Here is a 135528-nt window from a genome sequence, read left to right on the forward strand (position 1 = left end):
AGAATGGAGCTGTGATTATGGCTGTCAGGAGGCCAGGTTGTTTCCTATGTCGAGAGGTGAGTGCATTTTAGGATCTGGGCCAGCTGGGGATCTGTAGGCCCACTTTAGCCCTTTGTCAATGCTGGTCCATTCTCTGTTATTTGCCATAGGTCCTTCTTTTGACTTGGACTGTTTTCTGTTAATTTAACAGCTCACCATCTCCGGACGGGATTAGCAACAGCATCTGGATTTTCTTTGGTACTCTCAAACTTTTTCACCTCGTGTTGTACTCTCAGTGTCCTGGACTGTCTTTCCATTTAATCAGGTCCAATCCTGTGTTCTGAATGCTCAGCACAGGCCTGGCCCCCGGAGGGATGTGCTCCCTGGAATGACACATCTGTTGTGTTACTAGTGTGGGCGCGGTCAGCCCCTCCCTGTGTCACAGCTGCAGCATATGGCGAAGCTCTTCTACATCACACTTTTAGAGTGGACCTGCTGTATACCTGTTCTGGGGGGACCCATCTGGAGTCTGTCCCGGACGGCTGAGAGCCCCTCACTCGAATGTGGTAGCTCTGCCACCTGACTGTGTGCTTTTGGCACTGGATCTGTAGCTCAGTGGGATTTGAGTCATGCCAGTAGTACAGGTGCAGTTGACATGAGAATTTGGTGAAAGTTGGAGCCCATTGACTGACAGTCTCTAGCCTGGCCCCTCAAACAGAAGCTATTGTCATCTGTTCAATAATTGAGAAAGGCAGGAACTGTGATTCTTGAAACACAAACTGCTAGTACTAGAGGGAATATTGGAGTTACGTGGGTCCAGCCTTGTTACTTTACTGTTGAGTTGGAGTGGTTTGGTGGCCTGTCCGTGGTCACCCAGCTAGCCGGTGGCAGGGCCTGCATTACAGGCAGAAGACCTAGGTTCTGAGACCACAGCCTTGCCTGGGGAGAACTACCAGTGACAGTAGCTTCTGCTCTTATTACAACTTTGCTTCTCAAGTAGTGACCTTGGCCCTATCCTCCTTGTCATCCTCATTCCTCTGGTTCCCCCTCCCTGACCCTGAGGCATTTCCTTTTCTCTTTCCTGCCTGTCTGGTAGTGCAGGCAAAGAGTCCACTTAGATTGCTGGATGCATATGATGCCCTGCAGGACCTTACATGTAGGGCACTTTTATGCCAATTTTCTCATTAGTTCCTCACCATATCCCTGAAAAAATACAGCTTGTTGTTATTCTCATTTTACAGAGGAGGAAATGGGGGCACAGAGAGGTTGTAACAAAGTCACACTGCTTTTGGGGGGTGTATTAGTTTCCCATGCTGCTATAACAAATTACCACAAACTCAGTCTCTTAAAACAATGCAGGTTTATTGTCTTAAAGTTCTGAAGGTCAGAAGTCCAAAACGGGTCTCACAGTGCTGAAAATCAAGGTGTCATCAGGGCTGCATCCCTTCTGTAGACACTAGGGGAGAATCTGTTCCCTTGCCTTTTCCAACTTCTAGAGGCTGCCTGTATTCTTTGGCTCATGGTGCCTTCCTCCATGTTCAACATCAGCAAAGTCTGGTTAAGTCTTTCTCATCACATCAATCCAACATCCACTCTTCTGCTTTCCTCTACCACCTTTAAGGACCCTCATGAGGGTCCTTATTGAGGATGATCTCCTTATTTTAATTCTATCTGCATGTAACATAACATCTTCCTTGCCATGTAACATAACATCTTCGTGGATTCTGGGAGTTGGGTATCTTCCATGAGACATTATTCTGCCTACCACAGGAGGTAAAGTTTAAACTCGGGACCTTTGATTCCAAATCCATGATGCCTCCAAATACCAACATGGAAGCCTGTTGTGATTTCATTTCTCCTTGTCAGTTAAACCCAGAAAGTTCCAAAAGCAACTGCTGTGCCTAATTATAACCTGTTTTCCTCTACTCTGGTCTCTTCCCTGGCACAGGATTTTGTGGAGAATTGTGTTTCCAAATGGAGGAATGGATGGCAGTATGAGATATTTTGAGTGGCCCAGGAAGGTGTATATGACTTGGTTTCCACTTCAGGCTTTGTTCAGTGACATACCCAGAGTAAAGAACCCAGGAAAGATGAGCAAAATCTTTCAGCTCATCAATAGTTGTTTTTCACCACCTCTGGCCCTGTGGTCTTCTCTGCTCTGGGGCAAAGGTTGCCACCCACTTAAGCTCTTGGTAAATGCATTGTAATCAGTTCTACTTCATTAGCTATCCTTTTTGTCTTATTCTGGAAAAATAAAGGAAAAATTAAATGTAGTTGCCACCATATAGCAGCATACCTGTATTGGAGGCAAGTGGGTTGCATTTGAGATCATTTCCTGCTGTTCTTTAGTTCTGACATCAAAAGTGGAAAAAAAAATTGTTCTTAACCTTGTAGCTTTACCATGACACATGCAGTTTCATTTGTTCATCCAACACGTTTTGTGACAGTCGATGCACCCCTCAGATCAGGTGCATTCTCCCCATCATTCACCTTCAAATCTTCCCACATGGTATCAGTGCCTTCTGTGTATCCAGCCACGTGCTAGGTACTACAGAATACCAAGAAAGAGACCTAGTTTCTAATGAAGAGACACATTTGGGAACCTAAGTGACACTACAGAAAATGTCAACAAGCAGGGCAGATGGGATATGCACAGGGAATGGGGGCTTTGCTCCCAGCTAGCCAGGGAGTACCTCCTGAACTACCCAGGGAGAGCCCGTCAGAACAGGAATACCTTTCCAGAGGGTAGGAGGTTATTGCAGGGAAGGGGAACCAATTAAGCAAAGATAAGGAGGCATGAGTAGAGCTTGTCCCATGGGCCCTTGTGCTAGTTTATCCTACTACAGGGGAGGGGCTGGGAAATGAGATAGGAGAGAAGAGTCATGGCTGGAGCAGAGGACCATGTTTGGCTGCAAACTCTTGGTTACTGGCTGCCCCCAAGCTATGGAAGGACATCCTCAGAAGGAGCCTTGCCTCTGTCACCATGGAGAAGACAAGAAGCCTGGGCTGGGAGGGGGCCTGACATCTGGTACTGAGGCCCAGTGCCAGCTGGGAGAGGCTTGTTCCTTGCACTTGTGTTGCCTTTGTTCCTCCAGTTGCAGCCCTGGCCCCCCTCAGGACCAGTGGGGAAGCGGGTGTGTGTTGCCCTGCAGGGCCACAGGAGTGCGTGCCCTCTGATCCTCCCTGTCTTCCGCAGGAGGCTGCAGACCTGTCCTCCCTGAAGCCCAGGTTGGATGAACTGGGCATCCCCCTCTATGCAGTGGTGAAGGAGCAGATTGGGACTGAAGTGCAGGACTTCCAGCCATACTTCAAAGGAGAAATCTTCCTGGATGACAAGGTGTGTGTGCTGTCAGCCTGTCAGATGCAACCTGGTGGGAATTGTGCTCAGCTCTGGAGAGTTCAGGGCCTCGGAGTGTGTTTGGCCTGCTGCCGGCGGCTGGTTTCCCTTCCAGCTGCCCTGAACTTGCAGGGGCTCTTGCAGTCCTGAGCAGAGCATGACCCAGCACTTAAAACCTCTCCTCTCAGTTATTACTGAATCCTTTCCTGAAGTGTGACCCATGAGGCTAAGAAATAGTTGAAACCCATTGGGCTCCTACCACCATGCAGTTGGGGGTCCCTAGCACAAACCCCCATCCCAAATTCCTTGCAGTCTTATTTCTTCTCCATACTTCTGCCTTCCAGAATGTGGGATTGTTATAAAACCCCATCAGACACAAGAACCCTCCAACCCTGCAGATCAGTTGTGAGAGGCTAGAGTCAGAGTTGAAAGCTACAAATCTGTTTCTAGGTGGAGCCTGCCTTGGGGTCAGAACCTGGACCAGCAGGGTTCCATGTCCTCGGGCACGTTGAGACTGGTGCTGGGTGGGAGTGTGGGTGTGTTTGGAGATGGGGTGGGACACAAACCGGCAGACTTTGGGTCATTCCTGAGGGTGCATGCCCTACTGGGAGTCTTTCCCACCCGGGTATGTAGACTACTGATACAGGGTCTCTGTGTCTCACTCCTGCAGAAAAAGTTCTATGGGCCCCAAAGACGGAAGATGATGTTTATGGGATTTATCCGTTTGGGTGTCTGGTACAACTTCTTCCGGGCCCGGAATGGAGGCTTCTCCGGAAACCTGGATGGCGAGGGCTTCATCCTTGGGGGAGTTTTTGTGTTGGGATCAGGAAAGCAGGTAAATTCCTAGTTGTTCACTTGTGGGTCTGTGACTGTCTTTCTCTGTGAGTGTGAGACCTCAGCAGGGAGGTGACTTTCCATACTGGGAGTCTCCCAGCCTTCCTTCCAGAAAGCCAGGGAATGTGAGGAAGAGAGGGGAATTGTCACCTATTAAGCATCTGCTCTCTCAGGGCACCTCACACACAAGCTCTAACTCCTGCATCACAGTAACATTCTGGACAGGTACTGAGAGTTCTGCCATTTTTCAGTTAAGGAGCTTGAGACTGAAAGGGAATGAGCAGCTGCCCCCAGGGGCACAGCTAATCAGTGGCGCTGCTCAGACCTGAACCCTGGTTTTCAGACTCCAAGTTCTATTTTCTGTTCTTGAACTAAAGAATAGTTGCTATTGGCAACTTGGATTTACTCCCTTGCAGTATTCTTAGTTCATCAAGGATAGACAGTAGGAAAAAGTGAGGAAGGAAGAAGGGATAAAAACAGGCCTAATCAGGAGAAATGGCAAGGAGCTGTGGGGAAGACTGTGCTTTTCCTGTGGGGTCTTAGTGTCGGGGGATGCAGAGGCAGGGACCCTGGGGGAAGGTGTGGGTGGGAGAGGAGAGTTCTCTGTGGGCCCAAGAGGCAGGTAGGCAGGTGCCGCATATCTGACTTTGGACAGCCTTGCGCTGGGGTGAGCTCCTCCTCCCTGGAAGGGAATGCAAGCAGAGGCTGAAGGCATATGCAGCAGAGATGGGGGAAAGTGGAATCAGGCTCAAGAGCAGGAAAAGAGGGCCTGGAGAGGGTGGCCTGACTTCTCGGCCCATGGCTGCCAGCCTTGGTCATGACATCAACACTTGGCCTCATCTCTAACAAGACAATATGAGTCTGCATTGGTGGATCTCACTACTGATACTGATAATTGCATACTTTTCCAATTTGCAAGGAATAAAAGCGGGACTGGAAATCTTTCCATTTTAAGCTTTATTTTTAATCTTCTTTTAAACTTTGGTAATCATCCTTGCTGGTCTATATGAGGATGCAGCATGACATTGTATCTGATTTAATGTAAGTATATTTGCAAATTTTCTGGTAAATATAGCAAAATGCCTTCAGAATAATGGCTGCCAATGAGTACCTGCCTTATTACAGGTGCTCATGTACTTGATCTTATTTCTTTTTCACAACCGATCTGGGATGTCAGGTATTTTTATACCCATCCTACATGAAAGGAAATGGGCCTAGAGCTATGAAATAACTCAACCAAAGACACAAAGCGACACAGTAGTCCAAGGGAAATGAAACTCAACTCCTGAGACCCTGCCCTTTCCCCCTGTCCATGTCCCAAAGAGCCACCTGGGCAGGCTGCTTCCCCAGAGGCTAACACAGCCTCTCCCCACTCTGGCATTCTGGGGTCCTTGCCTGCTTTCCGTCCCAGCCTTCCCCCAGCCTCCAGGGCAGGGTTTGGCTCACCTGCCAGCTCCTCTTGCCTGGCAGTGAGTCATCTGGTGCTCACGGGCTCCCTGAGCCTGTGCTGTTGGTGCTCCCTGTGGCTCCTGCCCTTCATCCTCCCGGGTAGGAGTTTTGCTGGGATGGCTGAGAGCCAGGACTTATCTCAGTTTTTCTTGGGAGCAGTTTTTGCAATTGCATTATGCCAGAAGCCACTCAGTGGAAATTTCCTTTGTAATAATAATCTTTAAAGAATATTTATTTTAAAGAAGTAATATGTATGCATTATAGAAATTTTGAAAACAGTGGAACAGCAGAAGGGAAGGAGCCATCCTGAAAGCCCAGCCACCCACGATCATTAGATCAGGGCTGAGTGACTTTTTGATTTGTTTGTTTGCTTACAAAATGGTGTCTAACTGCTAGATTTTTTTTCCCATGTAACAGATCATGAACATTTTCCCATGCCATTGTACATTCTGCTTTAGTATTTTTAATGATCACATAACGTTTTATTGAGCAAGTAAATATAATTTCCTGATATACTTCCCTGCAGTCACCACAATGTGTTAGGACTTTTTTTTTTAAGTTTTTATAAATGGTGACACAATGGACATATTTACATAAGTTTATTTTTAAAATAAGGTTAATTCCCAATGAATTCTTCATTACAGATTCCTTGAAGCTGATCTCAAACACATTATTTTATCTTTTCTAGTACCTTAGAGTAACTTTGGGGTATCCTGTGTCTTACGCATTTTGCTTCACAGTGACAGAAGTGAATGGCCTCCAAATTCCTAGGAAGAATAAAAAAAAAGTCTCACTTCTTTAAAGCCTGTGCAATCTGGCCCCTGAGCTCCATTTCCATTCCTTTGGGCTTTTCTGTGTTAGCTCACTCTGTTCCTTTCTACCTGTAGACATCCTGGTTACGTTCCACGGACCAGGTGAAGTACTTTATCATTTGTGAAGCCTTCCCTGTCATCCTTGTCATAATTAGTCACTTCTGACATCCTGCTCCCAAAGTGCTGCTTCTGCAGGCCAAATGTAGTGATGTAGCCTGTTGATTATGTCTGCCTCCCCCCTCGAAGGCAGGGGCCAGGCCTGATTTGGATCTGTGCTCCCCACTGCCCAAGCACGGGACCTGACTGATAGCTGGTGCTCAGTGTGTATCTCATAAGTGATGACTCAGAATAAGGACTGACATGCCCTCTTGTTTCCTTTTAGGGCATACTTCTTGAGCACAGAGAGAAAGAATTTGGAGACAAGGTAAACCAGGTTTCTGTTCTGGAAGCCGCTAGGAAGATCAAACCGCAGACCTCAGTCCCAGAGAAAAACTGATCTCATTGAAACTGCCCAGCTCAGGGATAATTGGGGATACTCACCTGTGTTCATGGGATGAGTTAATGTTTCACTTGTATCTCTAAGGAGTTAGAATCCATTTGTACCTTATTCTCGGTATGGATTATTAGCATATTTTAAAATTGTACCCTGTTGAGGCTCAATAAGCCAAAATAGCTCCAAAACAAACCTGACAAAAATCTATGAGTAGGGTTATTTCAGCTAAAAGCTGTCTTAAACTTGAGTGCTCTCATCACAATAATAATGCTGTTGTTTGCAATGCTTTTTGTGTTCACGCCTTCAAAAATTAAGAAAAATTGATGTTTGACTTAAAGATTAGAGAATATAAGGTTTTTGGCTTGTGTGTTTTCTATTAATGACTTGTTACATAAAATAAGACTCATATGATGGAATTGATGTATTCCAGGGTGATTTGATACAGGTAATTATGAAGTGAAATCTGTTCTTCCATTGTTTTCTGGTCTAACCTTAGAGGTTTGTCCTTCTAGAAGAAATGATCCTCTCTGGCTCTAACAAATTATGTATCAGAAAGCATCCTGTCTTTTAAAATCACCTATATATACAAGTTTTTCTGATAGAACTAATAATAAAAATATTTATCACAATGCTGGCTGAATTTAAATCACTGGTGCCAAAGATGTTGAAAGCGATAAGTCACTGCCACATGCACGGGTGAGGTGGGGAGTGGGTGGTGGTTGGCACTGGAGTCAGAAGCTCCTCTAGTTCTAATGATCCTAAGAGGTTTGAAGGAGGTTTCATCCCATCATTCCTGGTAGTGATGGGCTGTCTTTCCTGGAAGAATGACTATGGTATTTAAAATTGGTAGACTGCTCTCCGATTGGTTATCTTTTAGCCTAAATTTAGCAAATCAGGAAGAGAAGGAACAGTTTTAGGATAATATATAACATTTTGTCATATGAGTGAGGTCAGCAAGAGCCCAGGGGAGCTCTGCCCTTATTATCTGCTCAAGGCACCAAATTGGCCCAGGAGTAGGTAGGTGGGGTGGGAGTGGGGAGAAGAGGAATTTACTGGGGTCCAGAGAAGCCTGGAGGAGAGGAGTCCTGTTTATCCAGGAAAGCAAGAGCGGAGCATGAGGTTGGACATAAAACTGGAGTTGGGATTAAGTGTTCAGAGTGAGCAGAGGCAAGTGATTCAGAACCAAGACTGACCACGACTGACTTTCTGTGGTGAAGACCACCTAGGGTGTGGAGAGACCTATGAAGGACTGGGCCTCTGCAGTCTTCGAGGTAACACTCCTCAGTACTTGAGCTCATACAATGACCCGTCCTCTGGTAGCCATGATCACTGGGACTTCAGTTAAGAGACTGCTAGGATAACAGACAAGAATTCTAAATATAATAATTCCTGCCTGCCATTCAGGACTATTTGTTTTGAGAAGTCATTAAGGGATGGTAACTACTATAAAGCAGTGCTTCTCAACTTGAACGCACTTGCAAATATCTGGGGAGTTTGTTAAAATAGAGACCTCAGTACAGTAATCTGGGGTGGGGCCAGGGTTTCTGCATTTCTAACAAGTTCCTGAGTGATCACAATGCTTTGCAGGTCCATGGATCACACGTTGAGAAGCAAAGCTATAAAGGACCTTACAAATCAAAGGCATTAATATCTGTGGGCTTTAGGCTTGGAGCTTCAACAGCCTTTGACAAACATTAGCTGGCTCCATTCTTATTTATTTGATAAACTAATTGAAATCCATAATAGTGCAAAATACCAGAAGAATCCAAAAAAGAGTAAGGTACAGTCCTTGCTGTAAAGCTGGTGGTTCTCAATCTTGGATGCACAGCAGAATCACCTGGGAAGCTTTAAAAAATTCAGATTCCTCAGGCCACACTCCCAGACCAAATAAATCAGAATCTTTGGAATGGGACCCAGGCAACAATATTTTCTTAAAGCTTCTGGAATTACTCTAATATGCAGGTAAGGTTGAGAACCACTGCTCTAAAGGAACTCAGTGTCAACTGTTTGGGAGCCCAGTTCCCACAGATCAATATCTCAGCCAGAGCCAGACTACCCCTGATAATCTCTGATAAGTTTTGGGATAAAGTCGCTGGGTGGCAAAGGTGAGGGATGGCATGGACATGAAGCTGAACCTTCAAGGTGAAGACGATTTAGAGAGGTGGACAGAGTAAAGAGGCCATTTCAGGCAGGGCCAACCCCGTGATCAAGGCATGGCCAGAGGGAGAGCAGACAGTAGGTGTGGGAGGACGGGGAGGAGTCTGCTCTATTTTGTTTGCCTGATTCTATGCCCTCTTCCCCTGTACACTGATTTCTCAAAAGCAGGGCCTGTGTCTGCTTTGTCTCTCTTTTCCCAGAGCCAGACATGCCATTATGAACCAGGAAGGTGAGATGTGAGCAAGAGGCTTTAGGGGCTGTAGGTATAGAGTGTGGAAGCAACCGGGGGGAGGGACTGAATACTTAACCCCAGCTCTGGCTGCCTTCCCTCCTCCATCCTGGGTTACTAATGCCCCATGGAACAAGCAGACAGGTTGTATTTCTGAGTTTCTGTTTGGCAGAGAGTGGGAAGGAGAAGGATTCTTGTTCTAATTTAACCCCTGTATTAAGGATTGCAGCTCCAGCTCCCGGTGCAGCTTGCTCTGTGCCAGGATGGGACATAAAGACCTAGTCCTCCAAACTCCTTGGGTGTGTAGTCTGATCACTGATCCCTGCTTTTGATCAGCTACTCTAGATAGCTGGGACCTGCTGAGGTCGGCCATTGTTCCAGCACCCCTTGGGCAAAAGTGGCAGAGGAATCTTAAAGACCTCCTCCACATCCTGGGTACTCTCTTGAGTGACTAAATGTAGGTAGTCCTTTTCCCCAGGCCCCACCCCAGGTTACTGTACGGGGTCTCTATTTTAACAAACTCCCCAGGATATTTGCAAGTGGATTAAAGTTTGAGAAGCACTACTTTATAATAATCATCTCTCAATGACTTCTCAAAACAAATAGTCCTCAAAACCACGGAAAACAATTAAAAGTCTGCAGTAACTGGGCCAGGGCTGAATCAAGAAAAGACAGCTTCAAAAGCCATAGTGGTTCTCGCATTTCTGCTGGCCCCTCTTCTACCTCATCCACAATATGGGATTTTGCATTCCTATTGTGGGTCCCTGGAACATCCAGCGGGAGCAGAGGGGCCCCTGTGCACATACGTGGGTGCATGTGTGCCCATGATGGTCCATAAGGTGGGAGTCTGAGGGACCAAGCCCGGGAATGTGTCTCAGGCTTGTGCCCCCAGAGTTTGTCCTGAGGCAGAGAAGTGGCTTGCAGACGGCTGGGACAGTGTGAGAAACAAGTAAGTCAGAATGGCCTGGGGAAAAGGACTACCTGCATTTAGTCGCTTAAGAGGGCACCCAGGATGGGGAGGATGTCTGTTTCAATGGGAGTAGAGGGTGCATCCCTGGAACTCAGTAAACTCTAAGTAGGGAATTCCCAAGGCTGCTAGCCAGCACAAGCCCAAGAAATAAAGCAGGCTCCATGGTTCCACACAGGCTCAGATAAGACCGAGTTCCCCGCCCTTCGCATTTTCCCTTGGACTGACCTTGATAGGAGGGCTGAGCTCTGAAGGAGAGCACCAGCCAAAGCAGAATCAATTGGTAAAGACTGTGGAAAGGGCTTTTTGCTTTGATTTGTTTCTTTGGTTAGCTCCTGGCATTCGAGAAAATCTCTGTCATAGCACTAATTGGACACAGGAAATAGCTCAGGGACTAAGTCCCAGAATTAACACTTTAAAATGTCTGATAAGGGTTTAATATCTGGAATATATAAAGAAATCCTACAACTCAGCAACAAAAAGGCAAACAACCCAATTTAAAAAATGGGAAGAAAACTTGATTAGTCATTTCTCCAAAGAAGATATACAAATGGTCAACAAGCACATGAAAAGTTGTTCAACATCATTAGCCATTAAAGAAATGCAAATCAAAACCACAATGAGATACCATTTCACACACAGTAGAATGGCTACTATTGAAATAGATGTAAAATTACAATGTTGGAGAGGATGTGGAGAAATAGGGACACTCACTCGTTGGTGGGTATATAAAATGGGCCAACTGCTGTGGAAGGCCATTTGGCAGTTCCTCAGAAAGTTACATATAGAATTACCATATGACCCAGCAAGTGCACTTCTAGGTATAGACCCAAAATGTTTGAAAAGAGGGACTTGAACAGATATTTGCACACCAGTGTTCATAGTGGCATTATTCATAATTGTCAAAAAGATGGAAGCAACCTGTGTCCATCAAACAATGAATGGATAAATAAAATATAGTATATATATATATACACAATGGAATATTATTCAGTGGTAAAAATAAAATTTTGATGCATGCAACAACATGGATGAATTTTGAAGACATCATGTTTTGTCAAGAAAGCCAAATATAATAGGATAAGTATTGTGTAACCTCACTGTTATGAAATACAGTAAGCAAAATCATAAGAGTTAGAATCTAGAATACAGGTTACCAGAGGATGGGGTGGGGGTAGGAAAGGTACAGAGTTTCTATTTGAGTTGGTCACAAATTTTTGGTGATGGATGATCATGATGGTAGCACAACATGGTGAACATAGTCAACAGCACTGAATTATATGTTTGAATGTGGTTAAAAAGGGAAATTTTAGATTATATATCTGTTAGAATAAAAATTTTAAAGAGATAGGACTGTACAACACAACAGTGAACCCTATTGTAAACAATGGACAATAGTTAATAGTACAATTATTAAAATGTTCTTTCATGAATTATAACAAGTGTACCACAGTAATGCAAGGTATTGATAATCAGGTGGTATATGATAACTCTTTGTTTTATGCATGATTTTTCAGTAAACCTACAACTCTAATTTTAAAAAAAAGAGAGAGAAAGAGAAGAGAGATACAGTGGCAGTTAGAACCAGGTTTTAGCAATGGAAGTGGTAAGATATTGTCAGATTATCAAATTGCTGGATATATTTTGAAGGCAGAACTTCCTTCCATGCCTGAAGGATTAGATGTGGGTTATAAGAGAAAGAAGAGTCAAGGATGACTCCAAGATATTTGGCCTGAATAACTGCAAATGAATTTTGCAATAAAGAGGAGCAGAAAAATGATGAGGTAGAAGGAAGGTGAATGAACTAGAGGTATGAGTTTCGACTTGGATGAATCAAAACAATGTTAGGGAAAGCTCCAGAATAATACATTCAATATAATACAATTTGCATAAAAGTTTAAGACATGCAAAACAGTATTGTTTAGGGCTACATACATGTGGTAAAAGTATAAAAATAAGTCTGGAATGATAAATGGTGTTCGGCCAGGGTTGAGCATCATCTGGGAGTGTCACACTTTTAAATGTCCTTTTGCTCAGGCCAGAACCTAGACCAATTAAACCAGAATCTCTAGGGATGGATTCAGGATCAGTATTTTTAAAGTTCCCTAGGGGATCCTAATATGTAGGCAAGGTCAAAAACCACTGCTTTAAATTTGAAAAACAATTGTGAAATCTTTGAGAAGCAGAAAGAATTTTCCCCTTTTTTACCTAGGCCTTGGTCAGAGTGTCTGTTTTGGAGTTAAGCAAGAGATCCTCCTGCCCTAATTTCCATGCTGTTCAGCTATGAAACATGAACTAAATAGCCTCTCCCAAGAGGCAGTTGAGTCCAGACTGTGCTCTTCTAGTACCAGTTTCTGCTAAAAGGAACTCCTTGGAAAAAGGGCTGATTGCAGCTTGGGGCAGAAAATGTGCAAGAAAAGCCCAGCCCATCTTGTCATACCAGATATACAGCAAACTCTCAAAGGTCACTGGGGGCTTGTAGAAGGAAAGGACATAGGAGTCCCCTTGAATGGGCTCTCACTTCCAAAGATGGGACAATCTGAGCATCAGTAAGAATAATTGCCATGGATGAAAACACATCAGGTATATTTAAATCCATGAGTTCATTCCAATCCTTAAGACAAGCTTTGGATGATGCTAAGAAATCAACTCATTTTGAAACCTGGTAAATAAAGAAAAAGAAGTAAGCACAATTATTCTGCCTTGACTTCAGGGTGACCAAAGAGTTCATGAGAGAACATTTCTCATTACAGAAGTACTCATTCCAGCCCGGGGCCAGGACAACTGGCGTGGGCATGGTCAGGGGCAGCCAGTGTGAGCGCCCTTCTTACTGGGTCCTGTGCCTCCCTAATCCATCCATGGAGCAGCTGCCTGCAGAGCTTTGCTCTCAGCAGATGCCTCCAACTCCTCTGTTTTCATCCAGCAAGAGGTGCTGATCTCATTTCCTCCTCCAAATGCTCCCCCCAGCACAGACTGACTTGGTCAAAATCTTGATCCTACCCCTTCCCTATCCAGAGGGAAAACAGTTCTGAGGGAACCCGGTAATGTGACTCAGAGATGGCCAGGAGCAGCTTTTTGATAGGGAGAAAAGAGCCCTAAGCTAAGCATCCAGAGCTGGGCAACCCCTTTGCCATGGAACCTTGAGCTGATCCCTTCCTACTTGGGCCCACTTCTCCATCTGTACATGCAGGAATGTTCTAGATTTGGTAGCCACAGGTCCTACAGTTTCCACATTAGAGCCAAACCTTGTCGGGTAGAAAGGGGTTTTCCTCTGGGAACATGGCTTTGGCCACACAACAGGGCCCTAGAAGGACCCTCTATGCATCTCACCAGCCCTTGCCCAAAGCCCTCCATCCAGGAGGGCTTACTCGGAAACTAATGAAGCCTAAACCGCATGGCCCCTCCCTTGCTCTGGCCCCTGTAAGGGCAGAGAGGGGTTGGCAGTGGTGGGCTGTTTTAGGAGGGGAGAAAAAAGTTAGGTGGTAACCAGTCGGCATTTCCAAGTATTTCCGATGACTTTTCTAACGAGATCTCAGAAGAAAGGGACCTGGATCTCCAAGGCTCCATCCAGCCGTTTCTTTCCTCACTCTAGTCACTTTCATGCCTAATTCTGTATTTGTAATTTTATATCCCTTTTCTTAAAGAAGGGCCCCCTAACCGTATATGCTTCAGCCCCTACCTTTGGCTCAGCCCCCTGGGCTTGTCCTCTTTTGACAAAGGAGAGAAGTGATGGCTGAAGGCTGGTGGCGACTTCCCCAGCCTTACTGAACCCAGGCTGGCACAGGGCTCTGGAGGAAGCCCCCTCTGGAGTCTGACTTCTCACGTGGATGCCCCCGGCCTTGAGATGTTGGGCAGCTGGTCACTCCCCTCACGTTGGTGCTTGGGTTCCCTCTGCACGCTGGCCTGCCTGTCACAGCATAGAAGGTGACCCTCTCTGCCCTCTACCCAGCTGTCCTGTCGTTGGGCCAGGGAGCCAGGGCCTAGCTCACTCAGGGGAGCTTTTTGAAAATGGCACTCTCCAGGATTCAAGCATAAACATAACAGTCAAAAATAATTGTTAAAGAGGGGTCACCCCAGACAGTCCTCCACTTACCCACACACCCATGGCGGTGACAAACCCTGGCCATGCCATGCCTCTGTGCAGCAGCCCTATGCTCACTGCCAGCACGAAGAGCTGTGGCCCCACATGGGATGTGACATCTCAGAGCAGCTCTGCCCCGAACCCTCTCCCAGGATTCTCCTGCTCACCCAGGAGCTCAGGCAGACATCCCCTCAGTACATGACAAACTCCTCACTCTCTCACAAGGCCTGGGGATTCAAACCCACATGGAACATGCTTTGTTTTGTTTTGGTAGTGGTGGTTTGTTTTTTGGTACACTATTTTTATTGAATTATGATATACATACAGTAAAATGCAAAAGTCTTAAGGGTGTACTTTGATGAAGCTTTACAAATGAACCTGAGTAACCATCATCAGATCAAGAAATAGAACTTTACCACTACCACCCTCCACACCCCCCAAAGCTCCCTCATGTTTCCTCCCCACCATTACTACCACCCCACCCACCCACCCCGGTAGCCGCAATTCCAATCTACCACCATGGATCAGTGTGGTCAATTTTTGTATTCATATATATATATATGCAATCATATAGCACAGGCTCTCTTACATGTGGCTTTTTTGCTCAACATTGTGTTTGCAAGAAAAACCTATATTGTTATAATGGTTATAAACTGTTCACTCTCATTGCTTCATTTTATTCCATTGAATAAATATGCCACCATTTATTTTTATCTGTTTGTTGTTCATGGGCTTTGGGGTTATTTCCAGATTTTGCTTTTACAGAGTGCTGCCGCGATCATTCTTGCACATGATCCACATGTCTTTTGCTGAACCTGGTTAGTTTCTACCAAGGAGTAGAATTGCAGGATCACAGGGTAGGCAAAGTTTAGCTTTAGGAGAGATTGGCAATCAGTTTTCCAGAACGGTAGTACCAGTGTACGCTCCCACCAGAGGCCTGGTTGCTCCGCATCCTCACTGACACTTGGTATTTTTGGTATTTCACTTTTAGATCTCTGAGGAATGGGTAGTGTATCGCATTGTACATGTGTTTAACAGCTTTTATTGAGTAATAATTTGCACACCATAAAATTCACCCTAAATAGTGTACAATTCAATTATTTTTAGAAAATTTACAGAGTTGCACAGCCATCACAAACCAGTTTGGGAACATTTCCATTGCTCCAAAAAGATCCCTCAGTGCCCATTTACAGTTAATATCCATTTCTATCCGCAGCACCAAGACACCACTGATCTGCTCTCTGTCTCTGTACATTTGCCTTTCTGGACATTTCCTTTAAATGGAATCATGCAACATGTTTGAGGAACTGACTTCTTTGACTTAGTGTTATGTTTTTGAGGTTCCTTCACATTGTTCCTTTTAATTGCCAAATAGTAGTTCATTGTGTGGCTAAACCACATTTTATTGTCCATTCACCATTTGATATACATTTGCATTGTTTCCACTTTTTGACAGTTATGAATAATGCTGCTTTGAGCATTCTCATACAAGCTGTTGGTAGACATATGTTTTCATTTCTCTTGGGTAGATACCTAGGAGGGCAGTTGCCAAGTTGTATCATAAACTTACGCTTAAATTTTGAGAAGCTTCCAAACCGCTTTTCAAAGTAGGAACATAGGTTTTACATTTCTATCAGCAGTATATATGTAAGTTCCAGTTGCTCCACACCATTGCCAACACTCAGTGTGTGTCTTATTGATTATAGCCATTCTAGTGGATGTGTCATGGAATTTCATTTTCATTTCCCTAGTGACCAATGATGTTGAGCACTTTCTCATATGATTATTGGCATTTGGAAATTCTCCTTTTTGAGGTACCTGTTTAAGATATTTTTTCCTCATTTTTCTCTCAGGTTGTCTTTTTCCTATTGATTCCTAGGAACTTTTATATTTTCTGGATGCAAATCTTTTGTCAGGTATATGTTTGTAAGTATCTTCTCATTCTGTGGTTTGCATTTTCACTCTCTTGATAGTGTCATTTATCAAACTGAATATTTTATTTTTAATATAATCCCATTAATTAATCTTTTCTAATTGGTGCTATGTCCCTGTTTAAGAAAACTTTGCCTACTCCAAAATTATGAGCATATTCTCCTGTGTTTTCTTCAAGTAGCATCATTATTTTTCACCTTTAGGTTTATAGCCCATCCACAATAGACTTTTGTGTATGGCATGCAGTGAAGTCAAGGTACCTATTTTTTCCCCATATGGATATCCAGTTTATGGAAATGTATGGAAATTTTATAGGAAAAAAAGCCATTCTTCTCACCTGTTGCCCCAGCATAATAACCAACAACAGCACCTCCTTTAGCTCTCCAGAAGGTCCCAGTTTGGAAGAAAAAGCATGTGATCGCTCTGCTACAGACTTGCAGTAAGCTAAATAAGACAGGAGTCATGAGCAGGTACCAAACATGTGCCTGGTGTGGTGTTGGGCATTTTCTCTGCCCTAAACGATTTAGTCCTCGTAACCCTTGAGGTCGATTCTGTCATTCCCATCTTCCAGGTGAGACACTTGGGTATCTGAAAGCTGAAGTCGCCAAATGGAGGTGAATTCTGTGGGGTTCCTGGACAGCCCTTTCTCTGTCCAGTTGGCCTGTGCCCAATGAGCCTGGGCCAGGGGCTGGCAGCCTTCCAGGCGAGGGAGTTCATGAGGGCAGCCCCTCCTGCTGGCCCCAGCTGGACCATGGGCAGAGCCTGGCACAGACACCTCCCAGCCCCAGGCCATAGCAAGAAGCAGTTGCCCCTCCTTCCACTGGCTCCCAACAGGACTCGAAGCATTCGGGGAAACCTTTCCAAATCCACACTTTGTCTAATGTCCAATTTAGGAAAATTTAGACAATTAACATTTATGTCAATATTCACCTATTAATTCTACAGTCGATAAATCACACTTTAGTAATTTTAGCAAATTACTCTGAATGAACAATAAACATTATAGCTAATCAATTGCACTCTCCTCGATTCCAATGTTTCAGTCTCATAAATCTTTCAAACGCCTTTAAATATTAACAAATAATAATATAATCGTCGCAAAACTAGATCTGTATCATCTTACTAAAACTGATTTCAAAATGCTAATCCATGGATCTAAATTTGTTTATTATTTCAGCCCGCGTCCCCAGGGCCAGGCAGGATAGACAGGGCATGCCCCTAAACTGCGCAACACTGCCCTCTGCTGGGGACCTGGGAGAGCTGGCCGTGCCCCATCTCCAAGTAGAGACTTCTCACCCAGGGTCCCCAGGCTCTGTGTTCAGTCACTGGGCCAGGAGTGGGCCCTGCACACAAAGTCAAGCCCACGTGGGTTGGCCAGGGGCCTGCAGAGCCTGGCACAAGAGTACTGCCCAGGAAAGAATGCAAATGATGATGGCAACCCAGGGCAATCAATCAGCAACTCATTTTTGGAATGTGCTACATTCCACGAGAGGCAGTGGGCAGAAGCCAGGCAGGAGCCCTGAGAGGAAGCTGTGGTGACCAGTTGGCCAGAAGCAGAGAGAATGAGACCTCAGGGTCAGAGCTTGGGTTTCATTTCAAGAAGTGGGTGATGGATGTCGGGACAGTGCTGCATCCTGACCCCTCCACACCTGTTCCAAAAGGGCCTGGCTGAGAGGCTGCTCTGGTGGTTTCCTATTTCCCTTCATGTCTTCACACAGGCAAAGGGAATGGGCCAAAGGTGCTTGAGGCTGAGGGGATGGCATGTGCAGGGGCCAAGTGAACAGGTAACAGAAGCTGATCCAGAGATTTGTGTGCCGGAGTGAGGGAAACAGAATCAACAAGGGATTGAACTGTGAGGCTGTTGCAAGGAAGGCTTTAAACCGACATGGGGAGCTCTGAGATGGGATCACCCTTCAGTTGTCTGGCAATCAGGCAAGGGGGCTGGGTCTTTGTAACTCCCTCCCACTGACCATTCATTGGACACAGACTGCACCCCCGACCCCCACCACCATGGATGGGGAAGCCTTGTCAACTTCCTTCTGCAGGGGCCATTCCCTCTTGAGCCATCAGCTTCTAACAGTTGGCCCAGAAGGGCGGTCTGCAGCAGAGGTGACCGGCTAGGTCACTGAGTGTGATGAGACAGGATTGCAGCGGCCACACGGGGCCAGGCTGGTCACCCTCGGTAGAGTGGGAAGGAGTCTGCATTCAGTGGAATGAACTTCTAAGGGTTCAGAGGGAGGGGAACTGAGGGGATCAAGTTTTCACTGTAGAGAGGAGAGAGTGCTCAGGAAGAGATCCAGGCTGGCAATAAAGATGTATTGTGGCCAGTATATAGGAGGCAGCTAAAGGCCCGGGAGTGGCTGAGACTCAGAGAGCCAGAGGAGATGGGAAGGGGCAGTTAGCAGAGTTGGAGAGGAGCAGCAACAGTTACAGGGAGGAGAGAGCAAGAGACTCAAAGGAGACCAAGGAGGAGCTGGGTGGGATGCACACTAGGTGGTCCTGAGGGATGCACAGAACCAAGAAGCAGCTGTTTGCTCCTCCTAGTTCCTGGAGTTGCAGAGCAAAGGCTGGGTGTCTGTCTGGCATGAGGCTGTCAAGGAGTTCCCTCTATGGGCTGGAGGGTGGCCCAGAAGAAATGCTGGGCATGCTCCTGATTTGAAGTAAAACATGAAGAGCAAATAAAACAAATAATAATGCTTTTCCGCAATCGCTTCTTGCTGTCACTGGCCCTGGCTGCACTGCTGGCTTTCCTGAGCCCCAGCCTGCAGTTCTTCCACCTGATCCCAGTGTCAACAGCTAAGAATGGAGAGAGCAGCAAGAGAAAAAGAGAAGCATGCCAGACCCAGTGATGGAGCCCCCCCAGGATGGACCCCATTTAGGAAGCTCTTTTGTATTGGAACATCCCAAGTGTGGCTGAGCGCAGCCTGAAAGGTCATGCCCCGAATCATTTTAAGCTGGTCTCAGAGCATGTGTTCATTCACCATAGGAACAGGTACCCACTTTACACCATTCCCAAAATGAAGCAACCAGAAATTGACTGCACTCTGCTGGCTAACAGTAAACCATATCACCCTAAACTGGAAGCTTTCGTTAATCACATGACAAAAGGGGCCACAACCTCCTCTTACACTCCCTGCCTCTTTACCCCAACCATCCCGTGTGGGAGAGCTCACGAAGACAAGAGTCGTGCAGCAGGTGCAGAATGGTCACCTGCTGAGGGACATCTATGGAAAGAAGCATAAACTCCTGCAGAGTGACTGGTCCCCAGACCTTTACTAAGAGACCACCTGGAAAAGCCAGACTCTACAAAGTGAGCTGGCCCTGCTTTATAGCTTTCTCCCAGATTTTGACAGGAAGAATATTTATTTCAGGCAGCAGCCGAGTGCTCTGTTCTGCTGTGGAAACTGCTATTGCCCTCCAAGAAACGAGTATCTGGAAAAGAAGCAATGTCATCAATAGCCAGCTAGAGAAGATCTATGGGGAGATGGCCAAGGTCGTGGACATCCCCACCAACAGCTCCTGCCACGACCCCCATAGACGCTATGCTCTGCCACTTCTGCAACAACGTCCATTTCCTGTGCACCAGAAACAGCTGTACTGACATGGATCACTTCAAGGTGATCAAGACACATGAAAACATTGACCATAAGCAGCGTGCAGTGGAAGGTGGGAAAGAAGAGATCTTTGCCCTGAACTCTGCCCACAATGTCACTTTGTCACCAGTTCTCAGTGCCTTGGGCCTCACAGAAGCCAGGTTCCCAAAGTTTGCAGCCAGGTTGATCCTTTGAGGTAAATCCTGATGGATTTTTAAATAACTTTTTGAAAGAGCTTTGTTACTAGATGGTTAAATAATCTTGATAAGGTATTTTATATATTAGAAGCAATTACAATTAAGTCTGTGCTTTTTGAATTAATGGTGCTGGTTCTATGTAACAAAATGTAAAGTGCAAGTGAGATTCTCCAGGGTCACTGGCAGTCCAGGCTCTTCTCTTTGTTTTTGTTCAGTGTTGCATTTGAATAGGTCTTTTTCTATTAAAGCAGCAGTAGCTGTTTCAGAGAAGCCAAGAAAAAAGAGAGCTCAGCAGTGTCAGACGAAGATTGGAAAGCCCTGCATCCCCTCCTCCCCCCACACACTTAGGGACAAACCAGTGACTTGATAGGCGCAGCGTTTCAGCAGACTACCCCTAGGTGGCAGTATGCGCACGCCGCATCAGCTGTCCAAGAGAACTCCCCGAGGGCACCCCCTTCTCCTGTGGGACCAGCTCAAAGACCCCAGAGCGGCTGGGGGCACAAGGAGAAGCAGCTGGGATGCCTGCAGCACCCACCTGTGCTCTGCTCTGCCTCAGGTGGGTGAAGATGATGGTGTCTCTATTCCCCCTTCCTGGGGTGGGAGCTTTTCGGGGCCCCTCCTGGCAGGGTCTGAGTCCAGAGGTCCCAGGGACTTGGCAGACCCCCAAGTAACCGTGTTCCTGAATCTCCAAGGGCACAGTCGTGGGTGTGAGATTGAGACGAGCAGGGTACCCAGGTCCGGACGTGAAGTGGATAGCCTTGAATCTACCATTTATGGGCTGTGTGACTGCCAGCTCTGAGCCTCCATTTCCTCATTGATTTATGATGGCTAACTCACAGCTTTATGAAGCTCTGCTCACGTGAGATTATTCCAGAAGAAACACTGCTTGCACTCTCAAGGGGCACTTGCATCTGAGTATATCCCTGGGTGGATTCAGCTCCAGGGTGGAGCTGGGATTTCAGCCCAGGCAATCTGACTCCAGGGTCTGTGCTCTTAACCTCTCTGCTCTGCTCCCTCCCTCTGATGTCTTACCCTGGTCACATCTGGAGTTTTCTTCTTTGGCAAAACCAGCTTCTCCAGTTTGAATTATAGTATCCTTGACTCACAGACCATCGGGGCTGGAAGGGCCCTGGAAGGCATCTATGGACAACCTTCTCTCCCCCAACCCTACCAAGGCAGAAAGACGGCTAGGGCTCCTTGTCCACCATCAGTCAATGCCATCCTAGCCTCCCCCTTAGAGGTGTGCTCCACTGGATCTTGTGCTCACACGCAGGCTCCTATCACACATCTTAGTCCTAACAGTCTTGTAGGGATGCTTTCTGAGGGTAGAGGTCTCACGGGCAAGGCTACAGATGCAGATAGGAGCAACAGGATATGTGGCAGTTTGCAGTTTCTTTAAAATAGATTGTTCTGGAACAAACAGGGCAGGCATTGGACAAGAGGCCACAAATCAAATTTCTTTCTATTCTCCAGGGCTCTCTGACCTTTTTTTCAGGAAAGGAAACATTAATTTAAAATTGAGCTTAGGGTGAAAAGTCTACCAAAGACTTTGGCACCTGGCTCATCATCACTGTACCCCAAATTCTGCCACACATGCATGGGGTGACCTCTCCTCACCCTGGCCTCTTGGCCCTGACCTCATCTCAAGGGCCACTGACTCCTTCATTCCACCTCGATCACTCACGCCCATGGATACCACCCCCCTCTAGCTGACCATAGCCTCCTGCCTTTGTGGGCTCTGGCACCTCCATTCTCACCAAACTTGTCCCCTGCCCTTGTTGAGTGCCCTCCAGCCCCATCCTTCTTCTCCCTATCTACCAGCCCCTCCAACTGTCACTTCTCTCCCCTCCCAGCCAAGACTCCTGATAAAACACCTCCACTGTTTTCTAAACAATATTCTTGAGTCCTTTGCACCACTGTTTTTCTATCATGCCCTCCTGAAAAAAACCCAGACTTCCATCAATCCCACTGCCTGTACTCTCTGCACTTTTACTTACTCCAGTGACCCAGTACTGATGAAGAAAGCCAGGGAACCCGAGATGGATGTTTCTCTCATTTGCTCGTAAGTTTCCCTCAAATCCTTGGCTTCCCAAAACTTCCACTTACCTTCAGCAAATGACTATTTCTCCTACTTCCAGAGGAAATAGAAACCTTCAGCCAGGAACCCCCATACCCACAACATCTGCTTCATCACCCAGCATTACTTCCTTCCTCCTGTGTCTGTGGAGGCCCCTCTCTCCTCTAGTTTGAGGCTGCCCATTTGCTCTGAACCCCAATTCTTTCACTTTCTTCAAGCATTTCTTCTTTTTCCAGCTCTTCAATTTCTCCTCTTATATACTGCCTCTTCCTTTCAGCATTTAAATATACTCATATATATATATATGTATCTTTTCCTCAATCCTTCACCACCTTCTAGCTAATACCCTCTCTCTCAATTTCCGTTCATTCCTCAGCCCGCTGTCATCTGGCTTTAACCCCCACCACTCCCCTGAAACTGCTCTCTGAAGCTGCCAACCCCAGTGGTCACTCTTCAGCCTTGTCTCACGGGCCTACACTGCAGCACTGAACCTGGGGACCACTCCCTCCTTCTTGACACACTCCTTCCCCTTGACTTCCATAGACTCCACACTCCTGATTTGCCTCCTGCTTCACTGGCCACTCTTTCTCAGTCTCCTTGGTCCCTCTCCTCTTTCTCTGCCTGTCCTTTTCAAACATTTTGTTCATCAGGATTCAGTCCTTGGTCCTTTTCTCTTCACATCTCCCAGTTCCAGGATAATCTCCTCTATTCCCACAATTTTAATTACCATCCATGTGCTGCTTCCCCAATATCCATTATCCCTTTCTTTCTTTCAAACAGACTCAAGGTCCTAGTTGTTTCTGAAACTACATTTCCCAGCATCCCTTGGAGCTGGGGCTTGCCATGTTAACAGACTTGGCCAATGAGGTATAAGCAGCAACCTGGGGATTTCAGAGGAAAGTTTTGCTTTCCTAGCACAGGTACCGCTCCTTCATCCTTTTTGCTCCTTCTTTTTCCTGCCTGGAATGCAGGAGGCTGGAGCAGGAGCAGCTATTTTATGATCACAAGCCGGCTCTGAGATGAAAGCAACTCTGGAAGGAGAGCCAGAGCAGACCAATAAAGAGACCTGGGATCTGAATCACGCTGTGGCCCCATGCACCAGCCTTGCCCTGCCTACCTCTAGACTTCTTGTTATGTTAGTTCTTTCAACAACTCTAGTGGCAGCCACAAAAACCCATTTTACTTCATATTCTTTCTGTTCCTCCTTCCTGCGGAGTTGTCTGTTCCCACAGTCCACACCCAGCCTTGTACAATTTGCACTGTGCAATATTCAGCTATATTCTTGGCAAATACAGCTCTATGGGCTAGTGTAGAAATGAGTCCACCATTTATAATACAACCTTTTTATGAGTTGGGACTGTCCATATCTCAGTTCTTCTTCTTTTTAATTTTATTGTGGTAACATATATAGATATATTTTTTAAATTGCCATTTTAACCATTTTTAAGTGTACACTTCAGAGATCACCCAATCTTTTTCATCACCCCAGACAGAAACTCTGTACCTATTTAAGTAGTAACTACTCATTCACCCTCCACTCATTCCCTGTAACCTGTAACTCACTTTTTGTCTCTATGAATCTGCCCATTTTTAGATATTTCACCTAAGTTAAATCACATGATATTTGTCCTTTTGTGTTTGGCTTATTTCGCTTAGCATAATATTTTCCAAGTTTCATCTATGTTGTAGCATGTATCAGAGCTTTGTTTCCTTTTACAGCTGAATAGTATTCCATTGTGTGTATATACATTTTGTTTATCCATTCAGTTGTTGATGAATGTGAGTTCTTTCCACTTTTTGGCTATCGTGAATAATGCTGCTATTTACATTGGTGTAAAAGTGTCTGTTTGAGTCCCTGTTTTCGATTCCTTTGGGTATGTACCTAGGAGTGGCTTTTCTTTAATAATGGAAAGTAGAATAGACCTGCTATCTTTTGAGTATCCCTGATGCTCTCAGAAACCACCCCCATTGCTGTAAAAAGGAGTCAATTAAAGCTTAGTGGGTCTTATAAGGCAGCCGGGAATGGCGGGCAAGGGTCAGATGGGATGGTGTGCTAGTTTGAATGTATTATGTCTCCCAAAATGATGTGTTCTTTGATGCAGTCTTGTGGGGGCAGATGTATTAGTGTTGATTAGGTTGGAATCCTTTGATTGAGTGTTTCCATGGAGATGTGACAATCAACTGTGGGCAAGATATTTGATTGGATAATTTCCATGGAGGTGTTACCCCACCCATTCAGGGTGGGTCTTAATTGAATCACTGGAGTCATATAAAAGTATTTACAGACAGGAGGAGGTGCTGTAGCCAAGAGAGACACTTTGAAGAATGCACAGGAGCTGAGGGTGGAGCTGGAACACAACCTGGGATCAGCAGATGCCAGCTATGTGCCTTCCCAGCTAACAGAAGTTTTCAGATGCCATTGGCCTTCCTTCGGTGAAAGTATACTTGTGTTGATGCCTTAATTTGGGCATTTTCATGGCCTTCAGAATGTAAATTTGTAACCAAATAAATTGCCTTTATAAAAGCCAATCCATTTCTGGTATTTTGCGTAACGGCAGCATTAGCAAACTGGAACAGATGGTTATGTGAGGCCTGCTGGGGTGTGAAGTGGGGAAGGCCATGCTATCTCTGTGGGCATCTTTCCCCACCCTCTTCAAGTCCTGCAGCAGACTGACCAATTGGTCCAAAACGGAGCTGTCTTCCAGACCTTGCTCAAGCTGAGAGGACTTCCAACATCTCCTAGTCCATGGTTCACAAAGTTGGCCTCACCCTCTCCTACCTCCTTGTTCTAAGCTCAAGACCTTGCTCATATCCAGGATAAAGCAGAAATCATCAGGTGTGAATGATCATCTTCCCATCCACCTCAACCATTACTAGAAACCATTCTTCTCTGCCTCTCCCATCTTCCATCCCTTAACAATGGAGCAGGAATCTTTTCTATTAGAAGTCACCCTTCCATTAGTGTCCATATCCCAACCCTTTCACAATTATCACTATTGCCTTCTTCCCTGGATCCTTCCTTTCACTGTGTAAACTTCTCTAGTAACTCCCATATTTTAAGAAAACCCTTGATATAGGTTAAAATTAGATATGGCTGCATATGCCAGAAAACAGAGACTTAAATAAGACAGAAATTTCTTTCTTTCTCTCATATACAAAGTGCAAGAGGTAGGTATCCCAGAGCAGGTATGGTGGCTCACCAAATATTAGGAATCTAGGTTCATTATAACTTGTTCCTTTAACATCCCCAACACATGGTTTCCACCTCAAGGTCCAAAATCGCTGCTGGAGCTCCAGCAATCACATCTCTTTATTCCAATGGACAGGAAGGAGGAATGATTGAGAAAAGTGCACTTCTTTCCTTTAAAACCAGTTCCCAGAAATTGCACATGGATACCTCCACTTACCTCTGGTTAGCCAGAACTGAGCCACATGATCATACCTAGTGGCAAGGGAAGATAAGAAACTTGCCTTTATTCTAGGAAGCCATGTGGCCAGATAAAATTGGAAATTCTATTATGAAGAAAAAAGGGGGAGAATGGTTATCAGGTGCAACTAGCAATCTCTCCCAAAGCCTCCCATGATTCTAAATTCCGTTCTATATCCCTCCCCATTTCTCTGTTGCCCTGTTAAACAAGTTGTCCAAATATGATAGCTCCACTATGGTCTGGCTTCCACCCCACTACTCCAGGGAAGCTGCCCTTATCAAGGTCACCAACAACTTTCATGTTGCCAGAACCAGTGGCCCTTCCTCATCTTATCTGATCTCTGAACAGCATCTATTGCAGCTGGCCACTCCTTTCTGAAAACATTTTCTTCTGTCTGTCTCTGAGAGCTGGCACTCTCTGGGTTCTCTCCTGTCTCCACAGACACCCTTTCTCAACCTCCTTTCCTGGCCTGGCGGTTCTGCCTGACTCCCATGGGTCCTTCCTAAACCCTCTCCTCCTTTGCATCTACTTCCTCTCCCCAGGTGACCTCTTCAGATCCCACACCCTCTACCTCTTTAAGATGATACCACCCAAAGAGCCAGCTCCAGTCCAGGCCTCTCTTCTACTTCTTCTTCTAAACATAAACTTTAAATTTTAGAATAATTTTAGAATTACAGAAAAGCTGTGAAGGTAGTATACACAGTTCCCATTTATCTCATGCCCCCCATACTCTATTATTGATTTCTTACATAAGTATGGTACATTTCTTACAATTAATGATATGTATTATTTTTTTTTCACCCCGGTTATTGGTAATTTATTTTCATTTTCTTTTTTTTTTTAACTTTATTTATCAAATAAAAAAACATTTCCAAACAAAATAAAGCAAAGCAATGGGGAAAACAAATATCCTGAAATAACTTCATTCCTTCCAATATAACTCCTACCATATCAAAAGAAAATTAATGAATGATAGTCACACCTGAGCATTCCCATGTCATTAAGATCACCCTTAATATCTTGTCTGTTCTTATGGGATTATAGTTCCTCCTTCCCTAGTTGCTGTCTAATCTAGGTCCCCTATGTTATACAATATAAGACACTTATTTTACATTTTTCAAATAGTTCACATTTTTGGTAACATGCAATATCTCTCCTTTTGTGTCTGCCTTATTTCACTCAGCATTATGTCTTCAAGGTTCGTCCATGTTTTCATATGTTTCACGACCTTGTTCCTTCTCACTCCTGCATGGTATTCCATTGTATGTATGTACTACATTCTGTTTATTTACTCATCTGATGAAGGACATTTAGTTTGTTTCCATCTCTTGGCAATTGTGAACAATGCTGCTATGAACATCTGTGTACAAATACCTGTTAGTTTCACTGCTTTCAGATCCTTTGGGTAAATACTGAGAAGTGAAATTGCTGGATCGTAGGGTAACTCAATATCTAGTTTTCTCAGGAATCGCCAAACTGGCTTCCAGAGTGACTGAACCATTACACAGTCCCACCAGCAATGAATAAGAGTTCCAATTTCTCCACATCCTCTCCAGCATTTGTAGTTTCCTGTTTGTTTAATGGTAGCCATTCTTACTGGTGTGAAATGTTACCTCATTGTGGTCTTGATTTGCATCTCCCTAATAGCTAGGGAAGATGAACATGTTTTCATGTGTTTTTTAGCCATTTGTATTTCCTCTTCAGAGAAACTTCTTTTCATATCTTTTGCCCATTTTATAATTGGGCTGTTTGTACTATTGTCATTGAGTTGTAAGATTTCTTTACATATACAAGATATCAGTCTCTTATCAGATACATGGTTTCCAAATATTTTCTCCCATTGAGTTGGCTGTCTCTTTACCTTTTTAACAAATTCCTTTGAGGTAGAAAAATTTTAATTCTAAGGAGTTCCCATTTATCTATTTTTTCTTTTGTTGCTTGTGCTTTAGGTATAAGGTCTAAGAAGCAGCCTCCTAATGCTAGGTCCTGAAGATGTTTCCTTACATTATCTTCTAGGAGTTTTATGGTACTGTCTTTTATATTGAGATCTTTGATCCATGTTGAGTTAATTTTTGTATAGGGTGTAAGGTAGGGGTCCTCTTTCATTCTCTTGGATATAGATATTCATTTCTCCCAGCCCCATTTGTTGAAGAGGCTGTTATGTACAAGTTCAGAGGATTTTGGGGCCTTATCAAAAATCAGTCAACCATAGATCTGGGAGTCTGTTTTCGAATTCTCAATTCGATTCCATAGATCAATATGTCTATCTTTGTGCCAATACCATGCTGTTTGGCTTACTGTGGCTTTATAGTAAGCTTTAAAGTCAGGCAGTGTAAGTCCTTCCACTTCATTTTTCTTTTTTTAGAATGTTTTTAGCAATTTGTGGTATCTTTCCCTTCCAAATAAATTTGATGACTAACTTTTCCAAGTCTGCAAAGTAGATTGTTAGAATTTTGATGGGAATTGCATTGAATATGTAGATCAGTTTGGGTAAAGATTGACATCTTAATGACATTTAGCCTTCCTATTCATGAACACGGAATATCTCTCTATCTCTTTAGGTCCCCTTTTGTTTCTTTGAGCAGAGTTATATAATTTTCTGTGTAGAGGTCTTTTATATCCTTGGTTAAGTTTATTCCTAGGTACTTAATTTTTTAAGTTGCTATTGAGAATGGAATCTTTTTCTTGAGTGTCTCTTCAGTTGTCATTTCTACTGAATAGGAACATTACTGACTTCTGTGCATTAATTTTATATCCTGCCACTTTGCCAAATTTATTAACTCAAGTATGTGTGTCATTGATTTCTCAGGGTTTTTCAAGAATAAGATCATATCATCTGCAAATAATGAGAATTTTGCTTCTTCCTTTCCAATTTGGATACCTTGTATTTCTTTGTCTTGCCAAATTGCTCTGGCTAGAGCTTCTAACACAATGTTGAATAATAGTGGTGACAGCAGGCATCCTTGTCTTGTTCCTGATCTTAGAGGGAAGGCTTTCAGTCTCTCACCATTGAGTACTATGCTGGCTGTGGGTTTTCCATATATGCCCTTTATCATATTGAGGAAGTTTCCTTCCATTCCTACCTTTTGAAGTGTTTTTATCAAAAAAGAATGCTGGATTTTGTTGGGTGCTTTTTAAGCATCTATTGAGATGATCATTTGATTTTTCCCTTCTGATTTGTTAATGTGTTGTATTACATTGATTGATTTCCTTATGTTGAAAGATGCTGATATGCCTGGGATGAACCCCACTTGGTCAGGGTGTATAATTTTTTTAATGAGACTTTGATTTGATTTGTAAGTATTTTTTTGAGAATTTTTGCATCTATATTCATTAGGGAGATTGGCCTGTAGTTTTCCTTTCTTGTAGCATTTTTATCTGGTTTTGGTATCAGAATGAAGTTGGCTTCATAAAATAAGTTAGGTAGGTAGTGTTCCATTTTCTTCAATGTTTTTTTAAAGAGTTTAAGTAAGAATGGTGTCAGTTCTTTTTGGAAAGTTTGGTAGAATTCCCCTGTGAAGCCATCTGGCCCTGGGCTTTTATTTTTAGGAAGCTTTCTAATAACTGATTGGATCTCTTTACTTGTTGGTTTGTTGAGTCTTTTATTTCTTCTCTATTCAGTCTAGGTTGCTCATGTGTTTCCAGGAAATTATCCATTTCCTCTAAATTATCTAGTTTGTTGGCATAGAGTTATTCATAGTATCATCTTATGATTTTTTTTTATGTCTTTAGGATCCACAGTAATATCCCCTTCTCATTTATTATTTTATTTAGTTGTATCTTCTCTCTTTTTGACTTTGTTAGTCTACCTAAGGGTTCGTCGATCTTGTTGATATTCTCAAAGAACCAACTTTTGGTTGCTTTTTGTTTCCTATATCATTTATTTTTGCTTTAATCCTTGTTATTTCTTTTCTTCTACTTGCTTTAGGATTAGTTTGCCAATCATTTTCTAGTTTCTTCAGTTCCATTAGTTCTTTGATTTTAGCTCTTTCTTCCTTTTTAATGTATACATTTAGGGCTACAAATTTCCCCCTCAATACCACCTTTGCTGTATCTCATAAGTTTTGATATGTTGTGCTCTCATTTTCATTCGTCTCTAGATATTTAGCAATTTCTCTCGCAATTTCTTCTTTGACCCACTGATTGTTTAGGAGTGTGTTGTTTAACCTCCAGATATTTGTGAGTGTTCTGGATCTTTGATAGTTATTAACTTCTAGTTGAATTCCATTGTCATCAGAGAATGTGTTTTGAATAATTTCAATCTTTTTAATTTATTGAGGCTTGTTTTATGGCTCAGCATATGATCTATCCTGGAGAAAGTTCCATGAGCACCAGAGAAGAATGTATATCCTGGTAATTTGGGATGTAATGTTCTATATAGGTTTGTTACATCTAATTCATTTCTCACAGTCTAGGTTCTCAATTTCCTTATTTGTCTTCTGTCTGGATGATCTATCTATAGGAGACAGTGTCATATTGCAGTTCCCACAATTATTGTGGAAACATCTATTGCTTCCTTCAGTTTTTCCAGTGTTTGCCTCATGTACTTTGGAGCACCTTGATTGGGTGCATAACCAATTATGATTGTTATTTCTTCTTGGTGAATTGTCCCTTTTATTAGTAAATAGTGTCCTTCTTTGCCTCTTATAACATCCTTGGATTTCAAGTCAATATTACCTGAAATTAGTATTGCTACCTCTGCTTTCTTTTGGCTGTAGCTTGCATGGAATATTTTTTCCCATCCTTTTGCTTTCATTTCTTTGTGTTGCTAGGTCTAAGATGAGTCTCTTGTAAACAACATATTGATGGTTCATATTTTTTAATCCATTCTGCAAATCTGTATCTTTTAATTTGGGAGTTTAATCCATTCACATTCAATGTTATTACTGTGAGGGCAGTTCTTGAATCACCCATCTTATCCTTTGGTTTTCATTTGTCAGATCTATTTTTTTCCCTCTATTTCCTTTAAGGTACCCTTACTAAGACTTCAGTTCTGTGTCCTTCTCCAGACCTCTCTCTCCTTCCTTTTTTTCTCAGCTGGTAGAGTTCCCCTTAGTTCCTGTAGGGCAGGTCTCTTTTGTCTTTCAGAATTTTAAATACGTCATACCACTACCTTCTTGCCTACATGATGCCTGCTGAATAGTTAGTACTCAATCTTATGTTGTTTCCCTGTATGTGATGAATTGCTTCTCTTTTGCTGCTTTCAGAACTTTCTTCTTCTCTTCAGCACTTGACCATCTGATCAGAATATGTTTCAGAGTGGGTTTATTTGGATTTATTCTGTTTGGAGTTCGTTGGGCATCTTTGATTTGCATATTTACGTCATTTAGAAGGGTTGGGAAATTTTCCCCAACAATGTCTTCAAATGCCTTCCTAGCCCTTTACTCTTTTCTTCCTCTTCTGCACTTCATATTGTCCATCATTTCCAAGATCCATTTCAAATTTTTGATTTTCTTCACCATTTGTTCTTTTGTGTTTTCACTTTCTTTCACCCAATCCTCAGGTTTGCTAATTCATTCCTCTACCTCTTCAAGTCTGGTGTTATGTGTCTCAAGAATATTTTTAATTTGATCAACAGTATCTTTTATTTCCATAAGATCCGCTATTTTTTATTTACTCTTGCAAATTCTTCCTTATGCTCTTATAGGGTCTTTTTCATGTCCTTTATATCTTGCATAATATTGATGTTTGTGTATACTTCTTTGATTAATTGCTCCAAGTTCTGTGTCTTCTCTGGCTTTTTCGTTTGGACATTTGGGTTATCCATATCTTCTAGTTTCTTCATATGCTTTGTAATTTTCTGTTGTTTTTGGCCTCTTGACATTTGCTTACCTTGATAGGGTTATTTTAGAATATGCAGGATTATTTGAACATTTATCTATAATTTGACAGAGCTACAATTTGGTGGGGTGCACTTTCCTGACCTACCATCAGATGGCGCTCCTGAGACACCTTTTACCCTTAAGCCAGCTATCCTCAACTTCATTTATGTACTGAGTGGGGGTCCAAACCACGTGGAGGTCCAATCACTACACCAGTTTTCTGTGTGCACTGGGGACTGCCAGTCCTATGGTTGGGGGGGTGTGCCCTGTGCAGTTTGGGAGGGAGTCTGCTCCAGGGCCTGGTGGTCCTGGCTGTTCCTGGGGTTGCGGGTGGAGTACTACAGGGCTGCAGAATGTGCATCTCACCTTCCAGCTCAAGTGCCCCACTGTCCCTCTCTGTCGTGAGCTCATGAGTCCCTGGGATTGGGGGAGGGCTCTCGGCACCTCTGTGCAGAGCCCCCAATTCTAGGCTATGCGCACTGTGCGCTTCCACATAGGAATAGTAGACACAGAATCCCGAATTCCCCCAAGGAACCTCCTGGCTGCAGGGCTGTGACAAGTTGTCTTCCAGGCAACTGCAAAGATGGCTGCATGGGGTTTGGAAAGCTACACTCCTCCGTGATCGTCTGCCTGCTCCAACCACCAGTCCCTGGCATGGGGGCTCTCGGCCGTGGGTATGTGAAGGGCTATCCCCTGAGCCTAGTACTTCGGAGGATGTCCGGGGTGTGGAAGTCTACCTCCCTCCATGCTGTCAGTTGGCTCTGGTTCCAGCACCCACTTCCCGGCAGTGTTCCGGGCCAGACACTCACCGGTCTTGAACACAGTCTCTCAGTTTCTCCAAGTACACACTCACTATGGGTGTAAAAGTCCCTGCTCAGGCGGTGGAACCCTGGAACTGCTGTTCTGGAGCTCTTTTTGTCCTTTATCTAGTGTTTTTCACAGAGGAGAATTTTGCTCTGTCTCTCCTAATTTGCCATCTTTTTTTCATGGTACCTATTATTAACTAGAGTCCACACTTTATTTGGATTTTCTTAGCTTTAACCTGAGATCTTTCTTTTCATGTGTTCCAGGATCCCACATTTACATAACATTTAATCGTGATGTCACCTTAGGTTCCTCTATTTTTTTTTTTAACCGCAATAAAACATGCATAACAAATTTACCATTTTAACCATTTTTAAGCATACAATTCAGTGGCATTAGGTACATTCATAATGATGTGTAACCATCACAAGTTCCAGAACTTTTCATCATCCTGATTAGAAACTCGATACCTGTTAAGCAATAACTCCCCATTGTCTGCATCTCCCACCCCCTGGTAACCTGTATTCTACTTTATGTTTCTGTGAATTTGCCAGCCCTCTCTTCTGAGCACTAATGACTGGGCAGCACCGTGGGATCTGTGACGGGCATCTCAAACTTAACATGGCTAAAACAGAATTCTTGATGTTCCTTCCTGAGATATGGTCCTTTTCCTCTGGGCTACTCCATAAAATAAATGAGGCACTGTCCACTTGCTTTAGCCAGAACCCTGAAAGTTACCTTTTCCTTCCCTCTAGGTCCTTGCTATCAATGGGTCCCGTAAAGTTGACACCCACAGTTGCATCTCTCCATTCATCTTAGTGTGGCCACACCTGGGTCTGAGCCACCATCATCTGTAGCCTGGACTACCCCAACCTGCCTTCTACCTACCCAATCTATTCTTCACTCAGCAGTAAGTCAGAAAATGTTACTCTTCTTCATGAAACCCTTCAACGGCTCAGTAAAAAGTATCCATTCCTCAACTTGGCCCACAAGTTCTCCTGCACCTCTGCACTTCATTTTGGCCTCTCTTCCCCAGGCTTGCCACACTGACTTTCTTTCAGCTTTTTGAGACATCCACAGATTCCCCTTTTCAGGGCCTTGGCACATGCTTCCAGCCCACCCTGGGCTCTCTCTGCTCTACCTTCCCCCAAAGCTAAGTCCTCATTTTTTAGGCTCCATTTTAATGTCACCTCCTCAAAGCAGTTTTCCCTGACTGCTGCCATCCAAAGTAGCTCTTATTTTCTCTCCCAGCCCCTTGTTTTTGTCCCAGTACGTCTGTCTCCTCCACTAAAAATAAGCTCTATGAAGGAAGAGGTTGTTGGGGATTGGATCACCACCCCCACAAAAGAATATTCAAATCTTAATCTGCATTCATGGGGATATGAACCCATTTGTGAATAGTATTTTATGAAGATGTCATTACTAGTTAAGGTGTGGCCAAATTGAATCAGGGTGGGTCTTAATTTGCATGATTTGGAGGCCTTATGATAAGAGGAAATGCAGACAGTCAGTCAGAAGCAACCAGCAGAAGTCAGAAGTCAGAAGAAGCCAGAAAGGGGAGAGAGAGCAATGTGTCAGAAGTCTGCCATCAACGGAAGGTTACCGACTCTGGGAGAAAGCCTGGCCTTGCCGACATGATTTTGGACTTCTAGCCTTCAAACCTGTGAGACAATAAATCCGTCTTGTTTAAGCCAACCCCATCATGTGGTATTTGTCACAGTGGCTGTGGGAAACTAAAAGGGCCCCAGCTATTTTCTTTACTGCTGCATCCCCGGCATCAAACTAGCAAGCCTGCCACAGAACAGGCACTTGTCAATAACCCTCCGCTGAAGGGTGAAGGAAAGGTCAGGCTCCTCAAGGGAGGTCTCTGAGCAGCCTGGGCTGTATCCCCCTTAGCAAGAAACTGGGAATGCACTGCATTTCAAGCTTTCTCCCTCACATTGGACTTAACCTGTTCGTCGCTTGTCCTAGAATGTGGTGCAGTCACTGCCCACTTTTTTTTTTTAATTTTAAACTTTTTAGTTTGAAATACTTTCAAACTTACAGGACAGTTGAAAAAATAATACAAATCCCATTCAGAGAACTCCTGTGTCCCTATTGCCTCAGATACCCAGATTCACCAGTTTTAACATTTTGCCACATTCACCGTATCATTCTACCTATCCATCAATCTATCAATCCATCTATCTATACATCTATCTGTCTATCTAGTCATCAATCCATTTTCTGAACACGAGTGTAGGTTGTATACATCATGCTCCTTGAACACATAAAACTTAACACTGCCATGTACATTTCCTAAGAACAAGGATATTCAATTATGTATATACCTTATGTGCAGTTAAGTTCAAGAAAGTTAACATTGATATAAAGCTTACAGTTCTTCAAAGCTTCCAATTTTTTCATATCTCCCAAATAAAGTCCTTTTGAACCTTCTCCCCTCCCTTGTCAGACTCCTTCCAGGATCATGTGTTGCCTTTAATTGTCATTGTCTCTTTAGTTCTTTTTCTTAATTGTGGGAACATATATACCACATAAATTTCCCCATTGCAACTACTCTCAAGCATACCATTCAGTGGGATTAATCATACTCACCATGTTGTGGTACCCTCACCACTTTCCATTACTAAAACTTTCCTTTCTCCCCCAACAGAAACCTACACCCATTTTGCATTAACTCCCCATTTGCCCTGCTCCCCACCTCTGTCAACCTATTTTCTAATTTCTGTCTCTCTGAGTTTTCATATTCTCTGATATTTTCTTAGTAGTTGTTAATGGGTCTTAAATTTAACATCCTAAATCTGGAAAAATCCCATTTGCTTTGATAACAACTTAACTTCAACAGTATATATAAACTATGTTCCTGCATTCCTCCATCCCCTATCTTTAAATAGTTCTTGTCACAAACTACATGTTCACACATTATGAGTCCCAAATCACTGATTTTTCATTATGTTTTATGCATTTGCCTTTTAGATCCTGTAAGGAGTAAAAAGTGGACTTACAAACCAAAAATACAATGGTATTTACATATACCCCTCCTGTCACCCTTACTGGAGATCTTTATTTATTTATGCGACTTCCATCTATTATATATTGTTCTTTCCTTTCAACCTGCAGAACTCTCTTCAGCATCTCCTTTAGGGCCTATTTAGGGATGACAAACTCCCTTAGCTTTTGTTTATCAGGGAATGTCTTAATTTCTCCCTCATTTGTGAAAGACAGTTTTGCCGGATCCTTGGTTGGCAGTTTTTTTTTTGCATTTAGAACTTTAAATATGTCATCCCATTGCCTCCATGGTTTCCAATGAGAAATTGGCACTTAATCTTATTGAGGCTCTCTTGTACATGACATGTTGCTTCTCTCTTGCAGCTTTCAGAATTCTTTTATCTTTGATATTTGATGGTTTGATTATAAAAATGTTGTGCTGTGGTCTAGTTGAGTTTATCCTATTGTGAGTTTGTTGAGCATCTTGGATGTGTGCATTTGGGACTTTTATTAAATTTGGGAAGTTTTCACCATTATTTCTTTGAATACGCTCTCTGTCCCTTTCTTCTCCTTTTGGGATTCCCACAGTGTATATATTGGTATACTTGATGGTGTTGGTGTCTCACAGTTTTCTCAGGCTGTGTTCATTTTTTCTTTTCCTTCATTCTTTCTTCCTTCTGCTCCTCAGAACAGATTTCAATTGTCTTATCTTCATGGCTTCTTTCTTCTGTCAGCTTCAGTCTAGTACTGAGCTCCCCTAGGGAATTTTTAATTTCAGTTACTGTGGACTTCAGCTGGTTGGTTCTTTTTCATAATTTCCATCTCTCTGTTGATAATCTATTTGTGCTCATCTGTCATTTTCCTGGTTTCCTGTAGTTCTTTGTCCATGTTTTCCTTTGCCTCTGTGAGCATATTTAGGGCCATTCTTTGGTCTTTATCTGGTATGACCCAGGTCTGGTCCTTCTCAGTGATGGTTTCTAATGCTTTAATCTTTTCCTTTGCTTGGGCCATCATTTCCTGTTTCTTTGTATGCTTTTTAATTGTTTGTCAAACCTGGACATTTTGATATTTTAATGTGTTTTCAGAATTTAGACTCTGACGTGTCTGTTCCTTGAGCTTGTATCAAACTACTGTTAGGACAAAGCTTTCCTTGAATGCTAGGAGGTAACAAAAAATAAAAAAATAAAATAAAATAACGAAAAAAAGAAAATACCTTTCCCAGTCTTTAAAGATTGCCCTGTACCAAGTGCTCTCCTTCAGGGCTTTTCCATACAATGAGTTTGGAGAATAGCTCCAGGCCAAAGCGTAGGGGTCTGCCCTGATTCTTTCTGCCTGATTCCTTTCCACACAGGCTTCTTGTCTTGGGCATATGCATGAGGAGCTGGGGATTCCTCCTTTACACAGATATGAATGCCCCCTCTTCCCAAGGAAACAGTATCCTCAAGGTCCTGGTACTGCATTCTATGTCCTATAGCCATCAATCCCTTGCCCCAGGCAGTCACTTGATTGCTTTCCCACAGAGTTTGGTAGGAGAGCTTGAGGTGCTGCCTTCTTCACATAAGGCAAGTTCTAGATGGTTGGTCCCTTAGCTCACCCCCCAAACATTTTGGGACAGACATACAGGCTCCCAGTATGGGCAAGAGGTTTACTCTGCTCCCTCCAGAACCAGCCCCCACATGGGGATCCCTGCCCATCAGGGGAGGGGTGGGGGCAGGACGAGCCAGGGAGTCATGAGCTCCCACTGCTTTTAGGTAGCCTTTTTCTGGATCTAGTGCTTACTCTATTACTTCAGCCCTTTACCTGTTTTCTGGAGCTTTGAGAGAGATTTTTCTGCCAATTTTTGCTTGTTGTTCAAGGTGCGCACATGCTTGTGTGTATGTGTGATGGTGGCGGTGGGGTGGCGGAGAGCCCTGAAGCTGTTGATCAGGGTGGGGCCGCAGCACGGTTCTAATAGATTTGTGTTTTCTGTTGTCCACCAAACAGCAAGGCCCACCTGAATGAGTTAAGACCCAATAGTGCCTTGCCTTTTTTTTTTTTTTTTTTTTTTTTACACAGAAGCTGGGGCCAGGGCGGTCAGCCTTTCTATCACTGGAAATGCCAGCAGTGAGGATACCCCCTCTCTGCCAGCTGCTGCCTTCCCATGTGTCCAAGACGACACAAATCTCAGCAGGCGGTCCAAATGACTCTTGGTATTTTTAGCACCAAGTCTCCAAGGAGTGAGTCCTCACTGCCTGGTTTGCAAAGAAATCAAAATCTTAATTTACTCCAGTTCTCTTGGAGACCACCCCCGCCCTCAGCCTCCAAGGCCGCGTAGGACTGCCTCCTATTTTCAACAAAGCCAGTCTCCAAACTCCTTCGCCCACCCCTACCAGGTCACCCCCTGAACTCCTCCAGATGCGACCTCCCCTCAGCCCCCACAGCTCGCGCTTCGCCCGGGCTCCAGGCGGGCGGGGTCAGGGGCAAGGTCGGCGTGGCGTGTGCGCAGCGCATCTTGGCGGAGCCCTTGAGGCGGCCACAAGTGCCGGGCAAGGATTCAAGCTCGGCCTGCGCGGCGCACCCACGGAGGGCACGGACCCGGCCCGCCCTCCGCTCTGGCCCCGCCCAAAGCGGGACAAAGGGGCGGGCCCGGGCCTGGCGGCGGCTCCCGGCGCTCACTGGAGGGCCGCGCGGCGTGGGGGAGGGGGCGAGCCGGCGGCGGCGGCGGCCGGGGCGGGGCCAGGGCGGGGCCTAGGCGGCACCAAGCGCGCGGGGCCGCACCGGGCGGCGTAGGGAAGTGGCGCCCCTTCCTCAGCAGCCAGCAGGCGCCGCGCCCCCGGCCCCGCCCCTCGGCGCCCCGCCCCCGCCGCTCGGACGGCCCGAGTCGCGCCCTGCCGCCCCGCGACGCAGAACTTGCTCTAACTTCTTTGGCTGAGCCGGGCCGCGCCGCCGCCGTCGTGCCCGGGTGAGTAGAGCGCGGAGTCCCCGCTGGGGCGTCGGGCCCTGTCCCCCTCATTGTCTGAGGCCGAGCTCCCCGGAGCGTCCTCTGGGGGCTGCGACTGCTTCCCAGGTCACGGCTGGCCCCCTCGGGTTTCCTCCCTCCCACGCCGGGGGCGGCCCTGCGGGCGGCGCGGGCTTTGTCTGCCCGGATGGTCCGCGAGGGGCTGGAGGCCGCGGCCCGCACCTCGCTGAGCCGAACTCCTCGGGCGCCCGGCGGAGAAAGAGCCGCGGCGGGCCACCTGGCTGGCGCTCCCGGGTCAGTCACCCTCGTCTCCTTCGCGTTCCCAGGCGGGTGCACGCTGGGGCCGGGCGGGCAGGGAGCGAGCGCCACGGGAGGGTGGGGCTGGACCACCGCCGTCGCCCCGGGTCTTGTCCCCTGCCCCCAAGCTGCGAGCCCCGGGATGGGCGCGCCTTCCGCCCCTGGGTCACTGGCTGTGCGGTGCCCTGGCGTCCCCCCATCCCCCCGTACCGCCACTTTCCGGGCCCTCGCAGTCCCGGAGTTGGGGCCGGGAGTGGAGGGTGGGCACCGGCCAGGGATGGCAGTCCCTGACTCACCGTGGGTTTGTTCCAAGTGCCCCCACTCACCAGCCGGGCGTCCCCCTCTGTCCTGTGCATGTTTGGGGCGGCCGGAGTTTGAGTAGAATGGTGATCCAGTTTCTCCGAGTTCATCCTGTGAGGTTGTGCATGGGAGCAAAGACCGATCTAGCCCCAGCCTAGGCCGAGTAGGGTCTCTGGTTATGGAGTTAGCTCATTCTGGGCCACTGCTCCATTCGAGGAGGGGTTGGGGGTGCGGGTGGGTAAGAAGTGGTTGTGTTTGGAGGGACTTCTGTCTCAAGATAGCTGGAACAGGAGTGTCGGGGATGTGAAGTTGGTCTCCAGCTCCGGTAGGTGCTGTGGAGTTGGGGGGAAAGTTGTCTGTGGGCTCTGGCCTGTGGGCTGGCCTGCTGTGAGTGGCAGTGAGCAGGCTGCGTTGTGCCCGTTGGATGGCTGTCACTGGGCCTTGGTGTCTGGGGACATCAGGTGTCCAGGCAATGGGGGGGGGTTGCATTGGAGTTTCTGCTTGTGTGCTCTCTGCAGTGGTCCCCCCTCTCCCAGTCTTGATCCCTCTTGAGATGGAGGCTCCCCTTAGGCTGGATGGGAGTGGGTAGAGCTGCCTGCTAAATTATCAGAATTAGCCTTCCCCTGCCCCTTGACCACTAAGTAGGGGAAGTTAACGCCTGCTGAGTGATGGTGACACCCTTCCTGATATGTTGGAGGGAACCCTGGGGCCCTGGCCATCAGAGCACTTTTTGTACCCTTCCTTCAGTTGTAGACTTTTTTTTGATATCTCCATCCCCACGTCTCTGCACTCTTATGCGTGGACCGCCTGATACCATCTTCTGTTCACTTAACCAAGTGTGAATGAGTGTGTCTGTGGGATGCCAAGTGCTGTTGCAGACCCTGTTCCTGGGCTCACACTCCCTGATGGCGAGCTCTGAATGGACCAAAGGCCCAGGCTGAGCATGTGGTAGGTGCTCAGTAGTGGTGGTTGATCCCAGCTTGCTCTCACCTTAGCATTTTTCAGGCAAACATGACTCTGCATCCACTGGGGCTTCTGGAGGCTTGAGGCTGCTTCCAGGAAGAAAGGGCACAGAGAGGAGGGGGCTGCAGAAGGTTGGGCTGTCCAGGAAAGTTCCCTCCTTTACCGGTTGGGGGGCCAGCCAGCCTGGAGTTTCTGAAGACAGGTGGGGGCACTTCTCTGGCCAGGTGTGGGAATCGGAGGGTGAGGCTAGGGGTGGGGAGGGGAAACTGTTCTGTAGGCCCAGGTAGTAATGAAGTCCCAGAGGAGGTCAAGGATCCAGGAAGCCTTGAGTTCTGGAAACATATCCTGAGGCCTCAACCTAGGCTGCCTTGTACTCAGGGACTTGACTTGGTGCTTATTTAACTTCAGCTTGGGTAGAGTTTGTTATGGCAATGCCTAGTGTGCCACCGTGCCAATCCTGGGAAACCATTGCTGGGTTTACAATCTAGTGAAGGTTACAGTCAAAGCTGTAGCAATAATACAGAAGATTTAATAGTGATGATATTAATAGGAGTGTTTGCGACTTACAAGCACCAAATACTATCCTAGGAGCTTTACTTGTAACAACTCATTTAATCCTTGGAATAACCCAATATGGAGGATGATGTTATCCGCCCCATTTTACAGATGAGGATACTGTGGCCCAGTCACTTCCTTGAGTTCTCAATGGAAACTTGAGTTCCTCACTTCTAAATCAGAAAATGCCTTCCTCCCAGACAAGACAAGTAGATTAAAACCAGTGAACAAAGCCTGGTCCATGGCAGAACTCCTAAGACCTACCGCCTGCTTCTGAAAGCACCCTCATCTGTCTAGCACAGCCTGGGCACAGAGCAGGTGCTCTGAACCCCTGGAAATTGGCTGTGATTAGCTTCTGTCTCCCTAAGGCCAGGGAAGGGGAAGGCTGGAGCTGCTGTATCCTACTGGGTTGATTAGAGTTTTCTAATTGTTGCAGTAACAATCCCTAAATGTCAGAGGCTTAAAGCAACAGAGATTTATTGCTCACTCACACCTGACATCCATCACGTATCCGCTTTATGTTGTCTTCACTTCAGGACCCACGCTAATTTGTTGAAACATTGCTGGTCCAGTGGTCAGAAGGACAGAGACCTCCTAGCTCTTACAACTTTCACTAGGATGTGGCATTTCATTGACCAAAGCAAGTCACATGGCCACACATTCTAAGAGGAGGTAGAGGGGAGCAGGAATTGGAAACATTTGGTGAACAGTGCTAATGCCTACCGCACTGCCTTGCTCTGTGACTTTTCCTGAGGGTCCAGGTCCTGATTTCATTGAAAGTTATCATTCTGTGTTAACTGGAACATTGATCATGAATTGATCAAAGAAGTGCTTTTTAGATAAAAGTAGAATTGAGGTGCCACATTTGAAGGGTATAGGTAAGGTGAACAAGAAAAAAGGCATGTCAGGGTACTAAGAGGTATCGCTTTTCCGAACCAGGGCAAGTTACTTGAGTTCTTCGGGTCTCCTTTTGCTCATTCATTTATTCATTCATTCATGGGTTTAGGACTGGTGGTTAGTTCCAAGTCAAAGAACTCTTTTAGGCACAAGTCTAGCTCTGGGCCATGTGCTAGGGACTCTGACCTGGGATGATGATTCCTGTTCCCTGCTGGTGAGTCCTGGTGGCCTTTAAAGAGGGACATCAGTTCCCATGAGAAGGGAAGGCAGGTTCCTGCTCTCTCCCACTGCCTTGGCATCTCAGCTCCTGGACTGCTTGCCCTTCCCAGTCTCTCTCCTGTAAATGGCTAGTAGGGACAGCTACCTTTCCTGGAAGCAGGAGCAGGTAGGGGCACCCCTAGCAGGCCCTGCCTCCCACCTTCCCTTTCTGGGATTCGCTGAGTTTGCAGGCCAAGGGCTGTGGAAAGGAAAGGTGGTGAGGTTACCGAAGCGTGGAATCACAATGAAGCATAGGCTTGAGTGTGGGGCTGGGATGGTACTCTGGGTCTGTGAGAGGGAGCTGGCACCTGTCTATTAATTGCCTTTTTCCACTCCCTGGCATACTGAGGACCTTGCTTTTGTGCTTCTTTACCTGCTTGGTCTCTGGTGACTTCCAGCAGGGCCAGGAGACACTGGTGAGACAGACCTCGGGTTTTTCTGCATTGTGTTTAGCTAATTTTCCTTAGGCATGTGCCCTCCCTTTTCAGGGCCTTGTTTTCCCATCTCTGGAATGGTGGAAGAGGCAGTACTGGTCTACAGCAGTGGTTCCACTCTTGGCTGGTCTTCAGAGTCCTTAGGGAGCCTCATAGACCAGTATTATGAGAACCTTTGGCTTAGGTGAATGCCAGTGTTTCTGATTTGCGTTATCTCCCATTACAGCAGTGAAGCAGTTTGTGATACTCACAGTGTCTCCATGTCTGTTTTCTCCTTTAACTGCGTAGTTTTTGGTGCAGATGAAGCAAGTGGCTGAGTTGGGATAGCGCAGGGCCTGGCGAGTGGGAACTGTTCATTGCATCTGCTGATTAAATGTGAAAATGAATAACTCCTCTGTCCAGCTCCTAGAGTGGGCAGTGGTGAGGCTGGCCAACTTTCAAGTTGTGGTTACTCTGTAGCTAAATAACCTAGGCAGATCTTTTATTTTTTTATTTTTTTTCTTCATGGGGACTCAAGTTTTTTCATCTGTAAAGCAAAAAGTATCAAGTCTTGCCTTCCCATCTCCTGCAGTTGCTGTGAAGCAAAAGCTCATGCTTCAGGTTTGAGAAGCAGGATCTGAAGCCTGGCATTCTGGATGGGAACTGCTGCCATCTTGCTGACAACTCTCAGCAAAATGCACATCAGCATCTGGTTCTGTGAACCCCACTGCTTCCCCCCTGTGGGCCCAGTGGGGTTGGGTGGGGCTGAGCTGGGCTGTGATTTCTCTTAGGCAGGCAGGCTGGTGTTGTGAGCTTCAGTGGGCCTGGATAGGCTGGAGCTGAAATTTCTCATCTCTTGCCTCCCCAGCTGATCAACCAGGGAGCAGATCCTAGAGCCACGGGGTCTATCAGCTAGATAGCTGGAGGAACTGGTTCCTGCTGCAGGGCTGGCCTCTCTCCTTGGGCTCTGTTAACCTATGTTGCAAGGCTAATAGTCATGGCAGTTGGCTCCAAAGTGGCCTCCAGGGTGAGTTTCTGGGGTTTTCTCAGATACTCTGCATTCCCTGGAATTTGGAGTCATGCATGCTTCCTGGCCCCCAATCATGAGAATGATTTGGGTTTTATGGGGTTCTGCCCATTGTCACTGAGATTTTTTGCTAGGCCCAGATGCAGTAGAAGGATAAGAGAGGAGCTCAAGGCACTGGATCTTCTCTTTGCAGTCTGATGGCCGTGCAGAGCCAAAGGTTGCACATGCAGAAGGCTTAGTTAGTTGGGGTCAATAAGAATCAGGACGGTGAGGTCAGTGCAGGATGTGGGAGCTGGAGGCCTTCTGGCAGAGCTGAGCCTCGGCTTTCCTGGATAGGTAAGGTTTGGGGAGGGGCTAGGACCTGGGGCAGGGCAGGCAGAGCAAGGGGAGATGCTCCTAAACCTCCTCTCTGGGTTTTCCCTTGGGGCCTGTGCTGCTCATCTACATTTAAAAAAGAGGTATCCATGATTTCCTTAATTCTGCATTCCAGGAGGGGTTTCCTCACAGCAGCTGGAAGGAAATGAGTGTCCCCTCAATGGCCTTCTTCCATGTCCCTGGGAGGGCCAAGGGCAGCAGCATTTCCCAGGACACAGAACCGAGGCAGGGTCTTTTGCTTAAAAACCTCAGAAGCCCACTGGGGTACCCCAGGAAAACCTGGGCTTAGTGAAAAGTGGCAGGTGGAAATGAAGGAAAATGGACACCTTAGCTTCCCAGGGCCTCCCAGGGAGGGTGACTGGGCCCCACACACCCACTGCAGCAGACCATGGGGGGGTCTCAGCAGCAGGAAAGCATTGATCCCCAACTTAGGGTACTCATTCAGCTGTGCTTGTGGCCCTGCTCCTCTTTGTGTCCTGGCTGCTGCCAACAGCTGCTCCAGGGGTTGCTCTGGTTGCCCACTTGATGACCATTGCCGTGAGGAGATGCTGCTTCTTGTCCAGGTGACCATCCTGGTGTCTCAGGCCTTCACCCTGGGCGGGGAGACAGGATCTGTTGCTAGGGCTTGGTGGGGGAAGCCAGCCTAAGCCCCAGGCCAAGTGGTTCACTCTCTGGGTGAGGGGAGGGGTGGGTGAGGGTTCCTGGAAGATTTGGGGAGCTCCATATCCCACAGTGTGCTGGCCTGAGCACACCACCACTCTCACCGTGATACTGATCAAAGTGTGGGTCCTCTGCTCGATGCACACAATGACCAATCCTGTGACACTGAGGTTTCAAAGGGAGAAAGAACTTTATTGCAACGGGCAAGGCAAGGAGAACAGGAGGCTTATGGGTCTGGGATCTGTCTCCCTGAACTGCAGTAACTATGAGAGTTTATAGTATTCAAAGACAGGCAAGTTTAGGATAATGAATGTAATGACTCAAGATGACAAAGTTAGAGATACTCTAATTATTGAGCATGCGCAAATTGATTATACATGTTTATACATGTTTAGTCACAGAATGTGTGTAAGAAAATGGTGACCTTAACATGATGATGGGCATGATTTTTAGTATTATAATAAGGTATAAGTCACATAGATTAAGATTTAAGCTGCGCATGTCACACGGGCCAATTCTGGTTAGAACTCGCTTTGTCTAGGAAGGTAGCCTAGGAATTGGGATAGGTTCCTTCTGAGCTGACTCACATCCCTTCATTAATAAACATTAAGGGGCTGACTTTGTGATCACAAGACTTCAAAGTTAAAACAAGATAAGGGGCACAAGTGGGGCCAGTCACAAGTCACGAAGCTTTACAGTTACAAGGTAAAGATTATATAGTTACACAATAAAGCATCATCATCAAAGATCAAGGCATCTGGGTTGCAGTTCAGGGAATTTCAGTAGTTTCAGGTATTTACTTTTGGCTACTCTACAATATACTAGAAAGTAAGAAAGAAGCTATTTAATAATTCAGTATCTGTAACATTTGTTAACTCTTAGCTCTTTGTGCCCCTCCTTGTGGGCGTCACTCCTTTGTTTCCACAATCCCTAATTGTTTTCTTTTCAGCGTCTACTGGCTCCTTGTCCCTGCACTCTCTTGCCTCTCAACCTGCTAGACTACCCCTCTGCACCCAGGAAGTAGCACGGACCTTGGGCCTCGTTTCCCTGGGGCCCACCAACTTAGCTCCTTGCAGACATCTTTCCCGCCTGCCTTCCGCCTGCCGTAGAACTGCTGTAGCTTCCCATTGCCTGATCTCTTGCCAACAACCCACAGTACTTCCTACTCAACCCTCTTTCCTTGGCCTCTGAAACTGAGCTCCTTCTGCCCTACCTTGTGCTTTCCTGTCTCCCTAACCCGTCCTGGGAAAACCAGTCCTACAACTTTGTAGCTCTCTCTCTCCTGCTCCCACCAGCCTAGGGACTGGACTGTTTCATTTGCTTGAGCTGGGCTGAGTGGGGGTGGGGGTGGAGGTGGGCTGGGGGCGATCTCCTCCTCCAGCCCAGACTGTGCACTCCAGGGAGCCTGTATCCTGCCCACAGGAGCCCACCAGCTCCCCGCTTCCCCCTTCTGAGGCCTTTGGATCCCTGTGTCCATCTAACCTTGTTGATCTTCCTCCATGAGTGAGGCTCCTTGTTTTTTCCTCTGCCTTCCCTCTGTTCTTGGTCAGACCCTGTACCTCCTTAGGGGTTGGCCTCAGTTCCACCAGCCTTTCCCTTGTCCCCTGTGTATCTTTTCCTCTTGGGCTGCTCTTGTCTCAGCAGCCAGCTTTTCAGGAACCAAGCTGCCTGCAGTTGTGAGAATGAAGGGTGTGTGAAGAAAGACTGTTTGTTGCTGGTGGGGAGCTCCCTAACTTTAAGGCACCATGGCCGGCTTTCCCCTTGCAGAGAGCAGGAAGAGTGGGGTGACAGCACCCCACTCTGTGCAGTCTCCTGTCAGCCATGGCCATTGTCTCCTGCTGTCCTAGCTGCTTCCTCTGACATGCAAGTGATGGTGTAAACACGAATAGGTTTTGAGGAGGCATCCCAAGAAGAGAAGAGAAGAGAAGTGGCAGTGTGGAATATTTGTTCCCCAGGGCTCTGGGATGCTGAGAAAAACACAGTGTGGGCAAGGAGGAGGGAGCACAGGGGTGGGGTGGGATGGCAATTCTGTTCAGCGGCCCTCTGGGTTAGGGTAACCCTGAAACTGTTCTCTGTGGGAGGACAGATGGGGTAGTGGGGGCAGCTGTTGGCTGGGGTGTCAGGGGGTTTGGTGTGTGTTGCGGGTCAGTGATTGCCTGTGAGCGGGGGTAGCCTGCCTGCTCCTGCTGGAAGACGGTTGACGGGGGGGTCTGGTCTGATGGAGGACTGTGATGTCCTGGGCAAGGGTAGCCAAGGGCTTGCACTGGGCCCATGGAGAGGAGCAGGAACTTGCACCTGACCCAAGTGCCGGCATGATTCTCCTAGTTGTGAAATCTCATTTGTGCTCCTTAATTTTTGGTCTACCTATTGAACACCATCAGTCACTGGAAAGCATCTTACAGAATGGGGGGTGGGGGCAGCATATACCTTCCCTCTTCCTGGCCTCCTTTCTTTGTGACCTGGGCAATCTGGGAGCAAAGTGGAGAGATCATTAGGAGATCTTTGTGCCCACTAAATCTCCAGGCTGGCCTTGGAGGAGGAGTTCTGTTAGGCAGAAGAGCTCAGTTCATGAATTCCACCCCCCCCCCCCCATTCTCTCACCCAAATGGTCTGGCCGGTCATGCCTGATGTGCATTGTGTCATACCCCTCAGAAGCAGGAGAGACTGGGATGGTTTTGTATTATTCCTTAGGGGGCAAATCACTTGGAGGAAATACATCAGTGCTTCTGAGTACTTGCTGTTTATTGACATGTCAGTTAAGGGAGGCTTTTAAGCAACATATGTGTATCACTTTAGCAAGGAATAAATATATAAATGCATCTCACAACTCCATTTTGCAGCTTCCATTTCCTGAGAGGTATGTGGAGTTTAGTGGTTAAGGGATTGGGGTTTTGAGCTAGGATTTTGGAGAAACTGTTTTTTTTTTAGCTTGTCCTTGGAGTGAGGCCAGGCCTAGAAATCTGTCGAAATAACTTTTCTTAGTTGCTAAAATTTGGATGGGTTCCTAACACTGGGGCCTGCTGCCTCACCGAGCACTGGGGACGGCCCTGAGAAGGGTCCCTGCTGGAGGACCAGACACATGGGTTATAGCCCCTTCCACTGCCCAAACCTTCGGGCCTTACATCATGGAGTGGGGTGGGCCTGGCTACAGATGTAGTCCTTGGTGTGGAATAAGTTCAGGTTTCCTCTCTGCCTTTGTCAGAATCCACTCTTCCTAGGAAAACTTCTTTCTATTGTAGGACTTGGGATATAGTTGTTAGCAGGGAACTCTGATTTGGTAAGTCTTTTCTGTATTCAGATGCTGGCAAACCCTGCCTCCTTCTCCCCTTTTCCCCCTCCTGCCCCCTCTCTTTCCCCCTCCTTCCCTTCCTGTCTTTTCCCCCAACCACACATTGTTCTAGGGAGATAGCAGAAGCTGCCTGCAGAGAGCCACGTGTGAAATCTTTTCGTGCCTCCAGCCACAAGCATTAGGTGTTTTAAACATTAATTTAGGTTTACCTTTTTTTGTCTTTTAAAAAATGTGTACATGATAAAAAGCCCAACGGTAAGCTGTGCAGTGAAAACTGTTTTCCATCCCTGACCCTTTCAATTCTGTTCCCTGGAGGCTGCAGTCACCAGATGCTGAGTGCCTTCTCAACCATCTCTCCCCTCTGGCATCACTTCCCCATGTGGTGTCCTAAATATGCTTACTAAATGTACTAACTGTGGCTTTTCAGTGCACACAGTCAGTCCATCCTTTTTTACGGCATCATGTTATCCGCTGTAGGGACAACCCACGATTCATTTTATCTGCCCCGTTGATAGGCTGTAAAGTTGCTGTCAGTGTTTTGTTTCTTCAAGCTCTGCTACAGGATGCTTTGTACATGCACACTCCTGTGGGTGTAATAGAGACTTCTAGACATAGAGTGGAGGCGTTGGGTGCTTAACAGGCAAAGAAGAATGCTGTTTTGGTTCCAAGAGTGGCAGTGAAGGTTTCAGAGGTTTTCTTCTGGGGGGATCTTGTATTTCTACAATTGGAGGCAACTAGAGTTGGTTGGACCACAGTGGGGTTTGGGGCAGTGTGTTGGCTCCTGCTGCAGTCTGATTGGCTTTGGCTCGGGCGGGCCTGTCCCGGTGAACACAATGAGCGCCTGTGGTTTGCAACCTCCTCTGTGTCCTGTGAGGAGGCCTGTGCACCCAAAAGTGTGCTGTAGCAGTATGAGGATGCAACCAGAGTGAGGCAAGGTCTGTGGAGGGTAGGGAGGCTTCTGAGATAAGAGTTTGAGCTGCCCCTGGAGAGTACAGGACATGGGTGGGGCCTGCGGGGAGCACCCTGGCTGAGAAACCAGCTGTAGCTGGGCATCATCTTTCCCACGAGCAGATTTTCCCTCAGCCTCAGGGATTGGTGTGAGGGTCTGCCCTCCTGCCCCTAGCTCACTGGACCTTTCCCTGCTTTGGGATCCCCCAGTGGGCCTGGCTGCCACCCTGTGATTTTAAAAGCCAGCGTAATAATATTTACCTGGTATAAATGATAGATGGGTTTTCTGTTGTGAGCAGGCAGCTTCCTTTCACAACAAGCAGGGGATAAAGGGAGAAGAGGTTTTTCATCCTGGGACAGCTTAGGGGGAGGGAGGTGTTTCTAGACTGAGAGAGGCACGTGTTGGAGCCATCGACTCTGTCCTGGGAGCCTCCGTCTGTCTCTAAGGTGACCACAACCTTTCCCTGTGTGGCTCTGGCCACTTCACGCCAGGACTAGGCTGTGTCCCTCCCGCCCTTGCTTGCAGAGAGAGTTTCTATCCATTGTCATTACATGCAGCCCCACTGAGAAGCCCAGAGCTTCCCATGCCCCCAGCTTTGTTTACAGGCCTCGGGGCCTCAGTGCACAGAGGTCTGTATTGTGGCCGGGTGGCAGCTAGGGCTGACCTGTGGGCCTGAGGAGGCGGGGCCCAGGGATGACAATGGAGCTATTCACAGGCTGCCCTGGTTTCCTGCTGCCTCTCATTGTGGAGTTTTTGGGGGTGGGAGAGGTGGGGAGGGGACAGCCATGCTGCTGTTGTTGCTGGCAGCAGGAGCCCATTATGCTTAAGGGAGTCCCTTCTGGGTAGCGCTGAGCCAAGCCAGCACCCTCCTGTGCTCTCTGATGCTCAGCGAGCTGCCCATACCCTGCCCAGCCTGGAGCCTGCCCTCTCCCTGCGGGAGATGGTCAGAAGGGGCCCTGTGCCTTGTGGGTACCCCTGCCAAGATCCCCCCTCCCTCCTCACCAACTGTCCCCCCTCACCCGAAAGTGCTGTGCCTGGAACCCCCTGGGCAAGGGTTCTGAGCAGCTTGGAAGGAGTGGGAGTGCCCGGTTCCCGGCTGGTCGGCCACCTGCCTGCCATGGGCAGTGGGTTCTGCTTGAGCTCTCCCAGCCCAGCTGTGCCCTTGGGTGGGGGCCAGGCACGTGTCTGGGTTGCTGTCAGTTCTCCCAAGCCCCCTCTTCCCTTTATGCCTTAGTGCTCAGCCCAGCATCATTGCCTGTTCCCCACTTGAGCCCTCTCCACTGCAAAAGAAGCCTGCTCCCCGGCAGCCCGGCCTGCAGCCACCCCCGCCGCCAGAGCCACAGCCATTTTCCTTTGTTCTGCCAGCTCCTGGCTCTCAGATCTCATCCGGGCAGCAGGCAGCGGGCAGCACAGTACCAGTGGAAGCCCTTGTGACATCACTCTTCCCACTGAGCTAAAGGCATGGCAGCCTCTGACCATACTGCCAGCTGTACCCCTAATTCCCTCAGCTGCACCTCCACTTCCCCAGCTGTACCCTTCTACCAGCAGTGCTGAGCTTTCTTTGGTTTGATTGGGTCTTGCTTATCCTCCTGGATCAGCTTAATAGTGACTTATACAGGGGGTCAGGGAGGGATCTGACTTGTTTTTAGTTCCTATGGGGGAGGTTGTTGGGGGAGGGGGTGTGGCAAGGGCATGTGCAAGTGCAAGAGTTTGCAGAGCACTAGCCTCCTGGTCCTTAACAGAAAAAAAAAAGCCACACCCAGGCATACAGTGTGAACTTCCTTTACCTCCAGGTCCTTCTCTTTGGAATTGATTTAGGAAGGGTGCTTCTGAGTCAGTGGCAGGGGTGGCTAAAAAAATCACTTTCTTTTTATTTTAGTCTGGGGATGGTTGTGGGATTTTTTTCATCTAGCTGAGGGGAACTATCCCTTAACCCTTCACATCTGAATGCCTCTCTTCTCCCCCCAGTTTTTGGAGGGTTAAATGAGCTTCCCCCCTGGGGGCCGGACTTCAGGCAAATGTGAGGTACCAGGTGAAGCCGAGGGCTACCCTCTTGCTCACTGTGACATCTCTTGCTAGGGATGTGCCCACCCCAACCCATACTGTTGTCTGCTTTCTCAACCACAGCCAGTGTATGTAGAAGTCCTGCCTTTGAAACACGAAGTTGTGTTGTATAGAAACGTGTTTTAGCACATGTGTTTAGCATTTTATTTCACCCTTTCAGAACCCATCTGTCTTGATATCAACCTGGCTGCCTTATCTAACTCTCTTATCAGCCACATCTTACAAATTTGGAAGAAAGTCCTAGCCTTAACCACCTTGGGGTGCCCTCATTTATTGCAGCATATGTTGTGGCATCCTTAAGACTCAAAGCAAAAAGAACTTGGGTTCACTGTAAAATGCATTGAAACACAGTGCTCCTTTTGGGGTAGATGGACCCAAATGAGGTTGGGAAAGTTCACGAATGAGGCAACATTCTGCTGGAAAAAGCACAGGGAGGTAGGAGCCTAGGGTTTGAGTCCTGGCATTGCCGCTGACTCGCTGGGCAACTGTGGCAGTTCGTTTCCATGGGTGTAAGTCTCTGGCCAGGACGTAGAAGGGTTGCTCTAGATGAATTTGGAAACTTTTTGACTTTAATCCTTTTGGTTTTATGATTATAATTCTAAAATGGTCTTTCACTTACCTTTGCCAACTGGGGATCTTTTGGGAGAAAATGCCGTTAGGTGGGATTTTAACTGAGAAGTTAGGATTTCGGGGATGATTATGATTACTGAATAATTATTTAGATAATTCCTTTTTTACTTTCTGGCATATTAGACAGAGGGAAATAACTGAAATCTCTGAGCTTATTCCAGCTGCCTTGATCTTTGATAATGACTGTATAGACTTTATCTTGTGCCCTTGTGATTGTAAAAACCTTGTCACTTGGACCCCTTTTATCTGTTTTTTTTTTTTTTTTTTTAACTTTATAGTCTTATGATCATAAAGGCAACCCCCTAATGTTAATGGAGGATGACTTGAATCAGCTCAGAATGAACCATTGACTTGTTCTTGTAATGGTTAGTTTGCTTCTAGCATAGTTCCACTCCTTTACATAGTTCCACTCCCTTACATTTGTGAATTGTTTCTGTTTATTCTTGCTCTTGAGATGGTAACAACTCCATCTCCCCTTGTTTGAATCCATGAAAACCTTGCACTCCTTAGACTGGGAGAGACAGAATTTTAGGCTGATAGACCGTCTGATCTCCATGCCTAGCAGTAAACTCTTTGAAACCACAGTGTCTCAGGAATTGGTCATTTGAGCGCATCGGGCAGAGAACCCACTGCTTTGTCCGGTAACACAATTAACCAGAGGGTCTCTCCTGCGCACTCACCCTCAGCTTTTTCATGGGGTGTGATGGTCATCCCAGCAGTTGCCTTTGGTTATCAAGTGGAAACACAAGCCCCTCTGTGGGCTGGGTGGGGCACAGAGAGCCCGCTGATAAATAGGCTCCCCACAGACCTCGAGTTGACTCTTTTCTTGGAAATGCCACGTTACTTCTGTTTATTAGTATAGCCCCTCTCTCCTGAAATTGAACTTAAGGGTAGGGGAGGAAGTAAAACTGTTTTACCTTCTGTTACAGTGAGGCCAGGCTGTTAGAAGTAAAAAACAAACTTACTATAAAGTAGACACAAACACTCTCTGTGCCTAACTTCCCCCCATATTCCTGGGGGTCTGGGGTTAATTCTAGAGCCTGTTTTGCCACAGGTTCCGGGAGGCAAAACGGTGGTTCCCTAGTGCGCCTTCTGAGCAGTTTCTGGCCCTTTCTCTGCCTTTCTCTGCCCCCGTGGCTCCCGGGCCCACGGTTTTCCTCCCATTGTTTGCTGGGCAGGATTAGGCTGCCGCTGCTTTGGCCTGTGTGCATTTCTGTGGTGCACATCGCAGGGGGCCTGTGGTCGTGGAGGGAGCCCAAGGGGCAGGAGTCAGGCTTTACTAATCATTTGGTTTGAGTTGCTTCCACAGCTGTGAAATGGGAATAAAAATAACCTGTTAAGATCTAGTGGGATGCACTGAAATTCTGAATTCCAAAATTAAAGCATTCCTACAGAAAAGCTGATGCAGAACTTCATCACACCTTTGTAAATAAACACACTATAAAGCTGGGTGGACTTTTCCCCAATAACTTGGTGTAATTGTTGTTTTCCTTTTGTGCATCTGTTTTGTTGCTTCTTTTATCTTGGGTGTTTTCCATCCTCACTACTCAAAGACAGACCCACAGGCCCTAAGACAAAGCATCTGCATCTCTGAGAGCTGATTGAAATGTAGAATCCTGGGGGTGGGGTGGGGGGAGTGATTCCCATCGCAGACCTGCTGCATCAGAATCTGCATTTTAACAGGATTAGCAGGTGGTTTTGTATGCTCCTTCATGACTGAGAGGCACTGGCTCCCAGACCCTTTTCCACTGGCCCATTCTTCATTCTGTTTTCTGATTTTGTAGTCTTCACCCCATCATCCTCCTTAAAGTTGTGGACTTTACAGGGGTCTGGCAGCTGGCCCGCAGTGGACAGCAGGTGTCCTTGGGTGGTGGAGGGTGTTCTGGAAGTGGAGCGGGGGGCCCAGAAAGCCCCCTTGGATGGCAGCCGTGGGAGCCTCCCGGGAAGCCTGCTGGCAAGGTCATCTCTGGGGCACAGCGCCCAGGAGGTAATTGGAGCCCTCCCATGTGAAGGGGCAGTACCCAGCCTTCAGCCCTCACCATCTGGTGCCACTCGCCCCACCCATCCCAGCTGGAGGACAGGATCTGACTCAGGTTGGTAATGGTCTTTGCTTTTTGTAGAAACACAAAGCATCCTACATAACAGTATTTAAATAAGATGTTAAAGTTCAAATAAATAGTTCGGAGGGAGTGCTATAAATATATATTTTGTGGTGTTTTTGTAGCACAAAACAATTTAAAGTGACCCTTGATTTCGTTAGGATTGCCTGGCCCTCCACCCCCTGCCCTCAGCCCTGTTTAGGGGCAGAGCTTGTACCCTGGGCCTGGCGGGGGAGCCCTGGGCTTTGGCAAGCTAGAGGAGATCCCCATTCCCCTCGGCTCAGCTGCTGGGGCCCCCACCCTTCTGGGGTTTTGTTTCGGGGGCTGAGCTGAGCTGCTAACCTCCTAACCTTGGAAACTTCTGCTCTCCTTCCAGATTCCTCTCAGCTTTTTTTCAGCTGTTTCCCACCATTGATTGCATTAAAAAAACAAAAAAAAACAAAACCTCCCTAACCCCCTCCCCCTTATTCCAGTCCTCTTCTGACATTCTTAATGCACTTAGTGCTTTTCATTTATTACCCCCCCGCACCCCCCGGCAGGCTTCACCTTTCATAACTTCACTGCAAAGTTTTTGTTTGGTTTTGATTTAGCTTGGTGTTTGCATTGTTTGGAGGAAGTCTGGAAGCCCTGCTCTGCTTTGGGCTGGAGGGCCTCCTACCGTGGACTCAGGAAAGATCAAGGAGTTTGTTAGTTTAAAACAGTATATTGTAGCAGACTGAATTTTGGGTACAAAGAGTTTTAAAGAGTTTTAAACATTTTAGAGGCCACAAATGTGCATAATTTTAAATGCTCTTATATATTTTCTTTGTGCTGGGGGGCTGGGGGGCGTGGGTAGGGCAAGCCGTACAAAGAGAGCATTTCAAATCCGCATTAGGCATGCAGGTCAGAAACTTGCAGCTTAATGGAGCAGTTCCCTTAGCGGCCACCGAAGGTCCAGTTATAGGAGCAAAATTTATTTCTCCCAAAGAGCTCGCCCACTCATTCCTCGGCACATCGGCAGTATTTAGGAACGGCTTCTGCGGGGGCGGCCGGGCTGGTTTGTGCTTTGATGCCCACTCCAGGGTCCGGCCCAGGGCTGGCACTGCCTTGGGGACTCTGTCCATAATCTGCATCTGAGGGGTGAGGGGGGAGGGTGGAGACAGTTGCCCACCGCCCTGCCCTGCTGGGTCACAATGCATTCCCATCCCAGGGCACAGCTGTTGCCCCCAAACTAGCGAACTGCTGGATGTGGAACGCCCGTCTAGTTCCTGTTTTAACCAGCTGCCCTGAGGAACATTTCCTGACCGGCTTCCTGCTTCCTCCCCACTCCCCTTCCTGTCCTCCAGTACCCACTTGTCTCTGCTTTCGGTGGAGAAAAATGTGTCCCAGTCTTTTATAACCCCTCATGCGTCCCCCTGAATCAGGCGCGCCTCCCTCCCAGCTTGCCTTTGTCTCCGCGCCTGGTTCTGGGTGCCTTGCCTGCGCGGATGCTCTGCATTTGTAGAAACAAGTCCTGAGGTGTGTCTTGCACAACAAGAGCCTTTTCACCCTAAGGGACTCGCTGAGCCAGTTTGTGTGCTGAAGGCTTGCAGGGCTGATTGTCTTCAGCCTTGCTAATCTGGGGAGCCTTTGGCCTCCGGGTTTAGTGGAGATTTCAGATTAGACAGAGGGCCCAGTCCAGTCCTCCCTGTGGTCTGAGCTCACCGCACATTAGCCTCCTGGGTTCTTGTCCACCCTGGAGATGTTGCTTTATGAGCTGGGTGCAGGCACTCCACATTTTGTGTGCCATGCTGGCTGAGGAGGGGGCTTGACTGTGCTTCTATGAGCAGGCATTTCAGGGGGGCTTGAGTTTTCAGAAACAGGCCTGCTGTGATTATTAGAATACAGGGCACCTGTGTACCAGAATGTGTTGGCTCTGGGGTCTCCCATAGCGGGGTCAGCTGTACCTTCAACGGCAGAGAGGAAGTCAGCTGGGAAATGGGCCTAGAAGCCCTGGGAGGCTCCAGACCTCCTTTTGCCCAGCTTTTTTGAGTGGTGAGCAGCAGATGGAGATGACCAGGCCCTGCCTCCCCTGGGCGAGCGGGTGCTACCCTGAGGCTGAAGGAGCAGTTGAGTGAGATGCCTCTGGAATCTTCTGAAGATCTCTGTTTAGGCATGTAGGGCTTGAATGTTCGCTTGTTTCTTTTTAAAAGGGAAGTGGCCACCATTTCTACTGGAGGCAATTTTCTTATCTTGTAGAATCTTCCTTAATTTGCTTTTATTTGATGTTTCCTTGTGATTGGAGTTACGCATTTTTGGCAGGAACACCGTAGAAGTGATGGTTCTTCACACTGTATCGGGGGGTGCATGAGGTTTTTTGACTCATTGCCGGTGAGGTTAACAGTGATGCTTGGTTAAGGGGTGGCTGCTGGGTTCCTCCACTGCTGAGTTACTGTTACACTGTTTGTAGTGAACAGGTATCTTATGGGGAGATGCTGTGTCTCATCAAACTTTCATCCACTTGTTTTAGGATCATTGATGGCTTCTGTGATGGTTGCCAAATGGTGATCTAATTACGTAATAGCTTCTACATTTATCCTTTGCTATTCTACTAAAGAAGAGCTTTCCCTTTTCCATCTGTTTGTTTATAGATACTAGAATGGACTCATGGATTCTTATTTTATTCAATGGGTTAAAATCCATTACTATTGTTATTTATTTTGATGCTCACAGTGTTCCAGATTTGGCCAGTGGGGACCCCTTCAAACGGACTCCTGTGAAGGAAAGATCTTAAAATGTGCATTTCCAGGCCTAGGACAGCCCTATTGAATTCCATGTGTAGTCTGGAAAAGACTCCCCAAGGGATTCTGATGTTTTGTGGAGCCGGCAGAGGTGTGTGCCTCCTGGGGGTGCCCCTTCCCCTCCAGCTACCACCCCTTCCCCCAGCCACCTGAAGGGAAAAGTGACTCACTTCCCACTTCCATGCTGGATTTCTGGGTCAGAGTTTCTTTGAACAAAGCCTCCTGCAGCTTAAAAAATAAAAATAGTAAGTTTGAGAATCAGTGGATTAGGGGCCTCCGTTCCAGGCCCAGCCTGTCTCCTGCGGAGCCCTCCCCTCCCTGCTCCCTCCTCTGACCCACATCCCTCCCTCTCTCTGCTGCCTTCCTGATGATGGCACTGAGGTAGACAGATGTCTCCTCTCCCCAGATGAGCGAGGAGGTCCCTTGGTGCTCCTGAAGCTCAGCAGGTGATGGGTTGTGGGGTTATCTTGGTGGTGGAAACTCATAATGCTTAATTCGCCAAGTTCAGAGTTTCAGACAGGAGGCCACACCCGGGGAGAGCCCCGTGGGGCTCAGTTGGCGGCTGGGGTCCTCCTGGGCCTGCAGGTGGAGGCTGGATGGTCTCTGAACTCTGGGAGGTCCCCCGCCCCACACCTGTTTGCACCGTGGCAGGGCAGTGCTTGTGACCCTGTGGTAAGGGAGGGCACCCCCAACCTCTCTCCCCACTTTCGCCCCTCTGTACTGTTTTCCCATGAGGGAGTTAAAGTTGCTTAACTCTGGTGAGTGACTGCTGCCACTGTGTCTTGTGCTGTGCTGTTTCCGGCAGGCCCTGGGTGTGGGGTGGGGGTTGGGTGGGGCAATGGATTAGGGGAGGGCACAGACATTTCTGACTGTGGGGTGAGTCAGATAGAGCTGAGCTGGTTGTCTGTGTATCTCAGCCCTTCCTTCCCTTCTCAGGGGGTGGCTGTGCTGTGAGGCTGAGGATACCGCCTTCCTCTCGTGTGGTAGTGAGGCAGCCACACAGGGCCTGCTCTAGTCCGCCTCAGTGACCCTCTCCCCTACTGGAGCCCATTTACCTCCCTCCCTCCCGGGCTTCTCCTCTTGGGCCTACCTGTTCCTTTGGTCTCTGGGTGTTCCCCAGGCCACAGTCAGCTATGAGGGCCCCTTTCTTGGCAGGTGGGAGTGTCCATGGCCTAAGGTGTGCAACACAGAGATGCAGCAGAGCCCCCAGTAGCCTTGGGTATGTGGCTGCTCTTCCCTGGGACCCCCTGGGATTCCCAACTGTGAGTACTGGGAGCCTTGAAGGCCAAGTGGAAAGGTTGAATCTTGGTGAGTGGCAGAGGAGACCCTGTTAGGCTCATGAGAAGGTAGCCCCTCTGCCCTCTCTAAAGGTGCCTCGCTGGAAGTGTGAGGGGCTGACTCCTTTAGGTAGGGGGCCACCAGGCATCAGCTCGAGTTTAATCCAGATCAGAGTCTCGTGAACAGTTGGCTCTTGAAAGTGTACCAGTTGGTGACACTGTTTTGGCGGAACCTATGTGAAAATGGGAGAGGTGTGAGCTTTTCTGTAAACCCGAAGATTTCACTTTAATGGTCTGATCTTTATTCTGAGTTTATGCTTTCTTTTTTTGCCCGTATTCTTATGTGGTGAGAAGTTATGCTTACTACTTTTTTACTTTGCTGAATCAAAAGGTAGCAATTGAAATATTTTGAAATCTTTCTTCAGGTCTTCTGGGTAACAACAGAAAAGTGATACCTAATTTTACTTAATCCTAAAATCCCACAAAAGTTAAGATAAAGGGTTTTTTTTAGGGGGGAGGGTGGTTGTTTTTTGTTTGTTTGTTTTAAACAGGAATCAATTTACAAGGACAGGAGGGGAATGGGTGAGAAAATAACAGCAAGAAAAGTTTTGAGAGACAGGAATAGATGGAAATGTGTCCCAGTTTAAATATAGAAGTTGGTAAGGGGTGGGGACTAAATGTAAGAAATGTTTGAAAGCAGTTGATGTGGTTAGATCCTTAGGGTCTCTTACCTTCCTCCACTACGTGGGACATTGGAGATTTATGTTTTCAGAGGGAAAAACCAAGGGACTGGGAGACTCCAGGTATTTTTGGGGCTGAATATTGAGACCACCTCCATTTCCCACCCTTTTACTCTCATTGGGCTCCTAGAACACTGGCAGCCAGACTCGTGTACCCTCCATGAGACCTCACCGGGGAATCTGATCAGCCTAAAAAAAAGAACCGAAGATGCCGATATCAGGGAATTCCCAACAAATGGTCCAGCTGGATCACCCTAGACAGAAACTCACCATGGGAAAGCCCTGCCCAAGGACTCAGAGCTTCCAAGTAGTTCTTCAGTTCACTCACTCTTAATCATGAACAGACAACCAAGGAGTATTAGACAACTGAAGAAAGTTCTGAGCATGAAAGAAGGCGAAACAAATAGGAAAAAAGCAACTTGAAAGAAACAATCTATTCAGGGAGGACATTTTGAAAAAAAAATCGGGTATTTCCTCAGAGAGATAAGAGAAATATTGTATCCATGAAATAAGAACAGGATACTATAAAAAAAGAACATTTAGAAATTTAAAAAATTACTAAAAATTAAAAAAAATAAGGGTAGAAGTAAAAATATTAGAAGTATTGGAAGATAAAGTTGAGGAAGGCTTCCAGAAAATAGAGCAAAACAACTGAAAAGATGGGTAATAGGTCAGGAATGATAAGAAAAATTAAAGGATCAGCCAGAATTCTCACATCAGTTAACAAGAGTTGCAGATAGAGAACAGAGTGAAATGCAGGTAGGGAAATCGTGAAAAGAATTTCCTAGAACAGAAGGATATTGGTTTCCATATTGGAAAGGCCCACCAAATATTTAGCTAAGTAGATGAAGATAGACCCAGATGAGTACCCTGAAATTTCAGTATGCTGGGGAGAAAGAAATAGATCAAATACAAAGATCAGGGATCTGAGTGGTTTGGGGCTTCTTGATGCACTGGAATGTCAAGGATGGTAGAGCGTGCCTTCAACATTCTCAATGAAATTGATTCCAACCTAGAATTCTGCATACAGCGAAACGTTCATTCAAGAGCAAAAATGAAAGAAAGGCCTTTTCAGACATAGAGGATCTGAAAAACTTGTCTTCTGCACTGAAGGATTTCTCTACAAGGAGAGAAAGGACCGAATCTCCTGTAGGCTGTATTTCAGAAGAGGCAAAGGGAATTTCTGGGATGCTGGTGAAGGGATCCCAGGAACCACCAGTCCAGATGGAAGCCATTCAGCAAGGGCTCCAGGAGAGGGTTCTTCTGGAAGCAGAAATAGAACATCTGATGCAAACAAACTTACTGGGAGATTTAGACAACTGGCATTGAATTTGGGGTTGAATTTTTGCCAAGTTCATAGAAAATTAAGCACACAAAAAATAGAAGAATTATTAACTTCAGAGAAAACAAGGAGTTGTATCGGAAAAGAACAGTAATCATGGCTTACTTGTTCTGAATGGCACAGATGGTCATGACACTGTAAACTCTGAAAATCGAGCTGGCCAATACTAGATGAGCAATAGAGGGGAGCGACGGGAAAGGAAGGATAAGGGCGTGATGTGGTTGGGAGGAGAGGTGGTTCATGGGTAGGAAAGTGAGTTAAATCCTTGTCTCTCAGGATGGGAAAAAAATGAAAAATCCAAGGAGGTATTTTGACATCAGGAGTCAGTTAGGAGTTGAATCTATTCCCTGGGCCAAAAGCCTGGCTTGGGTGGAGTCTGCTGTTTCTCTCAACCCACCTTTTACAGTAGTTGATTCTTGGATCATGCACAGGTATACTTTTGATAAGAATTAAAACATCAGTAAGAGTGGAGGGCGTGGCATGCAGTAAGGGGATTGTTTCACGAAACTCATTTTGGTTGTCCATGTTGAGTGTGTGCACATTATAAATTTTTTCCTGTGTGTAGTGATTTCTCATTGCCATTTTACTTTTCACACTTCTGGGTTGTTTAAATATTCTACAGTTGCGCCTGTGTTGCTTTTTAATTAGAAAGAAAAGGAACTCTCACAGGCATTGCAGTCTCCCAAGTGGAGGAGCCCTCTTTGCAATGACTCCTGGGCTGACCCCTCTCGGGGGCCAGGCTTCCTCCAGAGAAGGAGCACCCCTAACCAGCAATAGCATCAATTTGTTTATAATATAAAGGTGACAGTGGTATATGTGGCAGTGAGAACTGCCTTAGAAGATCACTTACAAGGCCACCACCCCCATGAAACCATTTTCATGAGCTTATATTCCATTTTGGCCTTTAGCCACTTGCTTACAAATTGTTCCATAATTGCAAACCATAATATTCACAATTCATACTTAATGCATTTTCTTTTGGTTTATTTTCTTGAGGCAAATTCTTAGTCATGAGCTTATTGGATTAAGGGTATGACCGTTTCTATGGTTTTGAATGTCTGTAACAGAATTGCTTTCCAAATGGTAGTAGCCGATCACGCTGCCGCCAGCAGCAGCGACCTGTGAGCCTGCCAGGCTCACCGTGGGCTTGCCAGCAATAGTGGTGGTGATCTTGTTGATTTAAGAAGTGTAAAATAGTGTCCTAGTTTGCTAATGCTGCAGAATGCAAAACACCAGAGATGGATAAGCTTTTATAAAACGGGGGTTTATTTCACTACACAATTACAGTCATAAGGCCACAAAGCGTCCAAGGTAAAACAGTTTTGGCCTTTTCTATCAAGCTCCTCACAACTCTTCCAGAAACTCCCCCTTATCCATTTAAAAAGCCGTTCCAACATGTTTGGTATTTGCAAACTCAGCAGCAAAAGCACCCCACTTCTCTGGTACCAAAATCTGTTCTAGTTTGCTAATGCTGCAGAATGCAAAACACCAGAGATGGATTGGCTTTTATAAAACGGGGATTTATTTCGCCACACAGTTACAGTCTTAAGGCCACAAAGCGTCCAAGGCAACACATCAGCAATCGGGTACCCTCACCGGAGGATGGCCAATGGCCTCCGGAAAACCTCTGTTAGCTAGGAAGGCAGCTGGCATCTGCTCCAAAGCTCCGGCCTCAAAACGGCTTTCTCCCAGGACGTTCCTCTCTAGCAAGCTTGCTCCTCTTCAAAACATCACTCCCAGCTGCACTCTCTTTCTTCCCCCCAAGTCAGCTCATTTATATAGCTCCACTGATCAAGGCCCACCCCGAATGGGCGGGGCCACGCCTCCATGGGAACATCTCATCAGAATTATCTCCCACAGCTGGGTGGGGCACACTCCAAGCAAATCTAACCAACACCAAAACTTCTGCCCCACACAAGACTATAAAGATAATGGCATTTGGGGGACACAATACACTCAAACTGGCACAAATAGTATCTCTGGGTTGTCTTTAATTTTCTTTTCCAGTGAAGTTGAATATTTTCCTGTATGTTAACTGTGTTGTCCTTTTCTGTGTATTGTCCATATCCTTTTGTCTATTTGCTCAAACCAGAGTCTTTTGTTTTACAAAGCATGGATCTTTATATTTTGTAGGTATTTACCCTCTTTCATAATTTCTTCAGCTGCAGAAAACTTATCATTTGAGTTTCCTAATTTAATTTTAATGTTATTTTTAATTGTATGGAATTTGAAATCATTTTATCTGTTCTGTGTTGGTACTTTTACTTTGGATTGTTTTTTCCTATTGCCTCAAGATTAAAGGAGATTTATATGGGTCTGAAATACCCTATTCTCTTTTGTGCGTGCTTGTGTGTGTGTGTCCTTTAAATGTCAGAGTTCATGTTGGCTTATTATTTAGTTCCTGTCAGATTGCTAACCAGCTATCTCAGCACTATTAAACTAACTCTGTTTTCCCCCCTTGTTTTGAGAAGTTGATGTTTGACAAACAAATAACTCCTATTTGCTTAATTTTGTGTTAATGAGTTCTAGAAGTTGAGACAGTTCGAGGGCTTACAATTAAATTTCTCCAATAATTGTTTCCTATGCACACAGAATGGTTTTGGAGATTCTTCTCTGCTGGGGTGGTAATTAGTATTTGTGAAAAGTTTATTGTCTGCTTTTAGGAACCTAAGATTCTTAGAGGGGTTATGTGAGTGTTTTTAAAGTAAATGGTATTGGTGTTAATTGAATGCAGTAGTAGAGAGGTTAGTTCTGTCTTCCCCCAGTATGACTGGGTTTAGCAAATAAGCAGAGCTGTCAGGGACCGAGGCCACCCTGGAGGCCCTGTGACTGAATTCTGGGCCACATCTGGGTTCCGGGTTCAGCAGGTAGGCTGGAAGCACTCCTCAGTCTCTTTCCTCCCCTTGAGGTTCGTAAGTCGCTGAGCCGCCCTCAGCAGCTCAGCACCCCTTCTGTTCCCCCCCACCCCCGCCCAGACCAAAGGCTTAGGCTGACAAGTCTTTCTGTCCTTCCATTTAAACTCTGCAGTGTGTCTATGGGGTGAGCAGAATCTTTCAGTCCCGTTGAGGTTTCAGGACCTGCTTTGCACTCACTTGCCCGTGGCATAGGGGCACTGAGAGCAAAAGGGAGAGGTGGCCTTTCCTCCCTGCTCCCTGGGCTGTGGGGCTGAGGGGAAGGAGAGTAGTTGCCCCCACTCTCTAGTCAGAGGAGTACCTTCTCCCATTTGGGGGGCCAGTAAATGAGGGGGGTAAAGAAAGACTAAAATGTTTACCTTCAGTACTTTCCTCTTCTGTGGGTTGGGGATGGGGAAATAGGTGTCACTGGGACATCCTCACCCCTGGCTCCTCATCATGTTACCCTGGATCAGACAAAATTGGGAAAATGTCCATGTGCTGAGCGGTAAGTGGCAGTCGTGCAAGGGGATGGTGTTGTCTGATTGTGGGTGGCTGGCCCTCTGTGTCGTGGATGATTAGGGTGTTGCTAGTCATTCTTTGGTGTGGACCTGGCTAGTATAGTTCCTGGTGTTTTTGTTATCGGGGGCGTGAGGGCTTAGAGTTTATGTAATGGTTGCTGACACGGTGTGTGGGTTTGGACCAGGCTCTTGCAGTCACTCACTCTGGGGTCTGTTGTAGGTTTGTCTTAGTTTGCCAGGGCTGCTATGATAAATACCACAGACTGGCTGGCTTTAACTACAGGAATTTATTGTCTCACAGATTTGGAGATTAGAAGGCCAAAATCAAGGTATCTCCAGGCCGTGCTTTCTCCTGGAGCCAGGGTGCTCAGCCTTCCTCAGCTCTGCGTATCCAGCCCAGGGCCGAGCTTGCGAGGTTGTCTGGGAAAATGTTAGATGAACGGAAATGGAGCCTGAATTCTGGCTTTGCTTTACTGACCACAGTTAAATGCTGCCACACCTGGCCATTTCATCTTTTCTTCCCAAACGTGTTTTTTTGTGGTGAAGCCTCTGTTTCTTTGATTGTCTGGCTCTCTCCTGCTGTTTTGCTCCAGGGAGTGGTAGGAGGAAAGAATACGGACCTTGGAATCCACTGTCCTTGGTTCAGATCCTGGGCTCTGTCCTTGCTGTCTTGTCCTTGGGAACGTCACACGACCTTTCTGAGCACCTCTTTCCTTGGCCATGAAATGGAGAAATCAATACCCAATTCAGAGTTGTGAGACAATGTTTGGGAAGGTTCCAAGCAGAATTCCTGGTATTTAGAAGACACTTTAAATATCATCATTATCCATTCTTTTTTTTTGTTATGTCAGAGATATGTCAGAGATATATTCACATACCATACAGAGATATGTCAGAGATATATTCACATACCATACAGTCATCCATGGTGTACCATCAACTGTTCACAGTACTGTCTTATAGTTGTTCATTCACCACCCCAGTCTATTTTTGAAGATTTTCCTTACACCGGAAAGAATCAGAATAAGAAGAGATAACAAATAAAAATAAAAAAGAACACCCAAATCACCCTCTGCCATCCTACCCTATTTTTCATTTAGGTTTTGTCCCCATTTTTCTACTCATCCATCCATGCACTGGATTATCCATTCTTTTAAACATTCCTTGTCTCATTTTTTTGATGTTTGGGGGAAGTTGACTTCACCTGACTTTTGCCTAGTTGACTTTTGGTAGTAAACTTAACATTTGGACTACTAATGGGACTAACAGGATGCAAGGGGAGCAATTTGGAGATTTCTGGGGTCTGTGTATGTGCCTCACCTTTGCTCTTTCCTTGGGGTGCAGGTTTTGGGGAAGGTTTTAAAATGAATCCTGCCATCTCACCCCTCCCATCTCTCTCTGCAGATCCTGCTTTTCAGAAGATGCACTATTATAGATACTCTAATGCTGAGGTCAGCTGCTGGTACAAGTACCTGCTTTTCAGCTACAACATTGTCTTCTGGGTGAGTGGATGAGAGTGGCCATGTCTATTTGTTTAGCCCTTCATTCGGTAAATCATGATTTTTGATTTTCCAGGTCCCACGTGAGTCTTTGGGATAAGGTGGTGGGTAGGGTTGACATGGCCTCTACCCTCTCAGAACCAACAAGTAAATTGTAAGATAAACCATGAAGTATGATGAATATGGCCAACATGATTGAAAGCTGGAAGACGGGGCCATTAACCCAGCCTTGGGGATACAGGGAGGCTTGGGGCTATGGCCTAGCTGCTTGTCTGTCCCCCTGTGCCCCCTGCCCAATGCCCCAATGAGACGTCAGCAGCAAGATACTTTGGGCGCATCTGACTGTGGGCTAGGCCCTGCACTGGGCTCTGAGAGGTAGTGCTTGTCTGGAAGGCTGTAAGGCCTTCCCTAAGTCCATCCCAAAGCATAATTAGTTCAGTGAGCAACAGAGAGCAGAAAGGGAGAATGTTCTTGGCTGGGATAGTCAGGGAAGGTTTCCGAGGCAGTGATGTGAGCTGAAGCTTGAGTGTTAGTGAAGAAGCAGTCATGTCAGAGAGAGGAGCAGTTGCAAAGAGCCCTGAGATGGGAATGAACTTTGTCTGTGCATGGGACAAGAAGGCGGCCAGGTGGAGCAGCGGGAGTAATGGGGAGAGGGGATGATGCAGACAAGGACAGGGACCAGTAGGAGCCAGGTCATATAGGACTCTTGACAGCTCTTTCAGGGACTCTTGCCTTAAGAGGAATGTAGAAAGTGGGCATGGACTGGAGATGGTTAAGAGGCTAAGGGAGATAACACAGTGTGGGTGCATCGCCAGTGGGACTAGTCCAGGGAGAAGCAGGCATTGATCCTTTGCAGGAGGTCCAGGAGACATGTGCTCAGAGGCTTCTAAAACTGTTAAGCAGGCATCATTCACTGGTGACTGCATGGGGACAGATGGAGAAGGAGGGACAGCATGCGTGGCCATGAGACTGTATTTTGTTTCCACTACCAATTTTGTTGGTTCTGATTTGGACTTACTAAACATCTCAGCCTTTTACCCCTGATCTTGGGGCATGATCTCCTGATGATAATCTCAAAGCTGGGGGTTTTCCATCCTGGACAAATCCTGGACAAATCGGATGGGATTCAGGTAGCTTGGCTCTTCACCCCAGGCCTTTTTGTGTACTCAGGGAACCTTTCCCCAGCAACCTCATCATTGCCCCTGGAATGCTTGACATTTGATGTGGTTTCTGTGGGTCCCTCCTGATGGAAGAGCTGTGGCTGCTCCATCCTCTGGTTGTGACCTCCCCAGACCTGCATTGCCCCCTGACTGGGGGGCAGCCCTCTGGCCCCACCTGGTGCCCCTCCAGCCAGGTTTATGGTGGAGGTCCACCCAGGCTAGGCACACAGCCTGACACTGGGGACACTTGAACCCGCTGCTGTCCCCCAGCCCTGGCTATGCTTGCTTGTCCCTTGTTCTCTGACCTCTGACTCTCATTCTTATGTTTGCAGCTAGGGTGGAACTCGCCACTGCTGCTGTGGCTGAGGGCCCTGGTAATCTCCTCTTCTCCAGAGGCTTTTCAGAACAGTTTTCGCTCCTGGGGAGCTCTACTGACTTGCCCAGTAACACATTTGCAGCTCCAAATTCAAATAGTGGAATTCATTAATCTAGAATTGTCACAAGTCTGCCTGGTGATTGAAGGGTGCTGCTATGTTATCGGTCTTGTGCAGAATTGGCAATGTGTGTAGGACTGAGAGTTAATCATTTTTCAGTTAGTGTGCACTGGGGCAGAGCAGGAAGAGACAAAAAGGAGCAGTTAGGAAATGAGGTATGAGACAGCTTGGTTGGGGAAATGAGTGGGAGACTGGGCACCTTCCCCAGGGGGATGCTGCAGACAACCAACCTTCCTGTGCCCGCGCTGGTTCATGTGCAGGAATGGAGCTGGGAATGTGGAGTGAGGCCTGGGAATCGGGCTGCACAGCTCTCAGGGAAGCCCAGGGCTCCGGGCATCTAGGTGACCTTGATAAGCTTCTGTGCTTCATTGCAAAATAGGGATTTCCCCTTCCTGCCATACACCTCACAGGGAGCACAGTGAAATACCAAGCTCTTCTCCTCATAGAAGTTTTTTTTTTTTGTTTTTAATGAAGAAAATAAAAAAATACAAAGAATCATGTAATGAATCTTCATGCTTGCATCACCTAGGTATAAAAATTATCTCATGGCTGATCTTGTTCATTAATAACCCCCCCCACCCACCCCCTAGGTTCTTTTTTTTCTTTTTTTCTAATTAGAGCAGTTGTAGGTTTACAGAAAAATCATGTAGAAAGTACAGTGTTCCTATATACCCCCTTCTCACAGGCAGTTTTCCCTATTATTAACATTTTGTATTCATTGTACCTTTGTTACAGTTGATGAAACAATATTGTAATCATGCTATTTACTTTAACCCACTGTCTACATCAGGGTTTACTTTTTGTGTTGTATAGTTCTGTGGGTAATTTACATACAACCTAAAATTTCCCTTTTTATCCCCTTTCAAATAACACAATTCAGTGGTGTTAAATTATATTCATAGGTTGTGCCTCTGTCACTATCATCCATTGCCTAAACTTTTTTATCACCCCAAAGAGAAACTCTACTCCTTGCTGTCAAGTTTTTTGGGTATATATCTATAAGTGGGATTGCCAGGTCATATGGTAATTCTGTATTTTCTGAGGAATCATCAAACTTTTTTCCACAGTGGCTGCACCATTTTACATTCTGGCTAACAATGTACAGTGTTTGCATTTCTCCATCTCCTCTCCAACACTTGTTATTTTCTGTTTTTTTTTTAAGTAGTAGCCATTTTAGTGGGTGTGATACAGTATCTCATTGTGGTTTTGATTTGTATTTCCCTGATGGCTAGTGACATTGAACATCTTGTGATGTATTTATTGACCATTTATATATCTTCTTTGGAGAAATGTCTATTAATATCTGTTCCAGTTTGTTAATGCTGCCAGGATGCAAAACGCCAGAAATGGACTGGCTTTTATAAATGGGATTTATTTGGTTACACAGTTACGGTCTAAGGCCATGAAGTGTCCATCAACAAAGGGTACCTTCATTGGAGAAAAGCCATTGGCATCTGGAAAACCTCTGTTTGTTGGGAAGGCACGTGGCTGGCATCTACTTGCTCCCGGGTTGTGTTTCAAAACGGTGTTCTCCAAAGTGTCTACATCAGCTTCCAGCGGCCATCTTCAAAATGTCTGTCTCAGCTCCAGTAGTGAGCTCCTTACGTCTGAGTTTATATAAGGCTCTAGTAAACCAGTCAAGGTCCACACTGAATGGGCGTGGCCACACCTCCATGGAAATACTGAATCAATAGGTTCCAACTTAATCCACACTAATACATCTGCTCCCCTCAAGATTGCATTAAAGAAAATGGGTTTTTCGGGGGAACATGATATATACAAACCAGCACAGTATCTTTTGTCCATTTTTAAACTGGGTTGTTTGTTTTTTTGTTGTTGAGCTGTAAGAGTTGTTCATATATTCTGAGTATTAAACCCTTATCGGATATATGGTTTCCAAGTATTTTCTCCCATTCCATAGGTTGTCTTTTTACTTTCTTGATAAATTCCTTTAAACAAATTTTTTTAAGTGTGATGAAGTCCCCTTTATTTGTTTTTTCTTTTGTTGCTCAGGCTTTTGGAGTATAGTCTAAGAAGCCATTGCCTAACACAAGGTCCTAAAGATGTTTCCCTATGTCTTCGTCTAGAAGTTTTATAGTTGTAGCTCTTGGATTACATTCTTTGATCTATTTTGAGTTAGTTTTTGTGTGTGGTGTGAGGTGAGGGGTCCACCTTCATTTTTTTGTCTTTGGCTATCCAGTTCTCCCAGTACCATTTTTGAAGAGACTGTTCTTTCTCCCTTAAGTGGACCTGGCCCCCTTGTCAAAGATCAGTTGGCCAAAGGTGTGAAGGTTTATTTCTGAACTTTCTATTTGATTCCATGGGTCTATATGTTTGCCCCCCACCCCCCAATTATCTCAAAGCAAAGCCCAGATACATCGTTTCGTACAGAGGGCTGTTTTCTGTATTTGCTTTGACTTTGATGAATTAACAGCGAGCTAGTGAAGCAGAAGGCTTGCTAGTGCTGATTGTGCTCAGCAGGCAGGTTTGAAGGCCTTGGGCGGCTCAGATACTGGCACATGCAGAGGGCGACCTATTGTTTATTTGACTAGTTAATTCTAGATATTGGGACAAATACGAGGTGTTTTTTTTTTCCTTCTGTTTTTTGTTTTTTAATTTATATATATATATATATTTGTGAACTTTAACATATGTACGTAACAGTGATAACTTTCAAAGTACGATTTCACAAGTAGTTAGAAAACAAACTTCAAAGGATGTCATGCGTTACAGTTCCACAACTTCAGCTATTTCCGTCATTGTAAAATATAACATACATACAGGAAGGTGTTAACTTTTGATGTATAGCTCAACAAGCAGTTATATCAGTAATTTCAAAAATTGTTATGGGCTACAGTTACACAGTTTCTGTTCTTCCCTTATTATGAAATATAAGGTAGATACAGAAAGGTGAAGATCGTCAAGGCACAATTCAATGAGTAGCTGTAGAGCAAATCCCAAGGGCTACTGTAGGCTACAGTTCCACCATGTCATTTACCTCCCTCCAGCCATTCCAACACCCCAGCAGCCAAAAAAATAAATATAATTATACGAATTTTCATTATTCATAGACCTTTGTTCAATCTTATCTTGTTTGTTGCTACCCTTCCTCTCACTTACTAACTCTTTCTCCATCTTCAGGGGTGTCTAGGCAGTGAGCACCCTGACTTGTTCGTATTGAAAGGGGGTGTCAACAGTATGGGGAAGGGACCGGTTTTTTCCAACAGTTTTCTCCCACTTACAATTATTTTCCTAATGAACATTTTTTTTTTTTTTTTTATAGGCAGGCACTTGTAGCACTCTTTAAGAATTTTTAAAAACTTCCTCCCCCTAACTTCGGAGCTGAGATTTCAGAGAATCTGTAATACTCACTTCGGGCGAGAAACACAAATGCTGCAGGAGTTTGCATCCCTGTTCTGAACGTCATGGTTTACAGCATGATCGTGGAGTTGGGCTTCATGGGGTCCTTATCACAAAGGTGTTCGGGGGGGAAAAATAGCTCCAGCCAACCAAGCATTTTGAGCACTAGTTGTTTTTACCTTTGTAAATCTCACTCTGAGTTGCAGGGAAGGGGATGGAATGGGAGGAGTTCCTGGAGGGACCATGTAGGCCCTTTTTCTTGTTTGCCCACGTCCCTCCTGGCTTCACAAGGAATTTGAGCCTTCCTGGTGCTGCTGATTGAATTCTCTAAAGGGAGGGTTCAGGTGATGTCTTAAATTCCAGGCTTTCTTTCTACCACAAGCATCAAGTTTAATCTGTGAATGTTTGGATAAAGCACTTGCCTGGATCTACTTCAGAGATGGGGTAAAAGTGAAGAACTGAGGCTCCTGAGTGCAGAGAACAAATCTGTTATAGACGTGAGAGTCCCCTACTTCCATTTTATTATTATTATTATTATTATTTTATTTTATTGTGGTAACTTATATATAACATAACATTTGGCATTTTAATCATTTTTTTTAAGTGTACAGTTCAGTGGCATTAATTACATTCAAAATGTGGTGCAGCTGTCACCACATCCATTACCAAGACTTTTTCATTACTTGAAGTAGAAACTCTGTGCTCATTAAACAACAATTCCCTATTTCTTCTTGCTCCAGCCCCTGGTAACCTCTAATCTACTCTTCTTAAAATTTTATTTAATTTCATTATTTTTTCTTTATTAGAGAAGTTATGGGTTTACAGAACAATCATGCATAAAATACAGGATTCTTGTATACCACCCTGTTATTAATACCTTGCATTGGTATGGAGCATTTGTTACAACTGATAATAACACATTTTTATTATTGACTATAATCCATGGTTTAACTTAGGGTTCACTGTGTAGCATAGTTCCATGGGATTTTAAACAAATTTTTATTCTGTTACCATGTATGTAATCTAACATTTCCCCTTTTAATCACATTCAGATATATACTTCAATGCTGTTAATTACATTCACACTGTTAAGCTACCATCACCACTATCCATTACCAAAACATTTCCATCGTTCCAGATAGGAGCCTTGTACATTTTAAGCCGTAACTTCCCATTCCCTATCCGTACCCCATCCTCTGGTAACCTGTTTTCTAGATTCTGACTCTGTGAGTTTGCTTATTCTAATACTTTCAAATCAGTGATGTCATACAATATTTATCTTTTTTGTACCTGGCTTATTTCACTCAGTGTGATGTCTTCAGGGGTCATCCATGTTGTCGTTTGGATGCATCATAACTGCATTCCTTTTTATGGCTGGATAATAGTCCATTGTCTGCATTTACCACACTGTGTTTATCCATTCATCCGTTGATGGTTACTTGGGTTGGTTTTAACCCTTTGGTGTCTTTTTTTTTTTTTTTTTTCAAAGCAAAGCTCTGCCTCAGGCTTTCTCAGTGACTTGAGTAGATTGGACCACAGCTCCCCTACTTGTAAATTGTGGAAATTAGCCCCTGAGCCTAATGGATAGTCTTGAGCCAGTTTCTCAGTGAGATGAGGGCTCAGCCTGGCTTGAGACCCTTTCCTTCAAAGTAACATGTCTTCCATGGGTATGGTGAACGTTTAATGTATAGTCCACGTCAAGACATTTTTGAGAGTGAAAGAGCAGCAATTAAGAATCACACCGGAGCAACTGTTTACCAGGACTGTCTCAGGTGAAGAGGGGCATGTGGTTACCCTGTTCCAGAGTGACAAGAATTCCCCTCCCTTATTCCCGTTTGCAGCATCTTTGTGAGTGGAGAGTCTTACTCTCCTCATCTGGACTTTGGTTGTACTCCTCCATTGACGGGGATCTCACTACCTCCCACGATGGTCTGTTGTCTCTGGACCGCTCTGGGTGATGGAGAATTGCCGTAATTTGAGCTGAATGCCATCCATGTGATGTGATCCACAGGTCTGAATGCTGATGGTTTCTCTGCTTCTGTCTCATGGTCATCAGTGCAGTCAAAAGGGAAAAGTTTAATCTTTTAATAATGTGTATTTTCTATTTTCATGTTCACTGCTGAGGAGATATGGTTCATTTTTCTCCTCAAACATTTAAGAAACTTTTATAATTGCATGGAAATTCCAGAGGACTAGACAAGGCATCCCCAACTCCACTGCATTTTCTCTTCCTTACTCCTGTCTCCTCTGTCTACAGTGACACATAGTTTCATATTCTTGTGAGCAGTGTCCTGGTGGTCCTGACGGCTACATCTTTACCTCAGCATCATCAGCTATAGAACATTCCAATTTGCTGCATAACCTTCCTGATTGTATTTTTAAAAATTCTCTTATTGGACATTTAGGTTGTTTCTAATGGTCTGCTATCCTAGATAAGGATGCAATGATTAACTTTGTTAACACAGATTCTTTCCTTTGGGGAAGGGAGGGACCTTATTTGTTGAGATAGATTCCCAGGACTGGGAAGAAATGGGTCAGAAGGTGTGTACATTGTTTTGACCTGACATATTAATGTAGTCAAAATGATTTCTCTAGAAGGGCTGCCCCAGTTTGGAGGAAACAGACAGCCTTATCTTTTGGCACAAGTGCATGTGTGTGTGCATGCGTGAGTATGTGTATGTATTTCCACATCTAGCCTTGCCAGGGCAGAGGGCGAGGACTGCTTAATTAGAGGCTTCCCTGGAATTCAAGGAGTTGCCTGGGATGCTTATCCCTGCAGGGGCTGGGACCACCAGGTAGGATTACCAGGGAAGACATGCGCAGGGTGCATGGGCACTGTGATGACTGCATGCCTACAGGTTGTTCCAGGTATAAGTAACTGGGGGGCACGTGTAACTCTGTCCTTTGCCTATAACTAGTATGGCCAGTCTACCCAAGCAGTGCTTGGTAGCTTGCCTGGGAGCCTCTTGCTCCCATCTTGTTTGTGCTATTTTCTTTCAAATCACCTCTATTGAAGTGCAATTTCAATATAATAAAATTCACCTGTTCAAGTGTGCAATTTGATGCGTTGACAGCCCTATACACCATGCAACCACCATCCTCCAATGAATATGTAAAACATTTCAGTCATTCCAGAAATTTCCCTTGTGCCCCTCTGCAATCACTCCTTCCCTGCTCTTTCTCTTCAAGCAACCAGTGATTTGCCCCATCACTATAGATCAGATTTGCCTCTTTTTGAATTTCATATGAATGGATTCATACAGTATTAACTTTTGCATCTGCTTCTTTTAGCTAATGATGTTTTTGGGATTCATCCATGTTACTGTTGTATCAGTAGGCTTGTTCTTTTTCATTGCTGAGTACATCACAATTTGTTTATCCAGTCACCTTTTGGTGACAGCACAAATGTTAGGGCTGCTTTCAGCTTTTAGTTATTACGCATAAAGCTGTTAAAAAATTTGTGTAAAAAAAATCTTTGTGTGGACATACATATTCATTTATTTGAGTAAATTTTTATACTGGAATTATTGGGTCATATGGTAAATGCTTGCTTAAGTTCACAAGGTACTGACAGACTGTTTCTAAAGTGCCATTTTAAGTTCCCACCAGTGTCTGAAAGTACTGATTGCTGCACATCCTTGCCAACCTTTGATGTTGTCAGTCTTTTTAATTTTAGCGATTCTGGTGGGTATGTAGTGGTAGCTCATTGTGATTTTAATGTCATTTCACTGATGGCTAGTGATGATCAGCATCTTTTCATTTTGAATGTGAGTTCAGCATGTATTCATGTATTGCTATTCATAAATCATCTTATGTGAAATGTCTGTTTGAATCTTTTGCCCATTAAAAAAAAAAGGGTTTGTTTGTCTTACTGAGTTATGAGTTCTTTATCTATTCTGAATACAAGCCCTTTGTCAATATTTGTTTTTTGGATACTTTCTCCCAGAGCATGGCTTGCCTTTTCATGGTCTTAACCATGTCTTTTGAAAAACAGAGCTTTTACTTTTTTGATTAAAAAGTCCAAAATGTCATTTTTTTTTCTTTAATAGATCATGCTTTTTGTGCCCCCTCTAAGAAATCCTTGCCTACTCCAAAGCTGGAAAGATGTTGTCCTGTGCTTTCTTTTATAAGTTTTATTATCTTAGCTTTTAGGTTGTTTGTCTTATTACTAGTCTTTGTGTCTAAATTTCCTATTCTATTAAGGATACCAGTGATATTGAATTAGGGCCCACTCTACTCCAGTTTGGCCACATTTTAACTAATGCATAATGCATAATGTACAGCTTTGTCTTAGCTTTTAGGTTTATTGTCTTAGCTTTTAGGTTTATGTCCATTTCAAGTTTAGTTTTAGGACAGTGTGAAGTAAGGGTTGAGATTCATTTTTTTTTTTTCCTCCTTATGGAGAGGCCGTTCTAGTACCAATTGTAGAAAAGATTATTCTTTTCCCGTTGGGTTACTTTGGCGCCTTTGTAGAAAATCACTTAACCATAAAGTCATCTAATCGATTTCTACAAAAAGCCTGCTGGGATTTTGATACAGATTGCAGTGCATCTGGAGATGAATTTAGAGAAAATGATTATCTCTACAATACTGAGTCTTCCAATCCATCAGCATGACATATCTCACCATTTATATAGATAGTCTTTAATTTTTCTCAGCAATATTTTGTGGTTTTCACATACAGATCTTACTCATATTTTGTTAAATTTATCCCAGTCTTGCATTCCCAGAATGTAACTCTTTTTCATGATTATTTTCATTTTAATATATTGCAGTAATGCTGAAGTAACTTGCAAATATGTTTCCTAGGGATTTTTGTGTCTGTGTTAATGAGTTATATTGGTCTGTAGTTTTCTTTTCTTGAAGTATGGTTTTGTTTTCAGAGTAATACTGATGTTATAAAATGTGATGAGAAGATTTCCCTCCTCTTCTGTTTTCTGAAAGTTTTGACAGAGGATTGATACTATGTTCCTCCTGCCATGTTGGATAGAATTCATCAGTGAAGACAACTGAGTCTGAGTTTTCTTTGTGGGAAGGTTTTTAATTACAAATTTTATTACTTGAAAAGATACAGAGTAGAACTACTTAGGTTTTCTATTGCTTCATAAGTCAGTTTGAGTAATTTGTACCTTGTTTGTGTCATCCAAGTGATTGACTTTATTGGCAAAATTTTGTTCATAATATTCCCTTTTTGTTTGTCCCCTCCCTTTTTTTAATTAGAGAAGTTGTAGGTCTACCTAAAAATAATGCATAATGTACAGTGTTCCCATATACTATCTTATTATTAACACTTGCATTATTTTAGTATGGTACATTTGTTATAATTCATGAAAGAACATTTTTATAATTGTACTATTAATTATACTTTGTCTTTAACAATAAGATTCACTATTTGTGTTGTGCAGTCCTAGGTTTTTTTAAAAAAATTTTATTCTAGTAACATATATACAACCTAAAATTTCCCCCCTAAAACCGCATTCACATATATAATCATATATAATTCAGTACTGTTAAGTACATTCACAATGCTGTACTACCATCACCACCATTCATTTACAAAACAACCCAGATAGAAACTGTACAATTTAAGCAGTAACTCCTCATTCCCTACCCTCACCCCATCGCCTGATAACCTGATTCTGATTTTATGGTTTGGTTATTCTAATTATTTCATTAGTGAACTTACACAATATTTGCATTTTGTGTCTGGCTTATTTCACTCAATATGTCTTCAAGGTTCATCCATTTTATTGCATGTATCAGAACTTCATTCCTTTTTATGACTGAATAATATTCCAATGTATATATACTACATTTTATTTATCCATTCATCAGTGCATGGACACTTGGGTTGCTTCCATCCTTTGGCAATTGTGAATAATGCTGCCATGAACATCAGTGTGCAAATATCTGTGGGTTTTTTTTGTTTTTTGTTTTTTTTCTAGCTCAGAACTTGTTTTATTGTTTACTGGTTGGTATTTTGTTGCCTTTTAGAATCATTGATGTAACTAGTGGATTAATTTTCTTATGCATAGACTTTTTTTTTTTTTAATTAAATTCAGTTTTATTGAAATACATTCACACACCATACAATCATCCATGGTGTACAATCCACTGTCCACAGTATGATAACATACTTATGCATTCATCATCACAATCTATCTCTGAACATTTTCCTTACATCAGAAAGAACCAGAACAAGAATAAAAAATAAAAGTGAAAAAAGAACACCTAAATCATCCCCCCATCCCACCCCATTTGTCCTTTAGTTTTTATCCCCATTTTCTACTCATCCATACACTAGATAAAGGGGGTGTGATCCACAAGGTCTTCACAATCACACTTTCACCCCTTGTAATCTACATTATTATATAATTGTCTTCAGGAGTCCAGATTGCTGGGTTGGAATTTGGTAGTTTCAGGTATTTACTTCTAGCTATTCCAATACATTAAAGCCTAAGAGGTGTTATCTATATAGTGCATAAGAATGTCCACCAGAGTGACCTCTCGACTCCATTTGGAATCTCTCAGCCACTGAAACTATTTCATCTCATTTTGCATCCCCCTTTTGGTCAAGAAGATACTCTCAGTCCCACGATGCTGGGTCCACATTCATCCCCGGGAGTCATACTCTGCGTTGCCAGGGAGATTTACACCCCTGGGAGTCGGGTCCCACGTAGGGGGGAGGGCAGCGAGTTCACCTGCAAATACCTGTTTGAGTCCCTAGCTTTCACGTATTTGGGGTATAAAACTAGAAGTGGGATTGCCGAGTTATATGGTAATTCTATACTTAGCTTTTTGAGGAACCACCAAACTGTCTTCCACAGTAGCTGCACCATTTTACATTCCTACCAATGATGAATGAGTGTTACTCTTTCTCCACACCCTGTAATTTTGCAGTTTTTAAAAATAGTAGCCATGCAAGTCCAAATTTGCAGTCAAAGAAAAAAAAAAAGTAGCCACTTTAGTGGGTGTGAAATGGTATCTCGTGTTTTTGATTTGCAGTTCCCTAATGGCTGATGATGTTGAGCAAAATCTTTTCATGTGCTTGTTGACCATTTGTATATCTTCCTTGGAGAAATGTCTATTCAAGTTTTTTGCCAAGTTTTAAATTGGGTTGTTTGACTTTTTATTGTTGAATTGTAGGATTTCTTTATATATTCTGGATATTAAACCCTTATTGGATATGTGGTATCCAGATATTTTCTCTCATTCTGTAGGTTGTCTTTTTTCTTTTCATGATAAAGTCCTTTGAAGCATAAAGGTTTTTAATTTTGATAAGGTCCCATTTATCTTTCTTTTATTTATCTGTCTTTTGTTGCTTGTGCTTTCGCCATTGCCTAACACAAGGTCCTGAAGATGCTTCCTTATGTTTTCTTATAGGAATTTTATAGTTGTGGTTCTTATATTTGGGTCTGTGATCCACTTTTAGTTGACTGGTGTATATAGTATGAGGTAGGCCTCTATCTTCAGTCTTTTTTTTTTTTTAATCTTCATTTTATTGAGATATATTCGCATACCACGCAGTCATACAAAACACATCGTACATTCAATTGTTCACAGTACCATTACATAGTTGTACATTCATCACCTAAATCAATCCCTGACACCTTCATTAGCACACACACAAAAATAACAAGAATAATAATTAGAGTGAAAAAGAGCAATTGAAGTAAAAAAGAACACTGGGTACCTTTGTCTGTTTGTTTGTTTGTTTCCTTCCCCTATTTTTCTACTCATCCATCCATAAACTAGACAAAGTGGAGTGTGGTCCTTATGGCTTTCCCAATCCCATTGTCACCCCTCATAAGCTACATTTTTATACAATTGTCTTCGAGATTCATGGGTTCTGGGTTGTAGTTTGATAGTTTCAGGTATCCACCACCAGCTACTCCAATTCTTTAGAACCTAAAAAGGGTTGTCTAAAGTGTGCGTAAGAGTGCCCACCAGAGTGACCTCTCGGCTCCTTTTGGATTCTCTCTGCCACTGAAGCTTATTTCATTTCCTTTCACATCCCCCTTTTGGTCAAGATGATGTTCTCTGTCCCACGATGCCAGGTCTACATTCCTCCCCGGGAGTCATATTCCATGTTGCCAGGGAGATTCATTCCCCTGGGTGTCTGATCCCACGTAGTGGGGAGGGCAGTGATTTCACCTTTCAAGTTGGCTTAGCTAGAGAGAGAGGGCCACATCTGAGCAACAAAGAGTCATTCAGGAGGAGGCTCTTAGGCACAATTATAGGGAGGCCTAACCTCTCCTTTGCAGCAACTGTCTTCCCAAGGGTAAAACCTATGGTAGAGGGCTCAACCCATCAAACCACCAGTCCCCTATGTCTGTGGTCACGTTAGCAACCATCGAGGTGGGGTAGGCCAATACCCCTGCATTCTCCACAGGCTCCTCAAGGGGGCACTACATCTTTTTTCCTTGGTTTTCTTTTTTTTTTTTTTTTTAACTTTCCTTTCTTTTTAAAATCAACTGTATGAAAAAAAAATTAAAAAAAAAAAAAACATACAATAAAAGAACATTTCAAAGAGACCATAACAAGGAAGTAAGAAAAAGACAACTAACCTAAGATAACTGCTTTACTTCTAACCTGTTCTACTTTACCCCAAGAAAGTTACCTAATATAGCAACATTTCTGTGAACTTGTTCCTACTATACCCATCAGAAATTAACAGACCATAGTCATTCTTGGGCATCCCCAGAACATTAAATAGCTTATCTGTTCTTGTTGGATTATTGTTCCCCCTTCCTTAATTGCTCTCTATTGCTAGTTCCCCTACATTCTACATTATAAACCATTTGTTTTACATTTTTCAAAGTTCACATTAGTGGTAACATATAATATTTCTCTTTTTGTGCCTGGCTTATTTCGCTCAGCATTATGTCTTCAAGGTTCATCCATGTTGTCATATGTTTCACGAGATCGTTCCTTCTTACTGCCGTGTAGTATTCCATCGTGTGTATATACCACATTTTCTTTATCTACTCATCTGTTGAAGGACGTTTGGGTTGTTTCCATCTCTTGGCAATTGTGAATAATGCTGCTATGAACATTGGCATGCAGATATCTGTTCGTGTCACTGCTTTCCGATCTTCCGGGTATATACCGAGAAGTGCAATTGCTGGATCGAATGGTAACTCTACATCTGGTTTTCTAAGGAACTGCCAGACTGACTTCCAGAGTGGCTGAACCATTATACAGTCCCACCAACAATGAATAAGAGTTCCAATTTCTCCACATCCCCTCCAGCATTTGTAGTTTCCTGTTTGTTTAATGGCAGCCATTCTAATCGGTGTTAGATGGTATCTCATTGTGGTCTTAATTTGCATCTCTCTAATAGCTAGTGAAGCCGAACAATTTTTCATGTGTTTCTTGGCCATTTGTATTTCCTTTTCAGAGAACTGTCTTTTCATATCTTTTGCCCATTTTATAATTGGGCTGTCTGTACTATTGTCATTGAGTTGTAGGATTTCTTTATATATGCAAGATATCAGTCCTTTGTCAGATACATGGTTTCCAAAAATTTTTTCCCATTGAGCTGGCTGCCTCTTTACCTTTTTGAGAAATTCCTTTGAGGTGCAGAAACTTCTAAGCTTGAGGAGTTCCCATTTATCTATTTTTTCTTTTGTTGCTTGTGCTTTGGGTGTAAAGTCTAGGAAGTGGCCGCCTAATACAAGGTCTTGAAGATGTTTTCCTACAGTATCTTCTAGGAGTTTTATGGTACTTTCTTTTATATTGAGATCTTTTGTCCATTTTGAGGTAATTTTTGTGTAGGGTGTGAGGTAGGGGTCCTCTTTCATTCTTTTGGATATGGATATCCAACTCTCCCAGCCCCATTTGTTGAAAAGACCATTATGACTCAGTTCAGTGACTTTGGGGGCCTTATCAAAGATCAGTCGGCCATAGATCTGAGGGTCTATCTCTGAATTCTCAATTCGATTCCATTGATCTATATGTCTATCTTTGTGCCAATACCATGCTGTTTTGACAACTGTGGCTTTATAATAAGCTTCAAAGTCAGGGAGTGTAAGTCCTCCCACTTCGTTTTTCTTTTTTAGAGTGTCTTTAGCAATTTGAGGCATCTTCCCTTTCCAAATAAATTTGATAACTAGCTTTTCCAAGTCTGCAAAGTAGGTTGTTGGAATTTTGATTGGGATTGCATTGAATCTGTAGATGAGTTTGGGTAGAATTGACATCTTAATGACATTTAGCCTTCCTGTCCATGAACATGGAATATTTTTCCATCTTTTAAGGTCCCCTTCTATTTCTTTTAGTAGAGTTATGTAGTTTTCTTTGTATAGGTCTTTTACATCTTTGGTTAAGTTTATTCCTAGGTACTTGATTTTTTTGATCCATTCTGCGAATCTATATCTTTTAATTGGGGAGTTTAATCCATTTACATTCAACGTTATAACCGTGAAGGCATTTCTTGAATCAGCCATCTTATCGTTTGGTTTATGTTTGTCATATTTTTCCCTTCTCTCTGTTAATATCCTTTATTGTACCCATACCGAATCTCTTTAGTACTGAACCTTTCTCCAAGTCTCTCTGTCCTTTCTTTGTTTCTCTGTCTGTAGGGCTCCCTTTAGTATCTCCAGTAGGGCAGGTCTCTTGTTAGCAAATTCTCTCAGCATTTGTTTGTCTGTGAAAAATTTAAGCTCTCACTCAAATTTGAAGGAGAGCTTTGCTGGATAAAGTATTCTTGGTTGGAAATTTTTCTCACTCAGAATTTTTTTTTTTTTTTTTAAAGTATGAGATGATGAGCTTTATTGCATGGTTTTTGGGTGTTTTTTCTCTTTAGCATTTTTTGACAGTAAAATCATATCAGTGCAGACTGAGAATTTGATATGCAACTTCAATATTTTCCATTATAGAAGCCAAAATATTATGCACTTGTAAGCAAAAGTAGGTAAAATGTGTAAAAATGAAAAATTTTTTGGTGGCTCCTACCTGAGCACCCTTCTATGCAAAGGGGCCATGGGGACACTTGCCTGGAATTTGGACTATTGGGAGCTGATGTCCTAGTTTCCTAGGGCTGCTCTAACCAAGCACACACTGAGGGGCTTAAACCAACAGAAATTGATTGTCTCACAGTTCTGGAGGCTGGAAGTCCAAAAGCAAGGTGTTGGCAGGGTTATGCTTCCTTCGAAGTCCATAGGGAAGAATCTGTTCCGGCCCTCGTCCAGCTTCTGGTTGTGGCTTGCCAGCACTACATAGCATAGTCACATGGTGCTCTCCCCTCTGTCTCGCTCTGCGTCCAGTTTCCTCTTCTTATGAGGGCAGGCACCTGTCATGTTGGATTAGGGACCACCCTAATCCAGGTGGGCCTCATTTTGACTAATAACATCTTCAAAGAGCCTATTTCCCAATAAGTTCAATTCACAAGGCCAGGGTTAGGACTTGAACTTGTCTTTTGAGGGGACACAATTCAATCCATAACAGTTGCATTAGGCATGGAGGTGTTAGCTGCAATTTTTGGAGCTGATGAGACAATTAATGAGGAGATACCAGTTAAAAGAATGGGTTAACCTTCCCAATAGTTGTCATCTGAAGGTCTGATGCTGGGAAAGTAAATCCAGGTAGGAAAGTAAATGAAAGGAGACTGTGAAAATCAGGGGATGCGGGAGATGAAGAGCATAAGGCTGGGAAATAGTGGAGCTTGGAGCAATACCTGGGCCTATGCTGCAATGGCTTTACCTAGAATGCCTTCAGACTCAGTATTGGGTGGGAGGTAGCAGTGAAGTTGGATAATCTCCTAGAACATTTTATTAGTTTTGAAATTCACGCAAACCCACCTAAATTCAGATTCCTGTCCCCTTGCCAGGTGTGCTTACAGGTGTTTTAACACCAAAGCTTGAGCCATCTACTTTCACTTCACCTTCATCCTCTTCTACCTAGATTCTTTCTCAACAATCTTTTGGCTGCTTCCTTTTGTTTTCTTAAAGGAGAAAATATAGGAAAAGGGTCCTTGCACTTTTAAAACATGGATTGAAATCATTAGGTATGCTCTTTTTTTTTTTTAATCTTCATTTTATTGAGATATATTCACATACCACGCAGTCATACAAAACAAATCGTACTTTCGATTGTTTACAGTACCATTACATAGTGGTACATTCATCACCCAAATCAATCCCTGACACCTTCATTAGCACACACACAAAAATAACAAGAATAATAATTAGAGTGAAAAAGAGCAATTGAAGTAAAAAAGAACACTGGGTACCTTTGTCTGTTTGTTTCCTTCCCCTATTTTTCTACTCATCCATCCCTAAACTAGACAAAGTGGAGTGTGGTCCTTATGGCTTTCCCAATCCCATTGTCACCCCTCATAAGCTACATTTTATACAACTGTCTTCGAGATTCATGGGTTCTGGGTTGTAGTTTGATAGTTTCAGGTATCCACCACCAGCTACCCCAATTCTTTAGAACCTAAAAAGGGTTGTCTAAAGTGTGCATAAGAGTGCCCACCAGAGTGACCTCTCGGCTCCTTTTGGAATCTCTCTGCCACTGAAGCTTATTTCATTTCCTTTCACATCCCCCTTTTGGTCAAGAAGATGTTCTCCGTCCCACGATGCCAGGTCTACATTCCTCCCCGGGAGTCGTATTCCACGTTGCCAGGGAGATTCACTCCCCTGGGTGTCTGATCCCATGTAGGGGGGAGGGCAGTGATTTCACCTTTCAAGTTGGCTTAGCTAGAGAGACAGGGCCACATCTGAGCAACAAAGAGACATTCGGGAGGAGGCTCTTAGGCACAACCATAGGGAGGCCTAGCCTCTCCTTTGCAGCAACCGTCTTCCCAAGGGTAAAACCTGTGGTAGAGGGCTCAACCCATCAAACCACCAGTCCCCTATGTCTGTGGTCATGTTAGCAACCATGGAGGTGGGGTAGGCGAATAACCCTGCATTCTCCACAGGCTCCTCAATGGGGCACTACATCTTTTTTTTTTTCCTTGTTTTTCTTTCTTTTCTTTTTTTTTTTTTTTTAACTTTCCCTTCTTTTTTAAATCAACTGTATGAAAAAAAAAGTTAAAAAGAAAACAAACATACAATAAAAGAACATTTCAAAGAGACCATAACAAGGGAGTAAGAAAAAAACAACTAACCTAAGATAACTGCTTAACTTCCAACATGTTCCTACTTTACCCCAAGAAAGTTACCTAATATAGCAACATTTCTGTGAACTTGCTCCTACTATATCCATCAGAAATTAACAGACCATAGTCATTCCTGGACATCCCCAGAACGTTAAATAGCTTATCTGTTCTTCTTGGATTATTGTTCCCCCTTCCTTAATTGCTCTCTATTGCTAGTTCCCCTACATTCTACATTATAAACCATTTGTTTTACATTTTTCAAAGTTCACATTAATGGTAGCATATAATATTTCTCTTTTTGTGCCTGGCTTATTTCGCTCAGCATTATGTCTTCAAGGTTCATCCATGTTGTCATATGTTTCACGAGATCGTTCCTTCTTACTGCCGCATAGTATTCCATCGTGTGTATATACCACATTTTATTTATCCACTCATCTGTTGAAGGACATTTGGGTTGTTTCCATCTTTTGGCAATTGTGAATAATTCTGCTATGAACATTGGCGTGCAGATATCTGTTCGTGTCACTGCTTTCCGACCTTCCGGGTATATACCGAGAAGTGCAATCGCTGGATCGAATGGTAACTCTATATCTAGTTTTCTAAGGAACTGCCAGACTGACTTCCAGAGTGGCTGAACCATTATACAGTCCCACCAACAATGAATAAGAGTTCCAATTTCTCCACATCCCCTCCAGCATTTGTAGTTTCCTGTTTGTTTAATGGCAGCCATTCTAATCGGTGTTAGATGGTATCTCATTGTGGTCTTAATTTGCATCTCTCTAATAGCTAGTGAAGCTGAACATTTTTTCATGTGTTTCTTGGCCATTTGTATTTCCTCTTCAGAGAACTGTCTTTTCATATCTTTTGCCCATTTTATAATTGGGCCGACTGTACTATTGTCATTGAGTTGTAGGATTTCTTTATATATGCAAGATATCAGTCTTTTGTCAGATACATGGTTTCCAAAAATTTTTTCCCATTGAGTTGGCTGCCTCTTTACCTTTTTGAGAAATTCCTTTGAGGTGCAGAAACTTCTAAGCTTGAGGAGTTCCCATTTATCTATTTTCTCTTTTGTTGCTTGTGCTTTGGGTGTAAAGTCTAGGAAGTGGCCGCCTAATACAAGGTCTTGAAGATGTTTTCCTACATTATCTTCTAGGAGTTTTATGGTACTTTCTTTTATATTGAGATCTTTGGTCCATTTTGAGTTAATTTTTGTGTAGGGTGTGAGGTAGGGGTCCTCTTTTGTTCTTTTGGATATGGATATGCAACTCTCCCAGCCCCATTTGTTGAAAAGACCATTATGACTCAGTTCAGTGACTTTGGGGGCCTTATCAAAGATCAGTCGGCCATAGATCTGAGGGTCTATCTCTGAATTCTCAATTCGATTCCATTGATCTATGTGTCTATCTTTGTGCCAGTACCATGCTGTTTTGGCAACTGTGGCTTTATAATAAGCTTCAAAGTCAGGGAGTGTAAGTCCTCCCACTTCGTTTTTCAGAATTTTAAATGTATCCTGCCACTGCCTTCTCACCTCCATGGTGGCTGCTAAGTAGTCACTACTTAGTCTTATGCTGTTTCCTTCGTATGTGGTGAATTGCTTTTCTCTTGCTGCTTTCAGAACTTGCTCCTTCTCTTCCGTGTTTGACAGGGTGATCAGAATATGTCTCGGAGTGGGTTTATTTGGATTTATTCTATTTGGAGGTAGCTGGGCATTTATGATTTGTGTATTTATGTTGTTTAGAAGATTTGGGAAGTTTTCCCCAACAATTTCTTTGAATACTCTTCCTAGACCTTTACCCTTTTCTTCCCTTTCTGGAACACCAATGAGTCTTACATTCGGATGTTTTATATTATCTATCATATCCCTGAGGTCCGTTTCGATTTTTTCAATTTTTTTCCCCATTCTTTCTTTTATGCTTTCATTTTCCATTCTGTCATCTTCCAGGTCACTGATTCGTTGTTCAACTTCCTCTAGTCTTGTACTATGGGTGTCCAGAATCTTTTTAATTTGGTCAACTGTTTCTTTAATTTCCATAAGATCACCTATTTTTTTATTTAGTCTTTCAATGTCTTTTTTATGCTCTTCTAGGGTCTTCTTGATATCCTTTGTATCCCATACTATGGTCTCATTGTTCATCTTTAGTTCTTTGACTAGCTGCTCTAGGTGCTGTGTGTCTTCTGATCTTTTGATTTGGGTGCTTGGGCTTGGGTTATCCATATCGTCTGGTTTTTTCATATGCTTTATAATTTTCTGTTGTTTTTGGCCTCTTGGCATTTGCTGAACTTGATAGGGTTCTTTTAGGATTTGTAGAGCAATTGACGTCCTTATCTCTAATTTATCAGATCTAGAGCTTTGTGGAGTACACTTTCTCTAACTAACCAGCAGGTGGCGTCCACCAGCCAACTGTTCACAAGCCAGTTCTCCCCTGCTTAGCCTTTGTGGTGAGTGGGGGAGTGAGTCTTGTGGGGTCCAATTGGTGTACCAAGCTTGCGTGTGTAGTTGGTGTTGCCTGCCCTGTATATGGGGCGTGTTTCTGGGCAGTCAGGGAGGGGGGTTGCCTCTAACAATCAAATCTCCCTGGTGATCCTGGAGTTTTAAAGCTGCTGGAATAGTCTAATCCTTCAGTTCAGTCCTGCCACAGTTTGTCTCTACCACTCACCCACAAGTCCTTGGTATTGGCGTATGGCTCCTGAGAGTTGCAAGTGGGCCCCTCTTCCAGGCTGTGCACCCCCTGGTCCTCTGTTGAGGGATGACTGTGCTATGTCACAGGTGAGTGCCATTCCCCCAGGGCAGTTCTGGGCTGCTGGGCTGTGTAGGGAGGCTCCCAGTCTCCTGAAATGATGGCTGAATGGGGCTTTGTTAATTCACACTGCTCCACGTTCCCAACTCTGGGACAATCAGCTGAGGTTGCAGGGAAGGCTAATGTCCACGCCCAGTTTTGTGGTGTGTGCCTGTTATTTGAAGCACTTCCGTCACACTGGGTTGTCTGGGGCAGCTCTGGGCTATGGGGCTGGCGATGGGCAGGAGTGTTTCCTGTTCACCAGGATGATGGCTCTGAGTGGACATCCCCCTTTTCTTGGGAAGTTGTGGTGTTTAGTGAATTTTCTCAGCCACTGGTTTATTGCCTTTTGTCTCAGAGCTCTCTTAGTTCTGCTCTTGTCTTGACCTGCCCAAATTGCAAGTCTTTGAAGCTTTCTGTATTGGGCTTCTTAGAGTAATTGTTTTAGAAAAAGCAAAAAGGATTAAAAAAAAAAAGGGCCCTATTCAGAGATCTAATGGGTTATTGAAATGCTAAGAGACAAAGCAATTAGGGCCATTAAGGAAAGGTCCACAGGGCAGAGAGATCAGCTTTTCTTCGGGATTTGCATATGAGCCTCAGGGCCTGAGCTCTGCCCTTCCCCTTTCTATGTTCACCAGAACTCCAAAAATCCTCCGCTTTTATTTTGGAGGTTTTTGTGTTGTTTTTTTCTTTGCCTGTTTCCTCTCTGCTGGGCTGGCTGTTCTCAGATTCTCTGGTGTCTGGTGTCAGTCTATCTATGGTTGGAGTTAAGATCAGTAGAATGAGTTTCTGATAAGGGCTGCCACTGCAGTTCTCCCTTCTCCTTCCCGGAGCTGACAGCCCCTCCTCCCATGGGACTGATCCTGGCAGGGAGGGGTATGGGTCCCCTGGCCACAAAAACTTACAGATTTCGCTGATCTCAGCAGTTCGACGCTTTCATGAGTGTTGTATGAAGTATGCCCAAAGTCACATTGCTCTGTGGTGTCCAGTCCACGCAGTTCCTGGCTTTCTACCTACTTTCCTGGAGGAGTAACTAAAACATACAGCTCACCAGTCCGCCATCTTGCCCCGCCTCCATCTTCAGTCTTTTTGCCCATGGACATCCAGTTTTCCCAGCACCATTTGTTGAAGAGACTTTCCCCATTGAATGGACTTGGCACCCTTGTCAAAAATTGGTTGCCCGTAGTATGAGGATTGAATTCTGAACTCTCAGTTTGATTCCGTTTGTCTATATGTCCGTCCTTGTGCCAGACCATGCTGTTTTGGTTACTGTGGCTTTGTAATTTTTAAGATCAGAAACTGAATCCTCCAACTTTGTTATTCTTTTTCAAGATGGCTTTGGCTATTTGGGGTCCCTTACCCTTTCTTATAAAATTGATGATTAGCCTTTCCATTTCTGCAAAGAAGGCTGGTGGAATTTTTATTGGGATTGCATTGAATCTGTAAATCACTTTGGGTAGAATTGACATCATAACATTATTTAGTCTCATTCCATGAACATGGAATGTTTTTCCATTTATTTAGATCTTTCTTGATATGTTGTATCAATGTCTTGTAGTTTTCTGTGTACTTTTCTTTATATCCTTGGTTAGATTTATTCCTAGGTATTTGATTCTTTTAGTTGTTATTTTAAGAGTTGTTCAGATTATTCATTACTAATATATAGACTCAGTCTTGATTTTTGCATGTTGATCTTGTACCCTGCTACTTTCCTTTGTTGTGGATTTTTAAGGATTTTCCTTATATAGACTCATGTCATCTGCAAACAGGGGAAGTTCTACTTCATTTCCAGTTTTGATGGCTTTTTCTTGCTTTCTCTTGCCTAACTACTCTAGCTAGAACTTCCAGTACAATGTTACATAACAGTGGTGACAGTGGGCATCCTTGTCTTGTTCCTGATCTTAGAGGGAAAGCGGTCAGTCTTTCACCATTGAGTATGATGTTAGCTGTAGGTTTTTCATAGGCGCTGTTTATCATGTTGAGGAAATTTCCTTCTATTCCTAGTTTTCTAAGTGTTTTCATCAAGAAGAGGTGCTGGATTTTGTCAAATGCCCTTACAGAATCAATCAAGATGATATGTGGTATTTTTCCTTTGTTCTGTTAACGTGGTGTGTTATGTTTATTCATTTTGTGTTGATCCCCCCTTGCATACCTGAGATGAATCCCCCTCGATCATGATGTGTAATTCTTTCAATTTGCTGTTGGATTGGGTTTGCTTGTATTTTGTTGAGGTTTTAAGGGATATTGGTCTGTAGTTTTTCTTTTCTTCTGCTGTCTTTGTCTGGCTTTGGTATGGGTGATATTGGCTTCAGAGAATAAGTTAGGGAGTGTTTCCTCCAATTTTTTGAATGACTGAGCAGGACTGGTGTTAATTCTTCTTGAAATGTTTAGTGAATTTCACCTGTGAAGCCATCTGGTCCTAGATTTTCTTTGTTGGGAGGTTTTGATGACTGATTCAATCTCTTTACTAGTAATTGGTTTAAGATCTTCTATTTTTCCTTGAGTCAGTGTAGGCAATTTGCTTTTTTCTAGGAATTTGTCCATTTCATCTAGGTTATCTAATTTGTTGGTGTAAAGTTGCTCATAGTATCCTCCTTTGTCCTTTTCATATCTATGTGGTTGGTAGTACTATCCCCCCTTCATTTCTTATTTTAGTTATTTGAGTCCTCTCTCTCTCTCCCTCTCTCTTTTTTTCTTAGTCTAGCTAAAAGTTTGTTGATTATTGGTATTTTAAAACAACCAATTTTGTTTTTTTTGATTCTATTGTTTTTTTTTTTCTCCATTTCATTTATCTCTGCTCTAATCTTTGTTATTTCCTTCCTTCTGCTTGTTTGGGGTTTAGTTTGATCTTTTCCCCCTAGAGCCTCTAGATCTGAGGTTAGATCTCTGATTTGACGTCTTTCTTCTTTTTTAATGTAAGCATTTAGAGCTATACATTTCCCTCTCAGCACTGCCTTTGCTGCATCCCTTAAGTTGTGGTATGCTGTATTTTCATTTTCATTTGCCTCAAGATATTTCCTGATTTCCCCTGTGATTTACTCTTTACCCCATTGATAGTGTAAGAGTACATTGTTGAATTTCCCCTACCTGTGAGTTTTCCATTTCTCCCTTTGCTATTGATTTTTAGCTTCATTCCACTGTGGTTGGAGAAGATACATTGAATGATTTCAGTGTTTTTGAATTTATTGAGACTTGTTTTGTGACTGAACATGTGGTCTGTACTGGAGGATGAACTATGTGCTCTTGAGAAGAACATATATTCTGCTGCTGTTGAGCGAAGTGTTATATATGTGTTTATTAGGTCTTGTTGGTTTAGAGTATCATTGAAGTCTTGTATTTTCTTATTGATCTTCTGTCTAGGTGTTCTATCCAGTATTGAAAGTGGCATATTAAAGTTTCCCACTAATATTGTAGAACCATCTTTTTCTTCCTTCAAATCTGTCAGTATTTACTTCATATATTTTGGGCTCTGCTGTTAAATGTATGTATATTTATAATTGTTAACATCTTCTTGCTGAGTTTATCCCTTTATTAGTATGCAGGCTACCTCAGATATCTTGCAGGTTCAATTCCAGACCACAGCAGTAAAGTGAATATTGCAATAAATTGAGTCACGCGAAGTTTTTGATTTCCCAGCACATAAAAAAGTTGTTTGCACTATACTGTAGTCTTTTAAGTGTGCAATAGCATTATGTCTAAAAATACAATGTAGATATCTTAATTTAAAAATATTTTATTGCTAAAATATGCCATCCATCATCTGATCCTTCAGCAAGTTGTAATCTTTTTGCCAGTTCAGTATCTTGCCTCGATGTTGATGGCTGCTGACTGATCAGGGTGATGGTTGCTGAAGATTGCGTGGCTGTGGCAATTTCTTAAAATAAGACAACAGTGAAGTTTGCTGCATTGATCACCTGTTCTTTTCAAGAAAGATTTCTCTGTAGATGCAATGCTATTTGATAGCATTTTATCTACAGTAGAACTTCTTTCAGAATTGGAGTCAGTCCTCTCAAACCCTGCTGCAGCTTTGTCAACTAAGTTTATGTAATATTGTAAATCCTTTGTTGTTATTTCAACAATATTCACAGCATCTTCACCAGGAGTAGATTCCATCTCAAGAAACCACTTTCTTTGTTCATCTACAAGAAACAACTCCTCACCCAAAGGTTTATCATGAGATTGCTGCGATTCATGATTCCACTTCTTATTCTAGTTCTCTTGTTATATCCACTACATCTGCATTTACTTCCTCCACTGTAATCTTGAACCCCTAAAAGTCATCCATGAGGTTTGGAATCAACTTCTTCCAAATTCCTGTTGATGTTTATATTTTGACCTCCTCCCATGAATCATGAATGTTCTTGGCATCTAGAATGGTGAATCCTTTCTGGAAGGTTTTTTTATTTCCTTTGCTCAGATCCATCAGAGGAATCACTAGCAGCTGTAGCCTTATGAAATATATTTCTTAAATAATAAGACTCAGAAGGCAAAAGGACTCCTTGATCCATGGGCTGTAGAATGGATGTTGTGTTAGCAGGCATGAAAACAATATTCATCTCACTGTACATCTCCATCAGAGCTCTTGGGTGACCAGGTACATTGTCATTGACAAGTGATATTTTGAAAGGAATCTGTTTTTCTCATCAGCAGATCTAAACAGTGGCTTAAAATATTCAGTAAGCCATGTTGTAAACACATGTGCTCTCATCCAGGCTTTGTTGTTCAATTTATAGATCTCAGGCAGAGTAGGTTTAGTATAATTCTTAAGGGCCCTAGGATTTTCAGAAGGGTAAATGAACATTGTGCCTGTTTGGTTTTATTATGTCCCCCAAAACTCCATGTTATTTGATACAGTCTTGTGTGGGCAGACATATTAGTGTTGATTAAATTGGAACCTTTGGATTAGGTTGTTTCCATGGAGATGTGACCCACCCAACTGTAGGTAATTACCCTGATTAGATAATTTCCGTGGATGTGTGGCCTCACCCATTCAGCGTGGGCCTTGATTAGTTTACTAGAACCTTATATAAGCTCAGATAGAAGGAGCTCGCTACTGTAGCTGAGACAGACATTTCAAAGACAGCTGTTGGAAGCTGATGCAGCCATTTTGGAGAATGCCATTTTGAAACGCAACCTTGGAGAAAGCAGACACCAGCCACATGCCTTCCTAGCTAGCAGAGGTTTTCTGTACGTCAATGGCCATCCTTCAGTGAAGGTACCTGATTGTTGAAGCCTTATCTTGGACACTTTATGGCCTTCAGACTGTAACTTTGTAGCCAAATAAACCTCCTTTATAAAAGCCAATACGTTTTTGGTATTTTGCTTAACTGCAGCAGCATTAGCAAACCGGAACAGATTTTAATACCAAGAGTGGGGTGCTGCTGAGTTTGCAAATACCAAACATGTCGGAATGGCTTTTTAAATGGATAAGGGGAAGGTTCTGGAAGAACTGTGAGGAGTTATGCCTTATCTGCCTTTTAATCCCTTATTTGGCTCCCTGTTACCATACAAAGGAGATATATATCCTGCCTTCTGTAGCAACCTAAGCTAATCATTTGACTCTCCATTGGCTATATGCTTCTCTTCCCCCATTTAGGCGTTATCAAACTATGTCTCTAGAAAAGCTTTCCTTCTCCCTTCCAATACTTCTTTGCTCAGTTATGTACTATTATGATCTATTTCTTCATTAGCATTAAGTTACCAGCTGCATTAGCCCCTAACAAGAGAGTCAGCCTGTTCTTTGAAGCTTTGAAGCCAGGCATTGACATCTCCTCTCTAGCTAGTGAAAGTCCTGGGTGGCATCTTCTTCCAGTAGAACACTGTTTTATCTGCACTGAAAATCTATTTTTTAGTGTAGTCACCTTCATCAGTTACTCTTAGCTTAATCTTCGGGATCACTTGCTGCAGCTTCTACACCTGAACTTGCTTCTTCATCTTACACATTTATGTTATAGAAATGGCTTCTTTCCTAAAACCTCATGAACCAGCCTCTGCTAGCTTCAAACTTCTGCAGCTTCTTCCCCTCTCTCAGCCTCTATGGAATTGAAGAGAGGACTTGCTCTGGGTTAGGGTTTGGTTTAAGGAAATGCTCTGGCTAGTTTGATCTTTCCTCTAGAACACTAAAACTTTCTTCATATTGGCAATAAGCTTTTTCATTTTCTTATCATTCTTATGTTCACTGGAGTAGCACTTTTGCTTTCTTTTGCAATCACAACTTGGCTAACTTAGCTTTTGGCCTATCTCGGCTTTCCACATGCCTTACTCACTAAGCTTAATTACATCTACCTTTTTGATTTCAAGTGAGAGACATGCGGCTCTTCCTTTCACTTGAACACGTGGAGGCCGTTGTGGGGTTATTAATTGGCCTAATTCCAATATTGTTGTGTCTCAGGGAATAGAGAGGCCCTAGGGGAGAGAGAGAGAAACGGGAGAAGTGCTGGTCAGTGGGGCAATCAGAGCTCACACAACATTTATTAAGTATGCTGACTTACGTGGACGTGGTTTGTGCCACCCCAAAACAATTACAATAGTAACATCAAGATCACTGATCACAGATCACCGTATCAGATGTAGTAATAATGAAAAAGGTTAAAATATTGTGAAAATTACCAAAATGTGACACAAGACATGAAGTGAGCACATGTGTTGGAAAAATGGTTCCAAAAGACTTGCTCGACACAGGGTTGCCACAAAACTTCGATTAGTAAATAATGCAATATCTGTGGAGTGCAGTAAAGCAAAGTACAGTAAAATGAGGTATGCCTGTATAGTGATAGTCTCTGCCTCTCATAACAGTTTTTGACTTAAAGCCTATTTTATCTGTTAGTAGTATGGCTACCCCAGGTCTCTTTTGGTTGCTACTTGCATGACATACTTTTTTCCACCCTTTCCCTTTCAACCCACTTATGCCTTTGAATTTAAGGTGAGTCTCTTGTACACAGCATATAATTGGGCCTTGGGTTTTTTTTGTCCATTCTCCCAATTTCTGCCTTTTGACTGGAGAATTTATAATCTGTTTAAAGTAACTACTGATCATACAGGACTTTCTTCCACCATTTTGCTCTTTAGGTTTTATAAGTCTTATGCCCTTAATTCTTAAATTAATATTTACTTTCATATTTATTTGAACTTTTGCATTGTACCATACTGAGTTCGTTCTCATTTATAAATGGATATATTTTCCATATATTTTTCTTCTGGCTACCATGGGGTTAAAATTTAACATCTAAATATATAATAATCATACTTTATTTGATGCCAATAGCATACACATACACTGCTCCTATATCCTCCATCATCCCCACCATTTTTTTCACTTGTTACAAATTTTATCTTTGTACTTTGTATGTCCACAAACATAGATTTATCATTATTCTTCATACATTTACGTTTCAGCACCTGTAGAGAGTAAGAAGTGGAGTTACATACCAAAAAATACAATACGATAGTACTGTCATTTATAACTACACAAATGGTTACCTTTACTGGAGGCCTTTTTTTCTTTATGCCGCTTTGAACCATTGTCCAGTGTCATTTCCTTTCAGTCTGAAGAACTTCCCTTAGCATTGCCTGTGGGGCAGGTCTAGTGGTGTTGAACTCCCTCAGCTGTGGTTTATCTGGTATTGTAGTTTGCTAATGCTGCCAGAATGCAAAACACCAGAGATGGATTGGCTCTTATAAAAGGGGGTTTATTTGGTTACACAGTTACAGTCTTAAGGCCATAAAGTGTCCAAGGTAACAACACATCAGCAATCGGGTACCTTCACTGGAGGATGGCCAGTGGTGTCTGGAAAACCTCAGCTGGGAATGCACGTGGCTGGTGTCTGCTCAAAAGTTCTGAGTTCAAAATGGCTTTCTCCCAGGACGTTCCTCTCTAGGCAGCAGCTCCTCTTCAAAATGTCACTTTCAGTTGCTCTTGGGGCATTTGTCTTCTCTTAGCTTCTCCGGAGCAAAAGTCTGCTTTCAACGGCCGTCTTCAAACCGTCTCTCATCTGCAGCTACTCTCTCAGCTTCTGTGTATTCTTCAAAGTGTCCCTCTTGGCTGTAGCTCCTCTTCAAAATGTCTCTCTCAGCTGCAGAGTTCCTGCTGTTTGTCAGCTCATTTATATGGCTCCAGTGATTTAATGTAGACCCACCCTGAATGGGTGGGGTAACACCTCCATGGAAATTATGCAGTCAGAGCCATCACCCACAGTTGGGTGGGTCGCATCTCCACGGAAACATTCAAAGAATTACAATCCAATCAACACTGATATGTCTGTCCACACAGGATTACATCAAAGACAGTGGCATTTTGGGGGACATAATACATTCAAACTGGCACATCTGAGACTGTCTTAATCTCTCCCTCATTTTTTTAATATTCAATTTTTTTAATTTTTTAAATTTTTTTAATCTTCATTTTATTGAGATATATTCACATACCATGCAGTCATACAAAACAAAGCGTACATTCGATTGTTCACAGTACCATTACATAGTTGTACATTCATCACCTAAATCAATCCCTGACACCTTCATTAGCACACACACAAAAATAACAAGAATAATAATTAAAGTGAAAAAGAGCAATTGAAGTAAAAAAGAACACTGGGTACCTTTGTCTGTTTGTTTGTTTGTTTCCTTCCCCTATTTTTCTACTCATCCATCCATAAACTAGACAAAGTAGAGTGTGGTCCTTATGGCTTTCCCAATCCCATTGTCACCCCTCATAAGCTACATTTTTATACAATTGTCTTTGAGATTCATGGGTTCTGGGTTGTAGTTTGATAGTTTCAGGTATCCACCACCAGCTACCCCAATTCTTTAGAACCTAAAAAGGGTTGTCTAAAGTGTGCGTAAGAGTGCCCACCAGAGTGACCTCTTGGCTCCTTTTGGAATCTCTCTGCCACTGAAGCTTATTTCATTTCCTTTCACATCCCCCTTTTGGTCAAGAAGATGTTCTCAATCCCACGATGTCGGGTTCAGATTCATCCCCGGGAGTCATATCCCGCGTTGTCAGGGAGATTTACACCCCTGGGAGTCACGTCCCACATAGTGGGGAGAGCAGTGATTTCACCCACCAAGTGGGCTTAGCTAGAGAGAGTTTCCCTCATTTTTAAAAGAAAGTCTCACTAAATATAAGATTATTGGTTGGCAACTGCTTTCTTTCAGCAAGTTAAGTTTTTCAACCCACTTCCTTCTTGTCTCCCTCATTTCTGATGAGAAATCAGCATTTAACCTAATTAGGACTCCATTGTATGTAACACATTGCTTTTTCCTTGCAACTTTCAGTACTTTCTCCTTGTCCTTTGCATTTGACAGTTGGTTCAGTATGTAATCTAGTTTATCTTGGTTGGTGTTCTCTGGGCTTCTTGGATGGGCATAGTCACATCTTTTGCAAAGTTTGGGCCTAGAAGAAGGTGTTAGGCCTCCTGGGGGTGAAGCGCAGTTTGTGCCAGTGCCGCAGGACGTGGTGGGGCAGCAGGAACTTGATCCTGGAATCACAGAACCGCTTGACAGCCTGCTGGTGGCACTTGCTGACCACAATCTCCTCTGCCTTCACGATCTGGATGGAGTGGGTGCAGGCGTGGTGCTGGGCACCCAGGTCACGACTTGTGGGAGGGGCAATGAGGCAGACATGGCATCAGCAAGGTCAACACCCCTCATGTACCTGCCACGTATCCCCCAGGGGTGTAGAACCTCCACATTCATTCTGAGGTGCATGGCACAGCTCCCCAAAGGTGATGAGATTTGTTTGCTGTTCACACTTCCTTTTAAACCACTGTTCTGAGAAACTGCGTTTCTTGGGTTTGGGTGCAAATGATCACTGCTTTTGATTAGCTACTAAGGATCTCTGGGGACCAGGCTCTGAGGGCACCCACTGTTTAAACCTGCCATGAACGAGGACGGTGGCTTCCTCAGAGCTGCAGAGGACAGGTGAAGGGCTGCCATTCTGGGCAGGGGCTAAGTCAAGAAAGCACAGCTTTGGGAAGCCTTGGAAGAATCTCCTGGCACCCTTCCTGGCCCTTGCCTCAGCTTCTTCCCAGGGCAGTTGGGAGCTGGCCAGCTCTCCCTGGCCTGGTTCTAGCAGGGAAGGACAGACTTGGGAAACTCCTCTCTGTCGTGCCCCCTTCCAGAATTTACCCTCCAGGCAAAAGCAGCTTGAGACAACCAAAGCAACTTACGAAACAGTTTAGGTAGACAGGGCCCATGCTTTGAGAACTGCGCCTTCCTCTAGGTCCACCCCCACCCCGGACAGGCCCCAATAAACCCGTGGAACCCCACCCCCACTCCCCCAGTCAGTGGTCAGCAATTGGCCCACCACTCCCCTTACCTTGTCCCCCCAGATCTTGGGGAAGTGGATTTGTTGTCCCTTTCTAGCACCAGAAAGCTGTGCCACGGCCAGACTCCACTGCTGCCTGCTGTGAGAGTGGGGGATGGGGACATTAACCTCAGTGCAGAGAGAGCAACTCACTGGTGTTGACCTAAGTTACTTGCCTCATCCTCCCACTCTGTCCTGGGTGCTGTACGGCGTTCTCCTGGATGCCACAGTTTCAAAATAGTTGATGCAGACAGTTCCTGCCTGTTTAATATATCATTGTTTAGTACGTCATTATAAACCCCAAAAGTATATTTAAAATTTTTTGATTTAAACAGTCAGTTATCTGTTAAGGAAGTGAAAAGAGAAGGAAAAGTCTTTGAAGGTTATTCCTGTGTTTACCTTTTCTCTCAAGTGACGCATTATTTTTGTTGACCCAAATGTTTCTGACAGCTTCGCTAACATTTCCTGGGTTGCAAGTCCTTTGCCTCTGAATTCTCTTAGTGGCCTTTTTGTTTGTTCTTTTTTTTGGGGGGGGAGGGGAGGCTGAAAACTTCATTTCTACTTCTTTTTTTTGTTTGTTTGTTTTGTTTTTTAAATTTTTATTTTGAAATAAATTCAAACTTACAGTAACGTTGCTGCAAAGGAGAGGCTAGGCCTCCCTATGGTTGTGCCTAAGAGCCTCCTCCCGAATGCCTCTTTGTTGCTCAGATGTGGCCCTCTCTCTCTGGCTAAGCCAACTTGAAAGGTGAAATCACTGCCCTCCCCCCTACGTGGGATCAGACACCCAGGGGACTGAATCTCCCTGGCAACGTGGAATATGACTCCCGGGGAGGAATGTAGACCCGGCATCGTGGGACGGAGAACATCTTCTTGACCAAAAGGGGGATGTGAAAGGAAATGAAATAAGCTTGAGTGGCAGAGAGATTCCAAAAGGAGCCGAGAGGTCACTCTGGTGGGCACTCTTACGCACACTTTAGACAACCCTTTTTAGGTTCTAAAGAATTGGGGTAGCTGGCGGTGGATACCTGAAACTATCAAACTACAACCCAGAACCCATGAATCTCGAAGACAGTTGTATAAAAATGTAGCTTATGAGGGGTGACAATGGGATTGGGAAAGCCATAAGGACCACACTCCACTTTGTCTAGTTTATGGATGGATGAGTAGAAAAATAGGGGAAGGAAACAAACAAACAAACAGACAAAGGTACCCAGTGTTCTTTTTTACTTCAATTGCTCTTTTTCACTCTAATTATTATTCTTGTTATTTTTGTGTGTGTGCTAATGAAGGTGTCAGGGATTGATTTAGGTGATGAATGTACAACTATGTAATGGTACTGTAAACAATCGAAAGTACGATTTGTTTTGTATGACTGCGTGGTATGTGAATATATCTCAATAAAATGAAGATTTAAAAAAAAAAAAAAACTTACAATAACAGTTGCAAAAATAATACAAACCCCATACATAGAACTCCGGCATACCCCATCCCCCCCTCCACCAATACCCTGATCTACCAACTTTAATATTTTCTCACTTTACCATTTCTTCCTTTCCCTCCCTCCCTCCCTATCTATCATCATCATCTATTGCTGTCTTCTGAACATATGAGAGCAAGTTGCACACATCCTTGAACAAATAATATAATTCACATATACCTTTTCTATGAACAAGAATATTCATTTATGTTATCACATTAAGTGTAGTTAAGAAGTTCAAGAAATTTAACATTGATATAAAGCTTACAGTCTATATTTCATTTTTTTCCTTATGTCCCAAGTGTGTCCTTTTGAGCCTTTTCTCCTCTATTCTTAGATCTCATCCAAGATCATCTATGGCATTTAATTGTCATTATCTATTTAGACTGTCTTTTTTTTCAATTGTGGAAACATATATACAGCCTAAATCTTCCTATTCCAACCCCTCCCAAGCATTCCATTTAGTGGGATTAATCACATTCACAATGTTGCAATGCCATCACCTTCCCACCATCCATTATTAGAAATTTCCCTTCCCCCCAAACAGAAACCCTACATTCATTTCTTATTAACTCCCCATTGCCCCTTCCCCCACTTCTCATAACCCATACTCTACTTTTCATCTCTATGATCATATTCTCTAATACTTTCTTTGTGTTTACCGTGGGGCTTAAATTTAACATCTTAACTCTATAACAATCTTGTTTTCTTTGATACCAACTTAACTTCAATAAGACACATAAACTATGTTCCTATACTTCTCCATTCCCCCACCTTTATGTAGTTCTTGTCGAAAATTACATATTTTACATTGAGTCCAAAACCAGTGATCTATCATTACAGTTTATGTATTTTAGATCCTGTAGGAAGTAAATAGTAGAGTTACAAATCAAAAATACAGTAGTATTGGTATTTATATTTACCATGTGATCTTTACTGGAAATCTTTATTTCTTCATGTGGTTTCAGTCAATTGTTTAGTGTCCCTTCCTTTCAGCCTGCTCAGTTCCCTTTAGCATTTCTCATAGGACTGATCTACTGGTGATGAAGTCTCTCAGCTTTTGATTATCTGGGAATGTTTTCATCTCCCCCTCATTTTTAACCTCCAGTTGTTTGTGAATTTTCTAAGTCTCTGATGGTTATTGACTTCTATTTGTATTCCATTGTGGTCAGAGAATGTGCTTTGAATAATTTCAATTTTTTTAAAATTTATTGAGGCTTGTTTTATGTCCCAGCCTATGGTCTGTTCTGGAGATAGTTCCGTGATCACTAGAGAAGAATGTGTGTCCTGGTGATTTGGGATGTAATGTTCTATAAATGTCTGTTAAATTTTTCTCTCTCTCTCTCTCCTTTCTTTGTTTCTCTGTCGGTAGGGCTCCCTTTAGTATCTGAAGTAGGGCAGGTCTTTTATTAGCAAAATCTTTCAGCATTTGTTTGTGAAAAATTTAAGCTCTCCCTCAAATTTGAAGGAGAGTTTTGCTGGATAAAGTATTCTTGGTTGGAAATTTTTCTCTCAGTATTTTAAATATGTCATGCCACTGCATTCTTGCCTCCATGGTGGCTGCTGAGTAGTCACTGCTTAGTCTTATGTTGTTTCCTTTGTATGTGGTGAATTGCTGTTCTCTTGCTGCTTTCAGAACTTGCTCCTTCTCTTCAGTATTTGACAATCTGATCAGAATATATCTTGGAGTGGGTTTATTTGGATTTATTCTATTTGGAGTTTGCTGGGCATTTATGCTTCGTGTATCTATATTGTGTAGAAGGTTTGGGAAGTTTTCCCCAACAATTTCTTTGAATACTCTTTCTAGACCTTTACCCTTCTCTTCCCCTTCTGGGACACCAATGAGTCTTATATTTGGACGTTTTATTTTATCTATCACATCCCTGAGATCCATTTCAATTTTTTCGATTTTTTTCCCCATTCTTTCTTTTGTTCTTTCATTTTCTGTTCTTTGGTTCTCGAGGTCGCTCAGTCATTGTTCAGCTTCTTCTAGTCTTGTACTATGAGTATCCAGAATCTTTTTAATTTGGTCAACAGCTTCTTTTATTTCAATAGGATCATCTATTTTTTTATTTACTCTTGCAGTTTCTTCTTTATGCTCTTCTAGGGTCTTCTTCATGTCCTTTATATCCTGTGCCATGCTCTTCTTCGTGTCTTTTATATCCTGTGCCATGCTCTCATTGTTTGTCTTTAGTTCTTTGATTAATTGCTCTAGTACTGTGTCTCCTCTGATCTTTTGATTTGGGTGTTTGGGTTTGGGTTATCCATATCGTCTGGTTTTTTCATATGCTCTAAAATTTTCTGCTGTTTTTGGCCTCTTGGCATTTGCTTTACTTGATAGGGTTCTTTTAGGATATGAAGGATTATTCAGACACCAGTCTCTAATTTGTCAGATCTACAGCTTGGTGGCGTACACTTTCTCTAACTAACCAGCAGATGGCTTCCGCAAGTCACCTATTCCCCTCAAGTCAGTTCTCCCCAACTTTGTCTTTGTGGTGGTGTGTGGGGGTCTGGTTCTTGTGGGGTCCAATTGCTGCACCAAATTTGGGTGGGTTATTGGTGCTGTCCGCCCTGAATGTGGGGTGTGTGTCTGAGCGGTTAGGGAGGCAGGGCCGCTTTAATAATCAAACCTCCCAAGTGTTCCTGGAGATTTAAGGCTGTTGAAAGAGTTTAAACCTTCATTTCATTCACCACAGATTGTCTGCCGCTGACCCACAAGTCCTTGGCATTGGCGTAGGGTCCCCAGGATTTCTGGGTGGGTTCTTCTTCCCAGCTGTGCCCTTCCAGAGCCTCTGCTGAGGGAAGGCTATGCTACATCACAAGTACGCTCCATCCCTCAAGGGAAGCCCTGGGCCGCCGGGCCGTGCAGGGGTGTTGCCAGCCTGCTGTAAGGATGACTGAATGAGTCATGTTAATTTGCCCCTTTTCACACAGCTCCACCTTCCCAGCTCCCGGACAGTTAGCTGTGGGTGCGTGAAAGGCTATTGTCCACACCCAATATTGTGGCATGTGTGCATGTTGTTGGAAACACTTGCTGTCACACTGGGTTTTTTGGTGCACCTCTGAGCTGTGGCTCTGGCGCCAGACAGGAGCGTTCCCAGCCCACCGGGAAGATGGCTGCAAGGGGCGTGGTTTTTTTCCCCTTTTGGCTTACCTGTGCCCTCCTCGCTCCGAGACAACTAGCAGTGGGTGCGTGAAAGGCTATCTTCCACGCCAGATATTGAGGTGTTCGCACAGGTCTTTTCTGCTGTGCTTCACTGTGTGTTTCTCGCTGCTGTAGCTGTGGCCGCTTTTGAGTTCTTTTTTAAAAAAAAACTAGTCTGCCTCCAAACGCCAACCCACAGTTTCCCATACCACAGCGTGGCTGTCGTACATTCAGCAGGCTCACTCGCTTGTTTGAGAATGCAGACTTCCGGTTTTACCAAGTGCACAGTCCCTGTCTATTTAGCAGACCTTGTCCAGCTGGTGCATCGCTGAAACTGGTGTTCTGGATCACTTTCTGGCCTCTATCTAGTATTTTTCACGGAGGTGTTTTTTTGCCGTGTCTCTCTTAGCCACCATTTTAAGTTCTCTCTACTTCATTATTGAAGGATATTTTTGCTAGACATAGAACTCTAACTTGGCAGGTTTTTTGTGGGTTTTTTTTGTTGGAGGGAGGTTCTTTTTGTTTGTTTGTTTTTTAAAGGTATTCCATTTTCTTCTAGCTTGCATAGTTTCCAGTGAGAATCTTATTATAATTCTTATCTTGTTCCTCTGTATGTAATGTGTCTTTTTTTCCCCTTTGGTTGACTTCAAGAGTTTCTCCTTATTACTAGATTTGAGCAATTTTATTATGCTCTGCATTGGTATGATGTCATTTTCTTTGCATTTATCCTGCTTGGGCTTTGTGGGTTTATAGTTTATAGTTTTCATGAAATTTGAATTTTTTCCACCTTTCTTTCTTCAAATCCTCACCCCCCCACCCCCTTTTTTTTTCTGGGACTCCAATTGCTTACCTGTTAGAAGTCTTATCGCCCTGCTGGTTGTTGAAGCTTTGTTCAGGCTTTCATTCTTTCTTTATCCTTTAGTTTAGATAGTTCTGTTGCTTTGTCTTCAAGTTCGCTGATCTTTTCTTTCGCTAATTGGCTGTTGAATCCATCTAGTGAATTCTTAATTTCTAATGTTGTGTTTTCTATTTCTAGTAGCTCTATTTGGGTTCTTTTTTGTATATCTTCCATTTGTCCCCCATTATGTTTATACTGTAAATCCTTGAGCATATTTACAATAGCTCTTTTAAGTCTTTGTCTACTAATTCCATCGTCTCTGTCATTTCTGTGTCTTTTTCTGTTTATTGACTTTTTCAGTCTATTAAGACCTTTTGAAGTAATACGAAAACATGCTCTCATTTCTGTGAAGGTTGGAGAGCTGAGGTACTGGGGTGTCCTGGGGTTTGTGTAGCTGAGCTGAAGAAATCCTGTCTTTCATGTGATAGTTGGGTGCAGGGACTGACAACTCATGGCCCACTGCCTGCTTTTGTACTTACAATTTTATTGGAACACAACCTTGCCCCCTTCATTTACATATTATCTCAGTTTTCTGCTGTAACAGCAGAGTTGAGTTGTTGCCACAGAGATCATCTCGCACTCAAAGCCTGAATATTTACTATCTGATCCTTTAGGGAAAAGCTGACCCTTGGTTGTGTGTTGGTTTTCTCCCCACTGTTAACCACTTTGAATGGTGTCAGGGAGGGCAGAGATGGGGAGGGGGTGAGGCTGGGTTGGGGGTTTGTTCATGTCAATTGCCCAGGGAGTGGTCTGTTGACTACCTTCTGCCCTTCCCTTCCTCTCTGAAGCCTTGACACAGATTCCTGGGCGGGGCTCTCTTATTATCTGGGAACACAGACAGCCCTGGACACTGACCCCTGAGCCTCTGGGGGCCCTCCTCCCTGGGGCCGGGTGCAGGAGTTCACTGGCTGTGCTGGGAAGGGCACACATTCTTCTCATTCTCAGACCCACCCTCTGGCAGGAGGAAAAGCTAGTGTGCAATAGCCATGGGACCCTATGCAAGTCACCCTCCTGCCCTGGACCCTGTTTCCCTCTAATTCAGAAGCTGGGCTCCAGCATCCCTTCTGGCTCCCACACCTTCCAAACTCCACCTAGAAGCTGCTCAGTTTAGACTGTTTTGAAAGGGGAGTTCCTGCTGTGTTTGGGGTTGAGAGGGGCCCCCGTCTTGAGTGGGGTGTCAGGGCCTTCTGACCCTAGTGGATACCCTGAGGGTCCACCCTCAGTCTGCTGGGCTCATAGGGCCAGGTGGGTCAAGGGTTCATGCCTCCTGGTGTCCTCTCTGGCCCCAAGTTTAGCTGAATTGTGGGCACTTCAGGTGACAATGAGCATTGCAGGTGCTATGTGAAGTCACCAGGCCTGGAGTTAGGATTTCCTGTTCTGAAGAGGTGCCAGGCTCACGGGGATTACCAGTGGCATGGTTTTTGATGGCATCATACGTCTCCACCTGCTCGTTTTACAGATTGGCACACAAGCCCAGATACAGGGATGGCTCGCTCGAGGCCACAGGGTGACTTCCTGTGTTCCCTGCCCTGCTTTCTTTCCATCATCCTTTCCTACCTCACTTGAAAACCTTCCAGAAGACCCCATTTTCCTTAAACTCTGCATTGGCATTGTCTCCAGAGACCCAATAAAACAGATGCCCCTGAAAAGCAGAACCTTGTCTTAGGGCGAAGAGTAGTGCTGGGGTTTTTTGCGGAATGAGGTGCAGAGCAGGGATGAAGGACCGTGGGGAAGGACAACACCAGGATCGGGAGACAGCCTGAGCCTCCCTCAGCCTCAGCTTCTGCCAGTGTCTTCAATACAGCAAATGCTGTGGCGTCTCCTTGGAGGCCCCTCTGCACTTCTGCTCTGCCACCACCGCAGGAGGGCAGGGCTACCCTGAGACCAGGCTCTGCACATCACACTATACGTCCTTCAATCCTTACAACCTTCCTTTGACGTAGGAAGTGTCATCCCAAGTTGCAGAAGAAAACATAGTCTCAGAGAAGTTCCTGGACTTGCACAAGTTCTCTTTGCTATTTACTGTTGCTCTGGGTTGCCTCATGATTCAGAGGCTCAGTCTTGGGTCTTCTTCTCCATTCGGGTCATTTCAGAGACTCCTGTGAAGCAGCTGGCCCACGGGCAGGGGCTGTGTGCATGTCAGCTGAGTCAGCAAGGGGTTGTGCAAGAATCAAAGCCTGGCAGGGCAGAGCCTGAGAGCCTCAGCTCTGCTGGGGGTGTTTTGCCTTGAGCTGGCTGAGGAAAGGTCTCTAGGGCCTTCTAGAGTTGCTGAAGTGCTGTTACAGACACCTAACTGCAGGCTTGTAAGGGACCAGGCTGCTTTGGGCCTGCTTGGTACCAGGCCTGCCCAGGTGAAGTGCCAAAGGCTTGCTCCCGTGGCAAGTGGATTCTCCGTGTGGCTTCCCAGAGTGTCCCAAGAGGGCCTCCCACCTTCTTTCTTAGGGGCCTCTGCCTAAGGTGGAAAGGTTAATGTTGAATCCTTACATTGACCCCCAAAGAAGCCCTGCTCCTGTGCCAACACCTAGTTTGGGAAACGGAGTTGTCCTCATAGTCTGAGGATTTGCACAGCCCAGAAACCCCTTCCACAGAACTCTTACACCACTGGGCCTTGTGTAAATGCCCCTTGGGATAGAGGACTCAGGCTGCAGCCTGCCCTTCCTGGCCTGGGTGGTCTAGGTGGGTGCCCTGTGGGTGGTGACTTAACGTGTAGCCAGGAGGGTCAAGACACCCAGGTTTGAGTCTCCTTTTTTGTTTTGTTTTGTTTTTAAATTGGGGTAACGTGTGTGTGTGTTTGTGTGTGTGTGTGTGTGTATAAAACATAAAATTTGCCATTTTAACCATTTTCAAGTGCACAATTCAGTGGTATTAATTACATTCACAATGTTGTGCAAACACCACCACCAAGTATTACCAAGACTTGTTCATCACCCCAAGCAGAAATTCTGTACCTGTTAAGCAATAACTTCCTACCCGTACCCACCCCCCCTGCTTCTGGAAACTGCTACTCTGCTTTCTGTCTATGGATTTTCTTATTTTAGATATCTCATGTAAGTGGAATCAAAAGTTATTTGTCTTTTTGTGTCTGGCTTGTTTCACTCAGCATAACGTTTTCAAGGTTCATCCATGTTGTCACTTACATCAAAACTTCATTCCCTTTAATGGCTGAATAATATTCATCATGTGTATATGCACATTTTGTTTATCCCTTCATCTGTCGATGGACACTTGGTTGTTTCCACCTTTTGGCTCTTGTGAGTAGTTCTACTGTGAACATCACATACAAATTTCTGTTTCAGTCCCTGTTTTCAGTTCTTTTGGGCTTGTACCTAGGAGTCACTTCATCTGGGTTTGAGTCTGAAGTCTGCCCCCAGCTAGCTGTGTGACCTTGGGCAGATGACCAGATCACTCCACAACTGAGCCTTCCCACTTGTAAAATGTGTCGGTGTGGCAGGGTCTCATTAGGTGACCTGTATTAAGTGTTTATCACTGCACCTGGCACCAAGAAAGGGTGGTGGTACTTGCCATGCAGACCACAGGGCAGTTCCCTGATTGTCAAGCATGTGGAAGGCTGGCCTCCCTTTGGGCTTGGCAGGAGGTGGGGCCTGCTCTCTGGGAGGGAATTCAGTCAGTTCATAGCAGGGAGGTTGGATGGCACCATGTCTGGACAGGTGTTCCCAGGTGGCTGGCCCCCATGGACCATCTGTCCCACCAAGAAGCCCAGGGAAGGGCCACCTCGGGAGTCCTGCCTCTTGCGTTGGCCTGTTGTGTGAGCCCCCAGGCAGGGCACTTCCCCTGTCTGGTCTTCCCTCACTTTCCTCGTCTCTAAAGTGATTGTTGGGCCCTGTCTGGGCCAGTGGTCATTGAGCCCATGATCTGACATGTGACCCCAAGTTCCTGTCTTTTTAGTGTGAGTTCACTTTAGTTCTTCCTTTAGAGCAAAATGGGGGGAAAAATCATGCATCCTTATTCTTGGAGCCCAGTCACCCTGAGAGAAGGAGAACTCGGTGGCGGTGTGAACGGATGTTAACTCGATTCAGTGAGGATTCAGGTGGGGCCTTGGGAGGGAGTCAGGGCCAATGGAAAGAGGAGGGGGTGGTGAGACACATCTCGGGCCTGGGCAGAGAAGTGCCCGTGGCTTTGTGTTTGGGGGACGGGTGACTGGAGTGGAAGGAAACACTTAAGTGAACACAGATGGATACAAGCATGCCTCTCTGTATAAACACTGTGTTCCCGAAGCAGGGGACACTGACTTTTTGTGAGGAGTCAAGGATCTCTTTGAAGAACTTGTGCTCCGAATCCTTTGGCAGAACTAACCTGCTTTTGAAAAACCAGTCGTCTTTTCCTGGTGTATCTGTTCAGTAAGTGGATTTTCTTTTAAAAATCCATGTCACCTTAGGGGAAAGTTAAAACAGCACCTCAGTGTAGACTCACTGAAATGTGTAAATACCAGTGGAGCTGAGGGTGGTTTTAACACAGAAAAAGGTAGACATAGAGACAGAGTGAGGGGGGTGAACTATGAGGGGCGGGGGGGGGGGGGGAGGAAAAGTTAGATGCCTTTAGAGGACAGCTCCAGGAGAGGTTTGGTTGTGTGTCCTCAGGTGTCTCACCTGTCCTACTTGGCACCAGGTGGTGGGTGGGCCTCCATGGAGGGTGCTGGGCAGGGGGGATGGGGCTGCACAGCCTTCAGGCCCCATCCTTCTCTGGACCCTAGGCTAATGGCACTGTGTGGGGCTGGCTGTGGATTTTTGCTTGGCCCTTAGTTGCTCTGCGGGCCTTTGGATTGAGTTAGCCCCTCAAAGGAGCCTGGAGGGAAAGCCAGAGGACCCCCAGGAGAGGGCCACCCTGGCGAGTCACTCGCTCCAGCTGACTCTTCACCAGTATGTGCCAAGTCCTCCTTCACACTTGAGCAAACTCTGAACAAAATAGGTAGCATCCTGCCCTGGGGCTTGCACCAGGGATGCAGACAGCAGACACACAGGCAGCTCATGGTGTAGGTGAGTGCTGGGGAGAGAGTCAACTGGCGTAAGGGGGTCTTGGGTGATGGCTACTTAGGATGGTCAAAGGTGGCAACTCTGAGGAGGTGAGATTTGAAGGCCAACCGTGAGGGAGAAGCCAGGAACAGAGGTGAAGGGAGAGCCTTGTAGGCTGAGGGAGCAGGGTTGGGGCCCGGAGGCAGGGACAAGTTTCTTGGAATCGTGTGAATGCTGGGGTGGCCCCGGGAGTAGTGGGGTTGGGGTAGGGGAGAGCAGTAGGAGAAGAAGTCGAGATGCGGGCCGAAGCCCAGCTCTTTGGGCCTTGTGGGCTGTGATAGCGGGTTTGAATTTTATTCCAAGTGTGCAGGGAAGTCACTGGAGAGTTTTGAGGAGGGGAATTAACCGGTCTCTATTTTTAAAGGATCACTAGTTGTGAGGGTGTACGCCATTTAGATGAAGGGTGGAACCCGGAGACCCTGAGGATCCCCTGCTCTAAAGCCCTCACCTGAGATGGTGGCACAGGGACAGGTGGGAGCAGAGTCAGGAGGAAAACCACGGCTGGATGCACGATGTGTAGGACCGCAGAGGGTCCTGCTGGGTTGAATGTGTGGTTAGAGACGAGAGGCAATTGTTAGGTTCAGAGCCGTTCAAGAATCCACACAACACAGTGAGTCAAAATTTAAGTATAAAGTTTAAGATTTATTAGAGAAAGAAAGCAAGTAGGAGCCAGCAGAAAAGCAGAAAAAGATAATGGCTCCTGCTCTCTATCTGAGAACAGCATTTTTTAACGAAAAAAGGAACCCACATTGGGTAGGGTGTCTGCTGTGATGTTCTGTGCCTCGATTGGGTGAGTGCTTATCTAGTTTTGGGCTGATTGGTTGCTAGAATTCTGAGACAATATTCTTTTTTTTAGGAAAGCAGCTGTGTTATCTAACTAGGGAGAGCAGGCCTTTTTGGTTGTTCGTTTTATGGTTATATCTGACCTTGCCTTACCCGCCTTTGAGGCACCACTGTGGCTGGAACAGCCTTGAACAGCTTTGAGCAGCCTTCATTCTTTAGTTTATGGGGCACCTGTTTTCTGTGAGATAAGCTGTGGGGTCCCTGCGTTAGAAACTCCTTCTACATGTTAGTTTCTTCTTCTGGAATCTAACAGCAATGAAGATGAGATCTAGGTTTTCTGATTTGAACAGATGAGTAGGTGGAGGGTGGTGCCATCTCCTGAGAAGGGAGAGGGATGGGGACGGGCTGGGGTTGGGGTGGGAGACTAAGGTTCCATTTGGGGGCAGGTCGAGATAGAAGTGTCATTAGGTGTCTTAGTTAGACAGTTCCAAGCCGACATTAGGGTATTTGAGTCGGGGAATGGCCAGGACTGGAGATTTGGGATCTGGGAATCTGCAGCAGCTAGACAGTATTTAAAGCCACACAGATGATGAGATCATCTGGAGGGCTGGGGCGGGACTGGGTCCCGACTGGGTCCCAGGACTGAGCCGGGAGGTTTGCTAGCATTTAGAGGGGTCCGAGCAGAGGAGGGGCAGCAGGGAGGGAGAGTGCTTGGTGCCCCGGAATCCTGAAATGGTGTGAAGGAGGAAGGGACAGCGGATTGTGTCAACTAAGATCAGAGAAGAGAGAAAGAAGACTTGACTTCCAGTTTTGGCAAGACAGAAGTAAGGCATTGGGGACCTTAAGGGTAGTGGTAGGGTTCAGTGGATAGTGACTGGCCGTCTTTGGGCTTGCTTATGAAGCAGTGTAAGGCAGTCATCACACATGAGGTGGGGGAAGGAAGCGGTCTTCCACCCCATCAAGGAAAACAAACCTTTTTCACCCAGTTAGTTCAACAGGAGAGCTGAAGAGTGGACAGTGTAGTATGGTGGAAAGGACCTTGGATTAGTCCCACTAGATTGTAAGCTCCAGTAGCATGGGGGCCTGTTTGCCCTGAGCTGTATCCAGTGCTGGGGCACAGGAAACATGCGGTGATTTGTTGAATGAATGAATGCATGAGTGGGTGAAGGAATGATTTAAACGGAGACTTGAGATCTGGGCCGTTCTCCGCCACTGCCGTGCTTTTTTATCTTGGCCATCTCTGGGCCCCAGTGCTCTGCTTTTTAAAATGGTGGAGTTGGATTCTGGCAGGGCTTCTTCACTCGGGGTCTACCGACCGCTGCAGGAGCAAGCCAGGGATAGCAATGGGAAGTCCGTGAATCCTCTGAAACGTTGTCTAAAATATTGGGCATGTGTGCATTTTCTGAACGTGGTCTGTGAGCCAAAAAAGGTTGGTAACTCCAAGGGCTTTCTTTAAAGGGCGTTTCCTTCCACTCCAGCCACCTGGGGCTAGTATTGAATAAAGTGTACAGGAATGCCTTAAAGCTTGAGAATGTACTTTGGGAACTTGAGAGTCAGAGAGAAACCTAGCCCTTATCGTGAAGTGCTGATACATGGCAGCTAAATGCAGGCATGGTGTCAAGTAGTTACACAGAAAAGTAGGAGCCTGCTTAATTTGCTGAGACCATGAAGTTTTTTTGTTTTATATGGAAAAATCCTCTCTGGTTTAGGAGCCCATGTGATGTGTTTGGATGGCCTCTTTCTGTCCTTGTGCACAGGAGCTTAGCATTCCTGTGTTCCTGTGCATAGCGGGGTAGAGGGGCTGGGGGATATTTCTTTCCTGGAGTGAATTTGTTGCTTAGCCCATGTCTATTTTGAGTCAGTAACTAATAACCCAGCATTCCTTAGCTCCTGTGCCCAGGCTGGGTGCTAAGCACAGGGTCACAGGGAGCAGATGCAGCCTCTGGGCTTTGGGGCCTGGGCAGTTGCTGCTCTGTGCTGGGGTCTTGTTTCTGGGGCTGGAGGCAGCCGCAGAAGTGGTGCTTGGCTCTGCCACCTCCGTAGTCCCCTTACCCTTCAGTGATGCCCAGTTCTGTGCAGTCTCTGAAGGCCCCCAGGGCAGCCATCGAGACTTCATATTTTTTTATACATGACACAGTACATTGAAAATGAGTCGGGTGGTTGTGGAATGGGGGAGAACAGGTGGGCACTTGGCCTGATGTCTCTGAAGGCTGACTCGGTAGTCTCCCCAGGGCTGAGTCTGCCCTGAGGTCTTTACCTCAGTTCTCTGGATCATGGGACCACCTGGGGTTGAAGGATTTGTCCAAATGTTTAGGGAAGGTAGATGCTGGTGATCCTTTGTCCTGGGGTCGAGAGAGCCTGTCATCTGCCCCATCCAGCCTGGGCATGAGCCAGGAGCACCCCCTGACCATTGGCACAGACTCTGCTCTAGGAAGCATGCTTTTATGGTGCTGTTTCCGACCTAATTGTCTTCTCTGTCTCCCCACCCCTGCACAGTTGGCTGGAGTTGTCTTCCTTGGGGTCGGACTGTGGGCATGGAGCGAAAAGGTAGGTGTAACTGGGAGGAGGACCCTGAGGAGCAGGCAGCCAAGCCCAGGTGCAGCCGGCTGTAGTTGCCCCTTCTCCCAACTCCCCCAACAAGCACTTCTCGGGCAACATAATGGTTTATAGTTGTTCATTTCCACAGAGCCAGCTCCTGGAAATAGTGAACATAATTAAAACTCCTGAGGGTCCTTTGGCTGGCCTGGCTCTTGCTGAACCTTGGACTTCTGGGTCAGGTCACCGTGGGCTCTGCTCCCCGATAGTAGGGTCGGCTGTTACAGGCCGAGGGCTGGGCTGTTTGGGTTTTGAACTTGGAGGCTATGGGAGAGCCTTCTCTTCTGTTCCCAGAAGCCCCCAGTCACCTCTCTCCCAGGCCTTGTCTGCAGCTGTGAGCGAGGCAGTGCTGGGCCATCTTTGTGACTCTGCCTGTGCCTCCTGGAGGGTGCAGGTCCCTGACAAGGCTGTCTTCATTCTGCAGCTCTCACCCTTGCCCTCTGGGAACAGAGAGCAGGGCTCCTTGCTATGCCCCCTGGGCTCCAGGTGCTCCCCAAGAAACAGAGTCCAGTCTGTAAGCCACTGTGCATCATGGAGACCTCTTCCAGCCTGTGGGCGGAGAGAAGATGGGCACTTACTATCAGGAAGGACCCAGGGCAGGGACAGGGCAGTCGGGTCCTGGGGAGGGGCTAGACAGGATGTGGGCAGGGTGGAGCCTCTGGGGTTGCTTGTGGCCCTGGGGGCAGGGGTGGGGAGGTGACAAGGGCTGACTGGCTCTCACAGCCCAGCCGGGGAGGACAAAGGAGGAAGCAGGTACAAGGTAGAGCCAGTGGGAAACAGCGGGAAACTGGGAACTCTTGAGTCTTAAAGGCTGCACAAGGCCCTCTGTCTGTCAGTGGAACCACCCTTTGCTCCCAGAAGAGGAGGGACGGGAGCCCGTAGATCTAAGGGCTCTCTCACCATGGTGTTGGGGGTTGGGTACGGCCTGCCTTCAGGTTTGCTCATCTTCCGGGTGGCCTGTGAGGGCAGGAGCTGGGGTGCAATGTTGCTCTGCCTCAGTGACCTCAAAGCCAGTTTACTCCATGACGCGCAGCACCACCGTGTGGCTGCCTCTGGGACTGCAGCAGCCTGACCAGGCAGCCCCGGGTGTCTGTCCGGCTGCTGTTGCCTCTTTCTAACCACTGGCCACATGTAACTAATTATATTTAAACTTAAACTAAATACAGTTTTAAGTTCAGTTCTTCATTTGCACCAGCCACCTTTCAAGTGCTCTGCAGCACCCATGACTGGTGGCTACCATTTTGGACAGTGCAGATAGAGAATATTTCATGCACACAGTTGCATGGCCAGCACTGCCTCATTGGCATTTCCCACAGGAGGATTCTTACTGAAGCCATTTTCTTTAGGATAATGGGGCTCTCCATCAATTGGAGACAAAGTTGGGAGACAAGTAGTCAGCTGTCTAGGTGCCCAGTGGCCTGAGTGAAGCTTTGGCCCTAGGGTGCCCTGTCCACCAGTGCGGCCCCAGGTGCACCCCCTCCCAGCCCGGCCTTAGGCACGCTGCAGGCTCCTGAAGAAGCCTGGGGTCTGCCTGGGAGGAACTCGCAGAAGAGGTGGAAAACTGAGAGACTGTGTCGAGAGCCGTGGAGGCCAGGGCGGGCAGGCTCTTCTGGGCAGAGGGACCTTGAATGGGATGGGGCACATAGGGACCAGGCTCTCTGGGCAAGGTAGATCCCCTGCCTCAGTTCCCGACCCTCTACCTTCCCCAGGGCACCCCTGACTCCTCTTCTCTGCCTCTTTCAGGGTGTGCTGTCCGACCTCACCAAAGTGACCCGGCTGCATGGAATCGACCCCGTGGTGCTGGTCCTGATGGTGGGCGTGGTGATGTTCACGCTAGGGTTTGCCGGCTGCGTGGGGGCCCTTCGCGAGAACATCTGCCTGCTCAAGTTTGTGAGTGTCCCTGGAAACACGGAAGGGGGAAGGGAGAGGAGGGTCAGCATCAGGGCTGGGGGCTCTGATAAACCAACCCCAGAATCCTTTGTACCCCCAACCCCATGATAAGATTTCAGAGAAAAAAATCCAGCTAGCTCCTCATTCCTGAAGAAGCTGGGCTGCTGCTGGGAGAGATCAGCTCCACCCCTGACTCCTTTGCATTTTACCTTCCCTCAGAACGTCTGAAGGAATTATTTGTTTGCTATTCACCTTTGCCCTTCCTGGCTGAGATCAAAAGATATTGCCAGTAAGGTGAAGAAATCATTTCCCTCCCCCAGGGTGTGTGAGTCTGTTGAATGTGCAAGGCAGAATCCTTAATTTCCTGGCAAAGCTGTGAGTTTAGTTTATATTTAAAGACAAATCTATTTTGAAATACATTCAGTTAAAGTTAAATAGCACCTGGTGGGGAAAACATATTAACTTTTTTTTTTTTGACAGCATATTATTTTTGTTGTATTTATTGGATCAGGCTTTCTCTTTCCTTGGTTTTAATTTAGAAAGCCAAAGCATGTGGTTTTTTTTGAATTGTTTTCTCTTGAAAAATATTAAGTGAAATATCCTGCTTCTGTATGGATGGCCTTGTGTGCTTGTTTGCATGTGTGTGTGTTTCCCTTCTGTCTTATTTTGACAGGCTCCCCACATTTCCCATTGTGCCAGAGCAGCATAGCTCCTTTTATGACCAGTGGTGACAGCTGTTAAAAGACAGAGCCTGTGGCTGCAGGGGGCCTTTGCAGAATGCTACTGGCATTGTGGTCAGGGGCCTCTGTCTCCAGAGAGGGCTTTCTGCGGCTGACTGTCCCACACTCACACTCAGAGCAGGCACTGATAACAGTGGCACCACCCCTCCCGAGTTGTGAAGAGCACTGAGGGGTGAGCTGGATGACTCTGGAAGCTATGGAGCCTCCATTTCCTCATCCCTAAAGTGGAGGTGACAGAAGTGACTTCCAGCTACTCAAATTGCGTGGAGAGGGCTAGATAGCAGGTGTGGGGCACAGGCTGTGTCCTAAAGGAGCTGACGGCCTGCTGGGATAGGCAAACAGGTTTCCTTCTTGCTTAATAAGAAAGGATTAACTGCAGCCCAGTAGCCTTGATTCTTGAAGACGATTGTATAACTATGTAGCTTACACGGTGTGACTGTGTGATTGCGAAAACCTTGTGGCTCACTCCTTTTATCCAGGGTATGGACAGATGGGTAATAAAATGGGAACAAAAATTAGATGAATAATAGAGGGGAAGGGGGGGATGGGATGTTTTGGGTGTTCTTTACTTGTATCTTTATTTATTTTTCCTTTTTTCTGGAGTAATGAAAATGTTCAAAAATTGATTTGGGTGATGAATGCACAACTATATGATGGTGCTGTGAACAATTGATTGTACAATGTGGATGATTGTAGGGTATGTGAATGTATCTCAGTAAAACTGAATTGAAAGAAGAAAAGATGATTCACATGTTGGGTCAGAGCTTTCTCATACCTTCACTCATCTGATCCTTACCAGCAATGCAGTGGTGGGCAGGGATTGGAATCCCCATTTTACAGATGAGGCGAAATGGCTCAGAATTGCCCAGCTGGTAACAGGGGATCCCCAGGGCTCAAACGTGGTCTTTGTGGGGCAGAGCCCATGCTCTTTGCAGCAGACAGTGGTTCTGGGTCAGACGGGGGTGTGTGTCTGGCTGGGAAGGCTGCTGGAGTGTGGTGACGCTCCCTTCCTGCCCCTGTCCCCATGCAGTTTTGTGGTGCCATCGTGCTCATCTTCTTCCTGGAGCTGGCTGTGGCGGTGTTGGCCTTCTTGTTCCAGGACTGGGTGAGGGACCGTTTCCGGGAGTTCTTTGAGAGCAACATCAGATCCTACCGGGATGACATCGACTTGCAGAACCTCATCGACTCCCTTCAGAAAGCCGTAAGCTGCCCACCTGCTCACCCACCCACAGAGGGCTCCCTGCTGAGGCATGCACTTCCAGGCGTAGTCTGTCCCTGCTTTCAGGCTCTGCTGCTGTAGGGAACACAGGGCCCTTCCCTGCTCTGTAGATTTTCTGCCTGCAGCACTGCACATGGCCAGGAGGCTACGGAAGGTGCCACCCCTTCCTCTTGTCAGCTTGGCTTTGCCTGCTCATTGCTGCCGCGGTGGTCCCGGCTCTCTGGCTGGTGAGAACGTCAAGTGTGCTCTCCCGTCTCATGATGGGGCAGGCAAGTCCAGCTGTACCCATGGCCACTCCCCTCCCAGGAGCCCAGTACTCTCCTCCCCTGAGGGGTCCAGATCTCCTCAGCCCTAACGGGCTACTCAGGCAGCTGCAGTCTCCCTGGGGCTTTGGAGCCAGAGCCCCTCCTCCAAGGTGTGTGACCCCCGCCCCCCGCAACCTCCCTAGGCTATTCCTGTCCCCTTCTTCCCTGGGACCTTTTCCCCTTCCTGTTTGAAAGGGCAGAGCTGTCCTGGAGGAAGCTTCCTCAGATGGAGAGGAATGTAACCTCCCTGGAGTGTGGCCCTGGGGGGGGATGGTGTCTAAACAGTCCCAGGCTGTGGCCTTTAGTCCATCTGGCTCCATCCCTCGGGTGCACAGCTGCACCTGGAGGCTTGGACCACAGCCGGCCTTTCCCCCTGGGAAGCACCCACTCGTGTGGGACTGTGCAGGGCTCTTGTTTGATCTTTGCTGTGTGTTCTCTGCCAGAAGACTCAGCTTCCTTGAGACCTTTTATATGGAACATTTTGGTTCTGGAAAGAAGAAAAATTAGAAAGCATTGAAAATTGATTTATGACTACTCTCATTATTACCTAGAACTTGTTCAAGACCTTGACTTCATGCATCATAGGATCCAGGCATTCCCAAGTTGTTATTGCTCTCTATCAGTCTGTGCAGGTCACCAAGTCCTGCAATTTTCTGTTCCTTTTCTGTTCAGCAAAACGATTTTCTCTCTTTTTTTTGTTTTCACATATCCCTGGGCTTGCTGGTTCCACGGTATGCTGGAACCTTGGCCTTAAAGGCATGGTGGTGTTCTCTGTCACTTTCTTTCCCTTCTCCAAATAAATTTTCCTGGGGGAGGGGGTGTTGGGTAAATTATGGAATTTCCTTGTGGTGAAGTATGGGTAATCATTAAAAACAACTGGAACAACAGGGGGAGAAAAGTTTAGCTTAGAAGTTAGGGAAAAAAAAAAAAAAAAAAAAATAGAAATCCCAGTTGTATATTTGTCATGCTTCAGACCCTAACTGTCAGCTGTAAGGGTGAGAGCAGAAGTCCAGTCTCCTCTCTGGTTGGGACACCATTAATAGCACATGGATGCTTTGTTTGCTTTTACAAATTTTTTAGACAAAGGGTGCTTTCTTTGCAACTATACCAGTTAATTCAGGGTGGGAGGCAAGGGTGGGGGGCAAAGCTCTGATTGTGTTCCCATTCACCCCAGTCGTACATCGTTCCTTGGAGTCATTCAGCAGCATTTTTTGTTTGTTTGTTTGTTTTTTGTAAAGAGGCAGAAAAGGTCAGTAGGGCCAGTCTGGGGGGTTTCTCAGGGAGAAAGACAAAGCACGCAAGAAGGGAGTGAACTTGCTGGTGGTGTTCTCTTAGAGGACCACATTAGAGGTACAGAGGGGGTCTCACAGGGGAGAGAGAAGCTGGCTCCGGTCTGGGTGGCCAGGCCAGGAAGAGAAACGCTGGGTGGAGAAGGACCTGGGGCCGAGTGTGCTGAGCTGAGGCCACTGGGCGCCTCTGAGCCAGCCCCACATGCTGGTCAGAGGAGGTGACCATGGCTGCTCGGCTCAGGGACCCACACACACACACACACACACACACACACACACACACGCACACCTGCTTCCCTTGCATGTGTGAAGTCAGTGGTGGGCCCGTCTCTCTGGGTGGTAATTGGGGCTCACCCAGCCTGCCGTCCCACGCTGGACGGCCCATAGTCCTGGCTCTGAGCCCTAGTGGTTCTCGGCTTTTATGGTTGCAGAACCAGTGCTGTGGGGCATATGGCCCCGAAGACTGGGACCTCAACGTCTACTTCAACTGCAGTGGCGCGAGCTACAGCCGGGAGAAGTGCGGCGTGCCCTTCTCCTGCTGTGTGCCGGATCCCGCGGTGAGTCAGCTGTGCTAGGTGGCATAGAACATGGCTCCTGAAGTGGAGCCGTTCCCTGCCCTGGATCAAAGGGCTCTGGGCTGCTTCTCTCACCTGCACACTGATGAGAGGGATGCCCGCTCTCCCCACTGCCCCCTCACAGGGCCTTTGCAGCTCTGAAATCCCATGTGTAGATTTTCTGGACATTCTTGTATCGCCCACCCTGGCTTTTGTGTTCTGGGTGAAGTGGGAGAAAAACAGTGTTGTTCCCCACCCTCAAAGGGCTCTCACTGGAGTACCTGGATGAGAGGCTGCACGTAGAATGACTTCCGATCTACCCTCTTTGCTCTCCTTTCAATGGGGAAAACATGAGAGCTCAGAAGCTCCCCAGGAGCAGTAGGAGTGCACATCAGTAGCATCTTGGTGGTGGAGAATTATTTTTGCTCTTTATTTTTCACCTGTTTGCATTCCTAGTCCGGACCCTTGGGTTCCAGGAACTGGGCTCTTGGGGTGATCCAGGAACTGCACCCTGGCCTGTACTGGGCCTGAGCAGAACAAGCCCTTTTCTATGGTTGGTGCAGTTGCATAATGCCTGGTTCTGCACCACAGGACAGCACGTCAGCTTTATTGTATGGCACGTTCCCCAACCAGGAGAGGTGCAAGATCTGCTGAGGTCTCCATTAGACCATGAACTGTGCCAGCCTAGAAAGCATTGCTATGAGCCAGTGTGACTTTAACCTCCTACCACAGAGATTGGCAAAACTGTGGCCTACAGGCCAAATCCAGTCTGCCTCCTGGTTTTGGTGACCAGGAAGTTTTTACATTTTTAAATGGTTAAAAATAACTCAAAAGAAGAAAAATATTTTGTAACACATGAAAATAATATGAAATTCAAGTTTCAGTGTCCGCAAATAATGAGTTATTGGCACAGAGTCACGCCAATCATATATATATATAGTCTGTGACTACTTTTGCACCATAGCAGCAGAATTGAGTAGTTGTACAGAGACCGTTCAGCCTGCAAAGCCTAAAATATTACTGTCTTGCCCTTTGTCGACCCCTGTCCTAGCATGGAAAGGTTGGCAGCAGCCTGACTGCAGGACATGAACAAAACTGGAATTTGCTGGCATTCAGTTGTAAATATTCCAGAGCCTCCTCCCCTGGCTTTTCAAGGGAACAAAAATGATTTGAGTTTTTTCTGCTTTTCTTACAGCAAAAAGTTGTGAATACACAGTGTGGATATGATGTCAGGACTCAGGTGAGAATTCCAAAGTGTCCAAATTTAAGAGTCCTTCAAGATTCAAGTTTATTCCCTGTGGTCCAACTTCCTGATTTAGCACAAGTGCAAATTGGAGTGGGAAGGCTGGGGGAGATTAGGCACAAGGTGAGATGCAGGCCCGGGGCAAGCCATGCAGGAGCACAGTGCCCCACACAGGCTTTTCTGAGTGGTGGCAGGACAGAAGGGGACAAGGATTGGAGGTAACTTTGCAAGTCCTGTGAGTTCACAGTCACAAAACTGGCAGTTGCAGCGTTAGTGGAAAGAGGTCAGATGAAAGTTTCAGGAAATAAAGACATTTTGAAGAGGGTCCGTGGAGCCTTGGAAAGTGTCCATTCAGGGGTTCAGGATGAAACTACAGGAGTCTGTGGCTTGGTCCAGCCTCCAGTGGGGGGCAGTGGTGACAACAAGTGGGGGGACGGGCCTCAGGGGCAGGGGTGGGGCTCAGCCCCCCAGGGCTTTCCTCAGGCCGCAGGGAGCAGTGTGGACCCTTGTGCTGAGTGTGCATTTAGCTGTGTAGAAGAGCCAGACCCCACCCTGCTTCTTAATCTGTGGGCTTTGCTGCTGTGAGTGACTGCTGTTGGGGTGTGTGCAGGGGCCCCTCCAACTGGCAGTGCACATTGCAGGGCTGTATACTTCTGGCTTGGAAAACCAGGGTCCTTCTGCGGTGATTTCTGTTTGACAAGGACAGGCCCGAATCAAAGTCAGCCTTCCCCAGTCGTGGATTCCTTTTGACTGTCATTAAAATGAATTAATCATCATTGTGGCCACGGAGGAGGCTGATAGATGAGGGAGCTGAGTCTGATTGTTGGATGTGGGGTGGGTGGTAGTGGGGGTGTGTGTGCTGTGGCAAGATCCCCATGCATCTACCAAACTTCAGACTAGGCACCTGCACCGGGGCTTGGGATTGGAGGGAGCTGGTTTGCTGATGACGTTTACCTGCTGGTCTGGGAGCCAGGCTGACTTGGGCTGCGTGTGTACCTGCTGTTGAGTCACAGGCTGGGAGTCTCATTCACACCTTAAAGCCATCCCTTCCTTCTCTTGCCAATCCTCTGACTCGGAAGAAACCAAATCCCCTTTGCCCAGTTTCCCTCCTTTTATAGGCATATCCCTTCTCCAAGCCTCCCGACCCCCTCCCCTTTCTCTATGTGAGGGCTTTGGGGGTGAACTTTAAATCTGTGGAAGCACAAACAGAGACATGGGTTCAGGATGAAAGCCCATGGGTTCAGGATGAAATCTGAGGCTCTTGGGCCTCTTCCCTGCCCACACAATGATAGGCTGCCTAATAGGGGCTGTGGGGTTTCTGTAGAGACAAGACAGGTACCTGTGTCCCTTCTGGAGAGTTCATTCCATCCTTGATGCCCATCTCCCAGATGCCTCTCTCCCACAATGACCTGCCCTGGCACCTGAAGGAGCCCTTGGGGACTGGGGTGGGAAGTCTTGTGAGCCTGCCAAGGGCTCAGGCCACTGTGATGTTTCTCTGCAGCTGAAGAGCAAGTGGGATGAGGCCATCTTCACAAAAGGCTGCATTCAGGCGCTGGAGGGCTGGCTCCCGCGGAACATCTATATTGTGGCCGGCGTCTTCATTGCCATCTCGCTGCTGCAGGTTTGTTCCTGGAGCCTGTAGGTTTGGGGAGGTGGTCTTTTCTTCTTTTTTTTTTTTCCCCCTTCTGAGGAAGTTGGGCTTTTATGCTTGTCCAGCTTCTGTGCAGTGGGGATTAAGGAACCTGACAGAATGAAGGGATCCAATTGAGTGCCCACAGCTGTGTGTGTATATGGGTGTGTATGCGCGTGATGGTATGTTCACATGTGTATGCATGTGTTTGTGTGTGCATGTGAGTGCATATATTTGCATGTATGTGTTCATATGTGTGTCAGCAGGACCATGGTGGCCCTACAGATGTCGGGTGTTGGAGGATGGGCCCACACCAGGCTGCAATCCCCCCTTTCTCTGTGGTTTGCTCCCAAACCTCCTAGGTGCTTTGGTTCTGGGGCAGGCCAGGAGGGCATTGTGGACCTGTATAGGTCCTGCGGGCAGCCGTCTCTGGAGGGCCTAGTAGGTTGCACAGGGTATGTTGCCTCTCTGGAGGTAGGGGTCAGAATACACTGAGTGGACTGCCATCTGCTTTGGGGTCCCTCCTGCCAGTGGGAGAGAGTGGTAGGATTTAAGGAGGTATTAAGAGCTTCAGAGCAGGAGGTGAAACCATCAGCCAGTTGGGGCCTGAAGAAGACCTGAGGCACAGGTGTGTGCCGTTACCCCAGGACCCCTTCCTCCATGTCCCCCATGCCCAGGGCTGAGGCTCTTGGGCCTCTTCCCTGCCCACACGAGCCCCTTGCAGCCCTTACTGCCCTTTGTGGCTTCCTTTTCCCTTCAAGTCTGCTCTTGTTCATTTGAACAGATTTTTCATGTGGACAGACATTGGTGGCTGAGAGGCAGTGAAGCCTTTGGCGTACGGGCTGGCAGTAGAAAGTCAAGCATTCAGTGAGAATATAGAAACCTGAATTTTTTCCAGCCTTGCCCGGGGTTTGTATGAGGAACTGGCAGCCCCTGAGCAGCCTGTGGGATGGCTGATGCTGCTTGCTCACGTGGAAAATGACCTTGCTTGGCAAAGATGGCCGAGGTGGACCCGAGGCCCTGGTCACTCATGCACTCCTTCTGTTTTCGTGCAGCAAGTGTGTACTGAGTGATCTCAGAGGAAGGCTGAGACACAGAAACATCTAGAAAAGGAAAGAAAAAATTAACTTGCCAAGTGGGCAAGAGAGTCAGACTTTAGAAGGACTGGCTTGTCAAATACAAACCACAGCACGAATTTAAAGGGAAAAACAAAGACAAAATTACTAAGATTACCAAATGTACCTTACTTGGCTTGTGGTAGAAAAGCGGCAGTCCTCCCACATGATTATCATGTTCACAAAGGTTAGTATATATTTCTAGACATCGGCATTATGGAATCCAGGTTTCTGGGAAAACATTCAAGGTTTATTATTTTGGGAATCAGAATCACTCAGGGTGACCTTGTTATTTTTGGCTTAACCTGGTGTAGGAAGTATTTCCCTCCCTGCTATGTGACATGCTTAGTGATGTGGAAGCCGGGCAGGGTGGCTGTTTTTGCTGCTATCATGACTTTTCTAGACCTTAGGGATACAGCAAAATAGGCAAAGCCTCTGGCTTCCTGGGACTCTCTTTCTCCCAGTGGGTGGGTAGTTTTCTGCTGTGTGCACAAGCACTCTCCCTGAGTCCTCTGTCATGGCTGGGTGGGAATGGGGGCGTAGTCTGCCCTCAGCACCCCTGTCTTCCCCCTTTGGCCACCACCACTGATGGCTGCTGACTGTCCTGGCTTTGCTTTCAGATATTTGGCATCTTCCTGGCGAGGACCCTGATCTCAGACATCGAGGCAGTTAAGGCAGGCCATCACTTCTGAGGGGCGAGGCGAGAGAGCGGAGCTGAGCCACACCGTGGAGGCAGAGCCTTTCACTGTCTTAACTACATCCAGAGGAAGAGGAGCCGACATACCCACTCAGAGCCAGCCCTCCCTGCCCCCTGACTTTAGCATCAGCGTGACGTTACCTCTCTGTTTCTGCTTGCTGGTGCCAAAGACCTAGGGTCTCCTCTTCCCTACACAAACTTGTGACTATCCCCAGCTGGGGTCCACCCGGAGACAGAGACTGTGTCTTTAAGTGGGGGCTGTGCCTGAGGGGTTGCAGGGCTGCAAGGAGGGCTTGACTCGGTCCTGCTGGAGCACAGGTGTGTGGCTGGACACCCCAACCCCCTCACCGCGGACGTCCAGCGTCTGCTTTGGTTCATCAGTGCTGGCTCTGGGGCAGCCACCTCTGTGATGGGATGAGGGGTAGGGAGAGCAGCATACACGCTGAAAGTTCCTCTCTCCATTAAGTCTAGCAGCACAGGGACCCTGCCTGCAACTGGGGAGGGGGAAGGAGAACAAACAGACCTCACTGAGTGCCAGCAGGGTCTGTGGTGGTGTGCACGCGTGGGGGGTGGGTTGTTTGCAGGGTCTTCAGCCATGTCCAAGTAAAGTAAGCCTGAGCCAGTGTGTGGACTGGTGCCACAGGAGTGCCTTGTCTGCTGCCCTGCCCAGCCCTTCAGCAGCTCTCCCAGGGCGAGAACTGCCTCCATCTCAGTAGCATTATGCCCTAATGGCACTAGTGGGCAGTGGGCGTGGTTCTCCACCGAGAGCCGGCTCTCTCTTTCTTAAAGTGTGTAAATAGTTTATTTATGGGGGTAAGAATGTTCCGACACCATTTCTTCACTTCCTCTCCCTTTCCTCTGGCATTCTCTTCTAAGCAGCATTACATGGTATCCTGGACTGAAGCCATCCATTTAGTTTCCTTGAGTGTCTCAAGGACCAGTCCTTATCAGCTTCTCCTTCCTGTCCTAACAACCCAGGTGCACGTACATGCTCCCCCTTTTTCTGTGCACCCCTTTCTCTCTCTCTCTCTCTCTCTCTCTCTCTCTCTCTCTCTCACACACACACACACACACACACACACACACACACACACACACACACCTTCCATACCTCCACTCCCCAGCGTGGCCTCACCATCTTCTGCTAAGGTCTTGGTGCTACTGAAACTGTCATCTGCAACTTGAATCTTGACCCTCTGTTCCCACTGCAGAGGCCAGGGAGCCCCAGCTGGAGGTGGCCAGCCAGAAACCTCTGGTCGGGGCTCCTCTTACAGCCACCACCAAGGGCTGGTCTGCCTGGTATTTGCCTCTCCTTGGAGAGAGGCTGCAGACCCAGGCTGTGGCTCTGTGGAAGCTTGGGACATTCTGTCTCCAGCTTTCATGGTGACTCCCCCACACGGGATATCTGTGGTCACCGTGTCCACCCTTCCGGTCAGAGCTATTCTGGGGCTTGCTTTTGGAAATGAAATCGGTCTTAAGTAACCCCTAGGGATAGCTGGGATGTTTGTCCAGCCTTGGCTGGGCTGTTTTCTAACGCTTCTGTGTAACTTGTACCCAGTTCAGTCCTGTGCACATTGTTCAGGAATCGAGTGCTACTTTCACTTACTTGCGGAAGTGTACATTCTGGTGTGGTGTATACTGGTGGGTGTTTGGTGGTGATGATGATGATCATATAATTTTTTTTTATATGTATAATTTTCTCTGTAGCCTAAGGGAAGGAGAATGCTTGTGTTTTTTAGGAAGTGTGATGCTTTTCTTTGCCAAACTCTTTTAAATGGAATATATCTTTATATTAATGTGGTGGTTTTGTTTTTGTTGGGGATCACTACCAAGATGGTATTAAGCGTCTGATTGGTAGACTCAGCTGCCAAGGGATCCAGTGGGATAGGATGTGGCTAGACCAGACAGAAGTGTAGATGGTAAAAGCAGTCCATTGTTGACACAGATCTGAAATAAATTTCACCAAGTGATTTTTAGATCCTTTTTGCCACGTTCAGTTAGCCTTTATACAGAGGGTACCACTGGAGTAAGTTGGCTTGTGGCCTGGTAAGCCCAGCTAGAAGCATGAGGTAGAAAAACTTTGACTTTGTAGGGCAGCGGGAAAATATTATTTTTGGTTATCTCTGGCCATCCACAGGCAGTACATCCAGGGGAAAGAGCTGGGAGAAACTGGGTTGGTGTCAAACGCTGCCACCGAATGAGCTGTGTGGCCTTGGCTCATCGTGAAATGGGCCTTGTGGCCGAGCTTACCTCACCAGGCACTTGAGACGCCGCCTGCCCTTGGGGAGTGGTCTCCGCACCACTCCTGGACCATTGCTACTATCACATCCATTCAGGTAAACCAGATGGCTGCATCCCTGTGGTATCTCTTCCCCTGGTCAATGCCCAGTTCAGGGCAGAGTCTAAGCATGACTTTTTCTGAGTTGTTTTTCAATTAGTTTACAAAATCTTTTAGTCCTTTTCAGCCATCTTATCTGACTCTGAGTAGTTGGGCAAGGAAAGAAAAGAAACCCACAAGTAGGGGTGCACATGTGGGGTATCCCCACACAAACCTGCACTTTTTCTGCACTCAGGGTCACCCTCCACCCTGCCGCCACTCCCCGCCCAGTCCAGGGCTGCCCCAAATCTCCACCCACTTTGTCCTCTTAGAACAACTGTGAACCTCGGCACACTCCTGCTCCCAACACATGGTCACTTTCAAAGTTTCAGAGTCCTTCCTTAGGCTTTCTGTGCCCCTCCTGCCCACCTCTTTTCAGGACTTTGCCATGTGATTTCCCCTTATTTGGGCACGTTGTACCCCTTCTACCACTACCTACCACTCTTTATTTGGCTGAAAGCTGGTCATCCCAATCCCAAATTCAGTGCCCCCTTCAGGCCTTTTTCTCAGCCTCTGCAGCACCAGACACTTGGGACCACCCCCTCCTCAAAATCCTCTCCTTCTAAGGCATCTCCTGTCCATCCTCAGACCTCTGTCTGCCTTTACCCAGCAGTACGGCCCCTCCAGGGGCTCCCGTCTGTCTGCAGGGCTGTGAGCTTGGCAGGGAGACTCTTGACTCTTGTCTACAAGAAACCTGGTGCTTGGTTTTTCCACATTAGTAACAGTAAAAACTAGTAGAGAACCTTTCTGGAACATAAGTAGTGCTCAAAGTGTTGAACAGTGAATAAATAAATGCATTCAGTCATCAGACCAGCTCTGAGGCAGCCGTTAATTATAATCCAAAAGTGAGGTACTGACAAAGGTATGTTATTGTCGAGAATTTGGAAGAATTCTGGGTTCGAACCCTGTTAGTCTTGGCCCAGAACCTACACCTGCAACTGACACAGGAGGCTTGGTGCCTAACAGCTCAGTGTTCTGAATCTCTGATTGCCTCCTGCAGAACAAAAGCAGCACACCAGCCAAGCATGAAAAGCAGCAGTTCCCTGAAAGACTGTCCAATTAACTGACCTGACTGGAAGGTCAACAGGCATTTGGAAAAAGCCAGAGAGCTCTGACTCCCTGTCTCTACCTGGACTTGGGCATCTGATTTGGAAAGCATGGTGTTGCTCCAAGGAGCTCTGCCCCCACCCTGTAATGGAGACCCTGGCTCTGGGCAGCAGGCACACTTCTCTGCAAGGCCAGAAGCTGTAGGTCACACTAGGTATTCAGTCCATAGGTGGTCCATGGCTGAGGGTTGGGTGTTCGTTTTCCTAAAGCAAGATTCCCAGGGAAGGCCAGAGCTGCTATCTGCCCAACACACCCACAGAGGGCTTCTGTACTGGGCAGAGGTGTCCAGACACTGCCTTCTCTTGGGTGTTATGCAGGGACAGGCCTCTGGGGTGGTGAGGGAAATGCATGTGAGTGTGGGCTGTTTGGGCCTTAGGGGCCCCAAAGAGGGCTCCCTGGAAGAGGAGACTGGGTCAGTGGCTGGAGGAGGGAAGGTCTGGGGCTCAGCAGGAGGGACCACTAGATGGCCTCTTGGTGCAGAGGAAGGGGTGGGGCCATTGCTGTGGGCCCAGCAACCAAGGTGTCCTGTGGTGTGGCAGGGTCCCTGTCCAGGCTTCAGGTGATCCATGCCTGCCATCCCTGGCCCCAGTGCCTTCAGCTGCACTGAGTGGGGGTTGGCAGGACCTCCGCAGGCAGGCCGTTCCAGCTCTAGAATCATGTACAGTGTCTGTGACCCCATGGCTTATGAAGTTTTCATTACCTGCCCAGACTGTGGGAGCCTTTCATCATGCTGTGCTCGTTTGGAGCTGTTATGCACCCAAGAAAAGCCTGTGCTCTTTCAATCTAATCTTGTAGGGGCAGACCTTTTCATTAGGTTGTTTCCATGGAGATGTAACCCTGCCCATTCAAGGTGGGTCTTAATCCCCTTGCTGGAGTCCTTTATGGGAGGATAAAAGGCAGAGACAGTTTGGAGAGAGTAGAGAGAAGCTAAGGAAGACAATGCCCCAACAGAAGCAAGAAGGACTCACAGGAGAAGCCGAGAGAGACAGAAGTCCAGAGACATTTTGAAGAAAGCCATTTTAAAACCAGAAACCCAGGAACAAAGGATCAGCAGACATTGCCATGTGTCTTCCCATGTGGCAGAGGAACCCTGGATGCCAGCAGCCTTTCCTCAAAGAAAAGTATCTACCTCTTGATGCCTTAATTTGGACAGTTTCATGGCCTTAGAACTGTAAATTTGCAACCTAATAAATCCCCATTGAAAAAGCCAACTCATTTCTGCTATGCATTCTGGCAGCTTCAGCAAACCAGAACAAGGGCCAAGAGGATGCTGCAGTGCTTGGCATGGCAGACTCAACCTACAGCACTGTCTTCATTTCATCTGGGTGCTCTTTCCAAAGATCTGATGAACCATAAACATTGAGGGCCCATTTAGCTCCTTGTGAAGTCAGCAAGACCCAGCTTTTCCTCTCTAAAGGCATGTTCATTCTCAAAATGCTTTTGGGGTCTCCAGGGTGCCTAAGGAAGACGTGAAGTTGACATTGTCAAACTGGGGCTGCAGTTTCACTTTGGGAAGAAAAGTTAAGGGTACAGTGGATACTGTTCTGGTGAAGTTACCAATTTTAGGGTTCCCAGTTTGGGAGAAGGAGGAAATTGAGTACTCCTTACAAAGGTCTGAGATAATTATTTTTTCACTTAAGCTTCCTTCCTGTACTTTGCATCTTATATTTCAACAGAGGCTTCAAAAGTGTGGTTTAATAACTACCAAAATAAATTATCACCATAGGCTGTAATTTTATCACCTTGAAACATTTTTAAACTAGTCTTTTTTTAATAAGTAAGAACAAACACAGGGTGTAGAGTGAAAATATGCCTCCTGCTCCCCAGAGGCAACCACTATTAAGTATCCTTCCGGAAAATGTCCATGGCTATCCAAATATCTTTATCACACATATGGGAATAATTTTACACACTATCCTACAATTTATTTTATTCTATATCTCAGAAGTTTATCAGCACATATTGATCCACCATGTCTTTTTGTGGTCTCACGGTCCATTGTCGTCCTATGCCGTGGGGCACTGAACCTTGCTTTTGAACCAGGGAATGTGTTTACAATTGCAGGTAACAGAAAACCCAGTTGAAACTGGCTTAAACAATGAGGGGAGGATTTTAGCTCCTGAAACTGGAAAGTCCAGAGGTGGGGTGAGTTTCAGGTTTGGTTTGATCCAAGTGGCTCTGTGATGTCTTAACAAGGATCTGGTTTCTTTTTCTCTTTGCTCTGCCTGCCATGGTGTCCCCATCTAGGACAGAAGGAGGGAGAGACTCCCCCATGGACAAATCTCAAGCCTCCTTTGGATGGGGATGGTGTGGTGGTGAAGCCTCCAGAGGACCCAGTCTACTTAAACCATGCCTTTGGGAAAGCAGGGTCCTGTAGGAAGGGGAAGTGAGCATGGGGGGTGCTGCCTACAATTCCTTGTTATACTTCTGAGGATGGATATTCTGATTATATGGTTTTGGTTTTTTTTTTTTTTTGGCTCTTGAAATGGGCTTATAAAAACCTTGCAGTATTTTGCTCTTGGAATTACTCCCTAGAATGTTCGTAAGAAAAACATGCTCTTAAAGGAGCTTTCCAGGGATGTGGGCTGACATTTTAATGAGTACCCAGGGCTGGGGCATGCGTTACTGCCAGGTTGTGGCTGGTGTTCCTGGAACTGGGGGGAGAGTGCCCAAGCACCCAAGAGGCCTGGGGTGGGGTGAGATCTGTCCGAGGACTCCCTACTCAGTTGCTGTTCACAACAACACAGGGACTCTGAGCAAGGCAAACGGTGGCCATAAGGTGGCCCCAGCAGTCTGCCTGTGCCTTGGGAGATGGCTGGTCATTTGGGAATGGAGCAGTTTGGGGTGGCATCCTTGGGTTGAGGATCAGCGCTGCCCCTGGGGTTGCACAGGGAATGGGTAGCAGAGCCGGAGCAGGCACAGCCTGGCATCTGGGCAGCAGCTCATATACCAGGGAGCAGCCTCATCCCATTGACTGCTGGGAGTGGCCCTGGGAGTCCGTAATGAGCCTTTCAGGTCTAGAAAGAGCTACGTAAGTCTCCAGCCAAATGAGGCTGTCGAGAGCCCCATGGTAGTAGAATAGTCTACCTTTATAACAGGAAGTTTGAGAAAACCCCAAAATACACTTGTGGCATGTGCCCATGCCGACTTTGAGGGGTTTGTGCTATGAGACCTCAAGTTCTTAAAACATGTCATCGAGGTTTATGGTGGTTCCATGTGTGCTGAATGTGTCCATGACAAGATAATGTGCTTTCCTGATTGAGGAGCAGAAAGTGTTGAAGGCACAAGCACAGTGTCACAGAGCTAAATAAAAAATGAGTCATCTTTGAATAATAAAAAATCCAAAGGCTTGTTAAAAGAAAAAACGGAAAGCTAGAGGGAGGGAGGACTCAGGGTGGGCGATGGGAGAGCAGGAGGTTCGGAGGAGCCTGGGGAATGGGCCTTTTTGGGATCTTCTATTTCCTCAGAACTCTGAGGCTGGTAAAGTAATTAAGAGAATGGAGATTCTCCTGGGACCCCAATAGCTTTGGGCCAGGACTGTGCTGTGCTGGGAAGAGCCCTGAAGCCTGATTTGAGTTTGTGCTAAAAAAAAAAAAAAAAAAAGCAACACCCAAACCTTTGTGCCTTAGTTTCTTTATCGGTAAATCCGTAAAGTGGGGAGAATTCTCTTTATTTCACAAGGTTTTGGGGAGTATTAAATGAGTTAATGTAGATGAAAGTCTTTAGTGAACTTGAAAAGTGGCTTTGAGTCCCCAGTAATCCACCACTCACTCACCATGTAGCCTTTGGCAAGTCCTTTGAATACTCTCTGTAAAATGGGTAATGATATCCCTCGCTTGGGGTTGGTGCTAAGATTAAATGAGGCAAGGTGGGTATAGCGTTAAACACAGGTTCACAATACTTAGAACATAGCCAAAAAAATTATAGCTAAAACAATGATTTTATCAGTGCCTCTCAGTCCCTGTCCAGCGGAGCTGCTCAGATCACATACACTACAGCTCAAGCTTCCAGCCAGGCTGAAACGAAGCAGCCCACTTTGCTGCTCCTTTAGGAACAAGACTTCCAAGTCTGCAGGGAGCCTCAGCTGGCATTTGGAGTTCAAGGTCTGTTTGCTTTCTTTGTCATAGGGCTGGGGAGGAGAGGGGGCTGCTGCCTACCTGGATTGTGAATTCTTCCACAAACCTGTATAACCCGAGAAGAGGCCATCCTGGAACCCGCAGAGCGTGAAGAAGCAGAGCTGGAACTCACTTGCCAGGGGACCGGGACTATCAGCAGAGGCCAGGCCCAGAGGGACCCTACGCAGAGGCCCAGGAGGGATGGTCTGTAGGAAGGAAGGGAAGGAGGTTAGAGGGTGTCTCCGTTTGCCAGGGATGTGGTTAGCTAGTTGGGTTAAACAACAGGAATATGTTGTCTCACAGTTGTGAAACCCAGAAGTCCAAAATGAAGCTGTGAGCAGGGCCATGCTTCTGAAGTCTATAGGGTTCTAGTGGCGTCTTGTTAGCAATCAGTGGCATAACTCGGTGCCTCTGTCACATGGCCATCTTCTCTCTGTCTATCTAGGGTCCAATTTTCCTCTGCTTGTGAGAACACCAGTCATTTTGGGTTAGGGCCAACTTGGCCTCATCCTAACTAACAGCGTCTTTAAAGACCGTATTTTCAAATAGGATCACATTTACAGGACTGGGGTTTAGGGCTTGAACATACCTTTTTAGGGGGTATGCAAATCAATCTATAACAGAGGGGTTTGGAATCGGAAAGAAGAGCAAACCTGTAATCAGGCTTTGCGAGGCCTAGTTGTGAACATCAACTCCGGGGAGATAATATGCTCTGAAAACTGCAGAGCATTAGGTTCTGGAAGCATCAGGGGCCTCCTTTGCCACACCCCACCTGGACTGGAGGAGAGCAGAAGCCCAGAGCAGTGCTGGAACCTGCCAATGCCTCAGAGCAGCTAAGTTCAGGGAGGAGCCACGGCCAGTCTGAGGATGAGGCTGGAGGATGTGGTCCCCCCACAACAGTCAGTGTGCCCACCCCTGGGTGAGGACAGCCTCAGAAGGGTGGGGAAGCCTGGTCAGTGCTGGTTCCGTGAAAGTGAGGGAAGTGTGTGTAAGACAAGTGCATGTGCCCCTCTGCTTGCCCCCGTACCCAGAGGAGGAAAACTGTGTGTTTGAAAATCTGTGCCAATTGCCCAAAGGTGAGGGAGACAGCTGGGTAAACAGCCACAGTGGTGGCTCTGTTTGTTTGAAGGCCCGGTGAGCCCAAGAGTTTTCCTTGCCTCAGTCTCCACCTGGTGGTGACACCATCTGTCCCATGTAAGCCTTTCTCTCTTTGCCATCCCCTCCGTCCCATCTTGGCTTTGCCTTGCCCTCGCTGGGAGGGATTTCTGCTGTCTCCGGCCCAAGGAGCCCAGGACTGCAGGCTGCATTTGTAGATAATTCTTTGGGCCCCAAGCAGTTGCTCATCTGTCAGCAGAGGGTACAAATGTGGTCCCGTATGACAAAAAATTGGAGTGGCCTTTAGGGGCCCTGAGCCCCCTGTCCCTGGAGGTATGCAATTCCATGCTAGACCACCTCTTGTTAGGGATGATAAGGAGTTGGGGTGGGTCTCCTACTGAGGGTGGCTGCAAGTCTTTCCATCTCTGACAGTCAGGAGTCCTTCCTATGCCCACTATTAGAGATAATTTTCAAAAACTGGTAAAATTGTGACTCATTCAAATATTAAATTGTTAATTTTATTGAACTTATTAATAATGAGGGAACTGCTAAGGTGTCACAACCAGTTCAAGGGAAAAGTCTCAATGAAACCTAAATCTACATAAAATAAAAGAAAGTTGAAATAGATGCAAAACTGGCTTTTTTCAAGTGAGGTGTCACCCTCAATCAGACATATTATGGATAAGAATTATTTTGCACTGATAACTCTACAACTTAGGGCTGTACGGTAACTCAAAGGCAACAAATCAGATCACCTGTAAAGTGATGTAAGTGATGCTTTGTTTTCCATTGGAGATACCTGGTAGTCTTTTTTGCTTATTCCAAATTTCCTTACAACTTTCGACCCTCTGGCAGAGCTTTCTTTCCTCCCTCCCTCCCTCCCTTCCTTCCTTCCTTAATTTTTTGCTTTAACAATGGGAATCTATTAGTTTACAGTTTTGAGGCCATGAAAATGTCCAAATCAAGTCATCATCAAGGCAACACTCTTCCTGAAGACCAGCTGCTGGTGATTCTTAGTTCCTCCGCCACATGGCAAGGCACATGGCGATGTGTCTGCTGGTCTCTCTCTTCCCTCTGGGAAAGCCAGGGTGTCTGCAAAGTTGCTTTAGACCCATCTGCAGTTCTGATCCTTTAGACACCTTTAATCACCAAATTCAAAACAGAACTTGTATTCTCTTCCCTCAATCTCTGAATCCTACCCATGCCCCAACCTGCTCCTCCTCCAGTCTTCCCCTTCTCGGCTAAGGGCACCACATTCCACCCACTGGCTGCATCCAGAAATGTGGGTATCACCTGGGCTCTGAGGATGAAATCTGTTCCTTCAGTGTTAACTGTCACATCACCTAATCTAATAATTAAACATCTCATCCAACCAAGAGTTCCTTAATGCTTCACTCCCTTGAACAGCCATCCCAACAGATTTCAGTCATTCTCCCCCTTTTTTCCTGGGACTTCCCTTGTTTGCAAGATGTGTATTTGAATCTCTTTTCTAGCCTGACTGCCTTTTGAAGTGGGCTCCCTTCTCTGTGGGTCTCAAAGAGATTTTTGGAAGTGGTGTGGGTGGGAAACTTTGGTAGTATTGCTAAGTAAAAGAGAACCTTTAATGGAAGTTCTAAGGAACTGGGGTGTGAGGGTCCCCAGCCCTGCCTGATGGAATTTCCTCTCCCTCCCTGCAATGCAGATCTTATAATTGGCAAAGATGTGTGTTTAAAATTTGAGACTGTGGTCTTTTATTTCTTCTTACAACTCCTGCTAGGATGTATGGAGCCACTGGCTTTGGTAGCAGGAGACAGGAGAGTGGCCATGTGACTCATGGGGCTTGGCTGCACCAATGACCAGTATCTGCAACTAGAGTGAATCAATCAGACATCCTTATAGCAAACCTATTGTGCTGGTTTGAATCTATTACGTCACCCATAAAAGGCATGTTCTTTAATGCAATCTTGTGGGAGCAGACTTACTAGTCTTTTTTTTTTTTAAATTCAGTTTTATTGAGATATATTCACATACTATACAGTCATCCATGGTGTACGATCAACTGTTCACAGTACCATCATATAGCTTTGCATTCATCACCCCAATCTATTTTTGAACATTTTCCTCATACCAGAAAGAATAATAAGAATAAAAAATAAAAATAAAAAAGAACACTCAAATCATCCCCCCCATCCCACCCTACTTTTCATTTAGTTTTTTTTTCCCATTTATTTGCTCATCCATCCATACACTGGATAAAGGGAGTGCGATCCACAGGGTTTTCACAATCACACTGTCACCCCTTGTAATCTACATTGTTATACAATCGTCTTCAAGAGTCAAGGCTACTGGGTTGGAGTTTGGTAGTTTCAGGTATTTACTTCTAACTATTCCAATGCATTAAAATCTAAAAAGTGTTAGCTATATAGTGTGTAAGAATGTCCACCAGAGTGACCTCTCGACTCCATTTGAAATCTCTCAGCCACTGAAGCTTTATTTTGTTTCATTTCGCATCCAACTTACTAGTCTTTTGATTAGGGTGGAATCTTTTGATTAGGTTGTTTCCATGGAGATGTGACCCACCCAACTGTAGGTGAGACCTTTTGATTAGATCATTTCCATGGAGGTGTGACCCTGCCCATCCAGAGGGGGTCTTAATTAGATCATTGGAGTCATTTAAGAGAGACATTTTGGAGAGAAGCTAAGAGGTGACACAGACCCAGATGCTTGGAGATCCTGGAAGATGCAGACAGAAGGATGTTTGGAGATGCTAAGCTAAGAGATGAAGCCCAGAGTTTGCGATGGAGAAACTGAGAGAGGATTCCCAGATGCTTAGAGAGAAATGCCAAGCAGAGAGCTGAGAGAAACTAAGAGAGACAGAAGCCCAGAGACATTTTGGAGAAAGCCATTTTGAAACACAACACAGGAGCAAAGGACCAGCAGATGACAGCTACGTGTCTTCCCAGCTGACAAAGGTGTTCCAGACACATTGGCCTTTCTTCAGTGAAGGTGTCCTCTTGTTGATGCCTTAGTTTGGACACTTTTGTTGACATTTGTAAACTAATAAATCCCCTCATAAAAGCCAATCTATTTCTGGTATTTTGCGTAATGGCAGCATTAGCAAACCAGAACACCTTCTGTGGACCCAACACTACCGGGCTGGTGGGTATGTTTGGGCTAGGAGGAGGGAGAGAATAAATACTATTTTCTTCACTTTACATATGAGGAAACTGAGAGCCAGGCAGACTAAGACTTGCCCAGTACACACGGCTGATAAATGGCAAAGCTGGCTTTACAGCCCAGGATTTCCATCCCAAAGCCTGTTCTCCCTCCTGGTGATCCTACCTGCAGAACACAACCAGTGAGCTAGGACATGGGCAGGTGTTGGGGGATGCTGTGATGTCAAACAGTTTTAAGGCAGCACTGTGCAGAAGAAAGAGCCAGGAAACATGGACTGTTTGCTAACCAGTAAAATAGGACAGTAATTCCAACACTGCAGCAAAATCCATTTTATGTATGAGGGCAGGGGTTTTCAAGGGGGGTCCCCAAACCAGTGGCAGCAGCAGCAGCAGCATCAGGGATCTTGTTAGAAATGCAGAGCCTCTGGTCCCACTCCAGGCCTATGGAATCAGAAACTCTGGGATGGGGCCAATAATATCTGTTTTACCCAGTCCTCAGGTGATTCTGAAGCACCCTGAAGTTTGAGAGCCATTGCACTAGGGGAGAGTCAGGATAGGCTAACCACTATCATGAACCTCCCCTAAACTTTTGTGGCTTTGCTCAGGTCTCAGTCTTAGTGGATTGGTGGTAGTGGCAGGGAATGCTCTGCTCCACACAGTTCTTCAGAGACCCAGGTTTCTTCCATCTTGTGGCTCCACCTTTCGTGAGGTCCCAGGAGTCATCTGTAGTCAGCTGGTGGTGGGGAAGAGGGTGAAGATGGAGTGAGGGAGGTTTTTAGGAAGTAGGCCTGGCTAGCGAGCACACCACTTCTGCCCACATTCCATTGGCCAGAACTCAGAAGCACTATCTAAGGACAACAGGCTGCAAAAAGTCTAGCTGTGAGTCCAGGAAGAAGAGAAGTCCGATGTTGGAGAACTCTAGTGGTTTGTGTCTGAAGTCTCTCAACGTAGGAAAATCAAGACTGGTGGATTTCCTGACTCCCTGAGTCTCCCTTTGTAGGAACTTGGGATCCAGTCTGTGTTGGGCTGGTTTGCCTAGCTTACTGCCTCTGCTCAGCCTTCTCTCAGCTCCACAGAGTGGTCTGGAGGCTGTGGGCACCTCGTCACGCTAGGCTGGGTATGGCCCGTGTCCAGATTGGGGGACAGATCGCATACTGATTCCTGTCACTGCCATCGGATTTGTGCATTAGAAAGGTCTTTGCCAGGTTTGGCAGCAACAAGGCCCCATTTGAGGCATCCAAGTGGGAACAAGTACATGGGGTTGCGAGGGTAGGAGCCCACTTAGGGTTCAGGGAGACCTGGGTTTAAGTACTGCAACCACCATTAGCAGCTGTGTGACCTTGGGCCTTGGTTTCCTTGAACATAGACTTGGGATGATAAAATTGCCTGTTCATATCTTATTCTGAGAATTAAATGAGATAGATAAAGAAAACCTTTAGCACATGTAAGAAATATTAACAGTTCTTTCCTGGTTGTTCCACTGATGGCATGGGGATGGGGGCTCCAGGACTCCCCTGGTACCCAAGAACCCAATCTGGGGAAGCTGGGCTCATGTGAGTTCTCAGCTGCTTGTGGGACAAGAACACTGCTTCTCTTCTCTACAGTCAGGAGTCTTGGGGACTCGAGTGCTCGCTTTGGATGTGTCTCTGCCTTCAGCTGAGAGGGGGCAGCAGGCAGGGCTGACAGACTGTATGGTCTTCCACAGGAACCAGGGGACCTGGGAGGGCTTTGTGATATGCCGCCTGCCTGTGGGGGCAGCTGCCCATAGTGTACGTCCATTTGCCATCTGGGCCCCAGAGTTCCCTCTGCCCTTTGAGTTAATCAGAATCAGCCTTGGGCTGAGCCTTGTCAATCTGTTCTATTTGTGTTGAGCAGTCTCCTTCCAAGGGAAATCAGATGGAATAGAGTGTTTTCTAATTAGCAGGACTGGGGCTCCAGGAGAGGTTTATGGAACAGGGGCACAGGCAAGTGTTGGCCATCTGTCTGTGTCAGGCACCCGGTGGTGAAGTGACAACTCAATTCTCCCTCCACCCCAAGGCCCCAGAGCTTCCTACAGAGTCTCAGCCTCCTGGGAGTATCTTCTCCTCTAGAAATTGCCCTTTTCTTCATTGTCTCCCTGACTTCCCAGAGGGATGCGAAGGCAGAGAGGACTGGGGCATGGCATATCTGTAATGGAGCCTAAGAAGGAGATGGGATGGCTGGAGTCAGAGAGGGACCTGGGACAGGCCATTGGGAAGGATCTTAGAGAGGTTAATCTCATGTCCTGACACCTCTGCAGTCATCCTTAGCCAGACAAACAGAGAGGTAGTCAGGCCTCTGGGATGGTCAGGACACACCGGTTACAAGTGTCTAAAACCTGAACTCAAGGTGAAGCACAAGGGGGCTGGAGGTACAGGCTCACACAGCAGGGAAGGACAGGGGGACTAGAACGGGACTTTGCACTGCCAGGATGTTTTTTCTCCATCGGCATCTCTGCTTGCCTCTGCTGCTCTTTGCCCGCCGGCCCCATTCTCTTCTACCACACGCAGACTCTCTGCGCTGGCAGGGACACATGGGTGCCCGCAGCCCCCAGTTAGTAACCACAGTCGAGAATGAGCCAATTTCTCGCAGTGTCTGTGTATCAATCCCAGGCCCAAATCACAAGCCTATCCAGGGCTCAGGACTCTTGACTCTTGTTTTAACCAGAAGGGATCTGGGAGTGCTTGCTAGGCAGACAGAATTAGTGGCCACAGTCCACCGCCCACCTACTATTATTTAGAGTCTGCAAGGAACTGAGAAACGGAACTTACCCTGCCACCTACTATGTGCTTGGGCAGACTCTCAGGTACCTTATCCAGTTGCTGCTGACAAAAGCCATGTGGAGTGCCCAGATTATTTACCCGTGTGCCCATGAGGACAGGGAAGCGTTGCTCTGGAGTCTCCGGGCTGCTAGGTTGGGGGCCGGCTGTGGGCCGTGAGAGAGGCTGCAACCCTGGGCTCTGCACATGCGTGTCTGCACAGGTTTTGTTTTGTTTTGTTCTTTGCTTAAAAATGTCAGTGTGGGTGTTCTTGCCCTTTAGAGATACTCAGACCACACCAATTTCATGTGGGAGAAGCTCTCCATGATTTCTGCTAATTTGGGGGACCAGGGGGTGATAGGGGAGGGTCGCGCTCCTAGGAGCCCTCGTGCTGCCCTCTCCGTGTCCTTGCATGGTATCTGTTTTGCCCCACCTCTATCCTAGCAGAGCTAGATGAAGTCTGTTCCACCCCACCCCCCTTTTTTTCTTTCTTTTTTTTAAATTAAGAAATCTCACAGCAAGCATTTTGTGAGTTAAATCGCTTTGAAGAGGATTTGGGGCAGGGTGGTTCCCAGCCTCCCATTGTATGGCCATCTCCCTCTCCTCTTCCCCAGCAGCCTCTGCTGCTCTGGAATCCTAATTTCCATCCCTGTGTTATGCGGAGCAACTCAGCTTGCCCCAGTTTCACCTTCCAAAGGTGCATATCCAAATCTAGCAAGGTGTCTGGAAAATCAGGGGCCTTTCCTTTTAATAGAACCTACTTACTCTCCTTAGAAGTCAGTGGAGGTTAAAATATTCTTTATCTTGATACATGAAACTGGGCCATACTATACATAATATTTTACTGCCTGATTTTCCCCTTAGCAATACATGATGAGCATCCTCTTACGTCAAGAAATAGTCTTCTCAATATCAATTCTCATGGCTCTATAGCATTTTATCCTATAGATGTGCCTTGATTATTAATTTAAGGCTTTTTTATTGAATATATCAGTTATTTTGCAATTTTTCCTATTATGCCTAATGCTGCAGTAATTATTATTTTATATACCACAGGACCCCCAGTGTTCATGACCATTGAGGGGTGTCCTAGTAGGATTACCTATAATAGGTAAGGATCTAACTAATTTTCCCAGCTCCATTTATTGAACATCCATCCTTTTTCCACTATTAT

At 45.6% G+C, this 135528-nt stretch overlaps 2 protein-coding genes, 1 non-coding gene and 1 pseudogene across 14 annotated transcripts in view; 3 read left to right on the forward strand and 1 right to left on the reverse strand.

Annotated features, from left to right (window-relative positions):
* The window catches only part of PRXL2A (peroxiredoxin like 2A), a 19530-nt gene extending 11996 nt beyond the window's left edge, over positions 1-7534 (forward strand). For all 8 annotated transcript variants that reach the window (XM_037805042.1, XM_037805045.1, XM_037805043.1 and 5 more), the window contains 4 exons: positions 1-56; positions 3176-3316; positions 3987-4151; positions 6794-7534. The exon at positions 1-56 is cut by the window's left edge and continues 36 nt beyond it. In XM_037805042.1, the coding sequence (XP_037660970.1) occupies positions 1-56; positions 3176-3316; positions 3987-4151; positions 6794-6907 (476 nt within the window). In that variant the 3' untranslated portion in view covers positions 6908-7534. The remainder of the gene's footprint in view (positions 57-3175; positions 3317-3986; positions 4152-6793) is intronic.
* An 11563-nt stretch (positions 7535-19097) lies between these two features.
* Positions 19098-20058, forward strand: LOC119509946 (annotated as a pseudogene).
* Positions 20059-37980: 17922 nt separating this feature from the next.
* On the forward strand, positions 37981-121524 carry TSPAN14 (tetraspanin 14). 5 transcript variants are annotated; one of them, XM_037805425.1, is made up of 10 exons: positions 38086-38120; positions 56808-56914; positions 63828-63925; positions 108948-108998; positions 110790-110936; positions 112707-112877; positions 114921-115046; positions 116239-116283; positions 117788-117907; positions 119652-121524. In XM_037805425.1, exons 3-10 carry the CDS (start codon positions 63845-63847, stop codon positions 119721-119723), a joined length of 813 nt encoding a protein of 270 aa, XP_037661353.1. In that variant the 5' UTR covers positions 38086-38120; positions 56808-56914; positions 63828-63844; the 3' UTR covers positions 119724-121524. The 5 variants fall into 5 exon arrangements, with proteins under 5 accessions (XP_037661352.1, XP_037661353.1, XP_037661354.1 ...); XM_037805424.1 differs by lacking the exon at positions 56808-56914 and having other exon boundaries at positions 37981-38120; XM_037805426.1 differs by lacking the exons at positions 38086-38120; positions 56808-56914 and adding an exon at positions 38127-38411.
* Positions 94486-94617, reverse strand: LOC119511050. Its single transcript, XR_005212135.1, has one exon. It is a non-coding gene; the product is annotated as a small nucleolar RNA SNORA68 (small nucleolar RNA).
* Positions 121525-135528: the final 14004 nt, after the last annotated feature.

Source organism: Choloepus didactylus, chromosome 15, assembly GCF_015220235.1.
Source record: "Choloepus didactylus isolate mChoDid1 chromosome 15, mChoDid1.pri, whole genome shotgun sequence".
NCBI classification, from domain to species: Eukaryota; Metazoa; Chordata; class Mammalia; order Pilosa; family Megalonychidae; genus Choloepus; species Choloepus didactylus.

Excerpts from the sequence above, each read along its gene's own strand:
- TSPAN14 (XM_037805423.1), top strand. The coding sequence starts at position 63,680 with ATGGGACTAACAGGATGCAAGGGGAGCAATTTGGAGATTTCTGGGGTC. Across the intron at positions 112,878-114,920 it reads TCGACTCCCTTCAGAAAGCC|AACCAGTGCTGTGGGGCATA; the intron begins GTAAGCTGCCCA and ends TTATGGTTGCAG. Across the intron at positions 116,284-117,787 it reads GATATGATGTCAGGACTCAG|CTGAAGAGCAAGTGGGATGA; the intron begins GTGAGAATTCCA and ends GTTTCTCTGCAG.